The sequence below is a fragment of the Ranitomeya imitator genome, chromosome 2 (genome assembly GCF_032444005.1).
Source record: "Ranitomeya imitator isolate aRanImi1 chromosome 2, aRanImi1.pri, whole genome shotgun sequence".
Lineage (NCBI taxonomy): Eukaryota > Metazoa > Chordata > Amphibia > Anura > Dendrobatidae > Ranitomeya > Ranitomeya imitator.
Genome location: NC_091283.1, coordinates 260479582 through 260623760, shown reverse-complemented (window position 1 = coordinate 260623760; position 144179 = coordinate 260479582). Strand labels below are relative to the sequence as shown.

General features: G+C 46.5%; 2 protein-coding genes across 2 annotated transcripts; both read right to left on the bottom strand.

Annotated features, from left to right (window-relative positions):
* Positions 1-37947: 37947 nt before the first annotated feature.
* Positions 37948-89948, bottom strand: LOC138662999 (zinc finger protein 665-like). The gene is made up of 11 exons (XM_069749038.1): positions 89892-89948; positions 78051-78490; positions 77742-77921; positions 77536-77659; positions 77355-77452; positions 63534-63683; positions 63225-63404; positions 63020-63143; positions 62839-62936; positions 62550-62640; positions 37948-41067 (listed from the first exon to the last, which is right to left on the bottom strand). Exons 2-11 carry the CDS (start codon positions 78126-78128, stop codon positions 39314-39316), a joined length of 2877 nt encoding a protein of 958 aa, XP_069605139.1. The 5' UTR covers positions 78129-78490; positions 89892-89948; the 3' UTR covers positions 37948-39313.
* LOC138663000 (uncharacterized) lies at positions 87429-89951 on the bottom strand. Its single transcript, XM_069749039.1, has 2 exons — positions 88736-89951; positions 87429-88399 (listed from the first exon to the last, which is right to left on the bottom strand). Exons 1-2 carry the CDS (start codon positions 89089-89091, stop codon positions 87517-87519), a joined length of 1239 nt encoding a protein of 412 aa, XP_069605140.1. The 5' UTR covers positions 89092-89951; the 3' UTR covers positions 87429-87516.
* Positions 89952-144179: the final 54228 nt, after the last annotated feature.

Genomic DNA, 144179 nt, shown 5'->3' with positions numbered 1-144179 from the left:
TTCAACAACTACTGAACGAGAGCTAGAAGATCGAAGCTATGGAGAGGCAACCTAGAGAACACCTTGGAGCAGCAGACACCGTCTCTACAACCCAGACCCAACTTGTAGGCCTAATGCAGTGTTGTTTCAACAACTACTGAACGAGAGCTAGAAGATCGAAGCTATGGAGAGGCAACCTGGAGAACACCTTGGAGCAGCAGACACCGTCTCTACAACCCAGACCCAACTTGTAGGCCTAATGCAGTGTTGTTTCAACAACAACTGAATGAGAGCTAGAAGATCGAAGCTATGGAGAGGCAACATGGAGAACACCTTGGAGCAGAAGACACCATCTCTACAACCCAGACGCAACTTGTAGGCCTAATGCAGTGTTGTTTCAACAAAAACTGAACGAGAGCTAGAAGATCGAAGCTATGGAGAGGCAACCTGGAGAACACCTTGGAGCGGAAGACACCGTCTCTACAACCCAGACCCAACTTGTAGGCCTAACGCAGTGTTGTTTTAACAACTACTGAATGAGAGCTAGAAGATCGAAGCTATGGAGAGGCAACCTGGAGAATACCTTGGAGCGGAAGACACCGTCTCTACAACCCAGACCCAATTTGTAGGCCTAACGCAGTGTTGTTTCAACAACTACTGAACGAAGCTATGGAGAGGCAACCTGGAGAACACCTTGGAGCGGCAGACACCGTCTCTACAACCCAGACCCAACTTGTAGGCCTAATGCAGTGTTGTTTCAACAACAACTGAATGAAAGCTAGAAGATTGAAGCTATGGAGAGGCAACCTGGAGAATACCTTGGAGCGGAAGACACCATCTCTACAACCCAGACGCAACTTGTAGGCCTAATGCAGTGTTGTTTTAACAAAAACTGAACGAGAGCTAGAAGATCGAAGCTATGGAGAGGCCACCTGGAGAACACCTTGGAGCGGAAGACACCGTCTCTACAACCCAGACCCAACTTGTAGGCCTAATGCAGTGTTGTTTCAACAACAACTGAAGGAGAGCTAGAAGATCGAAGCTATGGAGAGGCAACCTGGAGAACACCTTGGAGCGGAAGACACCGTCTCTACAAACCAGACCCAACTTGTAGGCCTAATGCAGTGTTGTTTCAACAACAATTGAATGAGAGCTAGAAGATCGAAGCTATGGAGAGGCAACCTGGAGAACACATTGGAGCGGCAGACACCATCTCTACAACCCAGACCCAACTTGTAGGCCTAATGCAGTTTTGTTTCAACAACAACTGAATGAGAGCTAGAAGATCGAAGCTATGGAGAGGCAACCTGGAGAACACCTTGGAGCGGAAGACACCATCTCTACAACCCAGACCCAACTTGTAGGCCTAATGCAGTGTTGTTTCAACAACAACTGAACGAGAGCTAGAAGATCGAAGCTATGGAGATGCAACCTGGAGAACACCTTGGATCGGAAGACACCATCTCTACAACCCAGACCCAACTTGTAGGCCTAATGCAGTGTTGTTTCAACAACAACTGAACGAGAGCTAGAAGATCAAAGCTATGGAGAGGCAACCTGGAGAACACCTTGGAGCGGAAGACACCGTCTCTACAACCCAGACCCAACTTGTAGGCGAAAGGCAGTGTTGTTTCAACAACAACTGAACGAGAGCTAGAAGATCGAAGCTATGGAGAGACAACCTGGAGAACACCTTGGAGCGGAAGACACCGTCTCTACAACCCAGACCCAACTTGTAGGCCTAATACAGTGTTGTTTCAACAACTACTGAACGAGAGCTAGAAGATCGAAGCTATGGAGAGGCAACCTGGAGAACACCTTGGAGCGGCATACACCGTCTCTACAACCCAGACCCAACTTGTAGGCCTAATGCAGTGTTGTTTCAACAACAACTGAATGAGAGCTAGAAGATCGAAGCTATGGAGAGGCAACCTGGAGAACACCTTGGAGCGGAAGACACCATCTCTACAACCCAGACCCAACTTGTAGGCCTAATGCAGTGTTGTTTCAACAACAACTGAACGAGAGCTAGAAGATCGAAGCTATGGAGAGGCAACCTGGAGAACGCCTTGGAGCGGAAGACACTATCTCTACAACCCAGACCCAACTTGTAGGCCTAATGCAGTGTTGTTTCAACAACAACTGAACAAGAGCTAGAAGATCGAAGCTATGGAGAGGCAACCTGGAGAACACCTTGGAGCGGAAGACACCGTCTCTACAACCCAGACCCAACTTGTAGGCCTAATGCAGTGTTGTTTCAACAACAACTGAATGAGAGCTAGAAGATCGAAGCTATGGAGAGGCAACCTGGAGAACACATTGGAGCGGCAGACACCGTCTCTACAACCCAGACCCAACTTGTAGGCCTAATGCAGTGTTGTTTCAACAACAACTGAATGAGAGCTAGAAGATCGAAGCTATGGAGAGGCAACCTGGAGAACACCTTGGAGCGGAAGACACCATCTGTACAACCCAGACCCAACTTGTAGGCCTAATGCAGTGTTGTTTCAACAACAACTGAACGAGAGCTAGAAGATCGAAGCTATGGAGAGGCAACCTGGAGAACGCCTTGGAGCGGAAGACACCATCTCTACAACCCAGACCCAACTTGTAGGCCTAATGCAGTGTTGTTTCAACAACAACTGAACGAGAGCTAGAAGATCGAAGCTATGGAGAGGCAACCTGGAGAACACCTTGGAGCGGAAGACACCGTCTCTACAACCCAGACCCAACTTGTAGGCCTAATGCAGTGTTGTTTCAACAACTACTGAACGAGAGCTAGAAGATCGAAGCTATGGAGAGGCAACCTGGAGAACACCTTGGAGCGGCAGACACCGTCTCTACAACCCAGACCCAACTTGTAGGCCTAATGCAGTGTTGTTTTAACAACAACTGAACGAGAGCTAGAAGATCGAAGCTATGGAGAGGCAACCTGGAGAACACCTTGGAGCGGAAGACACCGTCTCTACAACCCAGACCCAACTTGTAGGCTTAATGCAGTGTTGTTTCAACAACTACTGAACGAGAGCTAGAAGATCGAAGCTATGGAGAGACAACCTGGAGAAGACCTTGGAGCGGAAGACACCGTCTCTACAACCCAGACCCAACTTGTAGGCCTAATGCGGTGTTGTTTCAACAACTACTGAACGAGAGCTAGAAGATCGAAGCTATGGAGAGGCAATCTGGAGAACACCTTGGAGCGGCAGACACCGTCTCTACAACCCAGACCCAACTTGTAGGCCTAATGCAGTGTTGTTTCAACAACAACTGAACGAGAGCTAGAAGATCGAAGCTATGGAGAGGCAACCTGGAGAACACCTTGGAGCGGAAGACACCATCTCTACAACCCAGACCCAACTTGTAGGCCTAATGCAGTGTTGTTTCAACAACAACTGAACGAGAGCTAGAAGATCGAAGCTTTGGAGAGGCAACCTGGAGAACGCCTTGGAGCGGAAGACACCATCTCTACAACCCAGACCCAACTTGTAGGCCTAATGCAGTGTTGTTTCAACAACAACTGAACGAGAGCTAGAAGATCGAAGCTATGGAGAGGCAACCTGGAGAACACCTTGGAGCGGAAGACACCGTCTCTACAACCCAGACCCAACTTGTAGGCCTAATGCAGTGTTGTTTCAACAACTACTGAACGAGAGCTAGAAGATCGAAGCTATGGAGAGGCAACCTGGAGAACACCTTGGAGCGGCAGACACCGTCTCTACAACCCAGACCCAACTTGTAGGCCTAATGCAGTGTTGTTTTAACAACAACTGAACGAGAGCTAGAAGATCGAAGCTATGGAGAGGCAACCTGGAGAACACCTTGGAGCGGAAGACACCGTCTCTACAACCCAGACCCAACTTGTAGGCCTAATGCAGTGTTGTTTCAACAACAACTGAACGAGAGCTAGAAGATCGAAGCTATGGAAAGGCAACCTGGAGAACACCTTGGAGCAGCAGACACCGTCTCTACAACCCAGACCCAACTTGTAGGCCTAATGCAGTGTTGTTTCAAAAACAATTGAATGAGAGCTAGAAGATCGAAGCTATGGAGAGGCAACCTGGAGAACACATTGGAGCGGCAGACACCGTCTCTACAACCCAGACCCAACTTGTAGGCCTAATGCAGTGTTGTTTCAACAACAACTGAATGAGAGCTAGAAGATCGAAGCTATGGAGAGGCAACCTGGAGAACACCTTGGAGCGGAAGACACCGTCTCTACAACCCAGACCCAACTTGTAGGCCTAATGCAGTGTTGTTTCGACAACAACTGAACGAGAGCTAGAAGATCGAAGCTATGGAGAGGCAACCTGGAGAACACCTTGGAGCGGAAGACACCATCTCTACAACCCAGACCCAACTTGTAGGCCTAATGCAGTGTTGTTTCAACAACAACTGAACGAGAGCTAGAAGATCGAAGCTATGGAGAGGCAACCTGGAGAACACCTTGGAGCGGAAGACACCGTCTCTACAACCCAGACCCAACTTGTAGGCCTAATGCAGTGTTGTTTCAACAACTACTGAACGAGAGCTAGAAGATCGAAGCTATGGAGAGGCAACCTGGAGAACACCTTGGAGCGGAAGACACCGTCTCTACAACCCAGACCCAACTTGTAGGCCTAATGCAGTGTTGTTTCAACAACTACTGAACGAGAGCTAGAAGATCGAAGCTATGGAGAGGCAACCTGGAGAACACCTTGAAGCGGCAGACACCGTCTCTACAACCCAGACCCAACTTGTAGGCCTAATGCAGTGTTGTTTCAACAACAACTGAATGAGAGCTAGAAGATCGAAACTATGGAGAGGCAACCTGGAGAACACCTTGGAGCGGAAGACACCGTCTCTACAACCCAGACCCAACTTGTAGGCCTAATGCAGTGTTGTTTCAACAACAACTGAACGAGAGCTAGAAGATCGAAGCTATGGAGAGGCAACCTGGAGAACACCTTGGAGTGGCAGACACCGTCTCTACAACCCAGACCCAACTTGTAGGCCTAATGCAGTGTTGTTTTAACAACAACTGAACGAGAGCTAGAAGATCGAAGCTATGGAGAGGCAACCTGGAGAACACCTTGGAGCGGAAGACACCGTCTCTACAACCCAGACCCAACTTGTAGGCCTAATGCAGTGTTGTTTCAACAACTACTGAACGAGAGCTAGAAGACCGAAGCTATGGAGAGGCAACCTGGAGAACATGTTGGAGCGGCAGACACCGTCTCTACAACCCAGACCCAACTTGTAGGCCTAATGCAGTGTTGTTTCAACAACAACTGAACGAGAGCTAGAAGATCGAAGCTATGGAGAGGCAACCTGGAGAACACCTTGGAGCGGAAGACACCGTCTCTACAACCCAGACCCAACTTGTAGGCCTAATGCAGTGTTGTTTCAACAACTACTGAATGAGAGCTAAAAGATCGAAGCTATGGAGAGGCAACCTGGAGAACACCTTGGAGCGGCAGACACCGTTAGTAGGCCCTACCGAAGTAGTAGCCCCAATGCAGTTTTCAAATTCCTATAGGCTGAAAACCAGACTATTGACGCTCAGCTTTTTTCAGAGGAGGACAGCTGTATTGAGTGGCGCAGACAGACCCAGGTAGTAGGCCTTAAACAAAAAATTTGGCTCAATGCAGTTTAAAAAAGGTTACAGGGGTACACAGGCAGCATTGCTCTGGTCAGTGGAGGACAATTTCAATTATGGACCGCAGACATACTTAGTACGCCTACAATTAAAAAAAGGATGCTCTATGCAATTTAAAATAGGTTCCAGGGGTACATGGACAGCATTGGTCTGGTCAGTGGAGGACTATTGGAAGGAGGGACCGCAGACAGGCTTAGTAGGCCTAACATAACAAAAGTAGGCTGTAGGCACTTTAAAATAGCTTCCAGGGGTACACGGGCAGCAGTGGTGTGGTCAGTGGAGGACTAGTGGAAGGGGGGACCGCAGACAGGCTTAGTAGGCCTAACATAACAAAAGTTGGCTGTAGGCACTTTAAAAAAGCTTCCAGGGGTACACGGGCAGCAGTGGTGTGGTCAGTGGAGGACTAGTGGAAGGAGGGACCGCAGACAGGCTTAGTAGGCCTCACATAACAAAAGTTGTCTGTAGGCACTTTAAAAAGCTTCCAGGGGTACACGGGCAGCAGTGGTGTGGTCAGTGGAGGAGTATTGGAAGGAGGGACCGCAGACAGGCTTAGTAAGCCTAACATAACAAAAGTTGGCTGTAGGTACTTTAAAATAGGTTCCAGGGGTACACGGGCAGCAGTGGTGTGGTCAGTGGAGGACTATTGGAAGGAGGGACCGCAGACCGGCTTAGTAGGCCTAACAAAACAAAAGTAGGCTGTAGGCACTTTAAAATAGCTTCCAGGGGTACACGGGCGGCAGTGGTGTGGTCAGTGGAGAACTAGTGGAAGGAGGGACCGCAGACAGGCTTAGTAGGCCTAACATAACAAAAGTTCCCTGTAGGCACTTTAAAAAAGCTTCCAGGGGTACACGGGCAGCAGTGGTGTGGTCAGTGGAGGAGTATTGGAAGGAGGGACCGCAGACAGGCTAAGTAGGCCTAACATAACAAAAGATGGTTGTAGGCACTTTAAAATAGGTTCCAGGGGTACACGGGCAGCAGTGGTGTGGTCAGTGGAGGACTAGTGGAAGGAGGGTCCGCAGACAGGCTTAGTAGGCCTAACATAACAAAAGTTGGCTGTAGGCACTTTAAAAAAGCTTCCAGTGGTACACGGGCAGCAGTGGTGTGGTCAGTGGAGGAGTATTGGAAGGAGGGACCGCAGACAGGCTTAGTAGGCCTAACATAACAAAAGTTGGCTGTAGGCACTTTAAAATAGGTTCCAGGGGTACACGGGCAGCAGTGGTGTGGTCAGTGGAGGACTATTGGAAGGAGGGACCGCAGACAGGCTTAGTAGGCCTAACATAACAAAAGTAGGCTGTAGGCACTTTAAAAAAGCTTCCAGGGGTACACGGGCAGCAGTGGTGTGGTCAGTGGAGTATTGGAAGGAGGGCCGCAGACAGGCTTAGTAGGCCTAACATAACAAAAGTTGGCTGTAGGCACTTTAAAATAGGTTCCAGGGGTTCACGGGCAGCAGTGGTGTGGTCAGTGGAGGACTAGTGGAAGGAGGGACTGCAGACAGGCTTATTAGGCCTAACATAACAAAAGTTGGCTGTAGGCACTTTAACCCATTCATGACCTTGGATTTTTTGTTTTTCCGTGTTCGTTTTTCACTCCCCTCCTTCCCAGAGCCATAACTTTTTTATTTTTCCGTCAATTTGGCCATGTGAGGGCTTATTTTGTGCGGGACGAGTTGTACTTTTGAACGACATCATTGGTTTTAGCATGTCGTGTACTAGAAAACAGGAAAAAAATTCCAAGTGCGGTGAAATTGTAAAAAAAAGTGCAGTCCCACACTTGTTTTTTGTTTGGCTTTTTTGCTAGGTTCACTAAATGCTAAAACTGACTTGACATTATGATTCTCCAGGTCAGTACGAGTTCGTAGACACCTAACATGACTAGGTTAATTTTTTATCTAAGTGGTGAAAAAAATTCCAAACTTTGCAAAAAAAAAAAAAAAAAAATTGCGCCATTTTCTGATACTCGTAGCGTCTCCATTTTTCATGATCTGGGGTCGGTTGAGGGCTTATTTTTTGCGAGCCGAGATTACGTTTTTGATGATAGCATTTCGGGGCAGATACGTTCTCTTGATCGCCCGTTATTGCATTTTAATGCAATGTCGCGGCGACCAAAAAAAATTAATTCTGGTGTTTCTAATTTTTTTCCCGCTACGCTGTTTAGCGATCAGATTAATGCTTTTTTATAATTGATAAATCGGGCTATTCTGAGCGCGGCTATACCAAATATGTGTAGATTTGATATTTTTTTATTGATTTATTTTGATTGGGGCGAAAGGGGGGTGATTTAAACTTTTATATTTTTTTTATTTTTGTAACATTTTTTCAACTTTTTTTTTTTACTTTTGCCATGCTTCAATAGCCTCTATGGGAGGCTAGAAGCAGGCACAACTCGATCGCCTCTGCTACATAGCAGCGATCTGCTGATCGCTGCTATGTAGCAGAAATGCAGGTGTGCTGTGAGCGCCGACCACAGGGTGGCGCTCACAGCCACCGGCGATCAGTAACCATAGAGGTCTCAAGGACCTCTATGGTTACAATGGAGACGCATCGCCGACCCCCGATCATGTGACGGGGGTCGGCGATGACGTCATTTCCGGCCGCCCGGCCGGAAGCGGTAGTTAAATGCTGCTGTCTGCGTTTGACAGCGGCATTTAACTAGTTAATAGGTGCGGGCAGATCGCGATTCTGCCCGCGCCTATTACGGGCACATGTCAGCTGTTCAAAACAGCTGACATGTCCCGGCTTTGGTGCGGGCTCACCGCAGAGCCCTGCATCAAAGCAGGGGATCTGACCTTGGACGTCCAAGGTCAGAAAGGGGTTAAAATAGGTTCCAGGGGTACACGGGCAGCAGTGGTGTGGTCAGTGGAGGACTATTGGAAGGAAGGACCGCAGACAGGCTTAGTAGGCCTAACATAACAAAAGTAGGCTGTAGGCCTGTAGGTACTTTAAAATAGGTTCCAGGGGTACACGGGCAGCAGTGGTGTGGTCAGTGGAGGAGTATTGGAAGGAGGGACCGCACACAGGCTTAGTAGGCCTAACATAACAAAAGTTGGCTGTAGGCACTTTAAAATAGGTTCCAGGGGTACACGGGCAGCAGTGGTGTGGTAAGTGGAGGACTAGTGGAAGGAGGGACCGCAGACAGGCTTAGTAGGCCTAACATAACAAAAGTTGGCTGTAGGCACTTGGAATTATCTTGCAGGGGTACACAGGCAGCATTGGTGTTGTCAGCAGAGGCCGATTGTAAGGAGTGTCTGACAGTTAGTACTCCCAAAAAATAAATAGATGTTAATGTCTCGCAATACAACAAAACCAAAAAACAAAAGGGTGGCATACTTAGGTACAGGGGTGGGCTCCTCTGCTGTGTTTATGACCTAGTAATTTGGCGCAAAGTATTTACTGGTGTAAATATAGGACACTGCCCCACACTATTTTAAGTAGCATCATACATGTCAACACATTGGTATTGTCAGTGCCAGGCATTGAAGGATGTCAGCGCATAGACTAAACATTGGTGGAGCTGTGAGAGATAATTTTGCAAATCGTAGAGCACTGTTTGAGCTGGGGGAGGGGGAAACTGTCTTGTGGCCGGCGGTACAGGCCCAGGGCCCATGTTACAATGGTGTGTCTGACGTTGGTTCCGCGCCACCACCACCAGAGACACTTTATTGTACTATGAGGGACCCAGTGGCAGTGCCGTCGACCAAAAGCGTGCACACCCACCTCTTCAGACAAACGGCACTCTCACGGGTGCTTGCGCCAAGTGGCGAGACCACGGCCCCGTGGGGGGAGTTTGGCCATTTAGGGAGGTGTAAACATGTCGTATGCTGGACAAACAGCTGCTGCAAATTACGAGATTGGAAAAGTCAGTCAGAGCAGTCCACAAGCAAGACTTTTTCATTGGAAAGCTAGGTGTCAGCCGGGAAAGGTGGGGCAAAATAATTCGAAATCCAGTATTGGTTCATTTTAATGAAGGTTAGATCATCAACATTTTGGGTAGTCAGACGAGTCCTTTTTTCGGTTAATATTGAACCAACAGCACTGAATACTCTTTCTGATAGCACACTAGCTGCTGGGCAAGCAAGCTCCTGCAATGCATATTCTGCCAATTCTGGCCAGGTGTCTAAATTGGATGCCCAGTAATCAAATGGGAATGATGGTTGAGGGAGAACATCGATAAGGGATGAAAAATAGTTAGTAACCATACTGGACAAATGTTGTCTCCTGTCACTTTGAATTGATGCTGCAGTACCTGTCCTGTCTGCGGTCACAGCAAAATCACTCCACAACCTGGTCAGAAAACCCCTCTGTCCAACGCCACTTCTGATTTCTGCACCTCTAACACCTCTGGTCTGCTGCCCCCTGCAGCTCATGTGATAACGATCACCGGTGCTGTGTGCTGGGAATGCCTGAATCAAACGGTCAACAAGAGTTGATTGTTTGGTTGCTAATATTAGTTCCAAGTTCTCATGTGGCATAATATTTTGCAATTTGCCTTTATAGCGAGGATCAAGGAGGCAGGCCAACCAGTAATCGTCATCGGTCATCATTTTAGTAATGCGTGTGTCCCTTTTGAGGATACGTAAGGCATAATCCGCCATGTGGGCCAAAGTTCCAGTTGTCAAATCTGTGGTTGTGTCACTTGTGTCCCTCAAAAAACCAGAACCCGGCCTTGCCACGCCACCAATTTCCAGTGGCCCCAGAGAAGCTTCCTCATTAAAAAAATACTCATCCCCATCATCCTCCTCGTCCTCCTCCTCCTGTTCGCCCGCTACCTCATCCTGTACACTGCCCTGACCAGACAATGGCTGACTGTCATCAAGGCTTTCCTCTTCCTGTGCTGCAGACGCCTGCTCCTTTATGTGCGTCAAACTTTGCATCAGCAGACGCATTAGGGGGATGCTCATGCTTATTATGGCATTGTCTGCACTTACCAGCCATGTGCATTCCTCAAAACACTGAAGGACTTAACACATGTCTTGTACCTTCGACCACTGCACACCTGACAACTCCATGTCTGCCATCCTACTGCCTGCCCGTGTATGTGTATCCTCCCACAAATACATAACAGCCCGCCTCTGTTCGCACAGTCTCTGAAGCATGTGCAGTGTTGAGTTCCACCTTGTTGCAATGTCGATGATTAGGCGATGCTGGGGAAGGTTCAAAGACCGTTGATAGGTCTGCATACGGCTGGAGTGTACGGGCGAACGGCGGATATGCGAGCAAAGTCTGCGCACTTTGAGGAGCAGATCGGATAACCCCGGATAACTTTTCAGGAAGCACTGCACCACCAGGTTTAAGGTGTGAGCCAGGCAAGGAATGTGTTTCAGTTGGGAAAGGGCGATGGCAGCCATGAAATTCCTTCCGTTATCACTCACTACGTTGCCTGCCTCAAGATCTACAGTGCCCAGCCATGACTGCGTTTCTTTCTGCAAGAACTCGGACAGAACGTCCGCGGTGTGTCTGTTGTCACCCAAACACTTCATAGCCAATACAGCCTGCTGACGCTTGCCAGTAGCTGCCCCATAATGGGACACCTGGTGTGCAACAGTGGCAGCTGCGGATGGAGTGGTTGTGCCACTGCGGTCTGTGGACGAGCTCTCGCTTCTGCAGGAGGACGAGGAGGAGGAGGGGGGGGCGAACGCCTACAGCCAGCTGTTTCCTAGACCGTGGGCTAGGCAGAACTGTCCCAATATTGCTGTCCCCTGTGGACCCTGCATCCACTACATTCACCCAGTGTGCCGTGATGGACACGTAACGTCCCTGGCCATGCCTACTGGTCCATGCATCTGTTGTCAGGTGCACCTTTGTACTCACAGATTGCCTGAGTGCATGGACGATGCGCTGTTTAACATGCTGGTGGAGGGCTGGGATGGCTTTTCTCGAAAAGAAGTGTCGACTGGGTAGCTCATAGCGTGGTACAGCGTAGTCCATCAGGGCTTTGAAAGCTTCGCTTTCAACTAACCGGTAGGGCATCATCTCTAATGAGATTAGTCTAGCTATGTGTGCGTTAATACCCTGTGTACGCGGATGCGAGGATGAGTACTTCCTTTTTCTAACGAGAGTCTCATGTAGGGTGAGCTGGACTGGAGAGCTGGAGATCGTGGAACTAGCGGGGGTGCCGGTGGACATGGCAGACTGAGAGACGGTTGGAGACGGTATTCTTGCCGGTGCCCCAGATGCAGTGTTTCCTACTACGAAACTGGTGATTCCCTGACCCTGACTGCTTTGGCCTGGCAACGAAACCTGCACAGATACTGCAGATGTTGCGGAAAATGGTGGCCTTACAGTGACAGAAGGGATGCAGCGTTGCTGACTAGCTTCATTGGCCGAGGGTGCTACAACCTTAAGGGACGTTTGGTAGTTAGTCCAGGCTTGCAAATGCATGGTGGTTAAATGTCTATGCATGCAACTTGTATTTAGACTTTTCAGATTCTGACCTCTGCTTAAGGTAGTTGAACATTTTTGACAGATGACTTTGCGCTGATCAATTGGATGTTGTTTAAAAAAATGCCAGACTGCACTCTTTCTAGCATCGGATACCTTTCCAGGCATTGCAGACTGAGCTTCTTTAACTGGATGGCCACGCTGTCCTCCGACTGGTTTTGGCTTTGCCATGCGTTTTGGGCCAGATACGGGCCCGGCAGATGGAACCTGTTGCGATGTTGATGCCTGCTGCGGCCCCTCCTCCTCCGCTTCAGAACTACTGCCGCCTGCACCCTGTTCCCCCATGGCTGCCAATCGGGGTCAATAACTGAGTCATCTATGACCTCCTCTTCTATCTCATGTGCAACTTCGTCTGTGTTACCGTGTAAGCCGGCGGTATAGCGTTTGTGACGGGGCACCATAGTCTCATCAGGGTCTGATTCTGGATCAGTACACTGCGAGGGCAATGTGGTGGTCTGAGTCAAAGGAACAGCATAGTAATCTGGCTGTGGCTGTGCATCTGTTCACTCCATGTCCGATTCAACTTGTAATGGGCCTGTTAACTGTTTCACTTTCTAACCCAGGAACGGTATGTGTAAAGAGCTCCATGGAGTAACCCGTTGTGTCGCCTGACGCATCCTTCTCTGTTGTTGTTTTTGCTGAACAGGACAATGGAGCGACTTGTCCCTGACCGTGAACATCCACTAACAATGCGCTGCTTTTACATTTACCTATTTCAGAAGAGGAGGCAAAAGAGCTAGAGGCTGAGTCAGCAAGGAAAGCCAAAACTTGCTCTTGCTGCTCCGGCTTTAAAAGCGGTTTTCCTACTCCCAGAAAAGGGAGCGTTCGAGGACTTGTGTAGCCAGACGACGAACCTGGCTCCACAGCTCGAGACTTAGGTGCTATATTGTTTTTCCCATGACCACCTGATGCTCCACCACCACTACCATCATTACCAGCTGGCAATGAACGCCCACAGCCATGACCTCTTCCACCAGACTTCTTCATTGTTTTAAAAACGTAACCAAAGTAACGGTATTTGTTACTGTAAAACAACTTACAAGGTGAAATCAAACTTCTGTAGGATTTAGATATCCCTTTATAGGTGGGTGAGACTGCAAGGAAAATCAGGCACAATGTTACACACTCGGTTTTCTGTGGCACAAAATGAGACAGATGCCACACACGCAGGACTGGCACTGAAGCACAAATGCCAATATTAATCTCCCACTATTTTTTTTTAATTTTTTCAGGGAGAATTTAAACCCCTCCCCCCAAAAAACAGACACTTGGCTTTCTGTGGCCCACAATTTGAGAGAGATGGCACACACGACTAGCACTGAAGCACAAATGCCAATATTAATCTCCCACTATTTATTTTTTTTCAGGGAGAATTTAAAAACCAAAAAAAAAAAAACAGACACTAGGCTTTCTGTGGCCCACAATTTGAGAGAGATGGCACACACGACTAGCACAGAAGCACAAATGCCAATATTAATCTCCCACAATTTTTTTAAAATTTTTTCAGGGAGAATTTAAAAACCAAAAAAACAAACAAAAAAACAGACACTAGGCTTTCTGTGGCCCACAATTTGAGAGAGATGGCAAACACGACTGGCACAGAAGCACAAATGCCAATATTAATCTCCCACAATTTTTTTTTATTTTTTCAGGGAGAATTTAAAAACCAAAAAAAAACAAAAACCAGACACTAGGCTTTCTGTGGCCCACAATTTGAGAGAGATGGCACACACGACTGGCACAGAAGCACAAATGCCAATATTAATCTCCCACAATTTTTTTTTTATTTTTTCAGGGAGAATTTAAAAACCAAAAAAAAAAAAAAAAACCAGACACTAGGCTTTCTGTGGCCCACAATTTGAGAGAGATGGCACACACGACTGGCACAGAAGCACAAATGCCAATATTAATCTCCCACAATTTATTTTTTTTCAGGGAGAATTTAACCCCCCCCCAAAAAAAAAACAGACACTAGGCTTTCTGTGCCCCAAAATTGGAGAGAGATGGCACACACAGGACTGGCACTCTAGCAGAAATGCCAATCTTAATCTCCCACTACTTTCTTTTGTTAGGGAGAATTGCCAAGAAATCAGGGCCAGTATTACACACTAGGCTTTCTGTGCCTCAAAATTGGAGAGAGATGGCACACACAGGACTGGCACTCTAGCAGAAATGCCAATCTTAATCTCCCACTTTTTTTTTTATAGGGAGAATTTAAAAAAAAAAAAAGGATTATAGACACTAGACTTTCTGTGCCCCACAATTGGAGAGAGATGGCACACACGACTGGCACTCAAGCACAAATGGCAAGATTAATCTCCCACTATTTATTTTTTTTCAGGGAGAATTAAAAAAAAAAAAAAAAACAGGGACTGTCCTACAATTACTATCTCCCTGCAGTAATCTCAGCAAGGTATGGCAGGCAGCAATAACAAGGAGTGGACTGCTGCACAAATTAAATAAAAAGTGTGGACAAAAATACAAGATAGCTGTGCAGAAAGGAACAATAGGATTTGTGCTTTGAAAAAAGCAGTTGGTTTGCACAGCGGTATACACACAGCAATGCAGCTATCAGGGAGCCTTCTAGGGCAGCCCAATGAGCTACAGCGCTGAGGAAAAAAAATGTAGCTTCCACTGTCCCTGCAAACAAAAGGTGGTGTTGGACAGTGGAAATCACTACAGCACAAGCGGTTTGGGGGTTAATGGACCCTGCCTAACGCTATCCCTGCTTCTGACGAAGCGGCAGCAACCTCTCCCTATGCTCAGATCAGCAGCAGTAAGATGGCGGTCGGCGGGAACGCCCCTTTATAGCCCCTGTGACGCCGCAGACAGCAAGCCAATCACTGCAATGCCCTTCTGTAAGATGGTGGGGACCAGGACCTATGTCATCACGCTGCCCACACTCTGCGTCCACCTTCATTGGCTGAGAAATGGCGCTTTTTGCGTCATTGAAACGCGACTTTGGTGTGAAAGTCGCGTACCGCATGGCCGACCCCACACAGGGATCGGGTTGGGTTTCATGAAACCCGACTGTGCCAAAAGTCGGCGACTTTTGAAAATGAACGATCAGTTTCGCTCAACCCTAGCATCAATAAGACGCCTATCCATTTTTAATCCAATAGTAAGAAAGGGTTAATAAAACACGCACACATTAGGAAAAAAGTATTTTAATATTCTTCATTTAACCATACTTACCATACTTCAGTGCCTGCAAAAAACGTAAAATAATATACCGTACACTACCTGTCCGCCATTGTGCAATTAATAACGAGTGTCCCACGATGATCTCCCCTATAGAACAGCTCTATAGGACCCTCAATGACACACTGACAGAATTCATCCTGCAGTGCATCACTGAGGTTACTATAGTTCAAAGCGTCACTTTATGGCAATTGCTGCGTGGGAAAATTTCTCACCCAGCAATGCCATAAGTGAGGATAGGGGCTATTATTTTACTGCGGCAGAGGAATCCCTTCCTCCCGTCATTGTGTTTCTGGGGCCCCCGGGGAGCGGTCGCATCGGACGATGCCTGCACAGAGACCCCGCACGCCGCACAGAGACACGACGCATAGAGACCCCGCACGACGCACAGAGACACCCCGCACGCCGCACAGAGACCCCGCACGCCGCAGAGACACCCCGCACGCCACACAGAGACACCGTACAGAGACCCAGCACACCGCACAGACACCCCGCAGAGACCCCGCATGTCGCACAGAGACCCCGCACGCCTCACAGAGACACCCGCACACCGCAGAGTGGCCCCTGCACGCCGCATAGAGCCCCGGCACACCGCATAGAGCCCTGGCAGGCCCGCACAGAGCCCCGGCAGGCAGGTACACATCCCTGGCAGGCCCGCACAGACCCCGCCTGCACACACAGTGGCTGCCCACGCACCACCCACACTCTTCCCCCCTCCGGAAGAGGATGTAGAAGGACAGAAAGGGCTTATTTACATTCCGATATTTGTGTCCCATTGACTTGCATTGGTATCGGGTATCGGTATTGGCGATATCCGATATTTTTTGGATATTGGACGATCCAATCCGATACTTCTGGATATCAGAAAGTGTCGCTCAACACTAACGATAACACCATAGAAATGAGAAGAATAGGCCTCAGTTACCACAACTTTCTACAAGGAACACTGTTGCTCATAGCAACCAATCACAGCTCAGCTTCTTATAAACAGCTCTGGTGAAATGAAAGATGCTTAGTGATTGGTTGCTGTGGGCAACACAGGCAGTGTAAGCTATTGTGGTCAATTAGATTAGATATTTACTTACAGAAAATAGCTAATTTGTCTGCTTTCTGCTCCCTGAGCCCCCCGGACTGGAACACAACAGCTGGGCTGACCTCAGTCTGTGAACAACTTTGTACTCATACAAGCCTAATTTATAGTGTTACTCTGGAGGTCAAATTTCTAGACCAGCCTCTCAGATAAATATTATACTTGCTTGTTTTTGATTGGATCATGGCCGCTCCCCCAATGAATATATTATTTTCCTTTGAACACTCTGTGCCTAAAAGTTCTCACAGATAATGTTAAGGTACCGTCACACATAACGATATCGTTAACGATATCGTTGCTTTTTGTGATGTAGCAACGATATCGTTAACGAAATCGTTATGCGTGACAGCGACCAACGATCAGGCCCCTGCTGGGAGATCATTGGTCGCTGGGGAAAGTCCAGGACTTTATTTCGTCACTGGATCACCCGCTGATATCGCTGAATCGGCGTGAGTGATGCCGATTCAGCGATGTCTTCACTGGTAACCAGGGTAAACATCGGGTTACTAAGCGCAGGGCCGCGCTTAGTAACCCGATGTTTACCCTGGTTACCATTGTAAAAGTAAAAAAAAAAACACTACATACTTACATTCCTGTTACGTTCCCGCGGCGTCAGCTTCCCTGCGTCCCCCAGTGTCAGCGCCGGCCGGCCGTAAAGCAGAGCACAGCAGTGACGTCACCGCTTTGCTTTCCGGCCAGCGCTTACACAGTGCAGGGAAGCTGACGGCGGGGGCGCGACAGGAATGTAAGTATGTAGTGTTTTTTTTTACTTTTACAATGGTAACCAGGGTAAACATTGGGTTACTAAGCGCGGCCCTGCGCTTAGTAACCCGATGTTTACCCTGGTTACCCGGGACTTCGGGATCGTTGGTCGCTGGAGAGCTGTCTGTGTGACAGCTCTCCAGCGACCAAACAGCGACGCTGCAGCGATCGGCAACGTTGTCTAGATCGCTGCAGCGTCGCTAAATGTGATGGTACCTTTAGGCTATAATTGACATCTCTCTTCAAAGAGCTTGGAGGTGTGAAATGTTTCCCTTTCTTCATGGTTCCCAGCAGACTCCCTGGTGAGATTTGGAGACAGTAGACTGCTTTCTCAGATACACATGTTGTGACCTTTGTGAGACCTGCAATCTCAGGACAGATGTTAAACTATTGCTCGTCACACATACAGACCTGTACATATTTCGCTACACACACACACATTATATACAGTGGGGCAAAAAAGTATTTAGTCAGTCAGCAATAGTGCAAGTTCCACCACTTAAAAAGATGAGAGGCGTCTGTAATTTACATCATAGGTAGACCTCAACTATGGGAGACAAACTGAGAAAAAAAAATCCAGAAAATCACATTGTCTGTTTTTTTATCATTTTTTTTGCATATTATGGTGGAAAATAAGTATTTGGTCAGAAACAAACAATCAAGATTTCTGGCTCTCACAGACCTGTAACTTCTTCTTTAAGAGTCTCCTCTTTCTTCCACTCATTACCTGTAGTAATGGCACCTGTTTAAACTTGTTATCAGTATAAAAAGACACCTGTGCACACCCTCAAACAGTCTGACTCCAAACTCCACTATGGTGAAGACCAAAGAGCTGTCAAAGGACACCAGAAACAAAATTGTAGCCCTGCACCAGGCTGGGAAGACTGAATCTGCAATAGCCAACCAGCTTGGAGTGAAGAAATCAACAGTGGGAGCAATAATTAGAAAATGGAAGACATACAAGACCACTGATAATCTCCCTCGATCTGGGGCTCCACGCAAAATCCCACCCCATGGGGTCAGAATAATCACAAGGACGGTGAGCAAAAATCCCAGAACCACGCGGGGGGACCTAGTGAATGAACTGCAGAGAGCTGGGACCAATGTAACAAGGCCTACCATAAGTAACACACTATGCCACCATGGACTCAGATCCTGCAGTGCCAGACGTGTCCCACTGCTTAAGCCAGTACATGTCCGGGCCCGTCTGAAGTTTGCTAGAGAGCATTTGGATGATCCAGAGGAGTTTTGGGAGAATGTCCTATGGTCTGATGAAACCAAACTGGAACTGTTTGGTAGAAACACAACTTGTCGTGTTTGGAGGAAAAAGAATACTGAGTTGCATCCATCAAACACCATACCTACTGTAAAGCATGGTGGTGGAAACATCATGCTTTGGGGCTGTTTCTCTGCAAAGGGGCCAGGACGACTGATCCGGGTACATGAAAGAATGAATGGGGCCATGTATCGTGAGATTTTGAGTGCAAACCTCCTTCCATCAGCAAGGGCATTGAAGATGAAACGTGGCTGGGTCTTTCAACATGACAATGATCCAAAGCACACCGCCAGGGCAACGAAGGAGTGGCTTTGTAAGAAGCATTTCAAGATCCTGGAGTGGCCTAGTCAGTCTCCAGATCTCAACCCTATAGAAAACCTTTGGAGGGAGTTGAAAGTCCGTGTTGCCAAGCGAAAAGCCAAAAACATCACTGCTCTTGAGGAGATCTGCATGGAGGAATGGGCCAACATTCCAACAACAGTGTGCGGCAACCTTGTGAAGACTTACAGAAAACGTTTGACCTCTGTCATTGCCAACAAAGGATATATTACAAAGTATTGAGATGAAATTTTGTTTCTGACCAAATACTTATTTTCCACCATAATATGCAAATAAAATGTTAAAAAAACAGACAATGTGATTTTCTGGATTTTTTTTCTCAGTTTGTCTCCCATAGTTGAGGTCTACCTATGATGTAAATTACAGACGCCTCTCATCTTTTTAAGTAGTGGAACTTGCACTATTGCTGACTGACTAAATACTTTTTTGCCCCACTGTATATATATGGATCGCCCCCAGACACAGGGCCACGCGTTTCGGTACCGAGGAGAACTCTCTCTCTAACCCCTACGGGTTCACTTCAAGCTTTCCTGTCCTCAATCTTTATTAACATAATCAAACTTTCTAAATTTTAACATTATTAACGTTCAACTTTTATTAAAGCCAACATGTAATCATTCCCTTTAAGAGGGACCCGACTCTCTAGTGCAGAATCTTTCTCTGTCTGCCAGTCCACCGAAAGCAATACCTTCTGCGTCATATCTAGAAGCATCACCTTCGCAAAGTCTTCTCCCGCTTGTAAAACCAGTAGGGAGCACCTTTAAGAAGGTGCAAACTATATACAAAAACAGTTTTGAATCATTCACCGTCCATGATCCGGCAGTCTTTTAAACAGTGATGAACTTTGTGCAAACGTAGAAAGGAAATAGAAAACATTAGGGATCCCGAGTAAACAAAGGGATCCCTAGGAGTTAACCCTGGAAGGGTTTAAAGTAACAGCAACAGCAGGAAACAGTCAACTATGTACATTTTTCAGATCTCCGAGGTTTATTTCTTCTCCGGTGGCCTCTGCCATGGCCTAACCGGGCAGGCGGACCTCAGGGGTTTGGGAAGCCTCAAATCATGGCCTATTTCTGGCAGTGCAGGAGTCCAGTGGGCGATCCGAGGAACAGCAGCAGCGGCTGCTACTGCTTCAGCCAGTTCTTCCTCCAAGGACTTGGCAGCAACCAGGACGGAAGTACAGCGCTGGATATCCCGAGCCCACCAACCGTGGCCCTTCTGGTATCTGCGGTAGCTTACTGCATCTCCCGGTAGCAGGACGGGACCCTTACTGTCGCTCCGCAGGCCAGCCTCCACCACCTCCCGGGTGATATGAACCCTTGTGGTCGATCCGATTTCCTGGACAAAGCCTCTTCCTCCCTGGGGCTGGTAAACGATCACCACTCCCCATTTCGGCAACGACCCATCCAGCAGCTCACCGCGGGCTTCTCGTTCCACATCCCTGGCATGCTCGGCTATGAGGTGCTTCCGATAATCCCCCCAGGGGAAGGAGCCCATGTCCCACTCTCGCGTGTCCGGGTTGAATGATGCGGACTTCGGAACTCCACCAACTGCGCCGGTGGTCGGGTCATGCGTCGGCGGAACACCGTTCCCGATCGGCCAGGGTACCGAGCTCGCTCGTAGGTGGGGGCTCTGGCAGCTTCACGCTGTTTCTCAGGGGCGGTCACCTGGTCTGTTACAGGCAGCGGGGGCTCCGCGGACAGCTCCCAGGCCTCGATCTTCTCCAGCGGCGGAATGCCGGTATAATCCTCCTGAGATGGGGATCTAAACTGGGCCATCTTTCTCCGCAAGCCTCCCCGGCTTTCCAGCTCCACTCCGTCTTTGTCATAGTTTCGTTTCTTCGGTCTCCGCCCACCATAGAAGATGAGAAGGCGGACCTCAGCCGCTGACGGGCCCGCCCTCAGGATACAGCAATACTTAGACTGGGCAGCCATTATCTTTCGCGCTCTCCAGCTTACTCACGCCCACTTCCACGCCCTTCTTCTTCTCCTGCGCTCCTCGTGGCGCTACAATGGCGGCGGTTTTGGCGGGAATCTCGCGACAATTGCAGTACACAGTCTTTACAATAAATCACAGTCCAACACGTTTCAATCAAGGGTTCCAAGGCACACATGACCCAATTCTTCAGGCTTAAGTACGATCCTGTTCGTGACGCCAAGTTGGATCGCCCCCAGACACAGGGCCACGTGTTTCGGTACTGGGCCTCTCTGGTTCGGTTCTGAGGCTGTCACGGTAGCTAGACCCTGTCCGCGACCCTGCTAAAGGGCGTCCAATGAAAGTAGTACTGCAGTGTGTCAGGGGTTCGTGACGCCACCTGTGGTGTTCGGTCAGGGTGACCGACGCTGCTGTGGGGTCCGCTGGGGTGATGGAATGGCAGCTAGATGGTATACCTTCCCACAGGTGAAGTAGGTCCCCAGGGCTTCCCAGTAAGGTGGATGGTGGTGTGAGGTACAGTCAATAATGAGGACACAAGGTTGCAATCTCTTTACCTCTTTACTGAAGGCTTCAAGATCCTCAATCCAGAGCACGTTTAACAGGGCTTTCAGAGACCGGCCGGTCCGATGGGCACATCCAGAGTTTCCTTCACAGATGGAAATCGTTGCCTACCACTAGCGCCTGTGTGTTGTAGTCCTATCCTGCTGAGCATTCGGAATAGTCCTCACAACTGCTGTTCTCGTTCATTCTCTACAGCTCTTTCTCGTTCTTTGGTTCCAGATGTTACTAGTTTCTAACGTCCCCCAGGTATGTTATGGCTAGGACGCCACCCGTATGACGGGAAGGCTTGGAGGTCTTCCGGGACCCTAGAGACGCCCCTCTCCCAATGTTGCCCCCTATGTCTTCGTAGGTGTAGTAGGGTAGACAGCCAACCTATGAGTAGCTGTCCAGCGGAGTTTGAAGCAAGGCCTGAAGTCAGTTACTCCTACGGTGTTCCGGCCACCGACTACGCGCCTCAGTAAGATGTTGCCTTTGTCTCTCTCGGCACGACTCTTACTGGCTCTCCTTTGTGCTTGATCTCGTTTACACTGTTCCACAATATCCTTCCCTTCGTGTCTCTTTCTTAGGATACCGCCGCAGGGTGTGCAGGCGCGGTTCCGTTACATTCTGCTCTTTTTGCTAGGCACCTGCCAGGTTCCCACGCCCGACAGGGGCCCCCATGTGCCTTCTCCCTGCAACACCCCCTGCCACGGGATGTTGCCTGGTTCCAACCCATTCAGATTCTGACTAACTTCCTCCCCAGCCCCTAGTTTTACCAGTGTGAGGAGTGGCCCAATAAATAAAGCCTTTTTTCTCCCCCTAGTGGCCGGAGTGTGAAGTGTAATGTGTTCTGGTGATACCTGGTCAGGAGAACTCCTTAGTGCCATCAGACGTACCGCTGGTCCCCTTAGCGGCAGAGCGCCATACTGCAATGACCAGGTCTCTGGGGCGCTGCATATATACATAGACACACACACATACATATATATTTCACAATATGCTGTATATTAGATGTTTATTATACAGGGCTTTGCATGTGGAGTGGGAGGGGCTACACACATATTATGTATACATGATTGATTACCACTTCTGTCTCTGTAAGGCTGGTTTCAGAGTTGCGTTCGGCAGGGCTGCGGATGAAAGCCCTCTTCCTCCGTGAAGCCCTGCCTACTGACTCACCTCTTCCTTCAGCTCCACCTGTCAGGAACGTGAGGTAGCAGATTGTCTATTATCGCGCACTCTGAGCTCTGCTACATGCAAAAACAGAGAACAGACACCCGCTGCATGTATGACCACCCTTTTCTCTGCTGGCAGCACATTGGAATTCATGCCACTCGTTCCCCCTTCGCTTCCCCAAGGAATGTCTGTTTGGTGAAGCCAAAGTGTAAAGAGTAGAAAGAGGAGTGCACGTCATAACTCAGCCCACTCAGTGATGTCACGACGAGAGGACATATCTTACCCCTGCTGGGTTGTGAGTCTTGGCACAGGAAGCGAGCTAACAGCAGCTCTGCCAGCTGCCCTTATGCATCTAGATGTGTGTATCCTCCATAGCACATGGTTTGCCATAATCTGAAGTGATATAAGAGACATTTAACTGTTCTTTTCCAACTTTAAACCTTTTATATTTGTAATTGCATTGAACATATGATTTGTCTTTCTTATATCTTTTTATACTTTGTAAACACTGCCTACCTTTTTATTTGGAGTAAAATATAAAATTACTAGCTTGTCTCTCCATGCTCTAAATGAACGGTCGTGTCCTCTGAAGTGAATTACGCTACGGATTAATGTTGGATCCGGCCCTGTTAATCTTTGGAAAATTGGAGCTAGTGGCAGCATACCTTGTCCTGTGCAATTGGGCTTCTTTGCAGCGACTGGCGGCATTGATAATTATTGTTCCCGCCTGTGTGGGAGTAGTTATATCGCCCTCGTTGCAGAATGCCCAATAGCCAATACACAGCAGGCAGCCCTTCTGGTGACTAATTATCTTAGGTGCAGTACCCTGACTGACCTGAGGGTAAGGGGTGCCAGAGAGCTGCAAGTTTCACAGCGGAACAGGGAAGTGGGATATAGATAAATCCCCTACTGAAGGAACCAGGGGCAACCAAACAACCCCGGTTCTTGACAAATTGGTGTGAGTGGTGGCAATGATAAAGGTATCTTCCCTGTGAACCGTGACAGAATGGTGGGATCCCCGACATATCTGGTGGGATTCGTGACATATTGGTGTCAGCACGGTGGGATTCCTGACATATTGGTGGCAGCAGTGGGATAATAGGGCATTAGTGACTGGGTTTGAGCAATCATTCCTTTCACTAAAAACTTGCACAGTTCTGGAGAGGAATCTGCACAAATAAGTTTTGGAGAACAAGCTCAGGGTTTACTAGTCCTGAGACAATAGTGTGTACTTGCGATTACCCCCTACCCTTCTCTTTGTTTTTTTATCCTATCTTTTATTTGGCAATGATGGCTGCAAGAGGAGAAGGCTGGTATAAGCAGCATAACACTAGAGTGCCAAGAAAAATGAACTTTGCAAATTAGTAAGTCTTACCCCTCAAATTTGTTCATTTTGGCATAAGGATTCACCATGTAAAATATGTTGACATTAGATTTACCACTTGCTCAAGGCATGTGAATTATTCCATGTTTCTCATTTTCCACAATATTGTATACACAATAACCACTCAGTTTGTCATCATATCTTTAACTGTATATACTATTTATTCAAAAAACACAGAAGCAGTAAGCATTCTATTTCCAGTAAAATATGCATTACACAATTATGCATATTGTACATGTATCAGTACTAGTACTAGTAGCAGTCAGTTCAGTTTTTCTCGTAAATATAATTAATCTGATCGGTAAACGGCATAACATACCATACATAACGAGGAATATGCATGACGATAAATACTGGACATTTAAAACTGCAATATGATGTGCCATTGAGCACCAGTAAATGATATCTAATCTTAAAGAAAGAAAATTATAAAATATGACCAAAAAGGATCAAAATTAGGAGGTAAGACCTTCAAAAACTTGCTACTCAATTTTTACCTTGCATTTCCTTGGCACCCTAAAGGACACTCTTATTGCCCTCTGCAGGTTGATGCAGATTGACGCCATGGGCAAAAATAAAAGCCAACTGGTCATGGCTCTGGTGCAACGGGAAATTGCTCAGAGCCCAGTGGATGCAGAAACCGGCCCAAGCGAAAATGGTTCTGCGGCAGAGGTCCAACCACAGAATGCCAGCCCTACTGGCAACCAGGGCGGATTGGAACCCCGCCTGCAGCTAGCTCTGGAACAATGCTCCGCAGATGACACAGACGTCTGCAGCTGGTTCTGCAATTCCAAGAGGCAGAGAGAGCTGAGCAGGAGGCCCAAGCTTGGAGGGACAATGAACTGCAGATGGCCCACCTTGGGTCAGTACCATCTACCACGTGGAACCGTGAGCCCAACAGCACTTAGATCCCTAAACCCAGTCCAGAGCACTTTCCTGTGATGGAAAAGGACAGGAACTTGGACACTTTTCTGCTGGCCTCTGGGAAAGCCTGCAGACAGTACCGGATGCCAGGGAACCAATGGGCCTGTCACCATAATGTAAAAATGTCATGTTGTGAGTTTAGTTTCAGAAGGTTACATTGCTTTCCAGACACGCTGTGGGCTATCCCGACCCCACCCCTTCTCACTCTGTCAGCTGCTCTTGTGTGTCTGAATCCAAAACCCCTAATTTCACCCCTCTCAAAAGAATTTTTATAGCTCTATGCTGGGCAGACAATTCTCCTTAGACTTCTCATTCCCCCCTCCCATCGAACACTGGCCAAAACTGGTGCTTTCTTTAAGATTCTTTGTTCTATTAATGTGATATATACTGTACTGACACCAATCCGGGCTAGAAAAATAAGAATTAGATATTCTGGAAGTCCATCGATAGATCACTCACTAAAAGCGCTAGCAGCTAAACGCAACGAGGGCAAAGTGCGGATTTCTCAGTAAGCAGTTCACGCAATTACTCTGTGTTTACACTTAAAAGAATGCCCCTGATGTGTGGAGCATCATGAGCATGGTGTCGTACTTATGCGAAGTTCACACAGCAAGTTATGCATAAAATTAGTTACCATAGCCCTAAGGCAGGGCTCCCCAACCTGTGGCTCGCGGCCCCATGAATTGTGGCTCCCAACTGTCTGCCAGCTTGATGCATTAGGTCCAGGTCTAGCAAACAGGTATGAAGACCACATCTCAAAATGGTGAATTTTGTGAGTAGCCCTGCACAGAATTGCAGATCTAGATGCACATTTACTGGTCTTAGGGGTTTAGAGATGTTTTAGGTATGGTGTGCTGGAGGTTTGTACTACCTGTTAGAGGAGGTGCTCAAAGCAGGATGTGACTGTGTTGGGAGAATACTGAATGGGGGTATTGTGGGAACCCCTGATATCAGTGTACTGCTCTGGAGTGATTTCTGTGGAAAAGCTTTGGTTATCATTATACCTCTAATGGGGGCTTTGGTTAACACTACTTTGAAGGGAGTGGGAGCTGGATGTGGCTCGCGACCCTCTCTCAGTGCTGAATGTGGCTCGCGACCCTCTCAGTGCTGAATGTGGCTCTCAAGGTTAGAAAGGTTGGGGACCACTGCTCTAAGGGGAGGTTTTAGCCCCTAAGTGATGTCACCACAGGGGGAGTGCCTGGGTTTTAGGCTAGGAAACAAGTAGTGAAGCAAGGAGTCTTCTCAAGTTTGGTGTCCAGGGTCTAGCTGCTGTCTAGATGTGTGGTACGCATCTAGATGTGACCCCCCCCCCCCTCCTTTGCACATGGCCAGTCAAAAGGTGAAATGATCTGAACGAAATGTAAGTGTTCTTCTTTCAATTTTAATCCCTGTGTATTTGTAATTGTATTGTACAGATGATTTTGTCTTCTTTATATTATCTTTTTATACCTTGTAAACACTGCCTATCTTTTTATGGAGTAAAATATAAAATTACTAGCTTGCCTTCATGCTCTAAACCAGGGTTCCCCAACTCCAGGCCTCGAGGGCCACCAACAGTGCAGGTTTTCAGGATTTCTTTAGTATTGCATCAGTGGTAATGTGATCATCTGCACAGGTGATGATTCCAACCCCTGTGCAATACTAAGGAAATCCTGAAAACCTGCACTGTTGGCGGCCCTCGAGGCCTGGAGTTGGGGACCACTGCTCTAAACGAACTGTCGCGTCCTCTGAGGTGAATAACGCTACAGATTTGGGTTGGCTCCGGACCCGTCATTACTTTGAAAATCGGAGCTGGTGGCAGCATACTTTGTTCTGTGCATTTGGGAGGCTTTGTAGCGACGGAGGCATTGATAATCATTATTCCCACCTGGGTGGGAATAGTTATATCGCCCTCGCTGCAGCCAGTACATAGCAGGCAGCCATTCTGGCAACTAATTATCCTAACACCAAGAATGAACACCAGGCCATAACATATGAAAAAAATACAAACTTTATTTTGAACATATCTAAAACCATATACCACACATAAAATTATGGAGCAACCAAAATACAGAGACAACCAACAGGTATGACTAGAACAGTGGCAAAGGACTATCTATAATATAACGCTGGGAGCGTCACTCTGTCCAAAGCCTCTATAGACTGTGCAAGCGCAAGCGCCGGCGCAGTCTGGGCCTCACAGAGCGACGCTCCCGGGAGATCGCGGTGTGCGTTCACACTGAACGCACACCGCGATCTCCACCGCAGAAGCAGGGACCGCCAGGAGGGTGAGTATCGGCCTATATTCACCTGTCCCCGTTCCATCGCTGAGCGGCGCCATCTTCCCGGTCTTCGGTCTGTGGCCTTCAGTTCAGAGGGCGCGATGACGCGCTTAATGCGCGCCGGCGCCGCCCTCTGACTGAACAGTCACAGCCAGGAGACCGGGAAGATGGCGGCGCTCAGCGATGGAACGCCGGACAGGTGAGTATAGTAAGTGCTGGGGGGGCCTGAGCTGGCGGCGATACCGGCACCTGACCCCCACAGCGCGCCGGTGTCCCCGCCTGCTCAGGCCCCCCAGCACTCGGCGCCGAGCGGGTCAGAGGCAGTATGGGGACGCTGGATGGGGCAGCACATAAGGATGGGGACGCAGGATGGAGCAGCACATAAGGATGGGGACGCAGGATGGAGCAGCACATAAGGATGGGGACGCAGGATGGAGCAGCACATAAGGATGGGGACGCAGGATGGAGCAGCACATAAGGATGGGGACGCAGGATGGAGCAGCACATAAGGATGGGGACGCAGGATGGAGCAGCACATAAGGATGGGGACGCAGGATGGAGCAGCACATAAGGATGGGGGCGCAGGATGCAGCAGCACATAAGGATGGGGACGCAGGATGGAGCAGCACATAACAGTATGGGGACGCAGGATGGAGCAGGACATAAGGATGGGGACGCAGGATGGAGCAGCACATAAGGATGGGGATGCAGGATGGAGCAGCACATAAGGATGGGGGCGCAGGATGGAGCAGCACATAAGGATGGGGACGCAGGATGGAGCAGCACATAACAGTATGGGGACGCAGGATGGAGCAGGACATAAGGATGGGGACGCAGGATGGAGCAGCACATAAGGATGGGGACGCAGGATGGAGCAGCACATAACAGTATGGGGACGCAGGATGGAGCAGCACATAAGGATGGGGACGCAGGATGGGAGCAGCACATAAGGATGGGGACGCAGGATGGAGCAGCACATAAGGATGGGGACGCAGGATGGAGCAGCACATAAGGATGGGGACGCAGGATGCAGCATGAACATAAGGATGGGGACGCAGGATGCAGCATGAACATAAGGATGGGGATGCAGGATAAAGCATGAACATAAGGATGGGGACGCAGGATGCAGCATGAACATAAAGATGGGGACGCAGGATGCAGCAGCACATAAGGATGGGGACGCAGGATGCAGCATGAACATAAGGATGGGGACGCAGGATGGGAGCAGCACATAAGGATGGGGACGCAGGATGCAGCAGCACATAAGGATGGGGACGCAGGATGCAGCATGAACATAAGGATGGGGACGCAGGATGGGAGCAGCACATAAGGATGGGGACGCAGGATGCAGCAGCACATAAGGATGGGGACGCAGGATGGAGCAGCACATAAGGATGGGGACGCAGGATGGAGCAGCACATAAGGATGGGGACGCAGGATGCAGCATGAACATAAGGATGGGGACGCAGGATGCAGCATGAACATAAGGATGGGGACGCAGGATGCAGCATGAACATAAGGATGGGGACGCAGGATGCAGCAGCACATAAGGATGGGGACGCAGGATGCAGCAGTACATAAGGATGGGGACGCAGGATGCAGCAGCACATAAGGATGGGGACGCAGGATGGAGCAGCACATAAGGATGGGGACGCAGGATGCAGCAGCACATAAGGATGGGGACGCAGGATGCAGCAGCACATAAGGATGGGGACGCAGGATGCAGCAGCACATAAGGATGGGGACGCAGGATGCAGCATGAACATAAGGATGGGGACGCAGGATGCAGCAGCACATAAGGATGGGGACGCAGGATGCAGCAGTACATAAGGATGGGGACGCAGGATGCAGCAGTACATAAGGATGGGGACGCAGGATGGAGCAGCACATAAGGATGGGGACGCAGGATGCAGCAGCACATAAGGATGGGGACGCAGGATGCAGCAGCACATAAGGATGGGGACGCAGGATGCAGCAGCACATAAGGATGGGGACGCAGGGTGCAGCAGCACGTAAGGATGGGGACGCAGGATGGAGCAGCACATAAGGATGGTGACGCAGGATGGGAGCAGCACATAAGGATGGGGACGCAGGATGGAGCAGCACATAAGGATGGGGACGCAGGATGCAGCAGCACATAAGGATGGGGACGCAGGATGCAGCAGCACATAAGGATGGGGACGCAGGATGCAGCAGCACATAAGGATGGGGACGCAGGATGCAGCAGCACATAAGGATGGGGACGCAGGATGGAGCAGCGCATGACAGGATGGGGACGCATGATGGAGCAGCGCATGACAGGATGGGGATGCAGGATGGAGCAGCACATGACAGGATGGGGACGCAGGATGGGAGCAGCGCATCACAGGATGGGAGCAGCGCATCACAGGATGGGGATGCAGGATGGGAGCAGCGCATGACAGGATGGGGACGCAGGATGGGAGCAGCGCATGACAGGATGGGGACGCAGGATGGAGCAGCGCATGACAGGATGGGGACGCAGGATGGAGCAGCACATGACAGGATGGGGACGCAGGATGGAGCAGCACATGACAGGATGGGGACGCAGGATGGAGCAGCACATACCATGATGGAGACAATATACCAATATAAATGCTCGCCACCCGGGCGTAGAACGGGTTCAATAGGTAGTATATATATAAAAGGAGTAACCTTCCAATCAATCATATAGTGCGTATACAGTGGGGCAAAAAAGTATTTAGTCAGTCAGCAATAGTGCAAGTTCCACCACTTAAAAAGATGAGAGGCGTCTGTAATTTACATCATAGGTAGACCTCAACTATGGGAGACAAACTGAGAAAAAAAAATCCAGAAAATCACATTGTCTGTTTTTTTAACATTTTATTTGCATATTATGGTGGAAAATAAGTATTTGGTCAGAAACAAAATTTCATCTCAATACTTTGTAATATATCCTTTGTTGGCAATGACAGAGGTCAGACGTTTTCTGTAAGTCTTCACAAGGTTGCCACACACTGTTGTTGGTATGTTGGCCCATTCCCCAATGCAGATCTCCTCTAGAGCAGTGATGTTTTTGGCTTTTCGCTTGGCAACACGGACTTTCAACTCCCTCCAAAGGTGTTCTATAGGGTTGAGATCTGGAGACTGGCTAGGCCACTCCAGGACCTTGAAATGCTTCTTACGAAGCCACTCCTTCGTTGCCCTGGCGGTGTGCTTTGGATCATTGTCATGTTGAAAGACCCAGCCACGTTTCATTTTCAATGCCCTTGCTGATGGAAGGAGGTTTGCACTCAAAATCTCACGATACATGGCCCCATTCATTCTTTCATGTACCTGGATCAGTCGTCCTGGCCCCTTTGCAGAGAAACAGCCCAAAAGCATGATGTTTCCACCACCATGCTTTACAGTAGGTATTGTGTTTGATGGATGCAACTCAGTATTCTTTTTCCTCCAAACACGACAAGTTGTGTTTCTACCAAACAGTTCCAGTTTGGTTTCATCAGACCATAGGACATTCTCCCAAAACTCCTCTGGATCATCCAAATGCTCTCTAGCAAACTTCAGACGGGCCCGAACATGTACTGGCTTAAGCAGTGGGACACGTCTGGCACTGCAGGATCTGAGTCCATGGTGGCATAGTGTGTTACTTATGGTAGGCCTTGTTACATTGGTCCCAGCTCTCTGCAGTTCATTCACTAGGTCCCCCCGCGTGGTTCTGGGATTTTTGCTCACCGTTCTTGTGATCATTCTGACCCCACGGGGTGGGATTTTGCGTGGAGCCCCAGATCGAGGGAGATTATCAGTGGTCTTGTATGTCTTCCATTTTCTAATTATTGCTCCCACTGTTGATTTCTTCACTCCAAACTGGTTGGCTATTGCAGATTCAGTCTTCCCAGCCTGGTGCAGGGCTACAATTTTGTTTCTGGTGTCCTTTGACAGCTCTTTGGTCTTCACCATAGTGGAGTTTGGAGTCAGACTGTTTGAGGGTGTGCACAGGTGTCTTTTTATACTGATAACAAGTTTAAACAGGTGCCATTACTACAGGTAATGAGTGGAGGAAAGAGGAGACTCTTAAAGAAGAAGTTACAGGTCTGTGAGAGACAGAAATCTTGATTGTTTGTTTCTGACCAAATACTTATTTTCCACCATAATATGCAAATAAATTGTTAAAAAAACAGACAATGTGATTTTCTGGATTTTTTTTTCTCAGTTTGTCTCCCATAGTTGAGGTCTACCCATGATGTAAATTACAGACGCCTCTCATCTTTTTACGTGGTGGAACTTGCACTATTGCTGACTGACTAAATACTTTTTTGCCCCACTGTATATACACCTGCAAGAAAGAAAAAAAAAATCCTGCAGGTGTAGCCAGTAGTATCCCCAATGCAGCGGTCATAGATGACAATCCTAGGTGAAGTACCTTGACTGACCTGAGGGTAAGGGGGGCACCAGAGAGCTGCAAGTTCCCAACCGGAACTTGGAAGTAGGATATAGATAAATCCCCTGCAGAAGGAACCAGGGGCAACCAACCAACCCCGGTTTGTGACAAATTGGTGTGAGTGGTGGGGATGATAAAGGTAACTTTCCCATAAACCATGACAGATTGGTGGGATCTGTGACATATTGGTGGCAGCAAGGTGGGATCTGTGACAGGGCCAGATACCTGACCCCAGGGCTACGAGGCAAAGCTCTGGAGGCAATTGCTGCTCTCCCTCAAGAGCAAGATGGTGACTGTGAGGCTATCAAGCAGGCACTGATAACCAAGTACCAGCTAACACCTGAGGTTTACCGTAGAAAGTTCCGGAACCTCCAACGTGGCCCACGTGACAGTTACAGCAATATGGCGCATGGACTCAGGACCCACTTTGACCAGTGGACCCAAGGACTGTCAGTGACCACCTTTGCACAGCTGCGGGACCTGATGATCAAAGACCAGTTCTTACATCTTTGCCCAGCTGAGGTATGACAATTAGTGATGGCCCAAAGACGTGACTAAAGCAGTGCAGATTGATGATGCCTATGAGGCCAACCATAAATTGGAAGTGCGGAAGCCAGTCACTGCCAGCTGGAGAGGGGGTAAGCCTGCAACCAATGCCAGTGCCCCTGCTAGCCAACACACCAGAGACCCTGTCCCCATTGCCAACAGCATCAGACCTTCCACCTACCCTCAACAGTGTTTTTCTGCAAGCGGACTGGTCATATCAGCACCCACTGTCCATAGAAGCAGAAGAATCCCCCAGCCAAAGCCCCAGGGCCTAATGCAGCAGTTCTTTTGGTGGGTGGGGTGGTTGGATGTGTGTCAACGTGCAGCACGTCACCGTGGGGGGGGGCATGTCGCTACAGGCCTCAAGGACACCGATGCTGAACGAACCCTTATCCGAACTGGCAGACCCTGAAGAAACTATTCTGAGGAAAACCCTGTCACCAGGATTGGGGGCATCCGCTGTCCCTTGGCATTGACCCAGGTGTATATAGATTGGGGTGCCAAAAGCGGGGTGAAGGAAGTGGAGCTGTCCGATAACTTGCCCACTGGTGTTTTATAAGAGAATGATTTGGGGAGGATGGTTGCATACTATGTCCCTGACTCCCCTCCCCGATCGAATGCTGATGATAGCAATGGGAAATTGCATGTGTTCCTGACAATGCTTTAGCGATTAATGATGTACCTGACAATCATTTTTCTGAAAATGCCGAGGGTAATACCAATAATGCTAATGTTGAAAATGTGCACGTGTTACCTGCTAACCATTTGTGTCCCAAGAATGATGTGTTCACAGGTGCAGGAGTGCTCAGCCTCATCACTGCGGGGTGGGATGGTTGAGGAACCAGCAAGCGATGGTGCTATGGGAAATGGGAGATGCATGGGAACCGTGAGGAAGGTGATGCCGTGCAAGTGACCAGTGCCCCAGAGGAAGGTAACTGCTCCATAAGTAGCACTGCTCCTGGGATGTTGGGGGTGGATGGGGAGGTAGTACCCATAGTAGCACCGGCTGATGGGTCTGTGGAGATTCCCGGGGAGACAGCCTACATAGCTGATGTCACCTGCAGAGTGCCCGGAACACAAATAACGTTCTGCCTACTGGACCCTCCTCAGTCACAGGTTTGACTGAACAAGAGATGGACCCAGAGCAGGTCCCAGAGGGTTTCCATGGGGAAGGGACCATGATGTCGCTTCTGGCTGCCACTAGCTAGGAGCTCCAGGCTGCTCTGCACTCAGATGCGAGCCTGGAGAATTTGAGACACCTTGCCGAGACGCCCACCTCCGTGACTGATAAGGAGAGGGTGTTCTGGGAACGAGTGAGGTTGTACCGGGAGATAGTACCCGGAAAATTACAAAAGGAGTGGTTGAGGGAAAGACAGCTGGTCGTCCCGCAAAAATTCAGGGGTGAGTTGTTGCGGATTGCCCACAAGATCCTGCCTGCTGGACACTTGGGGATGAGCAAAACTAAGGCCCGGCTGTCTCAACACTTCTATTGGCCCAAGATGGGGACAGATGAAACAAACTACTGCCGCTCCTGTATCACCTGCCAAAGAGTGGGGAAGGCAGGGCCTGCTCTTAAGGCTCCCCTAATCGCTTTGCCAGTGATCGAGGAGCTTTTCTAGAGGATTGTGATGGACACTGTGGGCCCGCTGGCCGTCCCTAGCAGCTCTGGAAAGCATTACATCCTCACTGTGGTAGGCTTCGCTACCCAGTACCCAAAGGCACTGGCTCTGTCCTCAACTAGGGCAGTTAAGGTAGCGGATGCACTGTTGGCTATCTTTTCACGTGTAGGATTTCCCAGGGAGATGCTTACCTATCAAGGGACCCAATTCATGTCTCGCCTAATGGAGGCTCTCTGTAAGAAAATGCAGGTGAAGCTTCTGGCATCGAGTGCATATCACCCACAGACAAATGGCTTGTGTGAGCGATTCAATGGTATCCTCAAACAGATGCTACGCAAGCTGGTTGAGACCCAAGGACATGACTGGGAGCAATACCTCCCACACCTGCTATTCGCTTACCGAGAGGTTCTGAAGGCCTCAACGGGGTTCTCCCCGTTCGAGCTCCTGTACGGCAGGCGACTCCGGGGACCCCTTGGGTTGGTAAGAGAATCCTGGGAAGAGGAGTCAAACCCTTCTGAAGTGTCCATAGTGGAGTATGTCATGCGCTTTCGTGACAAAATGCAGACCTTGACAAAGTTGGTGCATGACATGACACAGGCTCAGGCTGATCAGAAGCACTGGTACGACCAGAGCGCCCTGGAAGCAGACCTACCACATGGTTCTAAAGGTGTGGGTGCTGGTCCCGTACCAAAGGATAAGCTTCAGGCAGCCTGGAAATGCTCGTACGTCGTCCACCAACAGCTCAACCCGGTCACCTACGTGGTCACGCTTGACCACGCTCGGTGTAGACGAGAGGCTTTTCATGTCAACATGATGACGGCTCATCACGAATGTGAAGCTTCTGTCCTACTGGTCTGCAGCCTGCCTGAAGAGAGGGAGGAAGACCCCCTCCTGGACATGCTGGCCCAAGCCAAGTCTGGTGGGTCCATTGAGGACATGGAGGTAAGCACCTTGTTAACCAAATCTCAGCGGTTGCAGTTGCGGACCACGCTGGAATCCTTCCGGGCCGTGTTCTCCAACCAACCTGGAAGGACCATGTTAGCAGTCCACGAGGTGGACACCGGGAATGATGCCCCACTCCAGCGCACACCATATCGGTTCTCCGACTAGGTGCAGATTATGCGCCAGGAGATCGATGAGATGTTAATGCGCCAGGAGATCGATGACATGTTACAGCTGGGGGTGATTCAATGGTCAAAGAGCACGTGGGCCTCACCTGTAGTTCTCGTGCCAAAGAAGGATCGAACCACCCGGTTTTGCGTGGACTACAGGGGGCTCAACGCCATCACAGCCTCTGACGTGCACCCAATGCCGGACATCGAAGAACTACTTGAGATGTTAGCTGGCACAAAATATCTGATCATAATGGATCTGAGTCGAGGATACTGGCAGATTCCCCTGAGCCCAGAGGCGCAGGAGAAGTCACCCCTTTTGGACTGTACGAGTCCATGGTCATGCCCTTTGGCAAGAAGAATTCCCTTGCCACTTTCCAGTGGTCAACCACCTGCTTCAGGGACTGGAGAACTACGTGGTGGTGTACCTGAATAACATCTTCAGTTCCCCCTGGGATGAATACCTGCAGCATCTTCAGGAGGTGCTCAGGCAAATTCACTGAGCCGGTCTGACCATCAACGCGGGAACGTGCCAGATGGGCATGAGAGAGGTCCATTACCTGGGCACCGGGTAGGTGAGAAGTCCATAAAGCCAGAGCCTGGAAAAGTGAATGCGATCACGTCCTGGCCCACCACAGGACCAAGAAACAAGTGATGTCCTTCCTTGGCACTGCAAGGTACTATAGGTCCTTCGTACAGAACTATAGTAGCCTGGCAAAACCCTTGATGGACCTCACCAGGAAGAAGCTACCCCACATAGTCGACTGGACCAACGGCTGTGAGGGGTGTTATGATCTGGTGGCCATGGAGCAGCATGAGACGTACTCTGGAGAAGGTGGCACCTGTACTGACCGCAAACCCTGAACTTAGCAGCGCAACTAGAAGTAGCCGTGGGGGGTACCTAACGCTCCCTAGACCCCTCGACACAGCCTAAGAATTAACTACCCCTAAAGACAGAAACAGGAAACCTATCTTGCCTCAGAGAAAATCCCCAAAGGATAGACAGCCCCCCACAAATATTGACTGTGAGAGGAGAGGGAAATAACATACGCAGACATGAAATCAGGATTTAGCATAGGAGGCCATACTAGCTAAAAAGAAAGAATAGAACAGAGTACTATGCGGTCAGTATTAAAACACTAGAAAATATCCACCACAGAAAATTCAAATCACCACATCTGACTAAGGACATGGAGGGTATATCTGCATCTCCAGAGACACAGCTAGGCTGCAAAAAATCCTTCACAGACAAAGCTGGACAAGACGAAGCATGAAAATGCACAGAACTATAAGGTCCACAGCAGGTGGACAGCAAAAACAAAGCCAGGACTTATCTTTGAAGAAAAGCACAGCGAACAGGAGAGACCAGAAGGGATGTGAATCCTCCAAAAACAATGGACAACTGGCACTGACTAAAGGATCAAGCAGGACTAAATAGCTGAGTCCAAATTGAACACACCTGATAAATGCTGCGATCCACAGACAGCAGCACTACCATTCATAACCACCGGAGGGAGCTGGAAGCTTCTGCTGAGGGAAGTGGCCTATTCCACCATCGAGAAGGAGTGCCTGGCCATAGTCTGGACCCTACAACATTTACAGCCCTACCTGTATGGGTGCACCTTCACTGTGATGGCGGACCACCACCCTCTGCGCTGGCTACAAGCCATGTGTGGAACCAATGGAAGGTTGATACGCTGGAGCCTTGCCCTGCAGCAGTATGACTTTACAGTCACACACAAAATGGGCAGGAAGCATAGCAATGCAGTTGTGTTGTCCCGCTTGGGAGAACCTGCCGAGGTGCGCATGGAGATGTACCGAGAGGTCTTGCCTCCGTAGCGCAGTCCAAAATGGGAGGTGTCAGGAACATGAGGTAGTGGATTGTCTATTATCGCGTACTGATCCCCCTTCTCTGCTGGCAGCACATTGGAATTCAAGCCACTCGTTCCCCTCTCCCTTCCCCAGGAATGTCTTTGTTTGGTGAAGCCAAAACGTAAAGAGTGGAAAGAAGAGTGCATGTCATAACTCAGCCCACTCAGTGATGTCACGACGAGGGCATATCGTTAATAATTATTGTTCCTGCCTGTGTGGGAGTAGTTATATCGCCCTCACTGCAGCGTGCCCAATAGCCAATACATAGCAGGCAGCCCTTCTGGTGACTAATTACCCAAGATGCAGTACCCTTACTGACCTGAGGTTAAGGGGGGTGCCAAGAGAGCTGCAAGTTTCAAAGCTGAACTGGGAAGTGGGATATAGATAAATCCCCTTCAGAAGGAACGAGGGGCAACCAAACAACCCCGGTTCATGACAAATTGGTGTGAGTGGTGGGGATGATAAAGGTATCTTCCCCGTAAACCAGGACAGAATGGTGGGATCCCCGACATATCTGGTGGGATTCGTGACATATTGGTGTCAGCACGGTGGGATTCCTGACATATTGGTGGCAGCAGTGGGATAATAGGGCATTAGAGACTGGGTTTGAGCAATCATTCCTTTCACTAAAAACTTGCACAGTTCTGGAGAGGAATCTGCACAAATAAAGGTATCTTCCCCGTAAACCAGGACAGAGTGGTGGGATCCCTGACATATCCGGTGGGATTCGTGACATTCGTGGCAGCACAGTGGGATTCATGACACCACCTACATCTGCATGCATCCTACATACCCTAATTTTAACATTGAGCACGCAGGCCATGCAAATGTATGCGGATGCCTCCGCATGCGTTGTCTTGACGCTGCGCTGACCTGCGTCAAACTCAACATGCTGCGGTCGGCGAAGCTTCAAAATTTCGCATGCAGAACCATCCGCATACATCCGCATGGCCTGCATACCAAATGTTAAATATAGGGTATGCAGGACGCATGCAGACGTTGGCGAAGCTGAAGGAAGAGGAGCGGCAGTGGGCAGGGCTTCACGGAATTAGAAGGCTTTCATTTGCAGCCCTGCCGAACGCTAGTGTGAGACTAGCCTAAAACAATCCCTTTTAACCCCTTTCCGACATCAGGCGTAAATGTACGCAGATGTATGACTCCCTCCCTTTGATGTTGGCTCCAGCGCTAAATCACATCTTTTCCTGCACATGTCAGCAAGTGCACCGGAAATCCCGCTCATCAGTGACCCCGTCACATGATCGCAGGTTACCGATGGGTTGGCATGACAACCAGAGGTCTCCAGCAGAAGTCTATGGTTGTCACTGCTGGATTGCTATGAGCGCCGCCCGCTAGCAGAAAAGGCATGAACCCAGGGATCATATTGCCAAACTCCTGCTCTCCTTTAAGCATGGGCAAAACGCTACTCAGGCAACACAGGGTGAGAGTAAAACAGTGTGGCAATGCTTTATTGTACCACAAAATAGGCAGATAACACAGAACTGTCACAGCACAGTAGCCAAGATGTTGAATATTTCAAAGTCTCGCCCTTCCGCTGACTCACGGGAAAATAGCAGCTGTGACTACAGATCTTCCAGGGTCACTACCTCACCTGTGGTACGCACACAGAGGAGGTAACGACAAGCGTAGGAAGATGCCAGTCCATACAAGGCCAGTTGATGCGAGGATCACAACTTAGCTTCATATTCCAGGGTTGGTTATTCCACCTTTGGCACGCACACAGACAAGAGGTAACGACAAGCGTAGGAAGATGACGGTCCATTGAGTCCATACAAGGTACAAGGCCAGTTGATCTGAGGATCACAACCTGGCTTTTCCAAACATATCCATGGTTCAATGATGGTCAATGGAGCAGATCTGTATTCTTGCAACCGAGGCTGAAAACCCCTAGGTTGTTTTCCTATGGAATGATAGATCTGTGTCCCTCGTAATGGAGCCATGATGTAAAATGGCTGCTGTCCTGTCCTTCTCATGTCTCATGATTGCACACATCCCTAGCCTTTATAACGACATTGCATTCCTTGACAGACCGCAGCATGGCCATTAGTTAGAAGCTGCTATTGATCTTTGGAGCCGGTAAGTTTTCCCTGAGTGGTACATATTGGGCCATCTGAAAGCGGAGTTTAGTCTAGGACAATTTGTCTGTACTACTAATTAACACCTGTAACAATACCAAACTAGGGCAGTCCCTATAGGAGAAAAAACACAAAAATTATACTGTACTGTATTTTCACATACTATCTATTCTGGCCCTGCAGTGGCTTATAAACTTACGAAGTATATAGCTTGAGGTCTGGGATCTGCCAATATGTGGCTAGTTTTCTGTTTTGGATAACATGATACATGACTAGTTTTTTTTCTTGTCTAGTCTCGCTTTAATATAGGTCAATATTAAATAGTCTCCTTTTAAGTCGCCTTTGGTGAGGACGATGAAACCCATAGAAATTAGAGGCTTGGAGAGTGAGTGTGTATATGCCACCTCACCCTATATACTGAACTGTTAGGTACATGTTTTTTATATTAGTCACCTACTGACTAATCTTCAAGGGGTGAATTATCGGTATAGTTTTACATTTGGAATTAATAAAGTTTAGTTTTATCCTTTTGTCAGCAAACACGAGGAATGACAAGAGATAACCCATTTAAGAAGATTCAATTTTGGTTAAAACTATTCCAACATTATGAATATAAAAAAGTCTTCTCCCCTATGTGACGTCTCTGATGTTTATTAACAGTTGATTTTCAATTAAAATATTTCCCACATTAAGAAAATGAAAAAGGCTTCTCCTATGTGTGACTGCTCTGATGTCTAAGAAGAAGCACTTTCCATTTAAAACATTTCCTACAATCTGAACAGGAAAAAGGCTTCTCCTCTTTGTGAGTTCTATGGTGCATAACCAAACCTGATTTTTGGTTAAAACATTTCCCACATTCTGAACAGGTAAAAGGCTTTTCCCCTGTGTGGATTCGCTGGTGAGTAACCAAATCTGCTCTCTGGGTAAAACATTTCCCACATTCTGAACAGGAAAAAGGCTTCTCCCCTGTGTGGGTTCTTTGGTGACAAACAAGATGACATTTATGGTTAAAACATTTCCCACATTCTGAACAAGAAAAAGGCTTCTCCCCTGTGTGGGTTCTTTGGTGACTAACAAGATCCTTTTTCTGGTTAAAACATTTCCCACATTCTGAACAAGAAAAAGGCTTCTCCCCCGTGTGGGTTCTCTGGTGAATAACAAGATTCCTTTTCCGGTTAAAACATTTCCCACATTCTGAACATGAAAAAGGCTTCTTCCCTGTGTGAGTTCTCTGGTGACTAACAAGATTCCCTTTCTGGTTAAAACTTTTCCCACATTCTGAACAGGAAAAAGGCTTCTCCCCCGTGTGGGTTCTCTGGTGACTAACAAGATACCCTTTCTGGTTAAAACTTTTCCCACATTCTGAACAGGAAAAAGGCTTCTTCCCTGTGTGGGTTCTCTGGTGACTAACAAGATCCTTTTTCTGGTTAAAACATTTCCCACATTCTGAACAGGAAAAAGGCTTCTCCCCCGTGTGGGTTCTCTGGTGACTAACAAGATACCCTTTCTGGTTAAAACTTTTCCCACATTCTGAACAAGAAAAAGGCTTCTCCCCTGTGTGGGTTCTCTGGTGACTAACAAGATTCCCTTTCTGGTTAAAACTTTTCCCACATTCTGAACAGGAAAAAGGCTTCTCCCCCGTGTGGGTTCTCTGGTGACTAACAAGATACCCTTTCTGGTTAAAACTTTTCCCACATTCTGAACAGGAAAAAGGCTTCTCCCCTGTGTGGGTTCTCTGGTGACTAACAAGATTCCCTTCATGGTTAAAACGTTTCCCACATTCTGAACATGAAAAAGGCTTCTTCCCTGTGTGAGTTCTCTGGTGACTAACAAGATGCAATTTATGTGTAAAACATTTCCCACATTCTAAACAAGAAAAAGGCTTCTCTCCTGTGTGGGTTCTCTGGTGACTAACAAGATTCCCTTTCTGGTTAAAACTTTTCCCACATTCTGAACAGGAAAAAGGCTTCTCCCCCGTGTGGGTTCTCTGGTGACTAACAAGATACCCTTTCTGGTTAAAACTTTTCCCACATTCTGAACATGAAAAAGGCTTCTCTCCTGTGTGGGTTCTCTGGTGAATAACAAGATACCCTTTCTGGTTAAAACTTTTCCCGCATTCTGAATAGGAAAAAGGCTTCTCCCCTGTGTGGATTCTCTGGTGACTAACAAGATTCCCTTTCTGGTTAAAACATTTTCCACATTCTGAACATGAAAATGACTTATTTGCTTTAGGAGCAGTTTGTTTTTTGTTGCCTCTTTTGTGACTTTGATTTTCCTTAGCAGTCAGTAATGAATCAGAAGATGGGACCTGTTTCATAGGATCAGATGACAGATCTTTGGTGTGAATTGATGATGATATATCTGGAGAAACAGCAATCACTTCAGTTTTATCTTGTAGGATCTCAAGATCATCACATTTAAACATTGAAGATGTCAACTGTCCCTCTGATCTCCTGGTACAGTCATCTGATAAGATAAACAATTTTTTTTAACACAATATCCTTGAGTTTTATATTATTGAACATTTCTGCTTAAACTGTCCATACAAATGACAAGCTATGTACAACAACTTTATTTACTAAGACAATGACTGTTCACAGTCTAATAGAAAACCTTGTTGGATGAACCAGTAGTGTGTGGTGTTCAACTGTTTGGTTTCTTTTATGGAAGGCAGAATGAACAATCAATGTTATGTAGGCAAAAATAATACCAATTTTCATCTCACAAAAAACAAGTCCCCACTCAGATCCATCATCTGTCAATGGAAAAACAGAGGTTCCCACACTATTAGTGGCTCAAAGGCTATTGAAAAGCAACAGAGTTTCTATAAATAAATCCAGCAAAATCCACTCTCACTTCTGAGTCTTGCAGTGTGCTCAAACAACATTTAGGATCCCTATATTTACCAATATTATAGTGAGAAGAATCCACTTAATTTGCAGTGTGTGTCTCCTGAAGCACAATCTGTGCTGGGTAATAAAATGGCAAATGTGTAATTTTCACTCTCCAACATCCACTGAGTCTTAATTTCTAGAAAATGGCTGTGGAGTCAAAATAGTCACTCTTCCTACACACTTGGTCAAAATTGTTGGTACTCCTCATGTAATGACTGAAAAACCCAAAATGGTCACAGAAATAACTTGAATCTGACAAAAGTAATAAATAAGAGATCTATGAAAATCAACAAATTAAAGTCAGACATTGCTTTTCAACCAGGTTTCCACAGATTTAAAAAAAAAAAAAATAAAACTCATGAAATAGGCCTGGACAGAAATTATGGTACCCTTAACTTAACTGCTTTGTGACCACCAACCGTAGATAAATGGTGGCGCTGCACAAAGCCCTGCTAGCGCCGACGTTTAGCTACCGTTTGTCTACAGTCGGCAGTTTTGTGTTCATCAGGACCCCCACGTACCTTATAACAAGGGGATTCCGGCGCACAACAGTTCCTGTGACCCCCGACCTCATTGAGACCTGATTGGTTCAGGTCCTGATGACGTCAGCGTCACACCAGCCAATGAGACAAATCACTAGGAAAGTTTGTTTTAGCAACCAACTTTCCTGGGCGATCTGCCTGATAAAAACGCTGTTTCTCCTCAGATCTCCTGTCAGTGAGAGATTAGAGGAGAAACAGTGTTACAAGTGCTGCTGGCAACAGCTGTGTCAGTCAGCCATCTTGTTATAAAGTAAAAAAACAGATAAGCCAGGTTAGGGTTAGTGTTATAGTTAGGGTTACTGTTAGGTTAAAGTTAGGGTTAGGCTAAAGAAGTAGGCTTTTCTCAATTGTCTCCCCAATAACTTGGTCACTTCAGAGTTTTCTATTAGCTTGCTAGAGCATACTGTCCTCCAAATAAATTTATATGCGTCCCAATTCATCAGCCAGAATCCATGATCCTATTACATTTTTAGGACTTACATTCGCTATGGGGCTTGTTAAAAAAAAAAATGCGCATTCGTCCTATTGGTCCAACTGCCCTGTTCAAGCCACCCCAATGTTTTCTGCCATTCTTCCTAGGATCCGTTATGAAATGCTCATTAGATTTTGGCATTTTAACGACGAGTCAATGCCTGCCCAGAAATGCTCCAGAACATGACAGACTATTGAAAATCATACCCATCATTGAAGAATTGACAGAAAAATTCTTAAAGCTTTATACCCCAACATAAAACATTTCCATTGATACGTCCCTTGTAAATTTCAAAGGAAGACTGCACCTCAAGCAATTTATTCCTTCTAAGAGGGCAAGGTTCAGAATAAAGCTCTATAATATGTGCGACAGTTCAACAGGAGACACATCAGCTTTTTGAATTTATGAAGGAAAGATAGCAACTGAACCCACCAGGATGCCCTACTTATCTGGGGACATCTGGAAAAACCGGTAGGGAGCTGATAACTCCATTATTACAAAAAGGCTACAATCTGAATGTTGACAAGTACTACACCAGCATACCCCTATTTAAAAGTCTGGTTGAACATAACATGGGAGCTTGTGGGACCATTCGCAAAAACTGTCAGGGGTTTCCACAATCATTGGTCAATGAAAAGTTCCGAAAGGAGCAGACAGGGGCTTTACACAATGGAGAGCTGCTTGCCGTTAAGTATAAGGATAAAAATATTTTTATCCTGAGCTCAATCGACACAGATGCCACAAGGGCCACTGCAGATCAACAGGGATCCACTACTCCAAAACCTGTGTCTGTCATTGACTACAACAAATATATGGTGGGTGTGGACCTTGCATATCACGTTCTACAGCCATACCGGGTATCAAAAAAATCATATACCTGGTATAAAAAGTTAGTCATTTATTTGTTTCAGGTGGCCTCATAGAATTCTTATGTGTTTTACAAAAAAGCCGGAAATGCAGATACTTTCCTTGATTATCAGGAAAAGGTAATTGAAATTCTTGTTTTTGAAAATGTCATCCCTGCCAATCCTTTAGAATCTGAAGACGTCAGAAGACTCACTGAGCGACATTTTATTGCCCTCATTCCAGCAACTGAAACAAGAAAGAACCCCAGAGAAGATGTCATGTATGTTCCAAGAGAGGAATGAGGCATGATACCCGCTATTATTGCCCACAATGCCCATCATTGCCGGCCTTATGCCTCCATGACTGATTTATAATCTTCCACACAGAACCACGTTTTTAAACTGTTTTGACATTCAAGCATTTGGTTTATTTAGTGACAGACACATTTCAGTAGAGCTGACAACAATTTCTGGGGGTACGTGGGGGGATGTGTTGTGAATTCTGTGGCAGAGCTCCCTCTTGTGGTCACAAGTGGTACTTCGGCTGATTCTCTCTGTGAGCTTCCGTTGGTGGAGGAAAGTGGTACTGCGGCTTCTGAGTTTCCTTCCTCAGGTGATATGGTGAAGTCGTTAGGTGCTACCCTATTTAACTCCACCTAGTGCTTTGATCCTGGCTTCCAGTCAATGTTCTAGTATTGGACCTGTTTCCTCCTGGATCGTTCCAGTGGCCTGCTGCTCTGCATAGCTAAGTTCCTCTTTGCTATTTGTTTGCTGTTTTTTTTCTGTCCAGCTTGTTTATTTGTTTTTTCTGCTTGCTGGAAGCTCTGGGACGCAGAGGGTGTACCTCCGTTCCGTTAGTTCGGTACGGAGGGTCTTTTTGCACCCTTTGCGTGGTTTTTGTAGGGTTTTGTGTTGACCGCAAAGTTACCTTTCCTATCCTCGCTCTGTTCAGAAAGTTGGGCCTCACTTTGCTAAGTCTATTTCATCTCTACGTTTGTCTTTTCATCTTAACTCACAGTCATTATATGTGGGGGCTGCCTTTTCCTTTGGGGTATTTCTCTGAGGCAAGGTAGGCTTATTTTCTATCTTCAGGCTAGCCAGTTTCTCAGGCCGTGCCGAGTTGCATAGGCAGCGTTAGGCGCAATCCACGGCTGCCTCTAGTGTGGTTGGTTAGGATTAGGGATTGCGGTCAACAGAGTTCCCACGTCTCAGAGCTCGTTCTTGTTTTTTGGGTTATTGCCAGGTCACTGTATGTGCACTGACCTCTATGTCCATTGTGGTACTGAATTACCTTTCATAACAGTACTGGAAGCCCAAAGTACTAATGATTCTCAATAGAGGAAAAAAAGAAGTTCTGAGACCATTTTTTTTTCTTTGCACTGTGTTTTGCCTTTTTTTTCCCCTAGACATTTGGGTAGTTCAGGACACAGGTGTGGACATGGATATTCAGGGTCTGTGCTCTTCATTGGATAATCTCGTTATAAATGTACAAAAGATTCAAGATTTCGTGGTTCAGAAGCCTATGTTAGAACCAAGAATTCCTATTCCTGATTTGTTTTATGGTGATAGAGCGAAGTTTGTGAATTTCAAAAATAATTGCAAACTGTTTCTGGCCTTGAGACCTCGCTCCTCTGGTGATCCAGTTCAACAAGTGAGAATTGTTATTTCTTTTTTGCGTGGCGATCCTCAGGACTGGGCATTTTCCCTTGCGCCAGGGGATCCTGCATTGAGTAATGTTGATGCGTTTTTTCTGGCGCTCGGATTGCTGTACGATGAGCCTAATTCAGTGGATCAGGCAGAGAAGAATTTGCTGGCTCTGTGTCAGGGTCAGGATGAGATAGAGGTATATTGTCAGAAATTTAGAAAGTGGTCTGTACTCACTCAGTGGAATGAAGGTGCGCTCGCAGCTATTTTCAGAAGAGGTATCTCTGAAGCCCTTAAGGATGTCATGGTGGGATTTCCTATGCCTGCTGGTCTGAATGAGTCTATGTCTTTGGCCATTCAGATCGGTCGACGCTTGCGCGAGCGTAAATCTGTGCGCCAATTGGCGGTATTACCTGAGCTTAAATCTGAGCCTATGCAGTGCGATAGGACTTTGACCAGAGTTGAACGGCAAGAACACAGACGTCTGAATGGGCTGTGTTTCTACTGTGGTGATTCCACTCATGCTATCTCTGATTGTCCTAAGCGCACTAAGCGGTTCGCTAGGTCTGCCACCATTGGTATGGTACAGTCAAAATTTCTTCTGTCCGTTACCTTGATCTGCTCTTTGTCATCGTATTCTGTCATGGCATTTGTGGACTCAGGCGCTGCTCTGAATTTGATGGACTTGGAGTATGCTAGGCGTTGTGGGTTTTTCTTGGAGCCCTTGCAGTGTCCTATTCCATTGAGAGGAATTGATGCTACGCCTTTGGCCAAGAATAAGCCTCAGTACTGGACCCAGCTGACCATGTGCATGGCTCCTGCACATCAGGAGGTTATTCGCTTTCTGGTGTTGCATAATTTGCATGATGTGGTCGTGTTGGGGTTGCCATGGCTACAAGTCCATAATCCAGTATTAGATTGGAAATCCATGTCTGTGTCCAGCTGGGGTTGTCAGGGGGTACATGGTGATGTCCCATTTCTGACTATTTCGTCATCCACCCCTTCTGAGGTTCCTGAGTTCTTGTCTGATTACCGGGATATATTTGATGAGCCCAAGTCCGATACCCTACCTCCGCATAGGGATTGTGATTGTGCTATCGATTTGATTCCTGGTAGTAAATTCCCAAAAGGTCGACTGTTTAATTTATCTGTGCCTGAGCACGCCGCTATGCGGAGTTATGTGAAGGAGTCTTTGGAGAAGGGGCATATTCACCCGTCATCGTCGCCATTAGGAGCAGGGTTCTTTTTTGTAGCCAAGAAGGATGGTTCACTGAGACCTTGTATAGATTACCGCCTTCTAAATAAGATTACTGTTAAATTTCAGTACCCTTTGCCATTATTATCTGATTTGTTTGCTCGCATTAAGGGGGCTAGTTGGTTCACCAAGATAGATCTTCGTGGTGCGTATAATCTTGTGCGTATTAAGCGAGGCGATGAATGGAAAACTGCATTTAATACGCCCAAGGGCCATTTTGAGTATCTTGTAATGCCATTCGGACTTGCCAATGCTCCATCAGTGTTTCAGTCCTTTATGCATGACATCTTCCGAGAGTACCTGGATAAATTCCTGATTGTGTACTTAGATGACATTTTGATCTTCTCGGATGATTGGGAGTCTCATGTGAAGCAGGTCAGAATGGTGTTTCAGGTCCTGCGTGCTAATTCTTTGTTTGTGAAGGGATCAAAGTGTCTCTTTGGTGTCCAGAAGGTTTCATTTTTGGGGTTCATCTTTTCCCCTTCTACTATCGAGATGGACCCTGTTAAGGTCCAAGCCATGCATAATTGGACTCAGCCGACATCTCTGAAAAGTCTGCAAAAGTTCCTGGGCTTTGCTAATTTTTATCGTCGCTTCATCTGTAATGTTTCTAGTATTGCTAAACCATTGACCGATTTGACCAAGAAGGGTGCTGATGTGGTCAATTGGTCTTCTGCTGCTGTGGAAGCTTTTCAAGAGTTGAAGCGTCGTTTTTCTTCTGCCCCTGTGTTGTGTCAACCAGATGTTTCGCTTCCGTTCCAGGTCGAGGTTGATGCTTCTGAGATTGGAGCAGGAGCCATTTTGTCGCAGAGAAGTTCTGATTGCTCGGTGATGAAACCATGCGCCTTCTTTTCCAGGAAGTTTTCGCCTGCTGAGCGAAATTATGATGTGGGTAATCGAGAGTTGCTGGCCATGAAGTGGGCATTCGAGGAGTGGCGTCATTGGCTTGAAGGAGCTAAGCATCGCGTGGTGGTCTTGACTGATCATAAGAACTTGACTTATCTCGAGTCCGCCAAGCGCTTGAATCCTAGACAAACTCGTTGGTCGTTGTTTTTTGCCCGTTTTGACTTTGTGATTTCATATCTTCCGGGCTCTAAAAATGTGAAGGCGGATGCTCTGTCTAGGAGTTTTGTGCCCGACTCTCCTGGTGTATCTGAGCCGGTGGGTATCCTCAAAGAGGGAGTAATTGTGTCTGCTATCTCCCCTGATTTGCGGTGGGTGCTGCAAAAATTTCAGGCTGATAAACCTGATCGTTGCCCAGTGGAGAAACGGTTTGTCCCTGATAGGTGGACGAATAAAGTTATCTCTGAGGTTCATTGTTCGGTGTTGACTGGTCATCCTGGAATCTTTGGTACCAGAGAGTTAGTGGCTAGATCCTTTTGGTGGCCATCTCTGTCGCGGGATGTGCGTACTTTTGTGCAGTCCTGTGGGATTTGTGCTGTTCTCGTGCCAGTGGGTTGCTTTTGCCCTTGCCGGTCCCGAAGAGACCTTGAACACATATCTCTATGGATTTTATTTCAGATCTTCCCGTCTCTCAAAAGATGTCAGTCATTTGGGTGGTCTGTGATCGCTTCTCTAAGATGGTCCATTTGGTACCCTTGTCTAAATTGCCTTCCTCCTCTGATTTGGTGCCATTGTTTTTCCAGCATGTGGTTCGTTTAGATGGCATTCCAGAGAATATCGTTTCTGACAGAGGTTCCCAGTTTGTTTCGAGGTTTTGGCGAGCCTTTTGTGGTAGGATGGGCATTGACTTGTCTTTTTCCTCGGCTTTCCATCCTCACACTAATGGCCAGACCGAACGAACCAATCAGACCTTGGAAACATATCTGAGATGCTTTGTTTCTGCTGATCAGGATGACTGGGTGTCCTTTTTGCCTTTGGCTGAGTTCGCCCTTAATAATCGGGCCAGCTCGGCTACCTTGGTTTCACCATTTTTCTGCAACTCTGGGTTCCATCCTCGTTTCTCTTCAGGGCAGGTTGAGTCTTCGGACTGTCCTGGTGTGGATACTGTGGTGGACAGGTTGCAGCAGATTTGGACTCATGTAGTGGACAATTTGACCTTGTCCCAGGAGAAGGCTCAACGTTTCGCTAATCGCAGACGCTGTGTGGGTCCCCGAATTTGGGTTGGGGACTTGGTTTGGTTATCTTCTCGTCATATTCCTATGAAGGTTTCCTCTCCTAAGTTTAAACCTCGTTTTATTGGTCCGTATAGGATTTCTGAGGTTCTTAATCCTGTGTCTTTTCGTCTGACCCTTCCAGATTCTTTTTCCATACATAACGTATTCCATAGGTCATTGTTGCGGAGATACGTGGCACCCGTGATTCCATCTGTTGATCCTCCTGCCCCGGTTTTGGTGGAGGGGGAGTTGGAGTATATTGTGGAGAAGATTTTGGATTCTCGTGTTTCTAGACGGAAACTCCAGTATCTGGTTAAGTGGAAGGGTTATGCTCAGGAAGATAATTCCTGGGTCTTTGCCTCTGATGTCCATGCTCCCGATCTTGTTCGTGCCTTTCATATGGCTCATCCTGGTCGTCCTGGGAGCTCTGGTGAGGGTTCGGTGACCCCTCCTCAAGGGGGGGGTACTGTTGTGAATTCTGTGGCAGAGCTCCCTCTTGTGGTCACAAGTGGTACTTCGGCTGATTCTCTCTGTGAGCTTCCGTTGGTGGAGGAAAGTGGTACTGCGGCTTCTGAGTTTCCTTCCTCAGGTGATATGGTGAAGTCGTTAGGTGCTACCCTATTTAACTCCACCTAGTGCTTTGATCCTGGCTTCCAGTCAATGTTCTAGTATTGGACCTGTTTCCTCCTGGATCGTTCCAGTGGCCTGCTGCTCTGCATAGCTAAGTTCCTCTTTGCTATTTGTTTGCTGTTTTTTTTCTGTCCAGCTTGTTTATTTGTTTTTTCTGATTGCTGGAAGCTCTGGGACGCAGAGGGTGTACCTCCGTGCCGTTAGTTCGGTACGGAGGGTCTTTTTGCCCCCTTTGCGTGGTTTTTGTAGGGTTTTGTGTTGACCGCAAAGTTACCTTTCCTATCCTCGCTCTGTTCAGAAAGTTGGGCCTCACTTTGCTAAGTCTATTTCATCTCTACGTTTGTCTTTTCATCTTAACTCACAGTCATTATATGTGGGGGCTGCCTTTTCCTTTGGGGTATTTCTCTGAGGCAAGGTAGGCTTATTTTCTATCTTCAGGCTAGCCAGTTTCTCAGGCCGTGCCGAGTTGCATAGGCAGCGTTAGGCGCAATCCACGGCTGCCTCTAGTGTGGTTGGTTAGGATTAGGGATTGCGGTCAACAGAGTTCCCACGTCTCAGAGCTCGTTCTTGTTTTTTGGGTTATTGCCAGGTCACTGTATGTGCACTGACCTCTATGTCCATTGTGGTACTGAATTACCTTTCATAACAGGGATGTCTCCAGAGACACAAGCTGGGCACAATATATTGGGCACTACAATGACAATTTTTGCTCTAAAACTTCCACTACGTGTTTCTGGAAATCATCCATGTAGTGATAATGGTCACTATATCCACAGATGAATAACCAGAGGGGTGTCATTTCCAAAATGGGGTCACTTCAGGGGGGAGTGTGTTGTTCTGGCACTTAACGGCTCTCCAAAGTGCCATAACAGCAGAATCCCCCCCCTGAAGTGATCCCATTTTGGAAATGGCACCCCTCTGTGAATTCATCTATTGGTGTAGTGACCATTTACCCATCTACCTATTTTCCAATGTCAATACCACCAAAAAGAAGAAAAAAGACCGACCAGAAAGTCCAAAGAATATATTTCAATATTGTTAACATATGATTTTATTGTTAAATAACAGGTTTAAAAACAATGAGATAAAAAAATGTATCCATAATAAAGAATGATGGTACTTAAAAACAATTTTCTGTATGTTATTGCAGGAACGCTAAAGTCCAGTACTTATAAATAGATAGATAGAATACCCTCAAATTCAAAATTGTATGTGACTAGAGACTCAAACACACATACATGTGGTGCACAAACTACATACATGTGTTAAAAATGATATATACAATGCTCAAAATGCAAAAATCCAATTGAAAAAACAAAAATATATATATTGCATGTGCAAACATTGCATTAGTGAAAAAGAAAAACAAATGAGCAACAATAAAGTGCAAAAATAGTGCAAGAAAAACCCACCAGGGGTGAGTGTCCCCACATACTATATTTTGCGACCAGGATGACAACGTAGCTGTAAGATAAAGAACTCAGTATTTATCATCAGAACAAACAAAATAACATAAAACTTACAGAGTGATGTAATAAATGCCCGGTCTCCTAGACTGGCGCCCACACCCGATGCGTTATGGCACGCTGCCTTCCTCAGGGTCCCCTGACGTGTGTAGTTTGTGCACCACATGTATTAACGTGTGTTTATGAGTCTCTAGTCACACTGAGGGTATTCCACATACATATATACAGTATATACCAAATGGACTTTGGCATTCCTGCAATAACATACAGAAAGTTGTTTTTAAATACTATCATTCTTTATTATGGGTATATATTTTTTGATCTCATTGTTTAAACCTGTTAAAAACTAGATGGTGGCCAGATTCTAACGCATCGGGTATTCTAGAATATGCATGTCCACGTAGTATATTGCACAGCCCACGTAGTATATTGCCCAGTGACGTAGTATATTGCCCAGTCACGTAGTATATTGCCCAGTCACGTAGTATATTGCCCAGCCACGTAGTATATTGCCCAGCCACGTAGTATATTGCCCAGCCACGTAGTATATAGCTCAGTCATGTACTATATTGCCCAGTCACGTAGTATATTGCCCAGTCACGTAGTATATTGCCCAGTCACGTAGTATATTGCCCAGCCATGTAGTATATTGCCCAGGCATGTAGTATATAGCCCAGTCATGCACTATATTGCCCAGTCACGTAGTATATTGCCTAGTCACGTAGTATATTGCCCAGTCATGTACTATATTGCCCAGTCACGTAGTATATTGCCCAGTCATGTACTATATTGCCCAGTCAAGTAGTATATTGCCCAGTCACGTAGTATATTGCCCAGTCACATAGTATATTGCCCAGGCATGTAGTATATAGCCCAGTCCTGTACTATATTGCCCAGTCATGTACTATATTGCCCAGTCACGTAGTATATTGCCCAGCCACGTAGTATATTGCCCAGCCACGTAGTAGATTGCCCAGTCATGTACTATATTGCCCAGTCACGTAGTATATTGCCCAGCCACGTAGTATATTGCCCAGCCACGTAGTATATTGCCCAGCCACGTAGTATATAGCCCAGTCATGTACTATATTGCCCATTCACGTAGTATATTGCCCAGCCACGTAGTATATTGCCCAGCCACGTAGTATATTGCCCAGCCACGTAGTATATAGCCCAGTCATGTACTATATTGCCCATTCACGTAGTATATTGCCCAGCCACGTAGTATATTACCAAGCCACGTAGTATATTGCCCAGTCACGTACTATATTGCCCAGTCACGTATTATATTGCCCAGTCACGTACTATATTGCCCAGCCATATAGTATATTGCCCAGCCACGTAGTATATTGCCCAGGCACATAGTATATAGCCCAGCGACGTAGTGTATTGCCCAGCTGCGTAGTATATTGCCCATGCACGTAGTATATTGCCCATGCACGTAGTATATTGCCCAGCCACGTAGTATATTGCACAGCGACTTAGTATACAGCACAGAGCCACGTAGTATACAGCACAGACACGTAGTATACTTCCCAGTCATGTAGTATATTGGCCAGTCACGTAATATATTGCCCAGCCACGTATGTAACAGGTTAAAAAAGACTTAAAATAAAAAATAAACATACTCACCTTCTGAAGGGCTTTTGTAGTCCTGGCGCCTGTGTGCAGTGCACGTGGCAGCTTCCAGTCCCAGGGTTGGTATGAGTGCAGGCCCTGTGATGACGTCGCGGTCACATGACCGTGATGTAATGGCAGGTCGTTCTCGCATAGCATCCTTCGCACCGGAACCTGCCGCTTGCACTGCCGAGGACAGCGCCACGTCGGAGGGTGAGAATAACGTTTTTTTGTGTAACATTAGATCTTTTTACTATTGATGCTGCATACCTAGCCTCAATAGTAAATACTTGGTCACACAGGGTTAATAGCAGCGGTTACGGAGTGCGGTACCCGCGGCCCGTTACCGCTGGCATTAACCCTGTGTTAGCGGTGAGTGGAGGGGAGTATGCGGGCGCCGGGCACTGACTGCAGGGGAGTAGGGAGGGACTAATCGGACTGTGACCGTCGCTGATTGGTCACGGCAGCCATGACAGGCAGCTGGCGAGACCAATCAGCGACGCGGGATTTCCGTTACGGAAGTTGCAGACAGAAAGACAGACAGACGGAAGTACCCCTTAGACAATTACATATATAGATAACATCATATGATAACAATATTGAAATATATTCTTTGGACTTTCCGGTCAGTCTTTTTCTTCTTCTTTTTGGTGGTATTAATATGGTATTTCCGACTGTCCTTCAATTTTGCTAGATCCACTTCCCAGGAATACATATGGTTCACAATAGTTGACACAATGTGTGTCTGACTTGTTAGATATATTTTTTTATAGTATTCTTTGGGTAGTGTCCCTGATTCGTGCTAATTGTTACTATTTTCCAATGTAAATTCTGGGGTTAAAACAACATTTTAGTGGTAAAAATGTAATTATTTTTTCTTCACTGCCCAATGGTATAATTTTCTATGGAACAGCTGTGGTGTCAGTATGCTCACTGCACCACTGGAAGAATTCATTCAGGGAAGTATTGTGGAAAATGCAGTCACTTTTGGGGACTTATGCTGTTCTGGCACCTCGGGGGCTCTGACAATGTGACATATCACTCACAAACAATTCCAGAAAAATCTGCTCTCCAATATGGCGTGTTGTGAATTCTGCTTTTGGGCTCCCTCCGGTGGTTGTAGGTGGTAATGCAGTTGTCCCTGGGCTGCAGTCCTGGTCAGGTGTATCTGATGATTGCAATTCTGACTGGGGTATTTCGGTTTGCAGGATTCATTAGTCCTTGCCAGTTGTCAATGGTTCTTGGGAGGTGCAGTAACAACCACTGATAGACCAAACCGCTGCACGACCAGCTCTACCCTTGCATACTGTATTCTCACCCATCCTTTGAAGATTGTGAGCCCTCGCGGGCAGGATCCTCTCTCCTACTGTACCAGTTGTGGCTTGTATTGTTTAAGATTATTGTACTTGTTTTTATTATGTACTAGATGGTGACCCGATTCTAACACATCGGGTATTCTAGAATACGCATGTCCACGTAGTATATTGCCCAGCCACGTAGTATATTGGCCAGCCACGTAGTATATTGCACAGCCCGCGTAGTATATTGCACAGCCACGTAGTATATGTCATGTTGGACGCTATTCACACTAGGGCGTCCGACAGACAGACAGCGGTAATTCTGCATTCGTCCACTGTGCACTCAGTGGCGCCGGCTAAATTTTATCTAGGTTGTTCCGGGGTTAATCTAGATGATATTCGGATTGGAGACTGGGTCACGCCCACAGCCTTTAAATAGTTCTTCTGAACTTTGGGCGTCGCCGATTATAGCTTGTGTCTTGTACCTGGTGATCTCGGTTCGGAGTGATGGTCTTGGAGTGGAAATATCATATCTGGTGGTGTATGATCCTTTGTCATATTTCTCCTTCCTATTTGTGTTTTGTTTTGCCCTGTGCACATTATAGTGTTTTCCTGGGTGTGTTTGTGGCGTGGTGTGTTTTTGGTTTTCCCTGTCTGTCTGTCTGGTGGTCAGACTTCATGGGGTCCGGTCTGACATCGTGTCTGATCGGGGTTCTCGGTTTGTGGCAAAATTTTGGAAAGCATTTTGCTCACGGCTGGGGATCAAGTTGTCACATTCTTCGGCGTTTCATCCTCAGTCAAATAGTCAGACCGAGCGGATGAACCAAAATTTGGAGCAGTACTTACGCTGCTTTGTTTCTGAGAGCCAGGAGGAGTGGTCGACGTTCCTTCCTTTGGCTGAGTTTGCCATAAATAATCTTCTGGGGAGTCTCCGTTTTTTTGTGTTTATGGGCACCATCCTCAATTTTGTACTTTGAGTCAGGGGGGCTCTTCCGGCGTCCCGGAGGACCAGCTGGGAGCACAACTGTCATCTGTTTGGAGGAGAGTGAAACAGCGACTGTTGAGCAAGGGGGCAAGGTACAAACATGTGGCTGACAGTAGACGTGTGCCAGGTCCGGACCTGAGTATGGGTGACTGGGTGTGGTTGTCCACAAAAAACATACGACTCAAAATACCATCCCTTAAATTGGGTCCAAGGTTTATTGGTCCGTTTAGGGTCACTGCCATCATTAACCAGGTAGCCTACCGTTTGGAGCTCCCTATGGTATATAAGATTCACAATGTGTTCCACAGGTCTTTATTAAAAAAGGTGGTGGGTTCCGTGGACGCGGCCAACTCCAGTTTTGGTGGATAGCAATTTAGAGATTGAAGTTTCCAAGGTGGTTGACTCTCGAGTAGTGCGCCGCACTTTACAATACCTTGTACACTGGCGTGGTTATGGGCCTGAGGAGAGGTCTTGGGTACCAGCCTCTGACATTCATGCGAACCGGCTGGTCACTATGTTTCACCGCCGCCATCCGGACAAGCCGGGTCCTATAACTCGTGAGGGCCCTGGGGTCCCTCGTAGAAGGCGGGGTACGGTCATGTCGGAAGCTATTCACACTAGGGCATCCGACAGACAGCGGTAATTCTGCATTCGTCCACTGTGCGCTCAGTGGCGCCGGCTAAATTTTATCTAGGTTGTTCCGGGGTTAATCTAGATGGTACTCGGATTGGAGACTGGGTCACGCCCTCGGCCTTTAAATAGTTCTTCTGAACTTTGGGCGTCGCCGATTATAGCTTGTGTCTTGTACCTGGTGATCTCGGTTCGGAGTGGTGGTCTTGGAGTGCAAATATCATATCTGGTGGTGTATGATCCTTTGTCATATTTCTCCTTCCTATTTGTGTTTTGTTTTGCCTTGTGCACATTATAGTGTTTTACTGAGTGTGTTTGCGGCGTGGTGTGTTTTTGGTTTTCCCTGTCTGTGCTTTCTGTAGGGGTTGGTGTGAGGAATTATCACTGGGTGGTGGGTGGAGGTTTCAGATTAGTACTGAAACAGGAGTCAGGGGCAGGCCTGGCGGCCCAGACAAGCACAGCATTAGTGTAATCTCTGGGAGAGGGACAGACAGGGTTTCCCTAGTCTGAGGGCTATCGCAGGGGCCCGGGGTATTAGCTTTAGCCTACCTAGGCTCCTCGTGACAGTATATTGCACAGCACGAGTAGTATATTGCACAGCCCACGTAGTATATTGCCCAGCGCGCGTAGTATATTGCACAGCCAGCGTAGAATATTGCCCAGCGCTCGTAGTATATTGTCCAGCCCGCGTAGTATATTGTCCAGCCCACGTAGTATATTGTCCAGCCCGCGTACTATATTGCCCAGCCCGCGTAGTATATTGCCCAGCGCGCGTAGTATATTGCACAGCCAGCGTAGAATATTGCCCAGCGCTCGTAGCATATTGTCCAGCCCGCGTAGTATATTGTCCAGCCCACGTAGTATATTGTCCAGCCCGCGTACTATATTGCCCAGCCCGCGTAGTATATTGTCCAGCCCGCGTACTATATTGCCCAGCCCGCGTACTATATTGCCCAGCCCGCGTACTATATTGCCCAGCCCGCGTACTATATTGGCCAACCACGTAATATATTGCCCAGCGCGCGTAGTATATTGCCCAGCCGCGTAGTATATTGCACAGCCCGCGTAGTATATTGCACAGCCTGCGTAGTACATTGCACAGCCCACCTAGTATATAGCAATGTGGGCATCATATCACTGCCATTAACCCTGTGTGAGTGCTGACTGGAGGGGAGTACGGAGCGGGCACTGATTGCCCAGCGCGCGTAGTATATTGCACAGCCAGCGTAGAATATTGCCCAGCGCTCGTAGTATATTGTCCAGCCCGCGTAGTATATTGTCCAGCCCACGTAGTATATTGTCCAGCCCGCGTACTATATTGCCCAGCCCGCGTAGTATATTGCCCAGCGCGCGTAGTATATTGCACAGCCAGCGTAGAATATTGCCCAGCGCTCGTAGCATATTGTCCAGCCCGCGTAGTATATTGTCCAGCCCACGTAGTATATTGTCCAGCCCGCGTACTATATTGCCCAGCCCGCGTACTATATTGCCCAGCCCGCGTACTATATTGCCCAGCCCGCGTACTATATTGCCCAGCCCGCGTACTATATTGCCCAGCCCGCGTACTATATTGGCCAACCACGTAATATATTGCCCAGCGCGCGTAGTATATTGCCCAGCCGCGTAGTATATTGCACAGCCCGCGTAGTATATTGCACAGCCTGCGTAGTACATTGCACAGCCCACCTAGTATATAGCAATGTGGGCATCATATCACTGCCATTAACCCTGTGTGAGTGCTGACTGGAGGGGAGTACGGAGCGGGCACTGACTGCGGGGAGTAAGGAGTGGCCATGTTGCCGCCGGACTGTGCCCGTTGCTGTTTGGTCGTGGCAATGGTCGTGGGCGTTTTGCCATGACCAATCAGCGACTTGGATTCCATGACAGACAGAGGCTGCGACCAATGAATATCCATGACAGAAGGACAGACAGAAGGACAGACAGAAAGATGGAAGTGACCCTTAGACAATTATATAGTAGATAACCCTCCTCACATGTAAAGTGCCATATAAATAAATGGCGCTATAATAATAAATAATAGCAATAATAATATTACACATTTAAAGAGAACTGTGTATAATAGTGCAGAGCGGAGATGTCTTAAAGGGAACCTGTCAGCAGGATTGTGCTCAGTGACTACAGACACTGTCAGGTCGGTGCCGTTATACTGATTACACCGATACCTGGTGATGAAATCCGTCTTGTGGTTGTTGTTTAACCCCTTAACAACCGCCGATACGCCTTTTAACGGCGGCCGCTAAGGGTACTTAAACCACAGCTGTGGAAAAAGTAAATAGCGCCCCCCAGAGTCGGATTTTCTCTGGGGTCTCGGCTGCCGGGGGTAGCTGAGACCCCAGAGAACATGATTCGGCATTTGCGATCGCCGGTAATTAACCGTTTACCGGCGATCGCAAAAAAAAACAAACGTGATTTCTTTTTAATTTCTCTGTCCTCCGATGTGATCGCACATCACAGGACAGAGAAATCGGGTCCCAGGTAGCCCCCCAATACTTACCTGTCTCCCCCGGTGCTCCTCGTGGCTCTTTGGGGTCTGCCGGCTGCCGGGGGTAGCCGAGACCCCAAAGAACATGATTGGGGTCGGTTTTACCGACCCCTGTTTTGCGATCGCCGGTAATTAACTGTTTACCGGCGACCGCAAAAAAAAAAAAAAGCAAAGTGTAATTCTCTGTCCTCTGATGTGATCGCACATCAGAGGACAGAGAAATAGGGGGATTCGGGGACCCGATTATACTTACCTGGGTCCTCCTGCTGCTCCTCTGGTCTTCTTGGCAAAAGAAAATGGCGGGCGCATGCGCAGTGCGCCCGCCATTTGTCGCCATCTGCCGGCCGGCAGGAGAAGAGCAGTTGGGGCTAAAATTAGGGTTAGGGCTAAGGTTAGGGTTGGGGCTAAATTCAGGGTTGGGGTTGGGGCTAAATTTAGGGTTAGGGCTAAATTTAGGGTTAGGGTTGGGGCTAAATTTAGGGTTAGGGTTCTATCACACTTACGTCGGTACGGGGCCGTCGCAATGCGTCGGCCCGACATACCGACGCACGTTGTGAAAATTGTGCACAACGTGGGCGGCGGATGTAGTTTTTCAACGCATCCGCTGCCCAATCTATGTCCTGGGGAGGAGGGGGCGGAGTTACGGCCACGCATGCGCGGTCAGAAATGGCGGACGCGACATATAAAAAAACATTACATTGAACGTTTTTTGTGCCGACGGTCCGCCAAAACACAACTGATCCAGTGCACGACGGACGCGACGTGTGGCCATCCGTCACGATCCGTCGGCAATACAATTCTATGGGCAAAAAACGCATCCTGAGGGCACATTTGCAGGATCCGTTTTTCGTCCAAAACGATGGATTGCGACGGATGCCAAACGACGCAAGTGTGAAAGTAGCCTTAGGGCTAGGGTTAGGGTTGGGGCTAAAGTTAGGGCTAGGGTTGGGGCTAAAGTTAGGGTTAGAGTTGGGATTAGGGTTAGGGTTTGGATTAGGGTTGGTATTAGAGTTAGGGTTGGCATTAGGGTTACGCTTGGGATTAGGGTTAGGTTTGGGATTAGGGTTAAGGTTAGGGTTGTGATTAGGGTTAGGGTTTGGATTAGGGTTGTTATTAGGGTTAGGGTTGGCATTAGGGTTACACTTGGGATTAGGGTTAGGTTTGGGATTAGGGTTAAGGTTAGAGTTGTGATTAGGGGTGTATTGGGATTAGGGTTAGGTTTGAGGTTAGGGTTGAGATTAGGATTAGGGGTGTGTTGGATTTAGGGTTATGGTTAGGGTTGACATTAGGGTTGTTTTGGGGTAAAGGTTGTGATTATCGTTAGGGTTAGTGATTAGGATTATGGATCGGGTTGGGATTAGGGTTAGGGGTGTGTTGGGGTTAGGGTTGGAGCTAGAATTGGGGGGTTTCCACTGTTTAGTTACATCAGGGGGTCTCCAAACACGACAGCCAATTTTGCGCTCAAAAAAGTCAAATGGTGCTCCCTCCCTTCTGAGCTCTGCCGTGCGCACAAACAGTGGGTTACCCCCACATATGGGGCATCAGCGTACTTGGGATAAATTGGACAACAACTTTTGGGGTCCAATTTCTCCTGTTACCCTTGTCAAAATAAAAACTTGGGGGCTACAAAATCTTTTTTGTGGAAAAAAATATATTTTTTTATTTTCACGACTCTGCATTCTAAACTTCTGTGAAGCACTTAGGCATTCAAAGTTCTCACCACACATCTAGATAAGTTCCTTGGGGGGTCTAGTTTCCAAAATGGGGTCACTTGTGGGGGGTTTCTACTGTTTAGGCACATCAGGGGCTCTCCAAACGCGACATGGCGTCCAATCTCAATTCCTGCCAATTCTACATTGAAAAAGTAAAACGGCGCTCCTTCACTTCCAAGCTCTGCGGTGCGCCCAAACAGTGGTTTACCCCCAAATATGGAGTATTGGCGTATTCAGGAGAAATTGCATAACAAAATTTATGGTTACATTTCTGTTTTTACACTTGCAAAAGTAAAAAAAATGGTTCTGAATTAAAATGTTTGCAAAAAAAAGTTAAATGTTCAATTTTTCCTTCCACATTGTTTCAGTTCCTGTGAAGCACGTAAAGGGTTAATAAACTTCTTGAATGTGGTTTTGAGAACCTTGATGGGTGTAGTTTTTAGAATGGTGTCACACTTCGTTATTTTCTATCATATAGACCCCTCAAAATGACTTCAAATGTGATGTGGTCCCTGAAAAAAAATGGTCAACTTTTAACCCTTACAACTCCCTATCAGAAAAAAATTTTGTTTCCAAAATTGTGTTGATGTAAAGTAGACATGTGGGAAATGTTATTAATTAACTATTTTTCGTGACATATCTCTCTGATTTAAGGGCATAAAAATGCAAAGTTTGAAAATTGCAAAATTTTAAAAATTTTCGCCATATTTCCGTTTTTTTCATAAATAATCGCAAGTAATATCGAAGAAATGTTACCACTAACATGATGTACAATATGTCACGAAAAAACAATCTCAGAATCGCTGGGATCCGTTGAAGCGTTCCAGAGTTATAACCTCATAAAGTGACAGTGGTCAGAATTGCAAAAATTGGCTCGGTCATTAAGCACCAAATTGGCTCTGTCACTAAGGGGTTAATCTGTATTTATAGTTTTCAGTTAATGAGATTCTCGTGCTCTGGGGCGGGGCTTTATGTGGTGCTCTGGGGCGGGGCTGTGGGTGGGGCTTTATGTGGTGCTCTGATTACATATTCATCTGTATTGGCTTATGACAAGTCATACGGTTTATGGCGGCGCCTGCGCAGTAGAATCTATAAGTAAGAGATGCTATTGGACAGGCGCCGCTGGTGTCATTTTGCTGGATGTAAAAAATTTTTATAAGCCTCACAATAGCCACAATATAATAGGTTTTATCAACAATAATACCAACACTATTACCGTATTTTTCGGACTATAAGACGCACCGGACCATAAGACGCACCCCAAATTTGGGGTGAAAATTGCAGAAAAAAAGATTTTTTATAACATGGGGGTCCGTCTTATTGTCCGAATTTACAGTATCTTATGGCGGTGGCAGAGCAGGGTCACAGGAGGCAAGGTGGGGTGATGCTGGGATGAGGAGGTGCTGGGATGAGAAGGTGCTGGGATGAGAAGGTGCTGGGATGAGAAGGTGCTGGGATCAGGAGGAGCTGGGATCAGGAGGTGCTGGGATCAGGAGGTGCTGGGATCAGGAGGTGCTGGGATCAGGAGGTGCTGGGATCAGGAGGTGCTGGGATTAGGAGGTGCAGTGAGAGGTATGGCGTGAGAGGGGTCCCTGGCGTACCATGCAGGCTTACCTAGGTGGCAGAGGTGCGGTGGCAGAGGTCCGGTGGCAGAGGTGCGGTGGCGGGGGTGTGGCAGCAGAGGAGGCGCAGGAAGCGGGGTCCCTTTCCCCGGTATGGTGATGCAGCAGGCCCGGTATACAGCAGAGCCGGGTGAATCCTCTTGTTATCGGTGGGCGCGGCCATCTTCCTGAGGCCGCGCGTGTGCAGATGAAGCGCTCTGCTCCCGGGGCTTCAGGAAAATGGCCGCGGGAGGCCGCGCGTGCGCAGATGGAGATCGCGGCGGCCATTTTCCTGAAGCCCCGGGAAGCAGAGCGCTCCATCTGCGCACGCGCGGCCTCCGGAAAATGGCCGCCACCACCGATAACAAGAGGATTCACCCGGCTCTGCTGCATACCGGGCCTGCTGCATCACCATACCGGGGAAAGGGACCCCGCTTACTGCGCCTCCTCTGCCGCCACACCCCCGCAACCGCACCTCTGCCACCGGACCTCTGCCACCGCACCTCTGCCACCTAGGTAAGCCTGCATTGCGACTATTAGACGCACCCCCCATTTTCCCCCCTTTTTTTGGGGGGAAAAAGTGCGTCTTTTAGTCCGAAAAATACGGTATATGCATTATGTAAAAATGGGGGCAGGTCAGTGAGGAATCAGCGACTTGTAAGCCAATATAGGTGCATATGTAATCAGAGCACCGCATAAAGCCACGCCCACAGCCCGCCCCAGAGCACATGAAGCCCCACCAACATCTCCCGCACAGCCCCACCCCAGAGCACCACATAAAGCCCCGCCCACAGCCCCGCCCCAGAGCACGAGAATCTCATTAACTGAAAACTACAAATACAGATTACACAACAGTAAACCAGAGTTGCATTCATTTATGGTGGACCATTGGAGCTACTATGAATCCTGACCAGAAGATTAGAGGAAATAATATTGCTCCCCATTTCAGGAGAGATTGTGCAGTAATCTGAATTTCTTAGGATCAAAAACAATGTAATTTATGAGGTGGAGAGAATCCATGAAACCAGGGCTGGAGCTAACACATCTCCTGCAGGCGGAATAAATGTATATTACAGCCATCAGCCACGCACAGCTCAGAGATATATCATGGCACCGGTGTGATGGGTTTATGGAGATTATCACAATCCTCCTGGAAGTTAGTCGGTTTTAATACAAATTGAAAAGTCCGGATAAAGGAAAACTCTGTTATTGTCCAGAAATTCACACTTGGCCTCACTGCACATTTAATGTTGTCGATCATAAAAGTGAAGTTAGGCCAGAAAGACTGGACCTGGTCTTGTAGGGACCATATGATCACATTCAGCAGCACAGAAGGGAGATTCCTCCGATAAGATCTCAGGGTTCTAGGAAGCCAACAGCATCATTACCCTCCACTTTCTCTTACAGGCCCATCAGAATATTTTTCTTCTAGTGATTTTCTATCTTGTCAGCACATTCTACGTATGCTGTCATTTGGCTTTATAGTTTACAGATCTGGGCAGGTAACAGCGTCTCCTAAACCCAGGGGGGAGGTGGATCTACCAGGTTGTAAGCTCTATAGAAAAGGGCTTTCAATGCCCAAAGTCATTAGAACAGTTTTGGGTGGAGGAGAATGTTGTGGTCTAGAGGTAAAATGGTGATCATGGTAATACGGCCGGACTACACCACCGATAAAGCAGCCACAGCCGGTGATGAGAAGAATCTGTGACTTCTCTGCATTTTGTGGTTACTACTCACCTGGGTAGCCATATGTAGGAATCTCCTCTTTACACCACTCATCCCCCCTCACATATGTCTCTGTAGTATTAATATGGGTCAGATCTTCACCCTGAAACAAATATTATAAAAGTCACCGACAGATGGAGAAGTCACATCTATGATCAGCTCTAATCCTGCCATCTCCACCGTTCTCATTACACAAGTATAAAACATATAATACTGGTGGATAAAACAAGACTGAGCACAAGACCTTCACCGGCGTCTACACATCATAGGGGAGATCTCCTGACACCTTCTCTCCATCTACCTGATGATCCTGAGGAGCATTGGGATCTTCTTGGTTACAGTCCTGTGGAGGAAGATGACGGGGACATCTCTCTGGGGTTGTCCTCTTATTGGATAGAACTGGAGGAAACACATACAGGGAGTGAATTCATTCTTTACATACAGATAATTATAGGCCGTGTGTATTTAGTCCTGTCTATTACCTGGAGATGTGAGGGGCTGGGGAACCTCCATTATGACGTTCTTGTACAGATCTCTGTGTCCTTCTAAATACTCCCACTCCTCCATGGAGAAATAGACAGCGACATCCTGACACCTTATAGGAACCTGACACATACAATGATACCGTCATCCCCGATCCCTTCATAGCGTTACTGTATAATGTCCCAGCATTCCCAGCAGTGTCACCTCTCCAGTCAGCAGCTCAATCATCTTGTAGGTGAGTTCTAGGATCTTCTGGTCATCGATGTCCTCATGGATCAGGGGGTGAGGTGGAGGCCCCGTGATTGGGCTCAGGGATCTTTCCCATCCCTCAGACACAGGGTCCTGACAGCGATCACTAGAGATCTTCTTCACCACTGTGTAATCCTGGTAATGGAGAGACACATTAATAAATCTCACTACAGACATTTCCAGAGTCCTCACCTCTCCAGTTCTGTCCATCTGTTATTCCCATAGATAAGAATGATGTAATGTGACGTCACCAGAATCTCTCACCTCTCCAGTAAGCCGGAAGATGATCTCTAGGGTGAGGTGTAATATCCTCTCCGCCATCTTGTCTCTGTCCACATCCATCTTTGATGGGTAAATCAGGAAAATTTTCTTTTGTAGAAGATCTTCACTGAGAGGATCCGATATTGTAGAGACCTGAATGAGAAGATGAGCCGATGTAACATCAGAAGAATCCTGTGTAATAATACAATTACTGGAGATAATAAGGGAAACATATGAGGAGATTTATTATTTTACAGTATTTAGTTTCCTTCTTTACATCTACTAATAAATCCTATATATTTAGGCCACAGACAACAAGCAGTTTCCTCCTCGGAGTCGGCAGCTGAATACGTTTCTCATAGACTCAGCTTCCATAACGCTAATTCTCGTCTCATTTACCGATCCTGGAATAGGCATTAGCAATACTGCAGGAGATATTCATTACACGCGACATGAGAAATAACTACTTCATGATGAGGACGACATCTTCATCTTCTACTATGGCTCTAGAGACAGATTTGGCCAGAGTCGGTCACTGACTCCATCCCCACCGGCCTCTATATGAAGGTTTCCCGTCTTCCCCGCACTGTAATCTTCTATCACGTTAGATCTCAGGTCTGACAGAGTTTGGCTGAACGCCCCCAAGTACTCGATAGTATGGGGCGGCCTAGTTATTACGATACTTACATGCCTAATAATGGGGTCTGGGCTGCAATGTATGAAGGTCTATTAGGCCGGGCCAGAGGCAGCATCCAATAAGTTACCTTTTACCGCCCCCATACACATTGGACTAAAGTTCCATGAAAGCACTGATTTCGGGGGTTTGGGCGACTATATAATGTATTTGGGGGCCCTCCCAACAGATGATGTCAGAGCAGAGAAGGATCTGACATCCTGTATTTCAGAGGATAATCCGTTAGTTCTTCCTGTAGATAATCCTCCGCTAGAGGAGTCTGGAGGCGACTCTCTCATACAGACCCCAGGAAAGCTGGAATATTTGTGTGTATGGGGGAGTCAGGAGAGCTGGCCATCTGCCAAATGACCGTTCAGCCAACTCTTATCTCATGTGTATGGGGCCGTTAGTATTACACTGACAGCAGTGATGATACACGGCACTACAGTAGTACAGGGCATCACCGGAGCCATCAGACGCTTGTATGTTGGATCATCGCACTAATGAAAGATGTTTACAAAAAAAAAAAAAAAATGTACAAAAAGGTTTAATGTGAAAAAAAAAAAATAGGGATTTTTGTGTACTCACCGTAAAATCCTTTTCTCCGAGCCATTCATTGGGGGACACAGACCGTGGGTGTATGCTGCTGCCACTAGGAGGCGGACACTAAGTGATACAAAGAAAGTTAGCTCCTCCCCTGCAGTATACACCCTCCTGCTGGCTCTCAGCTAACCAGTTCGGTGCAAAAGCAGTAGGAGATCAATAACAATATATGAGCGTATAGCATGTCATATTATATATGAGACTATAGCATGTCAGATTATAAAAAACAATCATAAGCTAATAACAGGGTGGGAGCTGTGTCCCCCAATGAATGGCTCGGAGAAAAGGATTTTACGGTGAGTACACAAAAATTCCTATTTTTCCTTCGCCTCATTGGGGGACACAGACTGTGGGACGTCCCAAAGCAGTCCCTGGGTGGGGACAACAATAGATCAGGCCCTGTGTAACCGCTACTTACAAGTGCGCCACCGCGGCCTTCAGAGTCCACCTGCCCAGACTCACATCTGTGGAAGTGTTGGAATTATAGTGCTTCAATAATGCATGCGGACTGGACGAATCCGCAAGCTTGCAGGCGTGCCTTGCCGACGCCTGGTGCCTAGAACCCTTGATAGACAGGGAGATAGGCTGACATCTAGCACGGAAGGACTCCTGGATGGTGGAACAAATTCACCATGTTATCATGGTCGATGAAACGGCTAAACCCTTCCTGAAAATGTCAGGAAGCCTTCCTCTACCGTCAGGAAGCCCAAATAAAGCGTCCAACCTTCGGAAGGACGCCGTCCTCAAGACGTACCTACTCAGAGCACTCACTTCGTCCAGAATATTGGGGAACTCATTCCATTTTGTGGACTGGTGCCAAAAGAGATGAGGGAAGAATTATGCCCTCATAACAGTGGTAATACAGTATCACCTTGGTAACAAGGGATGGGGATGGCCTGAGGACAACCTTGCCTCGAAGGTAATAAGGGAAAAAAGTCTGAAAGAGCAGAGCAGCTAGCTTCGAAGACTCGTCAGAGTGAGAATATTGCAGAGGAAAAAGGGGCGACTTTCCCTGATAGTAAAGTCTGCCCGGATGAAAAGGAGCCTACTGTAAGGCTCCTAGGAATAATAAGGTCCCAATGAGCTAACGGTATGCGATAGAGAAGGACTACGTGTGAAAACTCCCTGTGAGAAAGTCCCTACTTGCAGTTTTGCTGCGATAAGGCGAGAAGATACTAGCTCCGCAAACAAAAAACGGACGTGGTCAGTGCGGATCTCTGAGGATCACTGGGGCCCCTTTCTGCTTCCAAAAGGCTTTCAGAAGTAGTGGAAGGGGAGTTATGGAAACTGGTACCACGGCAGAACCAGAACATGGAGTGCGATGGCTCTTGGATCTCGAGGCCGAACCACGAACTCGAGTACATTGGCCTTCAGTCTGGATGTCATCCCACCTACAACTGGAGAGCTCCAGTAAGGGCAGATCTGATGGAAGACTTCGGGGTGAAGTTCCCACTGACTTGAGGCGGAACCCTGACGGCTGAATTTGTTTGCCGTTCAGAGTTCTACTCCTGGGATATATACTACCGAGATCACCGAATAATAGACTTTGGCCCATCAGAGAAAGTGAGGTACCTCGGTCATGGCGCCTGACCGTGGGTACCTGCTAGATGACTGACGTATGGCACCGCCGTGGCATTATCCAATTGAATTCGGATAGGATGACTCGCCAGAAGGCAGTGGACCTGCTGTAGGACTACCGTTCGGATCTCCAGAAAAATGATAGGGAGAAAAAGACTGGCATTGGTAGTTACTAATAACCATTGAACCGGGAGAAAGGCCCTGGATGAAGAAGGAGCTCAGAGACTATTGTCTGAAAGTCTGTTTGACTTGCTGAAAACGAGCGGAGCGAAGGAAACCGCTTCCATTGTCGTCACCATTTTTCCTCAGAACTCTCCTAGTAAATCGAATGAAATGAGGGGGTGAGTAATCAAGTCCTCAGAACTCTCCTTGCGCGAGCTCCCTGTTGAAGGGCCATGACCTTGTCTCGAGGAAGAATTACCATCCTTCTAGAAGTGTGCAGGATCATCCTCAAAAAGGATATCTGCTGGGCTGGAAATGAGGAGAACTTGTCTAAGTGTAGCTGCCAGCCCAGGTGAGAAGGTATTGCAAGTGATATAGACGACTCAGCGTAGTCCTGGAAGGGCGGCTAGACAGTCGACCACACAGGGCAGGACGAGCACGCCTCTAGAGTGCAAGAGAAACATGAAATCCGCCATGACCCGTGCGAACACTCTGGGTGCGGAAGCAAGGCCGAAGGACAAGGTTGTGACTTGAAAATGCTGTTGACAAATGGAAAGGTGAAGGAATTTTTGCAGAGGGTAAGCACCCCGAATATCGATGGATGCCGGAAACTGCACCTTTTTCTGTTGAAGTAATGGCTGAGCGGAGGGACTCCATCCAAAGAAGGAGGACCATGTCAAAGGTTGTTAGAAGTTTGAGGTCCAGGGTCGATCTTACTTTTCGTTCCCCTGTTTGGAACCAAGATCCCTTAGATCTAGACTGTGCTGGACAATCCTTATACAATCCTTTATCAGTCTCCCGCTCAAATGATTTGATTGGCCAGTAGTTACTGGTGTGAATCAAGGTAGTTAAGGTCTCCAGCCAGGAGACCATTGCTCTAGCAATCCATGCGGCCACTAGGGAGGATAGAGCGCCGAACCCGAAGACGGAACGAACCAGATTTGCTATCTGACAGTCCGTGGTATTTTTAATTGATGACCCATTGGGTAGGGATACTGGTAGGCATACCACAGGAGATTCTACCCGGTTAATCTGCCCCATGGCAGAATGTGCGGCTGCATCCAGCAAGTCATAGTCTCTAGCCATTGCCGCTCTCTTTTCACGGTGCAGAGATAAAAATTAGGAACCCTCGATCCATCAACCTCTTAACAGGGAAGTGGAGAGGAATTGTCCGCCTTCTTGCATCTTCCGCTAAATAGTGGTGATGCAGAGGGGGGTGCTCTGTATGTCCACAGAGTCCAGGTCTCCGGGTGGACAGGACAGGTTCTCTGGCGTTAGGCCTGGATGCAGAAGAGGAAACATGGAGGCGACACTCCGTGTGCTCGTCTGTTGATGGTGTGGGGAGATCGGTGCCCTTTAAAGGACCCGTCGCCCTTAAAAAAACAGGCCAGGCATGGCATCCCACGTAGAGGCTTCTGTCCAGTGAATCGCTTATCCGAATTGAATGGCAAATGCTCTCAAGGGAGTTTAGTCTCTGAAGCTCTGGCAAGTTCAGGCAATATCCAATCCATATTCAGAGCCTTGTTGTCATCAAATCAATGGTGAGGGAGCAGGAAACGAAAAACTTCCGTTTTCTAGATGCCTGTATGTTTCTAGACGCCTGCATGTTTCTAGAATACTTTTCGGCCCCTGCTAGCCGACGGCTCCCATGTAGGATAGGGACCATGTATATTGGTCCTGCGAGCACTCCAAACACAGAGGGTACACAGAGGGATTCAATCTCTTGGTCAGAGAACCATGGATTGTGGTCAGTGAAGAAGTCCACTGAGGGGAACTAGAGGATAAAGCTGGGGTCGGCGGCGGAGGGCTCCTCGGATTGATCAAGCGCCTTTAAGACCAGGGAATACTGGTCATGCGCCTTTAAGACCAGAGAATACTGGTCATGCGCCTTTAAGACCAGGGAATACTGGTCATGCGCCTTTAAGACCAGGGAATACTGGTCATGCGCCTTTAAGACCAGGGAATACTGGTCATGCACCTTTAAGACCAGAGAATACTGGTCATGCACCTTTAAGAACAGGGAATTCTGGTCATGCGCCTTCAAGACCAGGGAATATTGGTCATACGCCTTTAAGAACATGGAATACTGGTCATACGCCTTTAAGAACAGTGAATACTTGTCATGCATCTTTAAGACCAGGGAATACTGGACATGCGCTTTAAAAGATCAAGGAATACTGGCCATATGCCTTTAAGACCAGGGAATACTGGTCATGTGCCTTTAAGACCAGGGACTACTAATCGTGTGCCTTTAAGACCAGGTACTTCCTTACCCGGGTACTGATGTAGAGTCGATGTGCCCCTTTAATGCAAAAAAAACTGTCACCCCAGTGTGAGCTGGTCGGGTGGACCAAGATGGCCACCGGGAGTTGCAGAGTTGATAAAATCTCGCAGAGAGCGAGAAGCGCCAATTTGGGGGGCGGAGCCACAGACACGATGTTGAATAGGCCCAAGCCGGGGCCTAAATTTCTGTAGCCGGCGGACGTCACCAGTGGGTCGTTCCAGGCAAGACTTCCAGGATGCTGCCTACAAATCGGCCGAAGCCAGGGGCTAAATTTTTGCAGCCATCCAGAGCGTTACCTCAGAGAGGTGGGCCACAGGGAAGTGGCTGAGGCTGCCTGTCAGCATGTGAATATCCCACTGAAGATGGATCCACTCACCATTGATGCGCGTCCCGGCATGGAGCCGCCGCGGATGTGGGTTTCAGCGCTGTTCTGTGCAGCGTGGACGGTGCAGGGATAAGCCTCAATCCATCATCCCTTTGTTAGGGAGGTGGAGAGGAAACGTCCGCCTCCTTGTGCCATCCGCTTTAACAGTGGTGGGACAGTGGGGGCTGCTCGGACGCCATAGAGGGGCCTCTGTACATCCACGGAGTTCAGTCCGGGTGGACAGGGCCAGTTGTCCGGCATTAGGCCTGGCTCCAGGAGAGGATACATGGAGGCGACACTCCATGTGGTCGCCTGCTGCTGGTGTGGGGAGATCGGGACCGTGAAAGGAACCGTCGCCCCTGAAGTGAGCTCAGGCATGGCTTCCCACGTCGCAGGAAAGGTACGGGGAGGTATACTCGCCGTGCTCGCCTGTTGATGGTTCGGGGAAGATCGGAACCTTGAAAGGAACCGTCGCCTAATTCACTCCGTTAATTAAAAAATAAAAATTTACAGAAAATTAAACAATAAAATAAAAACGCTGGGGTCTGAAACAGACCCATGTGCCACCTACAGACACTAAGCAAGAACTGGTTAGCTGAGAGCCAGCAGGAGGGTGTATACTGCAGGGGAGGAGCTGAGAGCCAGCAGGAGGGTGTATACTGCAGGGGAGGAGCTGAGAGCCAGCAGGAGGGTGTATACTGTAGGGGAGGAGCCGAGAGCCAGCAGGAGGGTGTATACTGCAGGGGAGGAGCTGAGAGCCAGCAGGAGGGTGTATACTGCAGGGGAGGAGCTGAGAGCCAGCAGGAGGGTGTATACTGCAGGGGAGGAGCTGAGAGCCAGCAGGAGGGTGTATACTGCAGGGGAGGAGCTGAGAGCCAGCAGGAGGGTGTATACTGCAGGGGAGGAGCTGAGAGCCAGCAGGAGGGTGTATACTGCAGGGGAGGAGCCGAGAGCCAGCAGGAGGGTGTATACTGCAGGGGAGGAGCTGAGAGCCGGCAGGAGGGTGTATACTGCAGGGGAGTAGCTGAGAGCCAGCAGGAGGGTGTATACTGCAGGGGAGGAGCTAAGAGCCAGCAGGAGGGTGTATACTGCAGGGGAGGAGCCGAGAGCCAGCAGGAGGGTGTATACTGCAGGGGAGGAGCCGAGAGCCAGCAGGAGGGTGTATACTGCAGGGGAGGAGCCGAGAGCCAGCAGGAGGGTGTATACTGCAGGGGAGGAGCTGAGAGCCGGCAGGAGGGTGTATACTGCAGGGGAGGAGCCGAGAGCCAGCAGGAGGGTGTACACTGCAGGGGAGGAGCTGAGAGCCGGCAGGAGGGTGTATACTGCAGGGGAGGAGCTGAGAGCCGGCAGGAGGGTGTATACTGCAGGGGAGGAGCCGAGAGCCGGCAGGAGGGTGTATACTGCAGGGGAGGAGCTGAGAGCCGGCAGGAGGGTGTATACTGCAGGGGAGGAGCTGAGAGCCAGCAGGAGGGTGTATACTGCAGGGGAGGAGCTGAGAGCCGGCAGGAGGGTGTATACTGCAGGGGAGGAGCCGAGAGCCAGCAGGAGGGTGTATACTGCAGGGGAGGAGCTGAGAGCCGGCAGGAGGGTGTATACTGCAGGGGAGGAGCTGAGAGCCAGCAGGAGGGTGTATACTGCAGGGGAGGAGCTGAGAGCCGGCAGGAGGGTGTATACTGCAGGGGAGGAGCCGAGAGCCAGCAGGAGGGTGTATACTGCAGGGGAGGAGCCGAGAGCCAGCAGGAGGGCGTATACTGCAGGGGAGGAGCTGAGAGCCGGCAGGAGGGTGTATACTGCAGGGGAGGAGCTGAGAGCCAGCAGGAGGGTGTATACTGCAGGGGAGGAGCTAACTTTCTTTGCTTTGTATCACTTAGTGTCAGCCTCCTAGTGACAGCAGCATACACCCACGGTCTGTGTCCCCCAATGAGGCAAAGGAGAAATTATATATATATAATATATATATATATATATATATATATATATATATATATATATATATATACACATAGCGGAGTTATAGCTCCCCCGACTCTGCAGACCGCATGCTGCCGTTGTACCTGGCAGGCCCGGATAAGACAAAATGGTATGGAGATGAATGAGGGAGAACAAAGTCAGAAAATAAATTCTTCTTTACTTAAAAGAACTTGACAAGAAGTATAAACATCAGATAGCAGGCAGAACACTTTATGAATCAGGAATTTATCGGTTACATACGGAGGTACATAACTTTTGTTGCAAGCTACAGCAGTCCAGTATATCATTATGGGAAAGCCCATCACCTCCGGTGGGGACCATACGGGACAAGATGTGTCATTATAGCCCCTCAGAGCTACTTCTCAGCCATACCGGTTCCTGAGGAGCGCTGCTCTGGTCTCTGCGGTGTGAGTACTGAGGCTCCGTACTACAGGTGTGATGTAGTGACGTCATTGTGCCTGCAGTGCACGGAGTCTCAGACTCAGAAGTGAAGGCTGAATGGTGGATCAGGAGCTTTTGACTCTCTGATTCTCTATTCAATGTTTCCCCATCATGGGAATGTGGATATAGTTGAAATTGTGATGATGATGGGGAAGAAGAGGGTAACTGGTGACAAGCCTCACAGAGCCCTCTCAATTCACAGGCACCATAGCAGCCGCAGTAATCCAGGAAACAAAGGATCCAGGAAGGCGGCAGCTTTCCAACGGGGAAAAATAACTTTAATTGGATGGTGGTAAAATAGGAAGAACACGCGAGTACAATACTTGTTTTCCTGCTCTGTCCCTGTCACACTCTACAGCTGCACCCAGATCAGGAGAATTCCACACGCCGGGATCAACCCTTCAGAAGCGGGGGGCCCTTCGGGAGTCCTGAGGCTCCTATTGCAGTCCTTAGCCTTCCTTATTCCGTAGTCCTTGGGAATCCAGGGCAACAGTTCCCTCCTGCCCAGAGGCCTGGCAGTGCCCTGTGACATGCACGTCGGATCTGTTCAGCATCTCAGGCTGTTCTGGAGGGAAACAGCAGCTTCCCATCACCTTGTGGCTGCAAGTCCAGCCCACATCTGTTAACTGCTTCTATCCCTGCCTCTATTAAACACATTACAGACATGGTAGACACAGCACATTAAAGGGGAACACCATAACATATATTACATTAACACTGTAACACATTACTTAAAGTAAGGAGGAGAGGGCGCAACTGAGAGGTCCGGCCACCTCCTTACACTCCCCCCTTAAGCATGGCTGTGCCCAGCCATGGCAAACTGGGCAAAACATAAAACAATAGTTCATAAAGAGTTCTCTTACGGCCAGTCACCCCTTTAACACAGGCGGCCACAGTACTTTTTTTCCTATGTGAGGGTCCACATGACCCTGGTCCTTCTGAGGACAGTCTCCGCCTCCCTCCTTTCAGCTTATCACAGACCTTTTTTTTTTTACAGTGGTGGACTGTATTTGAACATGGGCCAGTCAAGGGCAACAATGGGGACAAATTTCAGGATCAGTCAGTAGGAAATCGAATACTTAAAAGCTTTAAACAAACTGCAACAAGAGTTTGGATTGCCTGACGGTGTCTTCTTTCGATACCTACAACTTAGGCATGCATATCTGACTCAGTTTAGCGCTGCGGCACCGGCTATAGATGTGGAACTGGAAATGCACATTTGTTACACATGTTCTGGGAGTGCAGGAGATTGGGCTTCTACTAGAAAAACACAATATCTATAATAAAAAGGGTATTTGCTGTGTGAATCCAAGCAGACCCCAAAATATGCATATTGGGATATTTGGGAGAATCGATAGATCTCAAATCCATCCCCGATGACTGTAGGTATTTCGCGCAAACTTATTGCACAACAGTGGCCAGACGCCCAACCACCGACCGTTAATGAGTTAACAAAAAAGCTAAAAAATATTATTTAGTTGGAAAAATGGGTATTTAGAAAGAGAAATCAATCAAGAAATTTGACATTTGGGGACCCTGGTTGAATGATCCAGGGCTACCACTCCTGAGCACTCCTGAGATAACAACACTTGTGGTATCATCATTCCATGTTAAATTATAGAGGTATGGTCATTACACATGCAATCTAATTATTATAGTTGAATGGCAGATATTCTAATGTATACACATCATAAAAAATATATATAGCACTAGATGGCAGCCCGATTCTAAAGAATCGGGAGTCTAGAATCCATATATACTTTATTTATTCAAATGTAAGAATAATACAATTAATAAATAATAGTAAGAAAGAACAAAAAATGGCTGCACTCACCAGCTCTTGACAATTCTTGTTATTTAAGGTACAGTTACACAGGATCCATGAACATGCTTATGAGGGGAGGGATGAAAGACATCAGACGACAACTTTGCGTGTTGTGGGCAGTGTCAGGTAGTAGGAAAATAGCCAGTTAATAATAGGCAATAGTTCTTTGCAGGAATGCAGATATTAATAAATAGGCAGTTTATATTGCAGAGAAATTGCTGGGCAATAATGGACAATGTCCTTATGTGGCAAATAATAGAGCAATATACCCAATGTGGCAAAGAAGAGGTTAATAAACGGCAGTCTCTCAGTATAACAGTCAGTGAATAATAGGCAGTATATGGAGAAAACACCAAACAAAAGTTCAAAATTGGTGTGAAAATGTCACTGAACCACTTCACAACTAAATATATATAGTTTTGGTAAATGGTATTATCATTTTTTTGACGAAATTCGGCAGGAGCTTGAAGAGCAACGTCACTGGGCCCGCCTCCACGCAGTAGAAACTTGCTGTGAGGTAAAAATTCAAAAATCACACCAAAATGGCGGGCGGAGTGTGTCACAGTACGATTCTCGCAGCAGGCGGCAACCAATCAGACACTGGACACTGTTGACGTCACTTATCTCCGGACATTAGCTCCGGACATTAGCTCCGGACATTAGCTCCGGACAAAGCCACGGAAGTTGGCACAAATTGCAGGAAGTAGTATTCTAGGCAATTATATATTAGATGAATACAGATTTCTCTGGAGTGTTATCGGGTGGAAGTTGTATTAGCTTCCTTGAATCAACAATATTGAATCCTTGGAAGATGACAACTTTATTGTATTTTATGTATAATAATCTATATATATAATTGTCTAAGGGGTACTTCCGTAACAGAAATCCCGCATCACTGATTGGTCTCGCCAGCTGCCTGTCATGGCTGCGGCGACCAATCAGCGACGGGCACAATCCGATTAGTCCATGAACAGTGTCTGCGGGTGATACCACTGCTTCTTCCAATGTTGTGCGTGCAAGCAAATCTCCTGTCCATGGTGCATGCAAAGATGCCTCATGCCCTGTATCTGCAGTTGCACACAAACTCAACTAGCACCATCAACAAGCACGTCCACGTCCTTGTCCCATCGCAGCGTTCAGTTGTCCATACCCTATGTGGTTGGGATTAGGGGTGTGTTTGGATTAGGGTTTCAGTTATAATTGAGGGATTTCCACTGTTTAGGCACATTAGGGGCTCTCCAAACGCGGCATGGCGTCCGATCTCAATTCCAGCCAATTCTACATTGAAAAAGTAAAACAGTGCTCCTTCCCTTCCGAGCTCTCTCGTGTGCCAAAACAGGGGTTTACCCCAACATATGGGGTATCAGCGTACTCAGGACAAATTGGACAACAACTTCTGGGGTCCAATTTTTCTTGATACCCTTTGGAAAATAAAAATTTGGGAAGCTAAAAAAACAATTTTGTGGGAAAAAAATGATTTTTTACTTTCCAGGCTCTGCGTTATAAACTGTAGTGAAATACTTGGGGGTTCAAAGTTCTCACAGCACATCTAGATAAGTTCCTTGGGGGGTCTAGTTTCCAATATGGGGTCACTTGTGGGGGGTTTCTACTGTTTAGTTACATCAGGGGCTCTGCAAATGCAACGTGACACCTGCAGACCATTCCATCTAAGTCTGCATTCCAAATGATGCTCCTTCCCTTCCGAGCTCTGCCATGCGCGCAAATGGTGGTTAACCCCCACATATGGGGTATCAGCGTACTCAGGACAAATTGCACAAAACTTTTTGGTCCAATTTCTCCTGTTACCCTTGGGAAAATAAAAAACTGGGGGCTAAAAAATAATTTTTGTGGAAAATAAATAAATACCGTAATTTTTATTTTCACGGCTCTGCGTTATAAACTGTAGTGAAACACTTGGGGATTCAAAGCTCTCACAACACATCTAGATAAGATCCTTAGGGGGTCTAGTTTCCAAAATGGTGTCACTTGTGGGGGGGATTTCAATGTTTAGGCACATCAGTGGCTCTCCAAACGCAACATGGCGTCCCAAAAGTCAAATGGCACTCCTTCCCTTCCGAGCTCTGCCATGCGCCCAAACAGTGGTTTACCCCTGCGTACTCAGGACAAATTGTACAACAATGTTTGGGGAACAATTTCTTCTGGAACCCTTGGAAAAATAAAAAATTGGGGTTGAAAACTTAATTTTTGTGAAAAAATATTTTTTATTTTTTTGGGCTCTACATTATAAACTTCTGTGAAGCACTTGGTGGGTCAAAGTGCTCACCACACATCTAGATAAGTTCCTTGGGGGCTCTACTTTCCAAAATGGTGTCACTTATGGGGGGTTTCAATGTTTAGGCACATCAGGGGCTCTCCAAACGCAACATGGCGTCCCATCTTAATTCCAGCCAATTTTTCATTGAAAAGTCAAATGACGCTCCTTCCCTTCCGAGCTCTGTCATGCGCCCAAACAGTGGTTACCCCCCTCATATGGGGTATTCGGGTACTCAGGACAAATTGTACAACAACTTTTGGGGTCCATTTTCTCCTGTTACCCTTGGTAAAATAAAACAAATTGGAGCTGAAGTAAATTTTTTGTGAAAACAAATTAAATGTTTTTTTTTTTAAAACATTCCAAAAATTCCTGTGAAACACCTGAAGGGTTAATAAACTTCCTGAATATTGTTTTGAGCACCTTGAGGTGAGTTTTTAGAATGGTGTCACACTTGGTTATTTCCTATCATATAGACCCCTCAAAATGACTTCAAATGAGATGTGGTCCCTAAAAAAAATGGTGTTGTAAAAATGAGAAATTGCTGGTCAACTTTTAACCCTTATAACTCCCTAACAAAAAAAAATTTGTTTCCAAAATTGTGTTGATGTAAAGTAGACATGTGGGAAATGTTACTTATTAAGTATTTTGTGTGACATATCTCTGTGATTTAAGGACATAAAAAATAAAAGTTGGAAAATTGCAAAATTTTCAAAATTTTCGCCAAATTTCGTTTTTTTCCACAAATAAACGCAGGTAATGTCAAAGAAATTTTACCACTATCATGAAGTACAATATGTCACGAGAAAACAGTGTCAGAATCACCGGGATCTATTGAAGCGTTCCAGAGTTATAACCTCATAAAGGGACAGTGGTCAGAACTGTAAAAATTGGCCCGGTCATTAACGTGCAAACCACCCTCGGGGCTTGAGGGGTTAAGTATGGTCCCATTGAGAGCCCAACTAGGATTTTGGTACAGTTGAGGCTAGGAGCATAGGAGGCACATGTGGATTTTTTGCTCATTTTATTTCACATTGATTTTTCGAAAATGTCCTGACTGGCAAACGTAAGGACCTTTGACGCGGGTTGCCAGCTTGCATATTATGGACAGAATATCAACCAATACCTTACATATATTGATATGGTTTTTTTGCATGTTGTATTTTTTTCGGGGTGCAGTTGGGCCCAAATGGTTCTGTAAACTGTGGCCTCTGTTCACACAGGATGCATTATAGTTAGCACTGGGCGGCCCACCATAGGGCGTCATTAATAGGCTGAGAACCAGATGCTCTGCATTCCTTGTGTGAACATTGCCACATACAGAGTATATTTCTTGGCATTGGTGGGTCACACGGACAATCCCTGATTGAAGGCTGGCTGTTTCATCTGGTATTGCACCTGGCAGTTGCCATTTTACTTGGGTTTGCTGCACCCTGGTAGTGCGATTGTATTGAGGCCCAGTTAGACAGATAAGAACCCCCACATGTACTCAAGCTGGCTAACCGCCATAAATCATCCAGCTGAGGCAAGCAAAACTAAATCTCCGAACACTAACAAATACTTGGAGACCACCCGAGCAACGAGTATACTCGCTCATCACCGGCGTCTACACATCATAGGGAAGATCTCCTGACACCTTCTCTCCATCTACCTGATGATCCTGAGGAACATTGGGATCTTCTTGGTTACAGTCCTGTGGAAGAAGAGGACGGGGACATCTCTCTGGTGTTGTCCTCTTACTGGATAGATCTGGAGGAAACACATACAGGGGGTGAATTCATTCTTTACATACAGATAATTATAGGCCGTGTGTATTTAGTCCTGTCTATTACCTGGAGATGTGAGGGGCTGGGGAACCTCCATTATGACGTTCTTGTACAGATCCCTGTGTCCTTCTAAATACTCCCACTCCTCCATGGAGAAATAGACAGCGACATCCTGACACCTTATAGGAACCTGACACATACAATGATACCGTCATCCCCCGATAACTTCATAGCGTTACTGTATAATGTCCCAGCATTCCCAGCAGTGTCACCTCTCCAGTCAGCAGCTCAATCATCTTGTAGATGAGTTCTAGGATCTTCTGGTCATTGATGTCCTCATGGATCAGGGGGTGAGGAGGAGGCCCCGTGATTGGGCTAAGGGGTCTTCCCCATCCCTCAGACACAGGGTCCTGACAGCGATCACTAGAGGTCTTCTTCACCACTGTGTAATCCTGGTAATGGAGAGACACATTAATAAATCTCACTACAGACATTTCCAGAGTCCTCACCTCTCCAGTTCTGTCCATCTGTTATTCCCATAGATAAGAATGATGTAATGTGACGTCATCAGAATCTCTCACCTCTCCAGTAAGCCGGAAGAGGATCTCTAGGGTGAGGTGTAATATCCTCTCCGCCATCTTGTCTCTGTCCATATCCATCTTTGATGGTTGAATCAGGAAAATGTTCTTTTGTAGAAGATCTTCACTGAGAGGATATATATTTAGGTCACAGACAACAAGCAGTTTCTTCCTCGGAGTCGGCAGCTGAATACGTTTCTCATAGACTCATCTTCCATAACGCTAATTCTCGTCTCATTTGCCGACCCTGGAATCGGCATTAGCAATACTGCGGGAGATATTCATTACACGCGACATGAGAAATAACTACTTCATGATGAGGACGACGTCTTCATCTTCTACTACGGCTCTAGAGACAGATTTGTCCAGAGTCGGTCACTGACTCCATCACTACCGGCCTCTATATGAAGGTTTATATGGTGCTCAGGAAGGATATAATGGAACTAGAGAGAGTACAAAGGAGGGCAACAAAATTAATAAAGGGGATGGGAGAACTAAAATACCCAGATAGATTAGCGAAATTAGGATTATTTAGTCTAGAAAAAAGACGACTGAGGGGCAATCTAATAACCATGTATAAGTATATAAGGGGACAATACAAATATCTCGCTGAGGATCTGTTTATACCAAGGAAGGTGACGGGCACAAGGGGGCATTCTTTGCGTCTGGAGGAGAGAAGGTTTTTCCACCAACATAGAAGAGGATTCTTTACTGTTAGGACAGTGAGAATCTGGAATTGCTTGCCTGAGGAGGTGGTGATGGCGAACTCAGTCGAGGGGTTCAAGAGAGGCCTGGATGTCTTCCTGGAGCAGAACAATATTGTATCATACAATTATTAGGTTCTGTAGAAGGACGTAGATCTGGGGATTTATTATGATGGAATATAGGCTGAACTGGATGGACAAATGTCTTTTTTCGGCCTTACTAACTATGTTACTATGTTATGTTACTATGTTTCCCGTCTTCCCTGCACTGTAATCGTCCATCACGTTAGATCTCAGCTCTGATTCACATACAGAAGTTTGAGGCTTTTAGAAAAGATTTTTTGTTTCCACAATCAACGCGGACAGAAATGATCTGATCCCAAAGTCTCCATGTACAGTGATTTATGGGGATTATTTCTGAACCACATTTGGATCCTTCAGACGGAACCTGAAAACCCACCTCTTCAGGAAAGTTTACAGCCTGCACTGACTCTGCTTCCTTCTCACCAACACCGGAGCTGCTGCAACCCTCAACCTACTCTCTCCTTCTCTATAATCCTGTAGAATGTAAGCTCGCAAGAGCAGGGTCCTCTCCCCTCTGTATCAGTCTGTGATTGTTAGTTTACTGTTAGTGATATGTGTATGTAACCCCCTCCTCATGTACAGCACCATGGAATCAATAGTGTTATATAAATAAATAATAGTATATGGGCACTGGACTATGGGATGGAGGATATGTATGATGGTTATATGGGCACTGGACTATGGGATGGAGGATATGTATGATGGGTATATGGGCACTGGACTATGGGATGGAGGATATGTATGATGGGTATATGGGCACTGGACTATGGGATGGAGGATATGTATGATGGGTATATGGGCACTGGACTATGGGATGGAGGATGTGTGATGGGTATATGGGGACTGGACTATGGGATGGAGGATGTGTGATGATCTCCCGCTTCGACTACTGTAACATCCTTTTCTGCGGCCTCCCTGCTAACACCCTTGCACCTCTCCAGTCCATCCTTAACTCTGATGCCCGACTAATTCCTCTCCTCGCTAATCCTCCGCTTCTCCCCTCTGCAAATCTCTTCACTGGCGACCATTGCCTCTTGCCGTGTCCATGTATGGTTTGGTCCAGTAGCCCATTTATCATCAGATTGTCCTGGTTACTCAACATCAGATGTGGACCTTGTTAATCCAGGCGATGTCTGAGCCGGCATGACTCTCTTTGCTCGTGACACTCATGGTTATTGAGGTAGGCACCATAGTGTTATGGACCACTACTGGTATATTATGTCCAACAGGGCAGAGCCAGGATTTGAACCCCAGTCTCCCACATTGGTGGCTGTGATTTTACTAAACATGGCACATGTATTGCCGGCTTCTATTATATCTTTCACCGAATGTTACCGACTTTTTCCGATCTTAAGAAAAATGCTCGTGTTACAGATCATGAATAGTGATGAGCGAATATACTCGTTACTCGAGATTTCTCGAGTATGCTTGGGTGTCCTCCGAGTATTTTTTAGTGCTTGGAGATTTGTTTTTTCTTGCCGCAGCTGAATGATTTACATCTGTTAGCCAGCATAAGTACATGTGGGGATTCCCTAGGAACCAGGCAACCCCGAAATGTACTTATGCTGGCTAACAGATGTAAATCATTCAGCTGCGGCAAGAAAAACTAAATCTCAGAGCACTAAAAAAATACTCAGAGGACACCCGAGCGTGTTCAAGAAATGTCGAGTAAGGAGTATATTCGCTCATAACAAATCATGAATCTGAATGTACCATATTCCTGCCGAATTTATGTTTGGCGATCGTTTTCTAAACATATTCGCTCATCTCTAATTATGGCTACCACAACCTGCTACACAAAATAATAACCCCACTCAGTATGGAGGCATTTACAGTCCACCACAACCCCAGTATAATGGCCCCTACCAGCCACACATTCAGTATGAGAGTCCCAACAGCTCTTCTCTTAATATGATGCCCCCACAATTCCTGATATTTGATTAATAACCACACACTACTCAACCAACCCGGTTCCTGAGGAGCGCTGCTCTGGTCTGTGCGGTGTGAGTACTGAGGCTCCGTACTACAGGTGTGATGTAGTGACGTCATTGTGCCTGCAGTGCACGGAGTCTCAGACTCAGAAGTGAAGGCTGAATGGTGGATCAGGAGCTTTCCACTCCCTGATTCACTAATCTATTCAGCGGTATCACTGTCATGGGAATGTGGATATCGCTGAAATTGTGATGATGGGAAGGAGAGGGTGACCAATACCACACCCCACCGAGCCCTGTCAATTCATAGGCATCATAGCAACCGAGTGGGCGACCTTTATGGATGATACACTCCTGCCTATCCAACTATCGTATGGAAATATCTCATAGATCCTGGGTTCATTAGTATCTGCACCAAGAATGAGGCTAAGTGAGTATTAATTGTCTGTCGGTGGTCGGAGGTAGTCAGTGAGGTGGACGGTACCATATTGTGCATCTAGGGGGCAGTACTGTGGGAACATTAGAAAGTGGGGGATGGCAGTACTGTGGGGACATTATACTGTGTGTGAGGGGGATGCCAGTCCTGTGGAAACATTGTCCTATGTCTGTGAGAAGCCAGTGAGGTGGACGGTACCATATTGTGCATCTAGGGGGCAGTACTGTGGGAACATTAGAAAGTGGGGGATGGCAGTACTGTGGGAACAAAATACTGTGTGTGGTGGGATGATGGTACTGTGGGACCTTTATACTGTGTGTGGGGGTATGGCGGTACTATGAGAACATTATACTGTGTGTGGGGGTATGGCGGTACTGTAGGAACATTATACTGTGTGTGGGGGTATGGCGGTACTATGAGAACATTATACTGTGTGTGGGGTATGGCGGTACTGTAGGAACATTATACTGTGTGTGGTGGGATGGCAGTACTGTACGAACATTATGCTGTGTGTGGGGGTATGGCGATAGTGTGAAAATACCTTTTTTACGAGAGATGCCAGTACTGTGGAAACATTATACTGTGTGAGCGGCATCATATATATTGCATAAGGGGTGTAAAAAGGAGAGTCATAAAAAAGACTCCTCAGGGCTGTGCTGCATTTGTACAGACTGCTATCTGCCGTCCAGACGGGACCATGTGACATCAATGGGAAGAGGGAGGGTTTCCGGAGGGAAGAGTCTAGATGGTGCACCTGGTCAGGTGACCTTGATGACGCAGTTAAGGTACCTTCACACATAACGATTTAGTTAACGATATCATTGCAACGTCACGCTTTTTGTGACGTAGCAACGATCCCGCTTACGATCTCGTTATGTGTGACAGCGACCAACGATCAGGCCCCTGCTGGGAGATCGTTGGTAGCTGGAGAATGATCAGGACCTTTTTTTGGTCGCTGATCACCCGCTGTCATCGCTGGATCGGCGTGTGTGACGCCAATCCAGCGATGTGTTCACTTGTAACCAGGGTAAACATCGGGTTACTAAGCGCAGGGCCGCGCTTAGTAACCCGATATTTACCCTGGTTACCATTGTAAAACTAAAAAAAAAAACACTACATACTCACATTCCGATGTCTGTCACGTCCCCCGGCGTCAGCTTCCCTGCAGTGACTGACAGCGCCGGCCGTAAAGCAGAGCACAGCGGTGACGTCACCGATGTGCTCTGCTTTACGGCCGGCGCTGACACAGTCAGTGCGGGAAGCTGACGCGGCAGACATTGGAATGTGAGTATGTAGTGTTTTTTTTTTTTTACTTTTACAATGGTAACCAGGGTAAATATCGGGTTACTAAGCGCGGCCCTGCACTTAGTAACCCGATGTTTACCCTGGTTACCCGGGGACTTTGGCATCGTTGAAGACAGTTTCAACTATGGGTACTTTCACACTAGCGTTTTTCTCCGGGCGTCGAAAAGCGTCGTTTTGTCAAAAAAACGCATCCAGCAAAATCTCCCGACGTATGCGTTTTTTTCCCATAGACTTGCATTACAGACGCATTTCGACGCATTGACCTGCGTTGTGTACGTTTTTGTACGGATGCGTCGGAATGCGCCAACACGTCGTCTGGAAAAAACGTTGAGTGTAACGTTTTTTGTTTGCACAGCAAAAACGTGTCGCGACGCTTCCTTATTAATGCGTCTTTGTCTATAAAGGCGGTCTATGAGCGACGGATGTGTCGGGACACGTTTTTTGACGGAATGCAGCGCTGCAATCCGTTTTTTTACACTGGGCATTCTCAGAAGCTGATTTTGTAGCCAATTTCACTAGACATCACCCAACCTATATAAACCAGGCCTGAGCCTTCAACCACAGGTGCCAAAGACTGAAGACACAAGAAGCCAGCCTGCCTGCCAGCCAACATCTACACAGCCAGTGCCAAGCGTGCCAGAAGCCCAGCCAGCCTGCCTGCCAGCCAGCCAACATCTGCGCAGCCCGTGCCAAGCCAAGCCTGCCAGAAGCCAGCCTGCCTGCCAGCCAACATCTGCCCAGCCTGTGCCAAGCCAAGCCTGCCAGAAGCCAGAGGCCTAAAGCTGCATCATTCCAGCGTGAGTATACATACTGCCATTTTTTCGTGCGTCTGTGTGCTTGTGTGTGTGTGCATGTGTTTGTGACATACTGAATACAGTCAGAGCTATACCAGAGCTAAACCTGAACCAGAGCTAAAACCTGAATACAGCCAGAGGCCTGACATCGTACTGCACCAGCCACTGTCCTCCAAGAGTCCTGCTCCAGCCTGAGGCCTGACATCGTACTGCACCAGCCACTGTCCTCCAAGAGTCCTGCTCCAGCCTGAGGCCTGACATCGTACTGCACCAGCCACCGTCCTCCAAGAGTCCTGCTCCAGCCTGAGGCCTGACATCGTACTGCACCAGCCACCGCCCTCCAAGAGTCCTGCTCCAGCCTGAGGCCTGCCCTTGTGAATCCAGTCAGCTGAGCTCTAGCCTGATTCCTGCCATTTTTGCATGTGTGTGTGTGTGTGTGTGTGTGTGTGTGTGTGTGTGTGTGTGTGTGTGTGTGTGTGTGTGTGTGTCTGTTTGTGCCTTGTGCTTTTGGCTGGCTGTGTTATTTTGTGTGTGTGCATGTGTTTGTGTTTGCGTACGGACGTGTGCTTTTTGGTGTGTTTGTGCGTTTTATGCCTGCACATGTGTGCTTTCGTACATGTGTCTGTGTGCGGGTGCATGCGTCCATGCACGTGTTTTTTTTTTTTTTGTTTTTTTTTACTGTGATATAGTTACCAAGTTGTGAGATTTCTGCAGCCTGTGGTTAATGACAGCGTGTGTGATCTTTATATTACAACATATATTTTTTGTGTTTTATTGCTAAATTAATTTCCATGTGATGTACTTGTATTTCAAATAAAGAGCAGTATCGCTCCTATTGTGATGATAACACACTAAAAAAAATTAAAACCAAAAAAATTATTAATAAAATGTTTATGAAATATCTCCGTTGTATCATTTCACAAAGGTAAATTTGTAAATGGTGTATGTACAAATGTACACACAGGCAAAACTTGTGTTGTTGCTGGGTTATTAAGGTAATGTAATACTTTTTAAGAAGGGAAATTAAATCTGGTTCATTTGGATCTTTTAAGATCACATATATATTTTGAATAGGTGTGTAGGCCTTTCAAGTTTAGAATTTTTTTTTGGGGGGGGGGGGTTTAAAGGTAACACATACAATACCATTATGGAGTTCCGCTCAGACTGGAGGGCCTTTTATTTTTTGGGGCGTTTTTTATCTCCAAACTTTCGCAGGTGGCCTGCATGAACATTGCTCTGAGAATGCCAGCAGGGTGGTTATGACATAATTTAAATTTTTGACTTTGGTGGTTTTTTTCTAACAATATTAACTTGTTATACTTGCAGAGCCACTTTGGACCAGTGCCGAGGCCCGTCCACCCACCTAGGATCACTGCACAGTAGGGACCAAGGCCGCCCGGAAGGGACCCAGGGACCACAGCCGCTTTGACGATGTAAGTATAAAGTCCCCACAACTCCAGCTTCAATTTAAAGGTGTATAGTAGATTACAAGGGATTTTATACTTGCAGAGCCAACTGGGACCAGTGCCGAGGCCCACACACCCACCTAGGAGCACCGCCAACCAGGGACCACAGCCGCCCGGAAGGGACCCAGGGACCACAGCCACTTTGACGATGTAAGTATAAAGTCCCCACAACTCCAGCTTCAACTTGAATGTGTATAGTAGATTACAAGGGATTTTATACTTGCAGAGCCAACTGGGACCAGTGCCGAGGCCCACACACCCACCTAGGAGCGCCGCCAACCAGGAACCACAGCCGCCCGGAAGGGACCCAGGGACCACAGCCGCTTTGACGATGTAAGTATAAAGTCCCCACAACTACAGATTCAACTTGAATATGTATAGTAGATTACAAGGGATTTTCTACTTGCAGAGCCAACTGGGACAGAAATACACAGGTCACGAACGATGTCTTCTTCTGAGAGCCCTTCTCCACAGCGGGAGCGTGTTGCGGTAATTATCGATGTTTACATATGTTGTAGCTGCACGTATAACATGTTTTCTTATCACTATATGCCTTTATTCTTTTTCACAGGAAGCTGAATCTGCTGAGGGACTCTCAGAAGAAGATGAGAGGGGTGGAGAGACACAAGGAGAGGGCGCACAGAGTGTAAGTTTTGTTGAAACAGCTTCACGCATCACTGAGCAACCAACACATAAAAACCATAACATACATAACAGTACACATACATCAAATGCAAAACTTTAACGTAATTCTTTTTAATGTTTTCCAGTCTGCTGCACGGGAAGATACTCCCCGCCGCTCCCGGAGCCGACGTTCTCGTGGCCGCGGTCGCCGTCAGGTGTGTGTTTTTGTTTTTATTTTGCGTCAATTACAATTTTTTTGGGATTCAGTGTAGTAATGTTCTTTGTATGTTTTTTAATAAATATCAACAGCGCGCTGCCGATTCAGACACAGAGGACACTATGGGCATCGATGTTGAGTGTCTGATTGAGGAGGTCCGTGAACGGCAGCCGCTCTGGCATATGGGTGATCGCCGCCATGCAGACACATATGTGACCCGTCGGCTTTGGGAGGTTGTATGCCTGAATGTTCTGCCAAGGTGGGAGGACCTTGATCCAAGCCAGCAGACTAAAGAATGTAAGTATGAACTTTACAGTTATGTTTTGAACAGAATGTAATGCGTTATAACTAACTTGATTGTATTCTTGTCTTTATAGGTGAAAGGGTTAGGAAGCGGTGGCGGTCACTGAGAGATCGCTACAAGAGGGAGTTCAACAAGGAGATGCAGGCACCGAGTGGCTCAGGACGCCGAAGAAAGACTACATATAAACATGGGCCGGCCCTGTCCTTCCTACGTGAGAGTATGCTGCAAAGAGTGTAAGTATTCAACAGGCCATCGAATGACCAATTGTACTTTACTTGTTTGGTTTCAGTCAGGGCTTTGTCTCAAATCAATATTGTTATTTTTTTGTCTATTTCACAGCACCTTCTTCAGCCACCGTGCGCTTGCAACAACCTCGGACCCCTCTGTAGCGATCTCTCACGAGTCCGTCACCGAGGGCCACGTCAGTAGGACACATCCCTCTGACCCCTCAGCTGTCCCTTACGGTACCTCTGCCCCATCCACATCCACAGCCACCAGCAGTGGCGCAGCATCGCATCCCTCGGTACTTGTATCTGCTGGTACAGACGTAGCGTTCCCTTTACCCCACCCCTCTGATCCTGCCACCTCTAGACCACCATTAGGTTCGTGGCGGCAGCGACAGAGGGGTCCGGAAAGGAGCTATGCTCCTGAGTTCTTGCATCTGAATGCATCCTTTCAAAACTCTTTCAAGATTTTGGGAGAGCAAGTGACTGCTGGTTTCAGCATGGTGCAAGCACGCATTAGTGAAACCCACACTGAAACCAGCAGTCGCTTGGATAGGCTGCATTCAGATGTAAGTCAATCACCGGCCAATCTTTTTTTCCAATCAATGCTCAGGAGCATGGAAAAGCTAACTCTTGACCAGCAGATGCAGGTAATGCACGAATGCCATACTGCTCTACTGCGGATCATGACCCACACTCCCACACCTCCCCACACTGGCACTACAAATTTCCCACCCCAGTCCCAATACCAACCCCAGTCCCAATACCAACCCCAGTCCCAATACCAAACCCAGTCCCAATTCCCATTCCGGCCTCCAAGAACATTGTGTTCCCCAATGTTTTCCTCGTCTGGCTTTCCTTCCACGTTTACTCTTCCTACCCCTAGCCCTACAACACCCTCCCCAGCTCGGGCTACTGCATTTTCTCCCCATCAATCTGCCCCACCAACACAGTCCTCACCTATCGACGTGGTCCAACAAGATAGCCCCTCCGGTGATATCTCCACTACACATTTTACAGATTTGTAAATATTATGTTTTGTCTGTATTACATTTTGGTTTTTAAAAAAAAAAAAATGGGTTACACCAAGAAAAAAAAAAAAAATTGAGAATGTACCCTAACAAATTGCAAAAAAAAAAAAAAAAAGGTTGACACTATTTCAACCAACCTATAAAGTTTGATAATCTTTAGTTTTTCAATAAATTATGCTTTTGTTTGAAAAAAAATTGGTTATGGTTGATTCATTTGGTATGTTAATAATTGTAAATAAAAACACACCGCACGTTTGAACGTATAAACATTGGGTTTATTACACCGCATATACAAAAGTGTATTCTACTTGGAGTTGGTGGTAAATTCAACAAGAACTTAAATTAAAGTTCACACAATGTTATCTTGCCAGGGCACCATACCCACAGGTGAAACAAAATACTCAGCAAAGTTGTCCCTCATTCTGGTTACAGAACCGGCAGAACGTACAGAGCTGCTGTCGTAATTCCACAGGGTGGTCTCCAAATCCTCATCATCCACGGAAACGGGCTCCTTGGAAAGTACATAGTTATGGAGGACCACGCAGGCCTTCACAACCTCATCCACAGTTCGTATGTGCAGAGATATGGCGGTGAGCAGTACGCACCACTTTGCTGTAAGAATGCCGAATGAACACTCCACCACTCTACGTGCTCTAGTTAAGCGATAATTGAAAATGTTTTTGGTTCTGGTCAAGTTTCGGCTTGAGTACGGCTTGAGGAGGTGTGGAGACAACTGAAAGGCATCATCACCCACACAGACATACGGCATAGGTGGCCCTGTTGTTCCCGGGAGTGGTCTGGCAGGTGGAAAGTCGTATGTATCGCCATACAAACAACGGCCCATCGGTGACGTTTTGAACACTTGGGAGTCGTTGGACCGTCCATAGGCTCCAATGTCCACAGCCAGAAATTTGCAGTGGGCATCCACTATGGCCATGAGTACGATAGAAAAGTAGTTCTTGTAGTTGTAGTACTCAGAGCCTGTTCCTGCCGGTTTTGCTATACGGACATGTTTTCCGTCAATTTCCCCCAAGCAATTAGGGAAATGGCACACTTCTTCAAACTGTTCTGCGCGCTGCAGCCAGATGTCCCTTGTTGGTTCTGGAATGTACTCCGTGTGCAAGGCATCCCATATCGCCAGGCAGGTCACTTTCACAATTCCGGAAATGGTCAATATTCCAAGTCGAAACTGGTAGTAGAGTGACGTTAGAGATTCTCCGGTAGCCAAGAAGCTGTGAAAAAGCAAAAGAATAGTTAGAAAAGATTGTAAAGACAGCTTAAAATGACATTTGAAAGCAATTTAAAGAAATATATGTATTTTTTTGGAACCAATTTAAAAATGACACTTTTTTGTGGGGTGAGGATGTTGCAGAACACATAAAACATCAACATTCTTATATCTCAGCATACATGGGCCCATACATGGAAAATATTTACATGGTCCAGAAAATGCAATGCTGTGTACAGCGCCGTATTTTGGGGACCATAGTATGTTGTTTTCTATTCGTTAAAATATGCTGGCATGGCATTACATATGAGCAATTTGGTAACCCAAAAAATTTACTTACCGCAGGGTCACCATCAGCCGCTCTGCCGGTGTAAAGGCAGACCTCATGCATGTGTCCTGCCTTTGGATGTCATCCCCAACTTGTTCCAGCAAGACATCAAAGTGGTCCTGCCTCATCCGAAGATAATTATAGAATTTCTCCGGGTTCTGCCGTAACTCCATGTACAGGGTAGAATAGACGCCCTGGGTCATCCGCAGTGCGTTAATGGGATGAATCCATAGTCTGCGACGTCGATGTTGACGCATCCACCGTCTTTCTGCTGCCGCCTCCTGATCCCGAACCATGATATCCAGGCGATTAGTCTCAAAAATCACATCGGTAACCACGCTCGCAATCCTCCCAAGCACTCCTTCCATCTCTGCCACTTTCTCTAAACCCTTTCAAAGATGCGCTGTACAAACTGTCTATATATACTTTCCTATATGTTCCAGTAGCCAATCACCTACAAGGACAATCCCACCTGTAGGTGTGGAAAACGCATCTGTCATAAAAACGGACGGAAAAAACGGAAACAACGGATACAACGGATCCAGTTTTTCAACGGAACCGTCTAGCGAATCGCCGACGCATCCGTCAAAAAAATAGAAGCGTTTTATCCGTTTTCCTGCCTTTGCGACGCATCCGTCGGAGAAAAACGCTAGTGTGAAAGTAGCCTATGCCAAAGTCTTTCCCCTGATCGTTGGTCGCTGGAGAGAGCTGTCTGTGTGACAGCTCCCCAGCGACCACACAACGATTTACCAACAATCACGGCCAAGTCGTATCACTGGTCGTGATCGTTGGTAATCGTTTAGTGTAACGGTACCTTTACTGATATTATAAAGGCCAGAGCCCCAAAGGCAGAACAGATTTGGCGCCAAGCAAAGGAAAGGGGTGCGGGGAAGAATCTGAGGTACCAGCTCATGGTAAAGTGCCCGAGGCAGCTGGGTGTGGGGCAGAACCCTGCTTACTGGGCATAATGGGGGCATTACACTGTGTGGGGCCAAGAAAGGGGCCCTGTACTAGGAGAACAATCCGCTCCCTCACTTCCTGTCCTCCATAGTTGGCTCGTATGTATCTATTACAGGAAACAGAACAACAACGTTATGATTCTTATAAAGAGTCTCCGTGCCGAAGGGGTTAATGTCCCCACGCTCAGTAATGGGGAATCTCCACATACCTCCACCTGCAGAGCCGCACTCCACATATATGGCTGCTCTGTGCGCACAGGACCTGTGATGAGGTCACAGGGGGGAGGAGTCAGGGGTCACGTGATCAGGGGCCGAATGCTGAATTAGTGCTGGGAAGAGGGTACACCGTAGTTCGGCAGGTGCCTGTCACCTACCGGAGCATGGCAGGAGGTTAAGTAATATTCACCACCTGCTGTGTTCCTCTGCTTTGATACAGGACCTGGAATGATGTATGCAATCATGTGATCTCTCACGTCTCAGGATCTGCATCAAAGCAGAGTGAGGAAAGCAGCAGCAGGCGGTGAGTATTATTTTATCCTTGCCATACTCCAGTAGGTGACAGGCACCTACTGTACCAGACCTTGGTAGATCCAGGGGGCCCGCTGTTCATGGGTGCATTACACCCCTTGGCGGCAGCCCCCTGATGGCCTGGGGCAGTGGCGTCCCCTGCCTAAATGGTAGGTAAGCCACTGATGCACTGCATGTCATTTTTTTTAACTGTGCATTTTTTCATCAGCATGTGGATGGGATTTAGGCATTTAAGCTGCATATGACCCCGACCTAATGAACCATTGAGTTACTATGATTTTTTTTCACAAATACTTCTTCCATGTTTGCTCGTTTTTCCTGATGTAAACCTTTTATTTTCATGGAATTCTGCATTTTGATTGTTTCTGCTGCCGTTAATCCTTTCACGACTTTGAAAATGTGACATTTTTGAAGCTTGGAAACATTTATAAACAGGAATATATCATTTTCCACTGGGACAATACATGTCGTAGAAACAAATATTGTTCAGCCCCTTCACACCAGATTTTGCTTCAGTTTTACTATTCTGTTTATAAAATGAGAAAATCTGAAGCAAAATGTGAGTTTTTAATGTGAGATATGAACAACGGATGCTTCTGATTAGGAAAGTTTATTGTGAATTCATCCCGAAATTCTGTCTGCTACTTGTTACTTTTTATTTTGTCTCTAATTATTTCCTGTACTAATACTTTCACTTTTAATTAGGAAGTGGACACAGGCATATCTTGATATTTGGAACAAGAGACAATCTCCATCTACCGGCCCAAAGTAAAGAGTGGTTTGCTGATGGAATTTTTTTCCACTACACCATCCCTGTTCAAGCCAGTTTATACAAATCATGTAGTCCACAGCGGCCTTGTTGTTCCTGTAGTGTACGCCTTACTGACGGACAAGAGCCGTTCAACATACCAGAGATTGCTACAAGAGCTGAAGAACATGCAACCTGGACTGCAGCCACACAACCTGATGTTGGATTTTGAACTAGCTGCAATCCAGGCATTTGAGAATGAATTCCCCAACCTCAAGAAGACCAGTTGCTTCTTCCACCTATCTCAGTCAGTTTAGCATAAATTTCAAAATGAAGGACTCAAGGTGCAATATCAAGGTGACCATGAATTTGCTTGTTGGATACGCATGATACCCGCCCTTGCCTTTCTACCAACACAGAATGTTGTGCCTTCATTTGAAGAGTTAGGCCGGCGTCACACTCGGCGTAAGACAATACGGTCTGTATATTACGGCCGTAATACGCTGAAAAGTTCCCAAAATAGTGGTCCGTAGCTCCTCCGTAGGCAGGATGTGTCAGCGCATTTTGCGCATGGCATCCTCCGTATGTAATCCGTATGGCATCCGTGCTGCGTGTTTTTCTCGCAGTCTTGCAAAACCGACATACGGCTATACAAGGGATCCATGTGTAAAAAAAAACCATAAAAACATATATACTGTCTATATATATATATATATATATATATATATATATATAATGTCAGTAGACACATATATGTATATATATTAATATTTCATACAGCGCGAGATAGCTTTAAAGCCGGTAATTCAATTGCCGGCTTTTGCTTTCTCCTTCCTAAACCCGACATGATATGAGACCTGGTTTACATACAGTAAACCATCTCATATCACCATTTTTTTTGCATATTCCACATCACTAATGTTAGTAGTGTGTATATGCAAAATTTGGCCGTTCTAGCTATTAAATTAAAGGATTAAATGGCGGAAAAAATTGGCGTGGGCTCCCGCACAATTTTCTCCGCCAGAGTAGTAAAGCCAGTGACTGAGGGCAGATATTAATAGCCTGGAGAGGGTCCACGGTTATTGGCTTCCCCCCCTGGCTAAAAACATCTGCCCCCAGCCACCCCAGAAAAGGCACATCTGGAAGATGCGCCTATTCTGGCACTTGGCCACTCTCTTCCCATTCCCGTGTAGCGGTGGGATATGGGGTAATGATGGGTTAATGCCACCTTGCTATTGTAAGGTGACATTAAGCCAAATTAATAATGGAGAGGCGTCAATTATGACACCTATCCATTATTAATCCAACAGTAGTAAAGGGTTAAAAAAACACAAACACATTATTAAAAAATATTTTAATAAAATAAACACAAAGGTTGTAATATTTTATTCTACGCTCAATCCATCTGAAGACCCTCGCTCTGTAACAAAGAAAAAATAATAAACCAACAATATACATACCTTCCGAAGATCTGTAAAGTCCCAAGATGTAAATCCATCTGAAGGGGTTAAAATATTTTACAGCCAGGAGCTCTGCTATTGCAGCGGTGCTCGTGACTGCAAAACCATGGGGAATGAAGGTAAAGTAGGTCAATGACCTATATTTACCTTCATTCGCTCCAGGGACATCCAGCAGAGGGCGCCTCACCGCGTATTTCTCGCAAGTCACACTGCTGGTCCGTGTGTAATCCGTATTTTTCTGGCTTCCATAGACTTTCATTGGCGTATTTTTTGCGCAATACGCTGACAAATGATTTTCTACGGCCGTACAAAGCCTCTGCTACCACAAAAAAAAAAAAATTGTTAAAGAAATGGTTAATCTTCATTTTGTTAAATATCAGAAAATAGCCGAAAAACAAAGTATTGCATAAGATGTTATCATCTGTCTCTCCTTGTGAACAGTTTCCCGGAACATTCCACATAGTAGTGGTCAGAATTTCTCAAAATCCAGAATGTTCAGCCAAAATCCAATAAAGCCGCAGATATGCACAACAACTCCCCACATTCTTTCTCCTCATCCATCTTATATCCCAGGATGTTTTTTTCAACTTATTGTATAAGACATTCATTTGTGCCAATTTATTATGTAACTCTACATTTCCTTTTGATCTTGGGCCTTTATAAGCCCAGCCCTAAAAATAAAGGAGCAGAGACTATTCTGACAGACAACGAGCGTGTGTCTCTCTGATTATTGCTTCATTGCGTAGGTACCTAAAGACAGAACACCTGAGTAGGTTGGAAATCCCTTCTCTAACAACTTGGAGGCCTTCAGCGGGATAATATAATTTCTCCTTCGTCATTCATCTTAGACTGAACAATTGACTGCCTCCGTCCTGAACAGAAAACCAAATCCCGGGTAAGTGAGTAGATTTATTACTCACACAGTTTTCTCTCCGAGAAGGGAGGCTTTCTGGAGTCAGTCTTTGGGGATTTCTAACGGGAAAAAGCCCTCAGGTAAAAGAAAGTATCTGTTATTTGTTTTGCTGTCTCTTGCTTGTCTTTGTCTGTTTTGTTTGTTGTTTAAGTGGCTGTTAACAATTGTTTTTGTTTCATTATGAAGTACGATGATTTTCCATCATTTGTTTTGTCTGTATCTATAACAAGGGTTTCTGTCTGTCTGTCTGTAACGATGTCAGTGTTTGTTAATACTGTAAATATTTTAATAGAAGTGTCTTGATCCTGCTCTGCTGTGCTATACTTGTCCTATGATTGTTCTATTGTTTCTTTCCTTCTTTATTACTCTTATTCTGCTTTTCTGTAGCTAATTATATTAGTTGAGTTTATTGGTGCCTTGTCAGTTGTTAATTGATAAATAGTACTGATAGTTCTGTGCTGAACTGTTCTGATTGTACTGTGTTTCTGATATATTGCTGAATCTATGTTGTGGGGTACGGAGCAGCGCTCATGATGTATGGAGACTAAATGATGTGTGCTCAGTATATAAATAGCCTTCTCATTAAAAGCAGTGAATAGATAAAACTCTCCGGTTAGTTGCTACTTGAAAAGACTTACAGGAAGGTCCCGGGTGGGAGTTTGTAGTGAAGTGGGAAAGCGCACGTGAAGACAATCTATGTGAATATGAATGCTCATTTTTGTATGCAACCCCCGTACTCAGATAGGAAATGAATTAGAGGATATAGTGAACCAAGTAAGAGATTCCATAAATAGATGTGATTTATGTTTTTGTCCATTGGCACTAGATCATTTTGATAAAATGTGAGGAGCGAGAAAGTACAGACGAAATGTGTGTATGGATGTGACTGAAAAATCAGACAAATGCTTCCCATGGGTGCACCACATCCTGTGTGAAAAGTGTCTATGTTCAGTTCACCAGTTTAGGCGCAGAGAATACTCTTGTCATATAGTAACTCATCCTCATGGATTGATCAGAAGCTGGGTAGATATATTAGACTCTAGATGGTATATGCCAAGGTGGAAAGATAATGTCACGGACGAATAATCTTATTGAACCCGGAGTAGGTTCAGGAATAGACCTTGCATATTCAGAGTCTAGTGAGGACTCAGATCCAGATGTATGAGGAGTATATAGCGCTTGTGGTTGGAACTGCGTTGTTCATAGTGATCTAGGTTTTCAGGACAGTGTGCATCAGCACAGAACAGAGTAGCGGTTCAGCTTATTGCTTTGGAAGCAGGATTGCTGGCTATCATAGTAGACCAGTGGGATCCAGCTTATACATAACAGGGCTGAAGATAGCTGTTATGGGTGATACATTAACCAGGTTAGGACAGATTACGGATCCGAGATATAAGATAAAGGACCTGGTGGGAAATAAAGCAGATAAGGATACCGCTAATAGTTCTGGAAAAGGCAGGAATGCCAAGGAATGGATGTTTGGATGCTGAGAGATGGAAGCATTTATGTAAGAAGTATGCCACATGGACTGATAAATATGACTATGGGATGCAAGTTGCAGTATGGATCAGAACCTCTGAACGACATGATCCGTATTTTAATACTGAGAAGGATGATAAGGATGATAGTGATGAAGCACACTTGAGAAGCAGGATGTATGTAAAGAAATCTGCAGCTTCGTCCCCCGCAGGCACAGGCAGCCCCCCTTACTGAGTTCAGTGTCTGCGCAGCTCCCTCCGCCCCTGTAACAGGGGGGAAATGAGATCAGCCCCTGTAAGGATTCTGGAATTTCCTAGTGCCTGTTCGCCCTGATCCAAGATGGAGTCTTGTATCTCGCCCTGTCATGGAACTTCCTGTCTGTCCAGATTATTTAAGTCCGGGTCATGTGTGCTAAGGTGCCTGAGTATTTTGTGCTGCTGGCTCCTGAGCTTCTGCTGGTGAACTCCCTGCTACTTCTGTTCACTACTCAGTGGTCTGCATTCAGCTATCTCTGGAACCTCTGCAACGGGCTGCGTACCTGTGGAAGTATCTTCCTTGTTTGCAAAACTTTTCCCAGTGTTGTGCCTCTTTGCACAACCACACCAGGTGAGCAAGATTCAAGTTGTGCTTGTCTCATTCAGGAATATTTACTCATTTGCTACGCTTAGATAGCGCTCTCTCTTTTTCCCTCATCCTCTCTTTCCCAGGACTGCATTCACACAACGCCTCATCTGTGAATTACTGGACTCCTTCTACAATTACTGTGTACATGTGTGATCGAGTTTTGCTGGACTTCCTCATTTAAGGACTGTGTGCATTTGCACTAATAACCTTATCGGACTTCCTTGTTTATATATCTGTTCGCCTCTTCATTTGCTGTGACTTACTATATTGTGCTGAGGACCTCGTCACTGTAACAGGAATATCTGTATTATGTTCTGTCTGCTATTATTTACTATATAGAGCTGATGACCTCGTTACAATTGCAGAAATATCTGTTTACTTTTCTGTTTTGAGTAAAATATTCTTTGCTGCAACTTTGCTCTCAGACTGGCTTTATCCCATGCTATTAGATTCCATAGTATCCATATAATTATTACAGGAGAGAAAAGCTTGTTACATCCATGTGCTTTTTTTTCTCGCAGACTCTCCACAGCAGAAAGGAACTACGATGTGGGAGATAAGGAGCTTCTTGCCATCATCGCTGCATTTAAGGAATGGAGACACCATCTGCAGGGGGCATCACAACAAGTTATTGTGCTCACGGATCATCGCAACCTGGAGTTCCTTAGATCTGCGAGATGTCTTTCTCCACGGCAGGCTCATTGGAGTCTTTTTTTGAATCAATTTAACTTTGTCATTTCGTACCGCCCAGGTTCACGTAATGGGAAAGCGGATGCTTTGTCCCGAATCCATGCCACGGATTCCGTACCTGGGACCCCGTATAAGACAGTCCTGTCTGATGCCAACTTTATCGGAGTCATTCAGAATAAGGACTTATGGAAGACCATTAAGGAGGCCTATGACGCAGATCCATTTCTCGCCAACCCGACTGCTGATGTGAACTTGGTTCTCAGAAACGGTATGTGGGTCCGGGATCAACGTTTATACGTTCCAGAGGCCGCAAAGCTGCATGTCCTCAAGTTTGTCCATGATTCCAAGTTGGCGGGTCATCGGGGGGGTACAGAAGACACAGGAGTTTTTGAGCCGTTTTTTTTGGTGGCCTACCTGTCTGAAGGACGTGAAGAGCTATGTTCTCTCTTGTGAGGTATGTGCACGTTTCAAGACTCCCCGTGTATCACCTACTGGACTGCTTCAACCACTACCTGTCCCCTCTCGTCCTTGGGGGTCTATTTCAATGGACTTTATAGTGGAATTGCCCACCTCTGGGGGAAAAAGTTCTATTCTGGTGGTTGTAGATCGCCTTACTAAGGCTGCCCACTTCATTCCCTGCACTGTTCTTCCCTCAGCCAAGGAGACGGCAGACCTGGTCATCCAGAATGTGTTTCGGCTGCATGGAGTTCCGGATGAAGTCATCTCAGATCGGGGAGTGCAGTTTACGTCCAAGTTCTGGAAAGGATTCTGTGATTCGCCTGGTGTTAATGTTTGTCTGTCCTCTGCATACCATCCACAGACTAATGGGCAGACAGAACGAACAAATCAGACTCTAGAACAGTATCTTCGATGTTATATCAACCATTCTCAGGATGACTGGTTAGAGTTGCTCCCGCTCGCGGAATTCTGTTATAACAACTCTCAAAGTTCTTCTACTAAGGTAACACCTTTCTTTGCCAACCTAGGTTATCACCCCAGTATTCTTCCCAGATCTCCAATCAACGCATCGGTGCCTGCAGTTCATGAAAGGTTGGCGGCAATGAGACAGAATCTGGAAACCCTGAAGGAATCACTGTCTACTGCACAAGAGAGATATAAGAGATCTGCCGACAGGTTTCGGAAGCCTGCACCTATGTTCAAGGTAGGGGACTCTGTGTGGCTATCTACAAAAAACTTGAGATTGAACATTCCATCACAGAAACTCGGACAAAAGTTCATTGGCCCGTACAAGATATCTGGGATCGTGAGTTCCGTTGCCTGTCGTCTGAAGCTGCCAAGAACCTTGAAGGTACACCCTGTGTTTCATGTCTCCCTGTTAAAACCGGTGTCTCCAAATACTTTTCAGGGTCGGATTACACCTCCTCCTCAGCCTGTGTTAGTGGACGGACAAGAACAGTTTGTGGTAGAGAAGATTCTGGACTCCAGGAGTCACAGAAATCAACTGCAATACCTCATCAAATGGCAAGGATATCCGTCTGAGGAGAACTCTTGGGAGCCGATGGGCAATATCTGTGCTCCTCAAAAAATTACTCTGTTCCATCAGAAATATCCTGACAGGCCTGGTCCTGGATCCTCCTGAGGCCGCTTCTGAGGTGGGAGTAATGTAAGGATTCTGGAATTTCCTAGTGCCTGTTCGCCCTGATCCAAGATGGAGTCTTGTATCTCGCCCTGTCATGGAACTTCCTGTCTGTCCAGATTATTTAAGTCCGGGTCATGTGTGCTAAGGTGCCTGATTATTTTGTGCTGCTGGCTCCTGAGCTTCTGCTGGTGAACTCCCTGCTACTTCTGTTCACTACTCAGTGGTCTGCATTCAGCTATCTCTGGAACCTCTGCAACGGGCTGCGTACCTGTGGAAGTATCTTCCTTGTTTGCAAAACTTTTCCCAGTGTTGTGCCTCTTTGCACAACCACACCAGGTGAGCAAGATTCAAGTTGTGCTTGTCTCATTCAGGAATATTTACTCATTTGCTACGCTTAGATAGCGCTCTCTCTTTTTCCCTCATCCTCTCTTTCCCAGGACTGCATTCACACAACGCCTCATCTGAGAATTACTGGACTCCTTCTACAATTACTGTGTAGATGTGTGATCGAGTTTTGCTGGACTTCCTCATTTAAGGACTGTGTGCATTTGCACTAATAACCTTATCGGACTTCCTTGTTTATATATCTGTTTGCCTCTTCATTTGCTGTGACTTACTATATTGTGCTGAGGACCTCGTCACTGTAACAGGAATATCTGTATTATGTTCTGTCTGCTATTATTTACTATATAGAGCTGATGACCTCGTTACAATTGCAGAAATATCTGTTTACTTTTCTGTTTTTAGTAAAATATTCTTTGCTGCAACTTTGCTCTCAGACTGGCTTTATCCCATGCTATTAGATTCCATAGTATCCATATAATTATTACAGCCCCCTTCCAGCAGCAGCCCAGTAAAGAGTGAGACTGCATGGGAAAAGGAAAAACCCAATGTGACTTCTGTGCTATGACAGGGGGGTGACACTGCAATAGCCCTCCCTGTAATAACACAGATCACTAGAAAACCACAGGAGATTGGAGAGGAAAATGCAAAGATAGATACCACTCATTAGTATACACCATGGAGCAGATCTGAGCACCTTGCGAGTTGAGCGAATAGTTTCCCAGACCCGTATAAAAATCCCCTTGGGTTTTATAAAGCCATGGAGGGTACAGCTAATAGCTATGAGGCTGCGTGGAATGATTTGGAACCATTATGCTGCATCTCTGATAGGGTGCCGCTAGCTGAGAAAATAAAAGCAATTCAGGTGACTGCCATAAATGCCATAATACAGGAGATACCGGCAGAAAAGAAAACTAGGGAGTCGGGACAGCAATTTCTAGCCAGGTTACTTGTGGTTGCCAGAAAGCAGACAGAGGACTTAGCTTCTGGATTACCAGAAGTATTTTAGGGTTCAGAGGAGCCGACAGATTTTATGCTAGATGTACAGCAGTGTTCACAGATCATGATTATGACCTGAAGAATTTAGGGAAGTTAGGTTTCTTAAAAAATATGTTCCTGGAGGGGCGTGGTTTGCCAGGGAAGAGAGCAGACTGGCTTCATGTGAGCTCCTGCTAATTCCCCTTAAAAAGCATACTAAAAGCTTACAAAAAGTGGATTTTTAGACTACTGAGGCATTTATAATATGCCAGTGAGCAAACTGATGCAGAAGGGACTTGATCCCATAAAGAATGCTGCTAAATTGAGCCAGGGAGTGATGAAGAGGAGCCGAGACTTCACAGCAGCCGGAGAGACCCGGACCAGACATGCAGTCACAGAGCCCTGTCCTCCCAGCTCCAAGCTCGACACTACGCAGAAGGGACTACCGCAGCACCATGTGACCCCGAGCGGTAAGAGGCTTCCCCCGACATCGGCACAGCCCCGCTGCGCCGGTAGCGGTGGCCGGAGCGATGTGACAGCTCAGCGGCCCGGGAAATCCAAGATGGCGCCTGCCCCCTCGCGGACGAGGCCCTGCTCTCCGGAGCTTGTGCCGAGGTTGCGGGGGGCTAAGGAATCACTGCGAGGCACGGTAGCGAGGAAGCAGGACTTCAAGCTGCACCCACGGGACCGAGAAGAGGAGCGGCACGCCGGCACTACTGCGGGAGCCAGCTGTGGAACAAGACCGGCGGCGCCCGGCGTGGCACAGCTGACAGCGCGCCGGGGAACAGCAGCTGACAGCGGCCCCGGATCACAGGAAAACAAGATGGCACTAACACCGCAGCAGCTGAGGCACAGCGCTCCTGAGTTTGTGCCGGGGCTGCGGGCGGCTGCGGAGACTCTGACACCGGACACAGCCGCGCCGAGGAGGGAGATCGCGCAGCGGCAGCAGGACCGGCCTGGCACACATCATCATGCCGGTAAGAAAGCGGGAGTCCGCTGTGGAACCTTCCCAGAGGCAGGAGATTGCAGGGGGAGGGATATAATGGCGGCAGCTGCTGGAGATGAAAACATACAGGACGTGGTGAACTCCACTCTGCTACATCATTGTGACATGGTGGGCATTATACATGACTCAGTTAACCCTCTAAACCCTCCCCCTGCACCAAATATCCAGCGACTTAGTGAGAGGGAGGAAAAAACAAAGGGAGAAACTCCTGCTATCATACAAAACAATCAACACACTCTTAACCCTATATGTCCTCACAAATTTACAACAGACAAGCAACCTGAAAGCTTGAAGCAATGGGATGATCCATTGAGCCTTTCTGAATTGGAATCTGCATTGAGCAACTTGATTGACACCAAATTCAGCAATTTACACCTCTCTTTGAAGGGCTTGGTGGGTGGGATCAGTGGAAAAATCACGAAAAGTCACACACTTGGTTCCCCTGTTTCCACAGGGAGCTAGGGAAGCATGCATTCTGAAGAATTCTTTGAATACACCGACATGCCGGATTATGATTGAGATTCCCTTTCTAACACGCCGCTTTCAAACCTAACAAGCGACATTTTTAGTGAGCACAATTCTCAAGCTGAAATCTCAAACAGGGGAAGGTCTCCTGGTTTGCTTCTTATTGAGGAGATCCCAGCCTCAGACAACTACCCGACAGAGGGATTTATATCTGACCTACTTAAAACTTTTCTAGTTTCAATAAACCTGGGGAGGAACGAGGATAACGGAGACTGCGTCCGTGACGTAACATCTGACCACAATGATAAAATTGCAGATTTTAAACAAACAAGAAGCTCCAAAGCATCTGAAATCTTTATTAAAAACCTTTTTAAAGATACTCTAATCACAATGACTAGGGACGCCGACTCACTTAGATCGTCTACCTCTGTTACTCCTAGCTCCTCAAATGTCTCAGATTGCTCTGAAATGGCGGACTCTTCTGGGGAAAGTAAACTGGGAAGATCCCTAAGCTACTCTATCCCTCAGGAACCACTGAACAAAATTCAAAGGGAAATTGACAACCTTAAAGCTGACCTAGCCAACTACGAGGATTTTAAAAGGAAAAATAATGTCAAAATAAGAGGAATTCCAGAAGCTATCCAGACATACCAGCTTAGAGATTATATATCAAAAATGGTTTCTCACTTAATTTCTAAAACAAACGAAAAATTTCTAATCGAGAAGTTCTTCAGAATACGCAGGCCACCATCTCTTCCACAGGAAGCATCTAGAGACGTGATAGTTACTTTCTACCCTAGCTGGATGAGGAATGCTCTTCTTGCTATTTCAAAGAATCCCAAATTTTCCTCATCACCTTATGGACACTTGTCTTTTTTTAAAGACCTTTCACGAGACACCCTACAGAAAAGGAAGCTACTCTCTCCAATCACACGCTGTCTACGGAAGGCTGGCATTCCCTACCAGTGGTGCCGGTCATCTACTCTCATGGTTAATCATACCTCAAAATCTCTCTCTATCGCATCTGAGGAGGAGGGCTTCGAACTTCTGAATTCATTGGGAATACAACACGCTTGGGCCTCTTCTGACTCTTTGGCGGATTCGTCCTCTTCATCAACAGCAGATTCAAACCTTGACTGAGGAATATACATTAGACTGATTAATCTCCACTTTAGAGTCTTTGTTTAGAACCGAACATTGTCCCACAAGGTCACATGGTTACCTAAGGGTTTACCAGGACTGACAAGCCATCATACTCGTACAATTATGTCAAACATGGGCTTACAACTAATGGGAATATATTCAACATATTCATCTTCTACGCTTACTACGCATTTATCTAACATATTCATTATACATATCAACGCCTTTTTTACTCCCTTTTAGGTTTTGTATTTATGCTACAACTATTTTGCATGTACTCTGTTTCTTAAGCTTTGACACAGCGTCAGAGTAGATACAACCAAGTCTATATGCAGACGTTGTCTTATCTATACTAATTTTGCAGCACTGCATATAGCCTAAAGATTCATAGCCTACTGCAACCTAATAGCGAGTCTAATTTCTAGTATGAGAGTTACACACACCCTTTTCCTTGTCAACGCATATTTTACTCACTACTCTCTTAAGTATTAATGTTATGTTACATCTATCTTGTTCATTCTCAAAGTTTTACGTGATGGCCTGTCTCCCCTATTTTCATAGGGGTTCTTTCCCTTCTCTCATATCCCTACTCCCTCCCCCCCTCCCCCCCCCTTCCTTTGTCTACCCTTCCCAGTTAAAATATAAAACCCAATAAAGCTTTTGGGAAAAAAAAAAATATATGTTCCTGACAGGATTAAGAGAAGAGTGAGGCCAGAATGTATCTATGCTACACTCAGTCCCTTCCCATGTTATGGTGAATATACCTCCGGATGTATTTAATAATGCTGTGAGAACTGCGGTGCAGGGGACAGGTATATATCACAGGGGAACAGGGGGAGAGAAGAAAAGGAAAGATGGTTGGAGTTCGCTAAGAGAAGAGGAAACAAAAATAGTGGTCCCCACAGGATGGCTATCACTTTCACACAATTATAATGCCTGATTGATACATGGCGAGTCATACTGATATAAGACAAGGGATATGCCACAACGATTCATGACAGGGAAAACAGTCCAGGGTGTAGGGACAGATGGGGCAGTCCATCCCTTGCATGAAACAGAACTCAAGAATGTGTGAATAGCACGGACCACAGACTGGTGTGCCCAATTGCTGGTCTCAGATAAATGTCCTCTAAGCTTGATAGGTATTGATATCCTGAGTGCAATGAATGCAGTTATTAGTTGTTTGGAAGAAAAGTATTACTGTTACAGGCCCATTGCCTGGAGCAACGCTCTCCACTATGATGTCCCTAATTTAGCTACATGATGAAAAACTGAAAATTGACAAAGATGAGGACATTCAGCAAATGCTTAAAGCAAATATCAGGTGCTCTATGGGTAAAGGATAAGAGAGGCGTTGGTTTGTGAAGGATAACACAAGTATCCATCAAATTCAAGCCAGGTACTGTACCGGTGTGTATTAGACAATATCCCCTGAGCAGAGAGCAACCGGGTATGTCTAATTGAAAATAGATTCTTTGCTAATCTTTTTGTACCACGAAGGATGTAAGGTTTCAAGAAGAAAAAAAAAAAAAAGCAGTTTTCTTAGGTCTCTGAATGGGTAAAAGGCGGTAAGTTAAGCAATTGTGCCTACTTCTGTAAGTACACTGAGAACATTCCTAGGGCTGATCGGCCACTGTAGAGAATGGATTCCCTCTGCATCACAAATCATGCACCCTCTATGTGATGTGTTGTCAATGTGAAACAAGGGTCAGCCATACCAACTGACCACAGAAGCAAAGGAGGGGTTTGGGGACCAGAAGGAAGCCATTCTCTCAGCCCCAGCACTAGGAATCCCAAGTTATGACCTCCCTTTCCGTTTGTACTGTCATAAATCCGGGGGGACATGTTATGGATGTACTGTTTTAACACATATACTTGCCAATATGCAATCCCTAATGTATATCTAGAGCTTTATGTAAATGGGTCAGTTTTTTTTCAAAGACATAGTACCTCGTAGAGGTCGTGCAATAGTTGATCAACATGAGGTGGTAAAAAGTGAAGCTATACGTTCTAGGATGTCTGCTCGGGAAGCTGAGGCATGTATAATGGCAGAGCATTTACTGATAGTGCCACGCATTCGGCATTTTCCATGATTGCGGTCCCATATGGAAGAGCAGAAGGTTTAGTGGTTCTTCTGGTAAACCCATTAAAAAAGCAGAGTTGGTAGCTCAGCTTCTGAGAGCACTGGAACTGCCCAAGAGAGTTGCAATAAGTAAAGTGCCGGCTCATACTAAGGAGCCACTAAAGAAGCTGAAGGTAATCACCGAGCTGACATTGCGGCAAAGCCTACTGCACTGCTACCTCTCCCCGCAGAAATATACACTGTACAGGTGTCCGGGGGGATGGACTTACAACAACTCTAAAGCCTGTAGATCAGGCCTCTGCAGCGGAAAAAGAAGGATGGCAAAGGCACTCAGGTGCGAAGGAAGAAGATGGACTGAGGAGAGCGGACAGTAAGTACTGCCTTCCTAGGGCACTGTTCCCCATGATGTGCGCTCTCTCTCATGAACTGGTGCATCAGTCCAAAGACGCAATGGTAAGTCAGGTAAAAGCTAATTGGGTGACCCCAGGATTCCATTGTGCTGCTGCTAGATTCCTATAGGGATGCGTAGTCTGTGTATGCCTAAATGTGGGAAAAGTGCACTGCCTGACCATTGTACCTGCTCCAGCTACCTCAAATTAATTTCATACAGCTTCTAGAGGTAGGCATCTATGAATATGTGTTGGTATGTATCGATTAGGTGACATTTTTTTATATAGTATAACTATTTATTTGATGCTCTAAATGTTGAATCAGCCTACATGAAACAGCTTCTAGTTATTATTAATCATCCTTCTATAGTACATAATTATCTCACGGCCTCTCAAGGAGGCTTCTGTCAGGTGGTAGGACCTGCCTGATGCCGCTATATAGATCCTTCCGGACTAATGAGAGTTACTCCTGATACAGAATAACTTGAAATGATAAAGGGAAGGGGTGCGGAAAGCTAATTCACTGGATGATTTACCCCTCCCTGAATGGCTCTTATGGTTAAACCCCGTGAACCTGTTCAAAGGAATAGGTGGATGGATATCCGATGTAATTCATGTCCTAATTCAAGCAGTTTTAGTGATACTAATCATTGCAGGGATGATAAAGTTATTTGTTATGCAATAAAGAAAATTCTCAGTTCTAATTGCAAATGTTTTCCAGGTAAACATAAAGCTAAAATCGATACTGACTCTGAGATAAGGCAAACTCAAGTGATGACTACCTTGAAAAGAAAGTAAACCCAAGTGATGACTACCTCAATAACTGCACTCCAACCTGAATGCAGATTCTGCAACAAGCAAACTTCAGTAGACTTGGCGGATTGTATTTCAGAAGACCAAAGGTCTAATAAAAGACAAAGAGCCCACAGAGAACTTACAAAGACTCATTGACAATATGGACTCTATGAATTATACCAACAACCAAAAACTATATTTTATTTTCTAACACATATTTTAATATATTAAAATGTCTATATTTCTCTGTCATAAAAATTTATCTATATCATCCCCTTATAATAATCCCTCAATAGAAATAGGGTTAGAAGGAACAGAAGGTCTGACCCACAAATATAATTTGAATGGATACACAGCATGTCGGTATCCCATGATATACACTGGATAAGCCATGTATTTCGTGAAGTAGGGTTATCTTGCAGACCTGAGTAACAGGAAGGGATCAGCTAGGGTAAGGTAGATCAGATGATGAAAAGAGGGGAATTGTTAAAGAAATTATAGCAGTTTTGTTAAAGAAATGCTTAATCTCCATTTTCTTTATATCTAAAAAATAGCTAAAAAAAAACAAGTATTGCACAAGATTATCATCTGAGTCGAATTTAGTACCATTTCCCTGATATCTACATAACTCTGGTCAATATTTCCCAGATTATGTCAAAAACATCTGTATTTGTCCGAAAACACCCAGAAATGTGTAGTTCTAGCCAACATCCCATAAAACCGCAGTTATGAACAACAACTCCCCGCATTCTTTCACCACATCCATCTTGTATCCCAGGATGTTATTTTCTGACAATGTATTGTGTAAGACCTTCATTTGTGCCAATTTATTATGTAACTCTACATTTCCTTTTGATCTTGGGCCTTTATAAGCCCAGCTCTAAAAATAAAAAGACCAGAGACTATTTGGACAGACAACGAGCGTGTGTCTCTCTGATTATTGCTTCATTGCGTAGGTACCTAAAAGACAGAACACCTGAGTAGGTTGGAAATCCCTTCTCTAACAACTTGGAACGTATTAAACTTATATGTCGGACTAAAAGATAATTCCTTTTGTAATAGACGTAACTGCGAAGTACCTAGTGATTTTGACGAGATATTCATTACCAAATTTGAGTTATTACCTGTGACCTGGTGTTCATTGTATCTCGATTGGCTTCTAATCCACTGGCCCTGCCCTTCTCGTCCTTTTCTTTGGTTGTATCTCCTGCTGGAGCCTAAAAAAGAAGATCTACCTGGACCAGCGCGTTCATTGCCTGAACTAGAAGCTGATGAGCCATCAGTGGACCTATAATTTTGATAACTGGAGTTGGAAGAGAAAGTGGGGTTTTGCCATCTATAAACTCTTTTTTGCAAATAGTCTTGTGTGTCACAATTTTTTTTTGACGTTTACGTTTTTCAGTTTCTTGTTTAAAAACGTCCACATTCTCTTCAGTGCGGGATTTCATGGAGTCAAATTCGTCCTTAAAGTGTCTTCAATTGTGCTTCAATATTGGATATCTTTTCTTGACCATTTTTGATTTCCTTATTGAGATATTCCAGAGTTAATGTCATTATTAGGGTTGAGCGACCTTGACTTTTTTAGAGTCGAGTCGGGTTTCACGAAACCCGACTATCTCAAAAGTCGAGCCGAGTGGAATCGGCCGATTATCGCGAAAAGTCGGTGATCGACCGAAACACGAAACCCAATGCAAGTCAATGGGGGAGCATAGTCGGCAGTGAGTGGAGGCCAGGAAAACATGTACAGAGCCCATTTTAATGGCAAAAACATCCATTCTTGTTACTGAAGCTTGTCAATCTTAATTTACCTTATAATAATAGTAAGGCATTTGAAATTGGGGGTCATTTGGCTAAAGTTGTGGGGGGTAGGGCTGGTTCAAGTAATTAGTGGGCCCAGTAAATCTGGACCACGTCACGGCAGTGGAGCAGGGAGAGGTAAGTATTTCAACTTTGCAAGTGCTGTGATCCTGAGCAAGCAGGGGGGGCCCAATCGTTGGCATTGGCACTGGCACAGGGCCCCTCAAAGTACAGCGGTGTGTTTGCACGGCGGGGGCGCCTCCCACCGGCAGCAACACTTTTGCGTACTATGAGGGGCCCTGTGCCAGTGACGTCGCCAACGAGTATTCCTCCCCCCACCTGATGAAGGAACCTGCACCTTCATCTGCACCTTCCACTTTGTCCCCGTGTAAGGTGGTATGTTATGCGGGAAGGGGGACCTGACTTTCAGCAGGGTCACAATCTTGCAGTGTAGCGTGCACGGGGAATGTTGCGTTATGGGTCAATGTACCAGCAGACTCATCTATCACTGGCTGGGCAATGGGCAGGATGAGGGGGAAACAGATATGGACCCAAAGAATAAAGTGGGCTAAATGCAGTTCAAAATTGGTAACAGGACTAACCAGGGAGCATTGCTTTGTTCAGTGGAGGACAACTGGAATGAGAGGCTGACACAGAGAGTAGGCCCAAATCAGTAAGTAGTCTAAATGCAGTTCAAAATTGGCAACAGTAGTAAACAGGCGGCACAGCTTTGTTCAGTGGAGGAGAACAGCAAGGAGCGGCAGACACAGATAGAAGGCCCCAACCCAACTAATAGGCCCACTGCAGTTTTAAAATTCCGATAGGCTGAAAACCAGAAAATTGTAGGTCATTTTTTGTAAAGAGGACAGCTGTATTGAGTGGCTCAGCCAGACACTACAAGTAGGCCTTAAACCACAAAGTTGGCTCGACGCAGGTTTGAAAAAGGTTACATGGGTACACGATCTGCATTGGTGTGCTCAGTGGAGGACAATTGGAAGGAGGGACCGCAGAAAGACTTTGTAGGCGTAAAATTACAAAATAGGCTCTATGCAGCTTTGGTTATGTGGCAACCTGGAGAACACCTTGGAGCGGCAGACACCGTCTCTACACTCCAGACCCAACTTGTAGGCCTAATGCAGTGTTGTTTTCAACAACTACTAAACGAGAGCTAGAAGCTCGAAGCTATGGAGAGGAAACCTGGGGAACACCTTGGAGTGGAAGACACCGTCTCTACAACCCAGACCCAACTTGTAGGCCTAATGCAGTGTTGTTTTCAACAACTACTAAACGAGAGCTAGAAGATCGAAGCAATGGAGAGGAAACCTGGGGAACACCTTGGAGTGGAAGACACCGTCTCTACAACCCAGACCCAACTTGTAGGCCTAATGCAGTGTTGTTTTCAACAACTACTAAACAAGAGCTAGAAGATCAAAGCTATGGAGAGGAAACCTGGGGAACACCTTGGAGTGGAAGACACCGTCTCTACAACCCAGACCCAAATTGTAGGCCTAATGCAGTGTTGTTTTCAACAACTACAAAACGAGAGCTAGAAGATCGAAGCTATGGAGAAGAAACCTGGGGAACACCTTGGAGTGGAAGACACTGTCTCTACAACCCAGACCCAACTTGTAGGCCTAATGCAGTATTGTTTTCAACAACTACTTAAAACGAGCATGAAGATTGAAGCAATGGAGAGGAAACCTGGAGAACACCTTGGAGTGGAAGACACCGTCTCTACAACCCAGACCCAACTTGTAGGCCTAATGCAGTGTTGTTTTCAACAACTACTAAACGAGAGCTAGAAGATCGAAGCAATGGAGAGGAAACCTGGGGAACACCTTGGAGCGGAAGACACCGTCTCAACAACCCAGACCCTACTTGTAGGCCTAATGCAGTGTTGTTTTCAACAACTACTAAACGAGAGCTAGAAGCTCGAAGCTATGGAGAGGAAACCTGGGGAACACCTTGGAGTGGAAGACACCGTCTCTACAACCCAGATCCAACTTGTAGGCCTAATGCAGTGTTGTTTTCAACAACTACTAAACGAGAGCTAGAAGATTGAAGCTATGGAGAGGAAACCTGGAGAACACCTTGGAGGGGAAGACACCTTCTCTACAACCCAGACCCAACTTGTAGGCCTAATGTAGTGTTGTTTCAACAACTACTTAAGACGGGCATGAAGATTGAAGCAATGGAGAGGCAACCTGGAGAACACCTTCGAGCGGAAGACACCGTCTCTACAACCCAGACCCAACTTGTAGGCCTAATGCAGTGTTGTTTTCAACAACTACTAAACGAGAGCTAGAAGCTCGAAGCTATGGAGAGGAAACCTGGGGAACACCTTGGAGTGGAAGAAACCGTCTCTACAACCCAGACCCAACTTGTAGGCCTAATGCAGTGTTGTTTTCAACAACTACTAAACGAGAGCTAGAAGATCGAAGCTATGGAGAGGAAACCTGGGGAACACCTTGGAGTGGAAGACACCGTCCCTACAACCCAGACCCAACTTGTAGGCCTAATGCAGTGTTGTTTTCAACAACTACTAAACGAGAGCTAGAAGATCGAAGCAATGGAGAGGAAACCTGGGGAACACCTTGGAGAGGAAGACAACGTCTCTACAACCCAGACCCAACTTGTAGGCCTAATGCAGTGTTGTTTTCAACAACTACTAAACGAGAGCTAGAAGATCGAAGCAATAAAGAGGAAACCTGGGGAACACCTTTGAGTGGAAGACACCGTCTTTACAACCCAGACCCAACTTGTAGGCCTAATGCAGTGTTGTTTTCAACAACTACTTAAGACGAGCATGAAGACTGAAGCAATGGAGAGGAAACCTGGAGAAGACCTTGGAGTGGAAGACACCGTCTCTACAACCCAGGCCCAACTTGTAGGCCTAATGCAGTGTTGTTTTCAACAACTACTAAACGAGAGCTAGAAGATCGAAGCAATGGAGAGGAAACCTGGGGAACACCTTGGAGCGGAAGACACCGTCTCTACAACCCAGACCCAACTTGTAGGCCTAATGTAGTGTTGTTTTCAACAACTACTAAAGGAGAGCTAGAAGATCGAAGCTATGAAGAGGAAACCTGGGGAACACCTTGGAGTGGAAGACACCGTCTCTACAACCCAGACCCAACTTGTAGGCCTAATGCAGTGTTGTTTTCAACAACTACTAAACGAGAGCTAGAAGCTCGAAGCTATGGAGATGAAACCTAGGGAACACCTTGGAGTGGAAGACACCGTCTCTACAACCCAGACCCAACTTGTAGGCCTAATGCAGTGTTGTTTTCAACAACTACTAAACGAGAGCTAGAAGATAGAAGCTATGGAGAGGAAACCTGGAGAACACCTTGGAGCGGAAGACACCGTCTCTACAACCCAGACCCAACTTGTAGGCCTAATGTAGTGTTGTTTCAACAACTACTTAAGACGAGCATGAAGATTGAAGCAATGGAGAGGCAACCTGGAGAACACCTTGGAGCGGAAGACACCATCTCTACAACCCCGACCCAACTTGTAGGCCTAATGCAGTGTTGTTTTTAACAACTACTAAACGAGAGCTAGAAGATCGAAGCTATGGAGAGGAAACCTGGGGAACACCTTGGAGTGGAAGACACCGTCTCTACAACCCAGACCCAACTTGTAGGCCTAATGCAGTGTTGTTTTCAACAACTACTTAAGACGAGCATGAAGATTGAAGCAATGGAGAGGAAACCTGGGGAACACCTTGGAGTGGAAGACACCGTCTCTACAACCCAGACCCAACTTGTAGGCCTAATGCAGTGTTGTTTTCAACAACTACTAAACGAGAGCTAGAAGATCGAAGCTATGGAGAGGAAACCTGGTGAACACCTTGGAGTGGAAGACACCGTCTCTACAACCCAGACTCAACTTGTAGGCCTAATGCAGTGTTGTTTTCAACAACTACTAAACGAGAGCTAGAAGATCGAAGCAATGGAGAGGAAACCTGGGGAACAACATGGAGAGGAAGACACCGTCTCTACAACCCAGACCCAACTTGTAGGCCTAAAGCAGTGTTGTTTTCAACCACTACTAAACGAGAGCTAGAAGATCGAAGCAATAAAGAGGAAACCTGGGGAACACCTTTGAGTGGAAGACACCGTCTTTACAACCCAGACCCAACTTGTAGGCCTAATGCAGTGTTGTTTTCAACAACTACTTAAGACGAGAATGAAGATTGAAGCAATGGAGAGGAAACCTGGAGAAGACCTTGGAGTGGAAGACACCGTCTCTACAACCCAGACCCAACTTGTAGGCCTAATGCAGTGTTGTTTTTAACAACTACTAAACGAGAGCTAGAAGATCGAAGCTATGGAGAGGAAACCTGGGGAACACCTTGGAGTGGAAGACACCGTCTCTACAACCCAGACCCAACTTGTAGGCCTAATGCAGTGTTGTTTTTAACAACTACTAAACGAGAGCTAGAAGATCGAAGCTATGGAGAGGAAACCTGGGGAACACCTTGGAGTGGAAGACACCGTCTCTACAACCCAGACCCAACTTGTAGGCCTAATGCAGTGTTGTTTTCAACAACTACTTAAGACGAGCATGAAGATTGAAGCAATGGAGAGGAAACATGGAGAACACCTTGGAGTGGAAGACACCGTCTCTACAACCCAGACCCAACTTGTAGGCCTAATGCAGTGTTGTTTTCAACAACTACTAAACGAGAGCTAGAATATCAAAGTAATGGAGAGGAAACCTGGGGAACACCTTGGAGTGGAAGACACCGTCTCTACAACCCAGACCCAACTTGTAGGCCTAATGCAGTGTTGTTTTCAACAACTACTAAACGAGAGCTAGAAGATCGAAGCTATGGAGAGGAAACCTGGTGAACACCTTGGAGTGGAAGACACCGTCTCTACAACCCAGACCCAACTTGTAGGCCTAATGCAGTGTTGTTTTCAACAACTACTAAACGAGAGCTAGAAGATCGAAGCAATGGAGAGGAAACCTGGGGAACAACATGGAGAGGAAGACACCGTCTCTACAACCCAGACCCAACTTGTAGGCCTAATGCAGTGTTGTTTTCAACCACTACTAAACGAGAGCTAGAAGATCGAAGCAATAAAGAGGAAACCTGGGGAACACCTTTGAGTGGAAGACACCGTCTTTACAACCCAGACCCAACTTGTAGGCCTAATGCAGTGTTGTTTTCAACAACTACTTAAGACGAGAATGAAGATTGAAGCAATGGAGAGGAAACCTGGAGAAGACCTTGGAGTGGAAGACACCGTCTCTACAACCCAGACCCAACTTGTAGGCCTAATGCAGTGTTGTTTTTAACAACTACTAAACGAGAGCTAGAAGATCGAAGCTATGGAGAGGAAACCTGGGGAACACCTTGGAGTGGAAGACACCGTCTCTACAACCCAGACCCAACTTGTAGGCCTAATGCAGTGTTGTTTTCAACAACTACTTAAGACGAGCATGAAGATTGAAGCAATGGAGAGGAAACATGGAGAACACCTTGGAGTGGAAGACACCGTCTCTACAACCCAGACCCAACTTGTAGGCCTAATGCAGTGTTGTTTTCAACAACTACTAAACGAGAGCTAGAATATCAAAGTAATGGAGAGGAAACCTGGGGAACACCTTGGAGTGGAAGACACCGTCTCTACAACCCAGACCCAACTTGTAGGCCTAATGCAGTGTTGTTTTCAACAACTACTAAACGAGAGCTAGAAGATCGAAGCTATGGAGAGGAAACCTGGTGAACACCTTGGAGTGGAAGACACCGTCTCTACAACCCAGACCCAACTTGTAGGCCTAATGCAGTGTTGTTTTCAACAACTACTAAACGAGAGCTAGAAGATCGAAGCAATGGAGAGGAAACCTGGGGAACAACATGGAGAGGAAGACACCGTCTCTACAACCCAGACCCAACTTGTAGGCCTAATGCAGTGTTGTTTTCAACCACTACTAAACGAGAGCTAGAAGATCGAAGCAATAAAGAGGAAACCTGGGGAACACCTTTGAGTGGAAGACACCGTCTTTACAACCCAGACCCAACTTGTAGGCCTAATGCAGTGTTGTTTTCAACAACTACTTAAGACGAGAATGAAGATTGAAGCAATGGAGAGGAAACCTGGAGAAGACCTTGGAGTGGAAGACACCGTCTCTACAACCCAGGCCCAACTTGTAGGCCTAATGCAGTGTTGTTTTCAACAACTACTGAACGAGAGCTAGAAGATCGTAGCAATGGAGAGGAAACCTGGGGAATACCTTGGAGCGGAAGACACCGTCTCTACAACCCAGACCCAACTTGTAGGCCTAATGTAGTGTTGTTTTCAACAAATAGTTAGGGGGGCTAGAAGATCGAAGCTATGGAGAGGAAACCTGGGGAACACCTTGGAGTGGAAGACACCGTCTCTACAACCCAGACCCAACTTGTAGGCCTAATGCAGTGTTGTTTTCAACAACTACTAAACGAGAGCTTGAAGCTCGAAGCTATGGAGAGGAAACCTGGGGAACACCTTGGAGTGGAAGACACCGTCTCTACAACCCAGACCCAACTTGTAGGCCTAATGCAGTGTTGTTTTTAACAACTACTAAACGAGAGCTAGAAGATCGAAGCTTTGGAGAGGAAACCTGGGGAACACCTTGGAGTGGAAGACACCGTCTCTACAACCCAGACCCAACTTGTAGGCCTAATGCAGTGTTGTTTTCAACAACTACTTAAGACGAGCATGAAGATTGAAGCAATGGAGAGGAAACATGGAAAACACCTTGGAGTGGAAGACACCGTCTCTACAACCCAGACCCAACTTGTAGGCCTAATGCAGTGTTGTTTTCAACAACTACTAAACGAGAGCTAGAATATCGAAGTAATGGAGAGGAAACCTGGGGAACACCTTGGAGTGGAAGACACCGTTTCTACAACCCAGACCCAACTTGTAGGCCTAATGCAGTGTTGTTTTCAACAACTACTAAACGAGAGCTAGAAGATCGAAGCTATGGAGAGGAAACCTGGGGAACACCTTGGAGTGGAAGACACCGTCTCTACAACCCAGACCCAACTTGTAGGCCTAATGCAGTGTTGTTTTTAACAACTACTAAAAGGAGAGCTATAAGATCAAAGCAATGGAGAGGAAACCTGGGGAACACCTTGGAGAGGAAGACACCGTCTCTACAACCCAGACCCAACTTGTAGGCCTAATGCAGTGTTGTTTTCAACCACTACTAAACGAGAGCTAGAAGATCGAAGCAATAAAGAGGAAACCTGGGGAACACCTTTGAGTGGAAGACACCGTCTTTACAACCCAGACCCAACTTGTAGGCCTAATGCAGTGTTGTTTTCAACAACTACTTAAGACGAGCATGAAGATTGAAGCAATGGAGAGGAAACCTGGAGAAGACCTTGGAGTGGAAGACACCGTCTCTACAACCCAGGCCCAACTTGTAGGCCTAATGCAGTGTTGTTTTCAACAACTAATAAACGAGAGCTAGAAGATCGAAGCAATGGAGAGGAAACCTGGGGAACACCTTGGAGCGGAAGACACCGTCTCTACAACCCAGACCCAACTTGTAGGCCTAATGTAGTGTTGTTTTCAACAAATAGTTAGGGGGGCTAGAAGATCGAAGCTATGGAGAGGAAACCTGGGGAACACCTTGGAGTGGAAGACACCGTCTCTACAACCCAGACCCAACTTGTAGGCCTAATGCAGTGTTGTTTTCAACAACTACTAAACGAGAGCTAGAAGCTCGAAGCTATGGAGAGGAAACCTAGGGAACACCTTGGAGTGGAAGACACCGTCTCTACAACCCAGACCCAACTTGTAGGCCTAATGCAGTGTTGTTTTCAACAACTACTAAACGAGAGCTAGAAGATCGAAGCAATGGAGAGGAAACCTGGGGAACACCTTTGAGTGGAAGACACCGTCTTTACAACCCAGACCCAACTTGTAGGCCTAATGCAGTGTTGTTTTCAACAACTACTTAAGACGAGCATGAAGATTGAAGCAATGGGGAGGAAACCTGGAGAACACCTTGGAGTGGAAGACACCGTCTCTACAACCCAGACCCAACTTGTAGGCCTAATGCAGTGTTGTTTTCAACAACTACTAAACGAGAGCTAGAAGATCGAAGCAATGGAGAGGAAACCTGGGGAACAACATGGAGAGGAAGACACCGTCTCTACAACCCAGACCCAACTTGTAGGCCTAATGCAGTGTTGTTTTCAACCACTACTAAACGAGAGCTAGAAGATCGAAGCAATAAAGAGGAAACCTGGGGAACACCTTTGAGTGGAAGACACCGTCTTTAAAACCCAGACCCAACTTGTAGGCCTAATGCAGTGTTGTTTTCAACAACTACTTAAGACGAGAATGAAGATTGAAGCAATGGAGAGGAAACCTGGAGAAGACCTTGGAGTGGAAGACACCGTCTCTACAACCCAGACCCAACTTGTAGGCCTAATGCAGTGTTGTTTTTAACAACTACTAAACGAGAGCTAGAAGATCGAAGCTATGGAGAGGAAACCTGGGGAACACCTTGGAGTGGAAGACACCGTCTCTACAACCCAGACCCAACTTGTAGGCCTAATGCAGTGTTGTTTTCAACAACTACTTAAGACGAGCATGAAGATTGAAGCAATGGAGAGGAAACATGGAGAACACCTTGGAGTGGAAGACACCGTCTCTACAACCCAGACCCAACTTGTAGGCCTAATGCAGTGTTGTTTTCAACAACTACTAAACGAAAGCTAGAATATCAAAGTAATGGAGAGGAAACCTGGGGAACACCTTGGAGTGGAAGACACCGTCTCTACAACCCAGACCCAACTTGTAGGCCTAATGCAGTGTTGTTTTCAACAACTACTAAACGAGAGCTAGAAGATCGAAGCTATGGAGAGGAAACCTGGTGAACACCTTGGAGTGGAAGACACCGTCTCTACAACCCAGACCCAACTTGTAGGCCTAATGCAGTGTTGTTTTCAACAACTACTAAACGAGAGCTAGAAGATCGAAGCAATGGAAAGGAAACCTGGGGAACAACATGGAGAGGAAGACACCGTCTCTACAACCCAGACCCAACTTGTAGGCCTAATGCAGTGTTGTTTTCAACCACTACTAAACGAGAGCTAGAAGATCGAAGCAATAAAGAGGAAACCTGGGGAACACCTTTGAGTGGAAGACACCGTCTTTACAACCCAGACCCAACTTGTAGGCCTAATGCAGTGTTGTTTTCAACAACTACTTAAGACGAGCATGAAGATTGAAGCAATGGAGAGGAAACCTGGAGAAGACCTTGGAGTGGAAGACACCGTCTCTACAACCCAGGCCCAACTTGTAGGCCTAATGCAGTGTTGTTTTCAACAACTAATAAACGAGAGCTAGAAGATCGAAGCAATGGAGAGGAAACCTGGGGAATACCTTGGAGCGGAAGACACCGTCTCTACAACCCAGACCCAACTTGTAGGCCTAATGTAGTGTTGTTTCAACAAATAGTTAGGGGGGCTAGAAGATCGAAGCTATGGAGAGGAAACCTGGGGAACACCTTGGAGTGGAAGACACCGTCTCTACAACCCAGACCCAACTTGTAGGCCTAATGCAGTGTTGTTTTCAACAACTACTAAACGAGAGCTTGAAGCTCGAAGCTATGGAGAGGAAACCTGGGGAACACCTTGGAGTGGAAGACACCGTCTCTACAACCCAGACCCAACTTGTAGGCCTAATGCAGTGTTGTTTTTAACAACTACTAAACGAGAGCTAGAAGATCGAAGCTTTGGAGAGGAAACCTGGGGAACACCTTGGAGTGGAAGACACCGTCTCTACAACCCAGACCCAACTTGTAGGCCTAATGCAGTGTTGTTTTCAACAACTACTTAAGACGAGCATGAAGATTGAAGCAATGGAGAGGAAACATGGAAAACACCTTGGAGTGGAAGACACCGTCTCTACAACCCAGACCCAACTTGTAGGCCTAATGCAGTGTTGTTTTCAACAACTACTAAACGAGAGCTAGAATATCGAAGTAATGGAGAGGAAACCTGGGGAACACCTTGGAGTGGAAGACACCGTTTCTACAACCCAGACCCAACTTGTAGGCCTAATGCAGTGTTGTTTTCAACAACTACTAAACGAGAGCTAGAAGATCGAAGCTATGGAGAGGAAACCTGGGGAACACCTTGGAGTGGAAGACACCGTCTCTACAACCCAGACCCAACTTGTAGGCCTAATGCAGTGTTGTTTTTAACAACTACTAAAAGGAGAGCTAGAAGATCAAAGCAATGGAGAGGAAACCTGGGGAACACCTTGGAGAGGAAGACACCGTCTCTACAACCCAGACCCAACTTGTAGGCCTAATGCAGTGTTGTTTTCAACCACTACTAAACGAGAGCTAGAAGATCGAAGCAATAAAGAGGAAACCTGGGGAACACCTTTGAGTGGAAGACACCGTCTTTACAACCCAGACCCAACTTGTAGGCCTAATGCAGTGTTGTTTTCAACAACTACTTAAGACGAGCATGAAGATTGAAGCAATGGAGAGGAAACCTGGAGAAGACCTTGGAGTGGAAGACACCGTCTCTACAACCCAGGCCCAACTTGTAGGCCTAATGCAGTGTTGTTTTCAACAACTAATAAACGAGAGCTAGAAGATCGAAGCAATGGAGAGGAAACCTGGGGAACACCTTGGAGCGGAAGACACCGTCTCTACAACCCAGACCCAACTTGTAGGCCTAATGTAGTGTTGTTTTCAACAAATAGTTAGGGGGGCTAGAAGATCGAAGCTATGGAGAGGAAACCTGGGGAACACCTTGGAGTGGAAGACACCGTCTCTACAACCCAGACCCAACTTGTAGGCCTAATGCACTGTTGTTTTCAACAACTACTAAATGAGAGCTAGAAGCTCGAAGCTATGGAGAGGAAACCTAGGGAACACCTTGGAGTGGAAGACACCGTCTCTACAACCCAGACCCAACTTGTAGGCCTAATGCAGTGTTGTTTTCAACAACTACTAAACGAGAGCTAGAAGATCGAAGCTATGGAGAGGAAACCTGGAGAACACCTTGGAGCGGAAGACACCGTCTCTACAACCCAGACCCAACTTGTAGGCCTAATGCAGTGTTGTTTTCAACAACTACTAAACGAGAGCTAGAAGATCGAAGCAATGGAGAGGAAACCTGGGCAACACCTTGGAGTGGAAGACACCGTCTCTACAACCCAGACCCAACTTGTAGGCCTAATGCAGTGTTGTTTTCAACAACTACTAAACAAGAGCTAGAAGATCGAAGCTATGGAGAGGAAACCTGGGGAACACCTTGGAGCGGAAGACACCGTCTCTACAACCCAGACCCAACTTGTAGGCCTAATGTAGTGTTGTTTTCAACAAATAGTTAGGGGGGCTAGAAGATCGAAGCTATGGAGAGGAAACCTGGGGAACACCTTGGAGTGGAAGACACCGTCTCTACAACCCAGACCCAACTTGTAGGCCTAATGCACTGTTGTTTTCAACAACTACTAAACGAGAGCTAGAAGCTCGAAGCTATGGAGAGGAAACCTAGGGAACACCTTGGAGTGGAAGACACCGTCTCTACAACCCAGACCCAACTTGTAGGCCTAATGCAGTGTTGTTTTCAACAACTACTAAACGAGAGCTAGAAGATCGAAGCTATGGAGAGGAAACCTGGAGAACACCTTGGAGCGGAAGACACCGTCTCTACAACCCAGACCCAACTTGTAGGCCTAATGCAGTGTTGTTTTCAACAACTACTAAACGAGAGCTAGAAGATCGAAGCAATGGAGAGGAAACCTGGGCAACACCTTGGAGTGGAAGACACCGTCTCTACAACCCAGACCCAACTTGTAGGCCTAATGCAGTGTTGTTTTCAACAACTACTAAACAAGAGCTAGAAGATCGAAGCTATGGAGAGGAAACCTGGGGAACACCTTGGAGTGGAAGACACCGTCTCTACAACCCAGACCCAACTTGTAGGCCTAATGCAGTGTTGTTTTCAACAACTACTTAAGACGAGCATGAAGATTGAAGCAATGGAGAGGCAACCTGGAGAAGACCTTGGAGCGGAAGACACCATCTCTACAACCCCGACCCAACTTGTCGGCCTAATGCAGTGTTGTTTTCAACAACTACTAAACAAGAGCTAGAAGCTCGAAACTATGGAGAGGAAACCTGGGCAACACCTTGGAGTGGAAGACACCGTCTCTACAACCCAGACCCAACTTGTAGGCCTAATGCAGTGTTGTTTTCAACAACTACTAAACAAGAGCTAGAAGATCGAAGCTATGGAGAGGAAACCTGGGGAACACCTTGGAGTGGAAGACACCGTCTCTACAACCCAGACCCAACTTGTAGGCCTAATGCAGTGTTGTTTTCAACAACTACTTAAGACGTGCATGAAGATTGAAGCAATGGAGAGGCAACCTGGAGAAGACCTTGGAGCGGAAGACACCATCTCTACAACCCCGACCCAACTTGTCGGCCTAATGCAGTGTTGTTTTCAACAACTACTAAACGAGAGCTAGAAGCTCGAAGCTATGGAGAGGAAACCTGGGCAACACCTTGGAGTGGAAGACACCGTCTCTACAACCCAGACCCAACTTTTAGGCCTAATGCAGTGTTGTTTTCAACAACTACTAAACGAGAGCTAGAAGATCGAAGCTATGGAGAGGAAACCTGGGCAACACCTTGGAGTGGAAGACACCGTCTCTACAACCCAGACCCAACTTGTAGGCCTAATGCAGTGTTGTTTTCAACAACTACTAAACGAGAGCTAGAAGATCGAAGCTATGGAGAGGAAACCTGGGGAACACCTTGGAGCGGAAGACACCGTCTCTACAACCCAGACCCAACTTGTAGGCCTAATGTAGTGTTGTTTTCAACAACTACTAAAGGAGAGCTAGAAGATCGAAGCAATAAAGAGGAAACCTGGGGAACACCTTTGAGTGGAAGACACCGTCTCTACAACCCAGACCCAACTTGTTGGCCTAATGCAGTGTTGTTTTCAACAACTACTTAAGACGAGCATGAAGATTGAAGCAATGGAGAGGAAACCTGGAGAACACCTTGGAGCGGAAGACACCGTCTCTACAACCCAGACCCAACTTGTAGGCCTAATGTAGTGTTGTTTTCAACAACTACTAAAGGAGAGCTAGAAGATCGAAGCTATGGAGAGGAAACCTGGGGAACACCTTGGAGTGGAAGACACCGTCTCTACAACCCAGACCCAACTTGTAGGCCTAATGCAGTGTTGTTTTCAACAACTACTAAACGAGAGCTAGAAGATCGAAGCAATGGAGAGGAAACCTGGGGAACACCTTGGAGTGGAAGACACCGTCTCTACAACCCAGACCCATCTTGTAGGCCTAATGCAGTGTTGTTTTCAACAACTACTTAAGACGAGCATGAAGATTGAAGCAATATAGAGGAAACCTGGAGAACACCTTGGAGTGGAAGACACCGTCTCTACAACCCAGACCCAACTTGTAGGCCTAATGCAGTGTTTTTTTCAACAACTACTAAACGAGAGCTAGAAGATCGAAGCAATGGAGAGGAAACCTGGAGAACACCTTGGAGCGGCAGACACCGTCTCTACGACCCAGACCCAACTTGTAGGCCTAATGTAGTGTTGTTTCAACAACTACTTAAGACGAGCATGAAGATTGAAGCAATGGAGAGGCAACCTGGAGAACACCTTGGAGTGGAAGACACCGTCTCTACACCCCAGACCCAACTTGTAGGCCTAATGCAGTGTTGTTTTCAACAACTACTAAACGAGAGCTAGAAGATCGAAGCAATGGAGAGGAAACCTGGGGAACACCTTGGAGTGGAAGACACCGTCTCTACAACCCAGACCCAACTTGTAGGCCTAATGCAGTGTTGTTTTCAACAACTACTTAAGACGAGCATGAAGATTGAAGCAATGGGGAGGAAACCTGGAGAACACCTTGGAGTGGAAGACACCGTCTCTACAACCCAGACCCAACTTGTAGGACTAATGCAGTGTTGTTTTCAACAACTACTAAACGAGAGCTAGAAGATCGAAGCAATGGAGAGGAAACCTGGGGAACACCTTGGAGCGGAAAACACCGTCTCTACAACCCAGACCCAACTTGTAGGCCTAATGCAGTGTTGTTTTCAACAACTACTAAACGAGAGCTAGAAGATCGAAGCTATGGAGAGGAAACCTGGGGAACACCTTGGAGCGGCAGACACCATTAGTAGGCCCTACCAAAGTAGTAGCCCCAATGCAGTTTTCAAATTCCTATAGGCTGAAAACCAGTCTATTGACGCTCAGCTTTTTTAAAAGGAGGACAGCTGTATTGAGTGGCGCAGACAGACACAGGTAGTAGGCCTTAAACCAAAAATTTGGCTCATAGTAACATAGTAACATAGTAACATAGTTAGTAAGGCCGAAAAAAGACATTTGTCCATCCAGTTCAGCCTATATTCCATCATAATAAATCCCCAGATCTACGTCCTTCTACAGAACCTAATAATTGTATGATACAATATTGTTCTGCTCCAGGAAGACATCCAGGCCTCTCTTGAACCCCTCGACTGAGTTCGCCATCACCACCTCCTCAGGCAAGCAATTCCAGATTCTCACTGCCCTAACAGTAAAGAATCCTCTTCTATGTTGGTGGAAAAACCTTCTCTCCCCCAGACGCAAAGAATGCCCCCTTGTTCCCGTCACCTTCCTTGGTATAAACAGATCCTCAGCAAGATATTGGTATTGTCCCCTTATATACTTATACATGGTTATTAGATCGCCCCTCAGTCGTCTTTTTTCTAGACTAAATAATCCTAATTTCGCTAATCTATCTGGGTATTGTAGATCTCCCATCCCCTTTATTAATTTTGTTGCCCTCCTTTGTACTCTCTCTAGTTCCATTATATCCTTCCTGAGCACCAGTGCCCAAAACTGCTCAATGCAGTTTAAAAAAGGTTACAGGGGTACACAGGCAGCATTGGTCTGTTCAGTGGAGGAAAATTTCAATTATGGACCGCAGACAGACTTTGTACGCCTACTATTAAAAAAAGGATGCTCTATGCAATTTAAATTAGGTTCCAGGGGTACACGGGCAGCAGTGGTCTGGTCAGTGGAGGACTAGTGGAAGGAGGGACCGCAGACAGGCTTAGTAGGCCTAACATAACAAAATTAGGCTGTAGGCACTTTAAAATTGGTTCCAGGGGTACACGGGCAGCAGTGGTCTGGTCAGTGGAGGACTAGTGGAAGGAGGCACCGCAGACAGGCTTAGTAGGCCTAACATAACAAAATTAGGCTGTAAGCACTTTAAAATAGGTTCCAGGGGTACACGGGCAGCAGTGGTCTGGTCAGTGGAGGACTAGTGGAAGGAGGGACCGCAGACAGGCTTAGTATGCCTAACATAACAAAAGTGGGCTGTAGGCACTTTAAAATTGGTTCCAGTGGTACACGGGCAGCAGTGGTCTGGTCAGTAAAGGACTACTGAAAGGAGGGACCGCAGATAGGCTTAGTAGGCCTAACATAACAAAAGATGGCTGTAGGCACTTTAAAATTGGTTCCAGGGGTGCACGGGCAGCAGTGGACTGGTCAGTGGAGGAGTATTGGAAGGAGGGACCGCAGACATGCTTAGTAGGCCTAGCATAACAAAATTAGGCTGTAGGCACTTTAAAATTGGTTCCAGGGGTACACGGGCAGCAGTGGTCTGGTCAGTGGAGGACTAGTGGAAGGAGGGACCGCAGACAGGCTTAGTAGGCCTAACATAACAAAAGTGGGCTGTAGGCACTTTAAAATTGGTTCCAGGGGTACACGGGAAGCAGTGGTCTGGTCAGTGGAGGACTAGTGGAAGGAGGGACCGCAGACAGGCTTAGTAGGCCTAACATAACCAAATTAGGCTGTAGGCACTTTAAAATTGGTTTCAAGGGTACACGGGCAGCAGTGGTCTGGTCAGTGGAGGAGTATTGGAAGGAGGGACCGCATACAGGCTTAGTAGGCCTAACATAACAAAATTAGGCTGTAGGCACTTTAAAATTGGTTCCAGGGGTACATGGGCAGCAGTGGTCTGGTCAGTGGAGGACCAGTGGAAGGAGGGACCGCAGATAGGCTTAGTAGGCCTAACATAACAAAAGTGGGCTGTAGACACTTGGAATTCTCTTGCAGGGGTAAACAGGCAGCATTGGTGTTGTCAGCGGAGGCCGATTGTAATGAGTGTCTGACAGTTAGTACTCACAAAAAATAAATAGATGTTAATGTCTTGCATTACAACAAAACCAAAACACAAAAGGGTGGAATACTTAGGTACAGGGGTGGGCTCCTCTGCTGAGTTTCAGACCTAGTAATTTGGCGCTAAGTATTTACTGGTGTAAATATAGGACACTGCCCCTGACTATTTTAAGTACCATCATACATGTCAACACAATGGTATTGTCAGTGCCAGGCATTGAAGGATGTCAGCGCATAGACTAAACATTGGTGGAACTGTGAGAGATAATTTTGCAGGGGTAGAGCAATGTTTGAGCTGGGGGGGGACTCTCTTGTGGCCGGCGGTACAGGCCCAGGGCCCCTCATGTTACAACGGTGTGTCTGACATTGGGTGCGCACCACCACCGCCAGAGACACTTTATTGTACTATGAGGGACCCAGTGGCAGTGCCGTCGACCAAAAGCGGTCACACCCACCTCTTCAGACAAACGGCACTCTCACGGGTGCTTGCGCCAAGTGGCGAGACCACGGCCCCGTGGAGGGAGTTTGGCCATTTAGGGAGGTGTAAACATGTCATATGCTGGACAAACAGCTGCTGCAAATTACGAGATTGGAAAAGTCAGTCAGAGTAATCCACAAGCAAGACCTTTTCATAGGAAAGCTAGGTGTCAGCTGGGCAAGGTGGGGCAAAAGAATTCGAAATCCAGTTGTGGTTCATTTTAATGAAGGTTAGATCATCAACATTTTGGGTAGCCAGACGAGTCCTTTTTTCGGTTAATATTGAACCTGCAGCACTGAATACTCTTTCTGATAGGACACTAGCTGCCGGGCAAGCAAGCTCCTGCAATGCATATTCTGCCAATTCTGGCCAGGTGTCTAATTTGGATGGCCAGTAATCAAATGGGAATGACGGTTGAGGGAGAACATTGATAAGGGATGAAAAATAGTTAGTAACCATACTGGACAAATGTTGTCTCCTGTCACTTTGAATTGATGCTGCAGTACCTGTCCTGTCTGCGGTCATAGCAAAATCACTCCACAACATGGTCAGAAAACCCCTCTGTCCAACGCCACTTCTGATTTGTGCACCTCTAACACCTCTGGCCTGCTGCCCCCTGCAGCTCGTGTGATAACGATCACCAGTGCTGTGTGCTGGGAATGCCTGAATCAAACGGTCAACAAGAGTTGATTGTTTGGTTGCTAATATTTGTTCCAGGTTCTCATGTGGCATAATATTTTGCAATTTGCCTTTATAGCGAGGATCAAGGAGGCAGGCCAACCAGTAATCGTCATCGGCCATCATTTTACAAATGCGTGTGTCCCTTTTGAGGATACGTAAGGCATAATGAACCAAAGTTCCAGTTGTCAAATCTGCGGTTGTGCTGGGTTGAGGTGCAGTTTCAGGCACTTCTAAGTCACTTGTCTCCCTAAAAAAACCTGACCCCGGCCTTGCAACGCCACCAGTTGCTATTGGCCCCGGTGAAGCTTCCTCATTACAAAAATAATCATCCCCATCATCCTCCTGGTCCTCCTCCTCCTCCTGTTCGCTCGCTACCTCATCCTGTACACTGCCCTGACCAGACAATGGCTGACTGTCATCAAGGTTTTCCTCTTCCTCTGCTGCAGACGCCTGCTCCTTTATGTGCGTCAAACTTTGCATCAGCAGACGCATTAGGGGGATGCTCATGCTTATTATGGCATTGTCTGCACTAAACAGCCGTGTGCATTCCTCAAAACACTGAAGGACTTGACACATGTCTTGTATCTTCGACCACTGCACACCTCACAACTCCATGTCTGCCATCCTACTGCCTGCCCGTGTATGTGTATTCTCCCACAAATACATAACAGCACGCCTCTGTTCGCACAGTCTCTGAAGCATGTGCAGTGTTGAGTTCCACCTTGTTGCAACGTCGATGATTAGGCAATGCTGGGGAAGGTTCAAAGACCGCTGATAGGTCTGCATACGGCTGGAGTGTACGGGCGAACGGCGGATATGCGAGCAAAGTCCGCGCACTTTGAGGAGCAGGTTGGATAACCCCGGATAACTTTTCAGGAAGCACTGCACCACCAGGTTTAAGGTTTGAGCCAGGCAAGGAATGTGTTTCAGTTGGGAAAGGGAGATGGCAGCCATGAAATTCCTTCCGTTATCACTCACTACCTTGCCTGCCTCAAGATCTACAGTGCCCAGCCACGACTGCGTTTCTTTCTGCAAGAACTCGGACAGAACTTCCGCGGTGTGTCTGTTGTCGCCCAAACACTTCATAGCCAATACAGCCTGCTGACGCTTGCCAGTAGCTGCCCCATAATGGGACACCTGGTGTGCAACAGTGGCAGCTGCGGATGGAGTGGTTGTGCGACTGCGGTCTGTGGATGAGCTCTCGCTTCTGCAGGAGGCCGAGGAGGAGGAGGAGGGGGTGCGAACAGCTACAGCCAACTGTTTCCTAGACCGTGGGCTAGGCAGAACTGTCCCAAAATTGCTGTCCCCTGTGGACCCTGCATCCACCACATTCACCCAGTGTGCCGTGATGGACACGTACTGTCCCTGGCCATGCCTACTGGTCCATCATGCATCTGTTGTCAGGTGCACCTTTTTACTCACAGATTGCCTGAGTGCATGGACGATGCGCTCTTTAACATGCTGGTGGAGGGCTGGGATGGCTTTTCTCGAAAAGAAGTGTCGACTGGGTAGCTCGTAGCGTGGTACGGCGTAGTCCATCAGGGCTTTGAAAGCTTTGCTTTCAACTAACCGGTAGGGCATTATCTCTAACGAGATTCGTCTAGCTATGTGGGCGTTCAAACCCTGTGTACGCGGATGCGAGGCTAAGTTCTTCCTTTTTCTAACGAGAGTCTCATGTAGGGTGAGCTGGACTGGAGAGCTGGAGATCGTGGAACTAGCGGGGGTGCCGGTGGACATGGCAGACTGAGAGACGGTTGGAGACGGTATTGTTGCCGCCGGTGCCCTAGATGCAGTGTTTCCTACTACGAAACTGGTGATTCCCTGACCCTGACTGCTTTGGCCTGGCAACGAGACCTGCACAGATACTGCAGGTGGTGCGGAAAATGGTGGCCTTACAGTGACGGAAGGGATGTAGCGTTGCTGACTAGCTTCATTGGCCGAGGGTGCTACAACCTTAAGGGACGTTTGGTAGTTAGTCCAGGCTTGCAAATGCATGGTGGTTAAATGTCTATGCATGCAACTTGTATTTAGACTTTTCAGATTCTGACCTCTGCTTAAGGTAGTTGAACATTTTTGACAGATGACTTTGCGCTGATCAATTGGATGTTGTTTAACCCTGCTGTTCTGTTCGGGTCATAGTGACCCGAACAGACTTTTTGCGGCCCTGTAGATTTTTTTCTGTAAGTCTATAAAACTTGAGACTCCTTGACTTTTCCTCATTTGGGGGGACCTACCTATGAGTATTTTTTTTTTTTTTTCGTTTACTTTTTGCTACACGCAAAAAGTTACACTTGTTGTGTTCAGGTCATAGTGACCCGACTTCGTTTTTTACAGCTTGTGAGGCCATATTTTCAGTGAAATAAAGGAGTTATAACCTCAATTGGGTCTATTTATTGCATCTACTATTGTATATCAATTGATTTATTTCCTAAATTATTTCAATGGGGTCGTACACGTGTTCTACCGGGGGTATGCATTGAGATCTGTGCACCATAAAAATGGCTTTATATTGATTATTTTTGGTGCACAGTCTATTCTAAAATGTAGAGTGCATCCGGAGAGATCACTAGGTGTGCACTACACGTGTATATTATCCGCAGAACGGACTGCTCAGAACGCACTGTCTAAGACGTTTTTTTTTTGTAAAGCTGAGCTGTAAAGTCTTGCAAATAATTTTTTTTTGCTAAGTAAGTCTGTCTTCCTGGCTTATCTGCTTGTTTTCAGAAGGGTTCTTATCTTCTCTGCTCTTATCAGTACACATATTCTAGCCCAGACATGTTACAGTGAAGCCATGTCCTCCACAAGCGCTTCTACCCCCATGGCCTCTTCCGGCATCAAAAGAAAAAGATACAGCTATTGCCCTTCTACTTATGACAACAAGACGAGTATAACATGTTCTGGCTGTAAAACATTTCTATGCAAAAATCATGTGTATTGTTTTTCATGCAAGAATCCGTAAATTTATATGATCATGTAAATATATTCACATTGTAATGTTTATTATCTTTAATTTTTTATCACAAAATGTTTGATTTGATTGTTTGTTTTTTTTACAAAATATGTGTAGTTTTCTATTTTCGTTTTGCTCATTGATCCGTTTTTTCAGAATAAAAACAAAAAAAAAAGATTTCTAGTTCATTTTTCTTTTTTTTTTTTACTACCAAACATGTTGACAAACAGTCTAGTAAGCAAAAAGTATAAAAAAATGGAGTTAGAGTGTCTAAAATCAAGGTTTAATAAGCCGGGTCATAGTGACCCGGAACACTACAAGTGTATAGTAAATACAAACAAAACAGCAGGGTTAAAGAAATGCCAGACTGCACTCTTTCTAGCATCTGATCCCTTTTCAAGCATTGCAGACTGAGCTTTAACCGGATGGCCACGCTGTCCTCCAACAGGTTTTGGCTTTGCCACACGTTTTGGGCCAGATACGGGCCCGGCAGATGGAACCTGTTGCGATGTTGATGCCTGCTGCGGCCCCTCCTCCTCCGCTTCAGAACTACTGCCGCCTGCAACCTGTTCCCCCAATGGCTGCCAATCGGGGTCAACAACTGGGTCATCTGTAACCTCCTCTTCTATCTCGTGTACAACTTCGTCTGTGTCACCGTGTAAGTCGGTGGTATAGCGTTCGTGACGGGGCACCATAGTCTCATCAGGGTCTGATTCTGGATCAGTACCCTGCGAGGGCAATTTTGTGGTCTGAGTCAAAGGAACAGCATAGTAATCTGGCTGTGGCTGTGCATCAGTGCACTCCATGTCCGATTCAACTTGTAATGGGCATGGCCTGTTAACTGTTTCACTTTCTAAGCCAGGGACGGTATGTGTAAAGAGCTCCATGGAGTAACCCGTTGTGTGACCTGCCGCATCCTTCTCTGTTGTTGTTTTTGCTGAAGAGGACAAGGAAGCGACTTGTCCCTGACCGTGAACATCCACTAACGACGCGCTGCTTTTACATTTACCAGTTTCAGAAGAGGAAGCAAAAGAGCTAGAGGCTGAGTCAGCAAGGTAAGCCAAAACTTGCTCTTGCTGCTCCGGCTTTAAAAGCGGTTTTCCTACTCCCAGAAAAGGGAGCGTTCGAGGCCTTGTGTAGCCAGACGACGAACCTGGCTCCACAGCTCGAGACTTAGGTGCTATATTGTTTTTCCCACGACCACCTGATGCTCCACCACCACTACCATCATTACCAGCTGGCAATGAACGCCCACGGCCACGACCTCTTCCACCAGACTTCCTCATTGTTTTAAAAACGCAACCAAAGTAACGGTATTTGTTACTGTCAAACAACTTACAAGGTGAACTCTAACTTCTGTAGGATTTAGATATCCCTTTATAGGTGGCTGAGACTGCAAGGAAAATCAGGCACAATGTTACACACTCGGTTTTCTGTGGCACAAAATGAGAGAGATGCCACAAACGCAGGACTGTCACTCAAGCACAAATGCCAATATTAATCTCCCACTGTTTATTTTTTTTTTTCAGGGAGAATTTAAACCCCCCCCCCAAAAAAAAAACAACAGACACTAGGCTTTCTGTGGCCCACAATTTGAGAGAGATGGCACACACAGGACTGGCACACAAGCACAAAGGCCAATATTAATCTCCCACTGTTTTTTTTTTTGTCAGGGAGAATTTATAAACCAAATTAAAAAAAAAAAACACTAGGCTTTCTGTGGCACACTATTTGAGAGAGATGGCACACACAGGACTGGCACACAAGCACAAAGACCAATATTAATCTCCCACTGTTTTTTTTGGGTCAGGGAGAATTTATAAACCAAATTAAAAAAAAAAACACTAGGCTTTCTGTGGCCCACTATTTGAGAGAGGTGGCACACACAGGACTGGCACACAAGCACAAAGGCCAATATTAATCTCCCACTGTTTTTTTTTTTTAAGGGACAATTTAAAAACCAAAAACAGGCACTAGGCTTTCTGTGGTCCACTATTTGAGAGAGATGGCACACAGGACTGGCACACAAGCACAAAGGCCAATATTAATCTCCCACTGTTTTTTTTGTCAGGGAGAATTTATAAACCAAATTAAGAAAAAAAAACACTAGGCTTTCTGTGGCCCACTATTTGAGAGAGATGGCACACACAGGACTGGCACACAAGCACAAAGGCCAATATTAATATCCCACTGTTTTTTTTTTTTTGGTCAGGGAGAATTTGTAAACCAAATTAAAAAAAAAACACTAGGCTTTCTGTGGCCCACTATTTGAGAGAGATGGCACACACAGGACTGGCACACAAGCACAAAGGCCAATATTAATCTCCCACTGTTTTTTTTGGTCAGGGAGAATTTAGAAACCAAATTAAAAAAAAACACTAGGCTTTCTGTGGCCCACTATTTGAGAGAGATGGCACACACAGGACTGGCACACAAGCACAAAGGCCAATATTAATCTCCCACTGTTTTTTTTTTTAAGGGAGAATTTAAAAGCCAAATAAAAAAAACACTAGGCTTTCTGTGGCCCACTATTTGAGAGAGATGGCACACACAGGACTGGCACACAAGCACAAAGGCCAATATTAATCTCCCACAGTTTTTTTTTTTAAGGGAGAATTTAAAAACCAAAAACAGGCACTAGGCTTTCTGTGGCCCACTATTTGAGAGAGATGGCACACACGACTGGCACAGAAGCACAAAGGCCAATATTAATCTCCCACTGTTTTTTTTTGTCAGGGAGAATTTATAAACCAAATAAAAAAATAAAAAAAACACTAGGCTTTCTGTGGCCCACTATTTGAGAGAGATGGCACACACAGGACTGGCACACAAGCACAAAGGCCAATATTAATCTCCGACTGTTTTTTTTTTGTCAGGGAGAATTTATCAACCAAATTAAGAAAAAAAAACACTAGGCTTTCTGTGGCCCACTATTTGAGAGAGATGGCACACACAGGACTGGCACACAAGCACAAAGGCCAATATTAATCTCCCACTGTTTTTTTTTGGTCAGGGAGAATTTGTAAACCAAATTAAAAAAAAAAAACACTAGGCTTTCTGTGGCCCACTATTTGAGAGAGATGGCACACACAGGACTGGCACACAAGCACAAAGGCCAATATTAATCTCCCACTGTTTTTTTTGGTCAGGGAGAATTTAGAAACCAAATTAAAAAAAAACACTAGGCTTTCTGTGGCCCACTATTTGAGAGAGATGGCACACACAGGACTGGCACACAAGCACAAAGGCCAATATTAATCTCCCACTGTTTTTTTTTTTAAGGGAGAATTTAAAAGCCAAATAAAAAAAACACTAGGCTTTCTGTGGCCCACTATTTGAGAGAGATGGCACACACAGGACTGGCACACAAGCACAAAGGCCAATATTAATCTCCCACAGTTTTTTTTTTTAAGGGAGAATTTAAAAACCAAAAACAGGCACTAGGCTTTCTGTGGCCCACTATTTGAGAGAGATGGCACACACGACTGGCACAGAAGCACAAAGGCCAATATTAATCTCCCACTGTTTTTTTTTGTCAGGGAGAATTTATAAACCAAATAAAAAAATAAAAAAAACACTAGGCTTTCTGTGGCCCACTATTTGAGAGAGATGGCACACACAGGACTGGCACACAAGCACAAAGGCCAATATTAATCTCCGACTGTTTTTTTTTTGTCAGGGAGAATTTATCAACCAAATTAAGAAAAAAAAACACTAGGCTTTCTGTGGCCCACTATTTGAGAGAGATGGCACACACAGGACTGGCACACAAGCACAAAGGCCAATATTAATCTCCCACTGTTTTTTTTTGGTCAGGGAGAATTTGTAAACCAAATTAAAAAAAAAAAACACTAGGCTTTCTGTGGCCCACTATTTGAGAGAGATGGCACACACAGGACTGGCACACAAGCACAAAGGCCAATATTAATCTCCCACTGTTTTTTTTTGGTCATGGAGAATTTAGAAACCAAATTAAAAAAAAAACACTAGGCTTTCTGTGGCCCACTATTGAGAGAGATGGCACACACAGGACTGGCACACAAGCACAAAGGCCAATATTAATCTCCCACTGTTTTTTTTGGGTCAGGGAGAATTTAGAAACCAAATAAAAAAAAAACACTAGGCTTTCTTTGGCCCACTATTTGAGAGAGATGGCACACACAGGACTGGCACACAAGCACAAAGGCCAATATTAATCTCCTACTGTTTTTTTTTTAAGGGAGAATTTAAAAACCAAATAAAAAAAAAAACACTAGGCTTTCTGTGGCCCACTATTTGAGAGAGATGGCACACACAGGACTGGCACACAAGCACAAAGGCCAATATTAATCTCCCACTGTTTTTTTTTGTCAGGGAGAATTTATAAACCAAATAAAAAAATTAAAAAAAAACACTAGGCTTTCTGTGGCCCACTATTTGAGAGAGATGGCACACACAGGACTGGCACACAAGCACAAAGGCCAATATTAATCTCCCACTGTTTGTTTTTGGTCAGGGAGAATTTATAAACCAAATAAAAAAAAAACACTAGGCTTTCTGTGGCCCACTATTTGAGAGAGATGGCACACACAGGACTGGCACACAAGCACAAAGGCCAATATTAATCTCCCACTGTTTTTTTTTTTAAGGGAGAATTTATAAACAAAATTAAAAAAAAACACTAGGCTTTCTGTGGCCCACTATTTGAGAGAGATGGCACACACAGGACTGGCACACAAGCACAAAGGCCAATATTAATCTCCCACTATTTTTTTTTTGTCAGGAAGAATTTATAAACCAAATTAAAAAAAACACTAGGCTTTCTGTGGCCCACTATTTGAGAGAGATGGCACACACAGGACTGGCACACAAGCACAAAGGCCAATATTAATCTCCCACAGTTTTTTATTTTTTAAGGGAGAATTTAAAAACCAAAAACAGGCACTAGGCTTTCTGTGGCCCACTATTTCAGAGAGATGGCACACACACGACTGGCACTCTAGCAGAAATGCCAATCTTAATCTCCCACTGCTTTTTTTGGTTAGGGAGAATTGCCAAGAAATCAGGGCCAGTATTACACACTAGGCTTTCTGTGCCCCAAAATTGGAGAGAGATGGCACACACAGGACTGGCACTCTAGCAGAAATGCCAATCTTAATCTCCCACTCCTTTTTTTGGTTAGGGAGAATTGCCAAGAAATCAGGGCCAGTATTACACACTAAGCTTTCTGTACCCCAAAATTGGAGAGAGATGGCACACACAGGAATGGCACTCTTGCAGAAATGCCAATCTTAATCTCCCACTACTTTTTTTTTAGGGAGAATTAAAAAAAAAAAAAAGGGACTGTCCTACAATTACTATCTCCCTGCAGTAATCTCAGCCAGGTATGGCAGGCATCAATAAGGAGTGGACTGCTGCACAAATTAAATAAAAAGTGTGGACAAACAAAAAAGATAGCTGTGCAGAAAGGAAGGAACAACAGGATTTGTGCTTTGAAAAAAGCAGTTGGTTTGCACAGCGGCGTACACACAGCAATGCAGCTATCAGGGAGCCTTCTAGGGCAGCCCAATGAGCTACAGCGCTGAGGAAAAAAAATGTAGCTTCCACTGTCCCTGCAAACAAAAGGTGGTGTTGGACAGTGGAAATCGCTACAGCACAGGCTGTTTGGGGGTTAATGGACCCTGCCTAACGCTATCCCTGCTTCTGACGAAGCGGCAGCAACCTCTCCCTATGCTCAGATCAGCAGCAGTAAGATGGCGGTCGGCGGGAACGCCTCTTTATAGCCCCTGTGATGCCGCAGACAGCAAGCCAATCACTGCAATGCCCTTCTCTAAGATGGTGGGGACCAGGACCTATGTCATCACGCTGCCCACACTCTGCGTCCACCTTCATTGGCTGAGAAATAGCGCTTTTCGCGTCATTGAAACGCGACTTTGGCGCGAAAGTAGCGTACCGCATGGCCGACCCCACACAGGGATCGGGTCGGGTTTCATGAAACCCGACTGTGCCAAAAGTCGGCGACTTTTGAAAATGAACGATCCGTTTCGCTCAACCCTAGTCATTATGTCTAGTGAATATTTATTTAACACCTAAATCAGTGTTATCCTGAAACAAGGTAGGACGTAGTGATACTCGGTGGCCTCTTGGAATCCGTTGTGTTCTAATATATTCAGCAATCATTACACTGTTAAGCTCCAGGCCTATAAGATGACGAGATTCTCTTTCCAGATCACGTGATTTAAATTCACTGCTGGAAATTTGTAAAAATTAGCTAGATTCGGTAACTTCTGAGACAATATTGGCCACATCTGTCTCATTATAAGAAAAGCTGATTGCAGACATCTCTTGGTGCGTAAATCAGTGAAAAACTGGTGCTCGTGTATATGGTGAAAATATATTCAATCACAAAACACGTCACAACATTCTAAAATTTGGGTTCACAGAAAAAGGATACCAATCCTAGTAATAAATATGAAGAAAAATCTGCCACTCCTTAACCCCTTTCTGACATTAGACATACTATCCCGTCGAGGTGGGGTGGGCCCCTATGACCACTGACGGGATAGTACGTCATATGCGATCGGCAGCGCTCACGGGGGGAGCGCCGCCGATCGCGGCCGGGTGTCAGCTGCCTATCGCAGCTGACATCCGGTACTATGTGCCAGGAGCGGTCACGGACCGCCCCCGGCACATTAACCCCTGGAACACCGCGATCAAAGATGATCGCGATGTGCCGGCAGTATAGGGAAGCTTCCCGCAGGGAGGGGGGCTCCCTGCGGGCTTCCCTGAGCCCCCCGCAGCAACGCGATGTGATCGCGTTGCTGCGAGGGTCTTACCTCCCTCCCTGCTTGCTCCAGGCCTGGATCCAAGATGGCCGCGGCATCCGGGTCCTGCAGGGAGGGAGGTGGCTTCACAGAGCCTGCTCAGAGCAGGGACTGTGAAGCCTGCAGCACTGTAAGTCAGAGTAGTGATCTGACAGAGTGCTATGCAAACTGTCAGATCATTGATCTGTGATGTCCCCCCCTGGGACAAAATAAAAAAGTAAAAAAAATTTTTCCAAATCTGTAAAAAAAGATTAAAAAAATATTCCTAAATAATGAAAAAAATATATATATATATTATTCCCATAAATACATTTCTTCATCTACATAAAAAAAAAACAATAAAAGTACACATATTTAGTATCGCCGCGTCTGTAACAACCCCACCTATAAAACTGGCCCACTAGTTAACCCCTTCAGCAAACACCGTAAGAAAAAAAAAATGAGGCAAAAAACAACGCTTTATTATCATACCGCAGAACAAAAAGTGGAATAACATGCGACTAAAAAGACAGATATAAATAACCATGGTACCGCTAAAAACGTCATCTTGTCCCGCAAAAAACGAGCCGCCATACAGCATCATCAGCAAAATAATAAAAAAGTTATAGTCCTGAGAATAAAACGATGCAAAAATAATTATTTTTTCTGTAAAGTAGTTTTTATCGTATAAAAGCGCCAAAACATAAAACAATAATATAAATGAGGTATCGCTGTAATCGTACTGACCCGAAGAATAAAACTGCTTTATCAATTTTACCAAACGCAGAACGGTATAAACGCCTCCCCCAAAAGAAATTCATGAATAGCTGGTTTTTGGTCATTCTTCCTCACAAAAATCGGAATAAAAACCGATCAAAAAATGTCACGTGCCCAAAAATGTTACCAATAAAAACGTCAACTCGTCCCGCAAAAAACAAGACCTCAAATAACTCTGTGGACCAAAATATGGAAAAATTATAGCTCTCAAAATGTGGTAACGCAAAAAATATTTTTTGCAATAAAAAGCGTCTTTCAGTGTGTGATGGCTGCCAATCATAATAATCCGGTAAAAAACTCGCTATAAAAGTCAATCAAACCTCCCTTCATCACCCTCTTAGTTAGGGAAAAATTAAAAAAATGTATTTATTTCCATTTTCCAATTAAGGTTAGGATTAGGGCTAGGGTTAGGGCTAGGGTTAGGGCTAGGGCTAGGGTTAGGGCTAGGGTTAGGGCTAGGGTTAGGGTTAGGGCTAGGGTTAGGGCTAGGGTTAGGGTTAGCGTTAGGGTTAGGGCTAGGGTTAGGGATAGGGCTAGGGTTAGGGTTAGGGTTGGGGCTACAGTTAGGGTTGGGGCTAAAGTTAGGGTTAGGGTTTAGATTACATTTACAGTTGGGAATAGGGTTGCGATTAGGGTTAGGGGTGTGTCAGGGTTAGAGGTGTGGTTAGGGTTACTGTTGGAATTAGGGTTAGGGGTGTGTTTGGATTAGGGTTTCAGTTATAATTGGGGGGTTTCCACTGTTTAGGCACATCAGGGGCTCTCCAAACACGACATGGCGTCCGATCTCAATTCCAGCCAATTCTGCGTTGAAAAAGTAAAACAGTGCTCCTTCCTTCCCAGCACTCCCGTGTGCCCAAACAGGGGTTTACCCCAACATATGGGGTATCAGCGTACTCAGGACAAATAGGACAACAACTTTTGGGGTCCAATTTCTCCTGTTACCTTTGGGAAAATACAAAACTGGGGGCTAAAAAATAATTTTTGTGGGGAAAAAAAAAGATTTTTTATTTTCACGGCTCTGCGTTATAAACTGTAGTGAAACACTTGGGGGTTCAAAGTTCTCACAACACATCTAGATGAGTTCCCTGGGGGGTCTAGTTTCCAATTTGGGGTCACTTGTGGGGGGTTTCTACTGTTTAGGTACATTAGGGGCTCTGCAAACGCAATGTGACGCCTGCAGACTATTCCATCTAAGTCTGCATTCCAAATGGCACTCCTTCCCTTCCGAGCCCTCCCATGTGCCCAAACGGTGGTCCCTCCCACATATGGGGTATTAGCGTACTCAGGACAAATTGGACAACAACTTTTGGGGTTGAATTTCTCCTCTTACCCTCGGGAAAATACAAAACTGGGGGCTAAAAAATAATTTTTTGGGGAAAGTTGTTTTTTTTTTCATGGCTCTGCGTTACAAACTGTAGTGAAACACTTGGGGGTTCAAAGCTCTAATAACACATCTAGATGAGTTCCTTAGGGTGTCTAGTTTCCAAAATGGTGTCACTTGTGGGGGGTTTCTACTGTTTAGGTACATTAGGGGCTCTGCAAACGCAATGTGACACCTGCAGACCATTCCATCTAAGTCTGCATTCCAAATGGAGCTCCTTCCCTTCCGAGCCCTCCCATGCGCCCAAACAGTGGTTCCCCCCCACTAATAGGGTATCAGCGCACTCAGGACAAATTGGACAACAAATTTTGGGGTCCAATTTCTCCTGTTACCCTCGGGAAAATACAAAACTGGGGGCTAAAAAAATAATTTTTGTGGGAAAAAATTTTTGTTTTATTTTTACGGCTCTGCATTATAAACTTCTGTGAAGCCCTTGGTGGGTCAAAGCGCTCAAAACACATCTAGATAAGTTCCTTAGGGGGTCTACTTTCCAAAATGGTGTCACTTGTGGGGGGTTTCAATGTTTAGGCACATCAGTGGCTCTCTAAACGCAACATGGCGTCCCATCTCAATTCCTGTCAATTTTGCATTGAAAAGTCAAACGGCGCTCCTTCCCTTCCGAGCTCTCCCATGCGCCCAAACAGTGGTTTACCCCCACATATGGGGTATCAGCGTACTCAGGACAAATTGTACAACAACTTTTGGGGTCCAATTTCTTCTCTTACCCTTGGGAAAATAAAACATTGGGGGCAAAAAGATAATTTTTGTGAAAAAATATGATTTTTTATTTTTATGGTTCTGCATTATAAACTTCTGTGAAGCACTTGGTGGGTCAAAGTGCTCACCACACCTCTAGATAAGTTCCTTAGGGGGTCTACTTTCCAAAATGGTGTCACTTGTGGGGGGTTTCAATGTTTAGGCACATCAGGGGCTCTCCAAACGCAACATGGTGTCCCATCTCGATTCCAGTCAATTTTGCATTGAAAAGTCAAACGGCGCTCCTTCGCTTCCGAGCTCTGTCATGCGCCCAAACAGTGGTTACCCCCACATATGGGGTATCGGTGTACTCAGGACAAATTGTACAACAACTTTTGGGGTCCATTTTCTCCTGTAACCCTTGGTAAAATAAAACAAATTGGAGCTGAATTAAATTTTTTGTGAAAAAAAGTTAAATGTTCATTTTTATTTAAACATTCCAAAAATTCCTGTGAAGCACCAGAAGGGTTAATAAACTTCTTGAATGTGGTTTTGACCACCTTGAGGGGTGCAGTTTTTAGAATGGTGTCACACTTGGGTATTTTCTATCATGTAGACCCCTCAAAATGACTTCAAATGAGATGTGGTCCCTAAAATAAAATGTTGTTGTAAAAATGAGAAATTGCTGGTCAACTTTTAACCCTTATAACTCCCTAACAAAAACAATTTTGTTTCCAAAATTGTGCTGATGTAAAGTAGACATGTGAGAAATGTTACTTATTAAGTATTTTGTGTGACATATCTTTGTGATTTAATTGCATAAAAATTCAAAGTTGGAAAATTGCAAAATTTTCATAATTTTTGCCAAATTTCTGTTTTTTTCACAAATAAACGCAGGTACTATCAAAGAATTTTTACCACTATCGTGAAGTACAATATGTCATGAGAAAACATTGTCAGAATCACTGGGATCCGTTGAAGCGTTCCAGAGTTATAACCTCATAAAGGGACAGTGGTCAGAATTGTAAAAATTGGCCCGGTCATTAACGTGCAAACCACCCTTGGGGGTAAAGGGGTTAATGCATCAAAATGAAAGATATTTATTGAAAATATGATCGTCCCAATAATACAATAATGTACAACTTTGGCAATTTAGTTATTGTATAGCATTGTGAGCTGTCCAGTGTCATCAGGTCTTGATTCATCATGGTATACAAGTAACACTGGCGCTCACCACTAGTACCCACTAGATGAATGAGAATAAAAACAACCCGCAGCTGCTGGTATCCCCAGAAATTGTGCCACTTCTGTCAAAACCGAATGAGATTACTACCAAATGATACCGCGCTTGGGTGATTGGATAGCTACTACCTCTGGCCGCAGGGATACGACCTAAGAACCATGCATGAATACAGCACTAAAATGAAATACTGCACAAAAAGTGCTAATGAACATATGCTAGCTAATGTACACACTGCTAAAAACAAATTGCCACCTTGCGGTGTGTGTCGGCCTCCAAATCCAGATATACACCAGCAACACTAGACACACAAGGTACTATGCCCACAATAATAAAGGTGCCGCGTTTACGTACTAGAATACGCTAGTCTGTAAGACCCCTTACCGTTATGGAGGTGTAGTGGGCAGGATGTCATGTGCCGCGCTGGGTTTCTACAAGTCGGCTGGTGGAAGGTACCAGGATAATTTCGCAGCGTACCGCTATCGGTGGCAAGTATAGGGGCGAGGTGGTCCTTCAGACGGTGGCGGTCGGGTGAGCACACCTGCGTTAGTGCTGACCGCAACTTGCGGGAGGTACCGCCGCTCAAGTGTAGAGCCAGGGAACGTCCTAGCCGGAGGCGTCCCTGGTTACACTAGAAAAAAATGGCCGCCGCTGACAAGAAGCGTGTGACGTCACCGGCCTACGGAGCCTTGCTTAGGGCAAAACAACTACCGATGCGTTTCGAAGGGATGCGCCCTTCTTCATCAGGGCCGACACACACCGCAAGGTGGCAATTTTTTTTAGCAGTGTGCACATTAGCTAGCATATGTTCATTAGCACTTTTTGTGCGGTATTTCATTTTAGTGCTGTATTCATGCATGGTTCTTAGGTCGTATCCCTGCGGCCAGAGGTAGTAGCTATCCAATCACCCAAGCGCGGTATCATTTGGTGGTAATCTTGATTCATCATATTTAGTCTCGATGTTCTATTTCCGAATTAACTGTTACCAAATGTCAGTGACATGTTATAACTGCTTGTATGTGTGTGTGTATATATATATATATTTTTTTTTCCATTATATGTATCCCAAAGTGAAGAAGGTCCAATTTTGGACCGAAACTTTACATAATTTTGGGACTCTCATATTTTCAATAAATATTTCCAGGACGTCCCTCCTGACAGCACCCTGGAGGACGTCCTCCTCCCCTTGCTGGGACAGGAAACACACGAGAGTTCAAAAGGTCATGTCCCACCCCCAATCCTCAGTGTTTTTCCTGTCCCTGCAAGGGATGCACGAGAGAAGCTGCGCAGCTTACCAGAGCTCGGGGGGATCGTGCGGCTTGCCAATACTATTCCCCCTGTCAAGAGGCTCAGGGCAGAAACCCCCCAGAGGGGGGTCCCTCTGCTCCAAAGACCAGGAGTGGCGAAGCTCCTGGTGGCAGCCGCTCCTCCCGGTGGGAGGCTCTCGGCTGCGGACGCGGTTCCAGGCGGCAGGATTTTGCGGCGTCCAGTGCGGTACTGCATCCTGCATGGCATCTTCAGGCGGGAAGTCCCAGGGAACTGCGTCACTTCCGGTTTCGCGGCATCCGCTACCGTCACTTCCGGTGACGCTGTAAGTGCGGGGGAAGTGAGTGCTCTCCAAGCGTGGAACGCACAGCAGCTGAAGCGCTCCTGTCCAGCGTGGAGAGCTGCAGGGACCTGCTACACCGGACCATGGAAGGAAACATGCCAGCCAAGGAAGGGGTGAGTGCGCATAGCGCAGACCTCCCTATCTGCACACAGGTGCATACCCCATTACTTACTCCCTACCTTATGTCATTTAAGGATAAGGGACCCCCCGCACCCCCTACTGGTCAAGCTAAGAAGTCCGGCAAGGCCTCTGGGAAATCCAGTAGATGCCCAATATGTAATGTGAAACTTCCGGACACTCATATCAAAACCTTGTGTGCAGATTGCACATCTAAGGTTATGAGGGACGAACAGCCGGCACTCTTGTCAGAAATGAGGTCCCTAATACGTGAAGAGGTTCAGGCTTCTTTGTCCAGTATTGTGGAGAAATCCAGCCCCGTTCCCAGCCGCAAGAGAGCCAGACGGGAGCGAGACCTAAGAGAGCCGGTGTATAGTTCTGAGGATAATTATGACTCCGAGGACTTTGTCTCAGAAGAAGAGGGTGAACTCCCTTCAGGGAGTCAGGACCACCAGAGGAAATACCTCTTCCAGGCGGAGGAGACGAATGATCTTGTGCAGGCTGTGCGGAGCACAATGCAGATAGAAGAGACATCTAAACCTCAATCCAGGCAGGACCTGATGTTTGGGGGTCTAATGTCATGTAGGCAGATGGTATTCCCAGTTAGTGAGCATATCAGGGCCATGATACTGGAGGAGTGGAAGTAAGCAGAACGTCGGCTGGTATTGTCTAAAGACTTCAAAGCTCGTCTACCTTTCGAGCCGGAAGAAGTCAAACTATGGGAAGAGATACCCAAAATAGATGTTCCGGTGGCAAAGGTTGTCAAAAAGACAGCCATACCATTTGAGGACTCATCAAACCTGCGCGATCCCATGGATCGGAAAGCTGACATACTGCTAAAGAGGGTCTGGGAATCATCCGCAGCCCTAATTAAGACTAACATAGCAGCTTCCTCGGTAGCTCGGTCTATGTATCTATGGATGGGTCAATTGGAAGAGCATCTATCCAATAAAACCCCAAGGTCTGATATTCTAAGCTCTCTCCGTATCATGAGATCTGCCACGGCCTTTCTGTCTGACATGACAGCTGAATCTGTCAGGTTTTCAGCTAGAAGTGGTTCATTATCCAACGCAGCTAGAAGGGTGGTGTGGCTAAGATCCTGGTCAGGTGATAATGCCTCTAAGACCAAGTTATGTTCAATTCCCTTCTCAGGAGCAAGGGTATTTGGTCCTTCCCTAGACACCATTCTAGAGTCGGCCTCTGATAAGAAGAAGGGTTTTCCTTAGGACAAGCCTAAGAGGCCTCAGACCTTTCGGAGAGGTTTTCCCTTCAGGAGACAGCCCGATTACAGAGGGGGTAGATCCAGTAGAGGATTCAATAGAGGTTCCCGTAGCCAGGGCTATAAGAACAGGAGTTTCTTCTTCAGCCCCTCCTCTAAATCTAAGACGCAATGACGCCACTCTTATCGGGGGAAGGCTTCGCCACTTTGCGGAAAATTGGGCACGGGTCACTCGGAATCAGTGGGTCCTTCGGACTGTGTCAGAAGGCTACAGGATCGAACTTTACTCCCCTCCACCAGACAGATTCATCGTGCCCACGATGGTTATGCGAGATTCTCCCATGATTATAGACTTACAGGATATGCTTTCCTCAGAAGTCATAATTCCAGTGCCACCACTAGAAGTAGGCCAGGGTCACTACTCCTCTCTTTTTTCCACAACAAAGCCATCCGGCGACTCTCGCACAATAATAAATCTGAAACCTCTAAATGCCTGGGTCAGGTACAAGAGGTTCCGTATGGAGTCCATACGTTCAGCAATTCTCCTTATAGATCGGGATGCTGTGATGTGCACTCTCGACCTGAAGAGTGCCTATTATCAGGTCCCTGTTCACCCCTCATCTCAGTGGCTTCTGAGGTTTGCGGTGGTGCTGCCGTCCGGGACCTGTCACTACCAGTTCCAATGCCTTCCGTTCGGGCTTGCCTCAGCACCTCGTGTATTTACAAAGCTGGTGTCAGAAATTGTCGCTTTCCTGAGAGATCATAATAGTCCCATATCTCGACGATTTTCTCCTGGTCGCAGGAACGCCAGAGATTCTGTAAGACCACAGGAACCGAACTGTATCGGTGATGGAACAGTTAGGATGGGTCATAAACTGGCAGAAATCCGACCTGACTCCGGAACGCAAAAAGATCTTCCTGGGAGTATGTCTGGATTCAAGAAACAGGATATCCCTGTTACCCGAGACCAAGCTGGAAGCAATCCAGATCCAGATCAGGCTCCTATTAGAACGCAAAGCATCAATAAGGACGGCCATGAGAGTACTAGGCCTGATGACAACTTGCATACCGTGTGTAAGATGGGCCCAGTTCCATTCGAGACCTCTGCAAAGATTAATCCTCTCCAAATGGGACCGTTGTCCGTCTTCTCTGTACAGTACTTTAAGGCTGACGTATCCAGTACGAAGATCTCTCCTCCAGAGAAGCTAACAATCGGGGTGTTATGGTCTACCGATCCCTATGTAGTAGTAACTACAGACGCCAGCGCCTGGGGCTGGGGAGCCCATCTAAAAGGCAGGATCCTACAAGGGAGGTGGCTAGCAGATGTCGTTCACAGCTCCTCCAATTTCAAAAAGCTGTATGCTGTCTGGGAGGCGTTAAGAAGGAACCGACACACCGTCGGAAATTGCCATGTCAGGATACTGTCCGACAACGTTACAACTGTGTCTTTCCTGAAGCATCAGGGAGGCTCAAGACACCATCCGCTTCAGGAGCTGGCGGGAAGAATATTTCGTTGGGCAGAAAATTCGGTCCTATCCATTTCGGCAATTCACTTAGAAGGCTCCCAGAATGTCATAGCAGACTATCTGATCAGGAGACGGGTGTTTGCAACAGAGTGGGAACTCAATCAGGAAATCTTCCAGGATCTATGTCTTCGCTGGGGAACTCCCAGTATAGACCTATTTGCAAACAGGAGAAATTCAAAGGTCTCAAGATTCTTCTCGCTGAACCCTCAAGATCTCCCGGAAGGGATAGATGGGCTGAGCCAGGAATGGACGGAACCCCTCTCGTATGCATTTCCGCCTCTAGGACTGATTCCAGCTGTTCTCAGGAAAATCAAAGAGGATCAAGCTCGAGTCATATTGATTGTCCCATTTTGGCCGAGAAGGAGCTGGTTCTCTCTCCTAGTAGACCTGGCAATCAAGAGCCCAGTAGAGCTTCCTCTCAGGGAAGATGTAATCCACCAGGGTCCGGTGTACCACCCGAACCCAGAGAATCTCCATCTCTCAGCACGGATCCTGAAGGGAACATCCTGAAGGCAAGAGGGCTATCAGATCAAGTGATAGCTACTATTAAATCCAGCAGAAAGCCAGTCACATCGGCAATTTATTTGAAAATCTGGAAACGTTTCTGTCTGGAGGGTGGCAGGTCTGAGGTTACGGCAGGCACTCCCGACTTACCCAGAATTCTAGATTTCCTGCAGGCTGGGTTTGACAAAGGTCTCAAACCAAGCACCTTGAAAGTGCAGATCTCGGCACGTAGCTCTTTTTTCGACTATCCCCTAGCATCCCATCTGTGGATAGTTAGATTTATCAGAGCCACCCAGAGGTTGCGCCCCACCATTAGACAATTGTCGCCGTCCTGGGACCTTAATCTGGTCCTCAAATTCCTTTGTAAAAACGTCTATGCCTCGGCCGATAATATGCCCATTCCAGTCCTCACTCGTAAAACAGCATTCTTAGTGGCGATTACTACGGCTAAGAGGGTGGGGGAAGTTCAAGCCCTGTGCACTAGGGACCCGTATCTTCAGATTAGAGAAGATAGTCTAATCTTTAGATTGGATCCCTCTTTTATTCCAAAGGTGGGAACGGTTAAAAATAGAAATCAGGAAGTCGTGTTACCGTCCTTTTGTAATAACCCGGCTAATGAAAAAGAAAAAGCTCTCCATTCTCTTGATGTCAGACAGGCAGTCTTAGACTACCTGGCAGCCACCAACTCGTGGCGCATTGATCCAAATTTGTTCATTTTGTTTGGAGGAAAGATTAAGGGATCTCTGAGGCTTACCAGTCAGAAGGGCTCCCTCCTCCAAAGGGTCTCCATGCACATTCTACTCGAGGGATAGCTACTTCCTGGGCTGAGAGGGCAGGCGCCTCTCTTGAGCAGATCTGTAAGGCGGCAACATGGGCTAGCGCCAACACCTTTTGTAAGCATTATAAGCTTGATGTTTTGTCTGGTCAACATACTGCATTTGGTAGAAAGGTTCTCCAAGTGGTAATCCCACCCTGTGGAGGTGCTTTGGTACTCTCCAGGGTGCTGTCAGGAGGGATGTCCTGGAAAATAGGTATTAAGCTTACCATTAATTATGTTTCCAGGAGTCCATACTGACAGCACTGGTAGTTCCCTCCCTGGTAATATTTATATCATGTTGCAATGTAACCCTGGCATATGATGTATGTTGTTTCTGGCATATGATGTAATATGTTTTTTGTCATATGATATAAGACATTCCTGACATATGATGTAATATGTTCTATTTATCATTAAAGAAATTTTTTTCTGCATTCCATGTGGCGGTTCTTGTTACAACACTGAGGATTGGGGGTGGGACATGACCTTTT

What these genes read in the sequence shown, in the direction of transcription:
- LOC138662999 (XM_069749038.1), bottom strand. Translation starts at nt 78,128, where the DNA reads ATGGATATGGACAGAGACAAGATGGCGGAGAGGATATTACACCTCACC. An exon ending in TTGAGCTGCTGACTGGAGAG is followed by an intron (nt 77,660 to 77,741) that starts GTGACACTGCTG and finishes TGTATGTGTCAG; the next exon opens with GTTCCTATAAGGTGTCAGGA. An exon ending in TCTTCCGGCTTACTGGAGAG is followed by an intron (nt 63,405 to 63,533) that starts GTGAGAGATTCT and finishes CTCCATTACCAG; the next exon opens with GATTACACAGTGGTGAAGAA.
- LOC138663000 (XM_069749039.1), bottom strand. Translation starts at nt 89,091, where the DNA reads ATGGAAGGAGTGCTTGGGAGGATTGCGAGCGTGGTTACCGATGTGATT. An exon ending in CGGCTGATGGTGACCCTGCG is followed by an intron (nt 88,400 to 88,735) that starts GTAAGTAAATTT and finishes GCTTTTTCACAG; the next exon opens with CTTCTTGGCTACCGGAGAAT.